This window comes from Tachypleus tridentatus, chromosome 4 (assembly GCF_004210375.1).
Source record: "Tachypleus tridentatus isolate NWPU-2018 chromosome 4, ASM421037v1, whole genome shotgun sequence".
Lineage (NCBI taxonomy): Eukaryota > Metazoa > Arthropoda > Merostomata > Xiphosura > Limulidae > Tachypleus > Tachypleus tridentatus.
Genome location: NC_134828.1, coordinates 81,576,290 through 81,680,505, shown reverse-complemented (window position 1 = coordinate 81,680,505; position 104,216 = coordinate 81,576,290). Strand labels below are relative to the sequence as shown.

The 104,216-nt window shown below is 32.3% G+C and overlaps 5 protein-coding genes across 11 annotated transcripts; 4 read left to right on the top strand and 1 right to left on the bottom strand.

Moving 5' to 3' along the window:
• Positions 1-4,877: 4,877 nt before the first annotated feature.
• On the top strand, positions 4,878-31,270 carry Nmd3 (60S ribosomal export protein NMD3). Its single transcript, XM_076499581.1, has 14 exons — positions 4,878-5,334; positions 6,764-6,898; positions 8,560-8,653; positions 13,276-13,485; positions 14,633-14,723; positions 22,527-22,605; positions 23,116-23,212; positions 24,970-25,087; positions 27,602-27,753; positions 28,385-28,500; positions 28,977-29,049; positions 29,243-29,346; positions 30,502-30,572; positions 31,051-31,270. Exons 1-14 carry the CDS (start codon positions 5,288-5,290, stop codon positions 31,185-31,187), a joined length of 1,524 nt encoding a protein of 507 aa, XP_076355696.1. The 5' UTR covers positions 4,878-5,287; the 3' UTR covers positions 31,188-31,270.
• Positions 31,271-39,207: 7,937 nt separating this feature from the next.
• On the top strand, positions 39,208-39,912 carry LOC143248154 (SCAN domain-containing protein 3-like). The gene has a single exon (XM_076496586.1). The coding sequence runs from the start codon at positions 39,208-39,210 to the stop codon at positions 39,910-39,912; it is 705 nt and encodes a 234-aa protein (XP_076352701.1).
• A 377-nt stretch (positions 39,913-40,289) lies between these two features.
• On the top strand, positions 40,290-41,120 carry LOC143248153 (general transcription factor II-I repeat domain-containing protein 2B-like). The gene has a single exon (XM_076496585.1). It carries the CDS (start codon positions 40,290-40,292, stop codon positions 41,118-41,120), a length of 831 nt encoding a protein of 276 aa, XP_076352700.1.
• Positions 41,121-42,238: 1,118 nt separating this feature from the next.
• LOC143249547 (coiled-coil domain-containing protein 43-like) lies at positions 42,239-63,132 on the top strand. The gene is made up of 5 exons (XM_076499580.1): positions 42,239-42,471; positions 45,236-45,320; positions 51,055-51,202; positions 57,982-58,061; positions 61,936-63,132. The coding sequence occupies exons 1-5, from the start codon at positions 42,292-42,294 to the stop codon at positions 62,121-62,123; spliced, it is 681 nt and encodes a 226-aa protein (XP_076355695.1). The 5' UTR covers positions 42,239-42,291; the 3' UTR covers positions 62,124-63,132.
• A 12,212-nt stretch (positions 63,133-75,344) lies between these two features.
• On the bottom strand, positions 75,345-93,357 carry LOC143249546 (uncharacterized). Of its 7 annotated transcripts, none has more exons than XM_076499576.1 (4): positions 93,045-93,357; positions 92,357-92,550; positions 86,102-86,159; positions 75,345-76,309 (listed from the first exon to the last, which is right to left on the bottom strand). In XM_076499576.1, the coding sequence occupies exon 4, from the start codon at positions 76,288-76,290 to the stop codon at positions 75,574-75,576; it is 717 nt and encodes a 238-aa protein (XP_076355691.1). In that variant the 5' UTR covers positions 76,291-76,309; positions 86,102-86,159; positions 92,357-92,550; positions 93,045-93,357; the 3' UTR covers positions 75,345-75,573. The 7 variants fall into 7 exon arrangements, with proteins under 7 accessions (XP_076355691.1, XP_076355688.1, XP_076355692.1 ...); XM_076499573.1 differs by lacking the exon at positions 86,102-86,159 and adding an exon at positions 89,966-90,215 and having other exon boundaries at positions 93,045-93,356; XM_076499577.1 differs by lacking the exon at positions 86,102-86,159 and adding an exon at positions 89,966-90,189 and having other exon boundaries at positions 93,045-93,356.
• Between the last annotated feature and the right edge of the window lie 10,859 nt (positions 93,358-104,216).

Sequence of the window (104,216 nt, the reverse complement as noted above, 5' to 3'; positions counted from 1 at the left end):
ACAAGTATAATCCTTTATCATTTAGTTCTGATATTCACCCAAACCTCCTCTGAAATGGAAACCACATTGCAGGGCTCGTAGCATAGGAGAGAAGAAGCCTTAACGTGCATTAACTTTTCAGTTTAGATTCTGTGCATCCATATGTTTATAAAAATATATGTCAAGTAAAAAAAAACAAAATATAAAGCTAAATAATATGCTTGCATATGTTTATTTTTGTCTCGAACGTTTCTCGCAAATGTCTCGATCAAATGTTACAAATTTCATATCATTAGAAAGGCCGTTGCCCGAGGAGTCTAGATTGAATATTGGCTTTTCAACTTACGATAACTTTATTTTTTTGCTTAATCAAACTTCTCAATACAATGAGTATGCCATGCAATGGAAGAATGGCATTGTTAACACATGACAACTGCTTTGATTTAACTTAGTCTTCTTATTGGCAAAGTATTTCACACAAACAACATTTAACCAGCGTTTAGAAACATTACACTAAATACAATTTATGTATGTGGGCTTCTTTAAATTATTTATATCTACATTACGCGTGCAGAGTTCGTTCAACAGCATATGCGTATCACTTTGTGAATAACGTTTCAAAAGTTTCTGCATATTCAAGTAAGATTACCTTCATTGCAACTTTACAATTACTTTACTTTAGAATAATCTATATTCGATCCGCAGACAGCTATAAACGCCTTTTAGCTACTTCCCTCTTTAATACGGAGTTCATTCTTCATTTTTATGAGTTTCTTATTCAATTCGTAAAACTTTGAACGCTCATAACTGCTTTACATTCTGTACTCTATTATAAATACCTTTATTTTATTATAAAGCACGAAAATTATCGCGAATGTTTTGCTGGTCGAGGCAAGTACTAATAATAATGAGCTCAGATGTACATATTTCTAATCCTTTGATAATAATGCCTGTAATTAAAAAAGAAAACTGAGAAAACTACAGCGTGTGAATGTTTCACAACAATATGTTATCGTATGATTTATTAATTAACGTACAGTGACGTGTAAAGTAGTGAATACAAATTAATTAATTTCGCTTACCTTTTCCAAAATCTACTCCATAGCATATATAATGCTGACAGGCCTACATATAGGTTTACAGTTATACAGTTGAAAATAACATAAGAGTATTAATTACGTATTTAGATTATTAACATATGGGTGGTCTAAGCTAAGCCTATGAAAGCCGAATTTGAGAAACAGTGATTGGCTACAAATCGATAAAACTTTACTTGGGTTCAAGTTAAAAAGGCATATTAAAGGTGTTTTATTCTAAACTATTGCGATTTATCTTCTAGGGAGCTTCAAATGATATATTAAACTCAGAAAAAATAAGAAAATTCATAAGCATAAATGATGCTGTGGATGTTGTCGAAATTAACTCAACATCAAATTATGCGAATTTTAAGTATTTCTTATGTTCAGTGTTTTATTCTGTCGCCAAGATCCTTTCAGTTATCTTGTCAATTAATTCAACTTCAAGTGATAATAATATTCCATTATTAACGTTTCTTTACAGACTTCACTGACTGTAACTTCTTCTAGGCTTAGAATTATTGTACTAACTTAAAAATCAATTTATTTGAGAAAGTAACTCAATATGATTAATAGCTGAAATTGATTCAAAAATATAAAAGCTTTGTTTATTCTGGAATTTAGCTACTCGGGGACTACCTGCGCTAGCCATCTCTAATTTAGCAGTGTAAGACTAGAAAAAAGGCAGCTAGTCATCACCATCCACCGCCAACTCTTGGACTACTTTTTACCAACGAATAGTGGGATTAATCGTCACGCTATAGCAGCCCCACGGCTGAAAGGACGAGCATGTTTGATGCAACTGGGATTCTAACCCGCGACTCTCAGATTACGAGTCGAACGTCTTAACCCACCTGGTCATGCCGGGCCTTTACATAAATGTACCATCTGATTCATTTTACCAACTAAAAAACAACTTTATATCCTCTTGATGCCTCACTTTTTTTTTCAACAAGCTTTTTGGCTAATTGATTGTACAAATATCAGCCAATATGCAGGCCCATGGGCAGCATATGTGTTGTGAAGGGGGTAAATTTTAGAAACGATAACCGAAATCAACCCACTCCTATTGACTACTTTACACGTCACTGTACGTTAATGTATTTATATTTTGTCCTAAGAGTTTCGCAAAACCTCCCATTCTGTAATCTTTCCGAATATTCTTTAACTAGCTTGACATTAATATTATCTCTAAAAATATAACTTATAAATATAAAATTAAATAATAATACTTTTTATTGAGTAAAGTTTAAGTCTGATATTACTGTTCAAGTATGCAGAACAAAGTCAAGAAGTTTATTTATTTATTCATTTTTATAATTTTAACACAATGTTACAGTTTTCTCTGAAGACGTGAAAGTTAGAAAACTCTCAAATAGTTTGTTTTGGAGAAACGCTTTTGTTATTTTGACATGAATCTAAATAAATAAAATAGTACTGCTTGTTGTATGCCCATGTAAATACTTCACAAAGTGTGAATGAAGCTTCTTTGGGCTCATGCAGAGATGCATACAAAATGTTACTTTCGCATTTTGTGGTTTTTTATGGGCGGTTTGTATTTTTACCACTACTTCTCTATCTGTAGATAGACTTCCATCAAGTTTGGTGTAGAAGTTAGCGTATTTTACATCTTGTAAGACGCTACATCGTAGAAGACGAACCCTAATTTGGGAAAGACAATTCTCAGAAAAAATATTTTGCCTCAGCAACTAACACCTTGATGCAGCTTTGACCTTTTCAATTTACTATGCTTATACATTCAAATGCATCACGTTCTTCACAGTATATCGATAATATTATTTAAATTGAATGCTATATGCTATTGAAAATACCTCTAATTTGTAAGTAATAAGATTGCGATCTGTATTATAGATCGTTTTGAGTAGACCCTAAACTGACCTCTTGCCTTAACTCATCACTTTTGTCTTGGTTGACGCACGAGAATTTTCAAGGTATCAGTTCATCCCATAAGTAATGTCTGAAAATTTAACACAGAAAGTGCATCATCATTTCTGTCTTTGCAGAAGGCTTTAATGACTAAAATATATAGTAGGACGTGTATAAAAAGGTTCAGACAAGTAAAAGAAACTAACCTAACTCCACTTTTTCAGATCATTAATTAAATAAACCCTTATAAGATGGATGTGTCTGAGGAGCACATTAGGCATATAATGCTTTATGAGTTTAAAAAAGGCAATAGTGCAAAAGAAACTACAGAAAACATTCAAGGTGTTAATGGTGCGGAGTTTCTCAAAAAAAGAAAATGTCGAAGGTGGTTTCAAAAATTCAGGTCAGGTGACTAAACCTAAAGTGATGCGCCACATTGAGGTCGTCCTGTTGAGTTTAATGATGACTCGCTGCTGGCTGCACTTGAGGAAGATTGTGCTGTAACAGTTGAAGCAAATTAACACAAACGGTTAATTCAACCATTTTCGAAAGTTCACGATCATCTGTCACAGCTTGAAAAGGTGTCAAAACTTTGAAAAATTAGTGCCCTATGATTCGATAGAAGCCAACCTCAGAGCAAGAGTGGACATTTGCATTTCTCTGCACTCTTGTGAACGTAACTCATCTTTCTTGGACAGGTTAGTAACTGGAGATGAAATATTGATATTTTATAAAAATGTTAAGCACCGCAGACAATGGCTTAGTGCAGGTAAACTGGCTAAAGCACAACCCAAAATGGACCTTCACCATAGAAAAGTCTTGTTAAGTGTTTGGTGGGATATTGTTGGTGTGAGTTGCTGCCACTCAATGTAATGAATATATCAGACTTCTTTTGTCAACAGTTAAAACGCTTGAATGTTGCACTGAAAGAAAAGAGGCCTGCTTCGATTAATCGTAAAGGTGTAATATTACACCAGGTTAATGCACGGTCCCATACAGCAAAAATCACATTTGCAAAGATTGAAGAGCTAGACTGGGAAAAGCTTCCACATCCTCCTTATTCTCCAAACCTTGCCCCATTTGATTTTCATCTGTTCCCAAGCTAGTAGAACTATCTAGATGGAAAAGAGCTTAAAACACACGAAGATGTGAAAACTACCCTCTCTACATTCTTTTCATCCAAACCCCAAGAATTTTATAAAAGTGACATTCAGAAGCTTGTGAATCGTTGGCATGAAGTAATTAATAATAATGGAACGTACATTATTGATTAAATAACATTTAAAACATTTGAAGTCTTTTTTCTCTTTTTGAACCTAAAATCGAACATTACTTAAGGCCCTGCATGGCCAAGCGTGTTAAGGCGTTCGATTCGTAATCCGAGGGTCGCGGGTTCGAATCTCGGTCGCACCAAACATGCTCGCCCTTTCAGCCGTGGGGGCGTTATAATGTTACGGTCAATCCCATTATTCGTTGGTAAAAGAGTAGCCCCAGAGTTGGCGGTTGGTGGTAATGACCAGTTGCCTTTCCTTTAGTCTTACACTGTTAAATTATGGACGGCTAGCGCAGATAGCGAGTAGCTTTGCGCGAAATTCAGAACAAACAAACAGACATTAATTAAGAGATTACCTCATATTTTTAAAGAAAAAGTACGTCTTTAAAGGTGTAAAATACGGTAACTTGTTTCATGTGGGGCTATATAAAAACCTTCCAGTTTTGCATTATATAGTTTTTGTAGGTGTTTTTGCGTTTTTTACCACTACCTCACCTACTGTGGATATATTTTCACCAAATTTGGTATGGAAGTTCATTGGATACATTAGGGAATACCTACAAATTTACAGTTTTGCTTTTGGCATTTTTTGCTATTTTAATTTCTTCATGTAACCTTTCGATAATCGCGAATTTATATAAAATTCGGACTGCAGCTAATAGTTTCACAGGTTTTAACTTCTGAAAAAATGTAACTGCTAAATATCGTCTGTAGAAGTTGAGTCTTAGTCTTTATTGAAATGCTTCAAAGACTTGGTAGATTTTTATCATTGGAAAATCAGCGGTAGGGGGAATATTAATCTGAGATCCATTCATAGAATTTGAAATTATAAAATTAAAAACTAGATTCGTAAAAAACGTGGGTGGTATGATAATTTCTATTTTTGTGTATCATACACATAGTTTTTCATATATTTTTTAGTCTTAACTGTTTATTTCGATGTTTTATTTATTTATTTGATTAATAAGCATCTTAAAGAAACAGTATACGTGTAACACTACTTTAGGCTAACCTTCGTTACACTTTACACGTGTGTGGGCAAGTAGGCCAAATTTGTGAATGCCTCGACAAGATGGAATTTCTAACTGGTGAAGTTGAACCTTCGAAAGGAAATAAAATGTAAGATTTTCTAGGAATAGTATAGTCACGACGACAAGTATGTTTGATCTTTCAAATGCAACACAGACATTTGTCAAATATGTATAATTTATTTGTTTTCAATAGGTTTCATTTATTATAATGTTTTGGTTATTATTATAAAAGTAAAGTACAATTTCGGTTTTCAAGGCTATCATAACCTACAATAAAAAAACAGTAAGAAATAATTACCTTGTACATTTTTTACCGTAGGATGCACACTGATGACTTATTCTACTCATGAATCAAATCATTGTGTGTTGGTTATAGCCCTGTTGAAAAACGAAAAGTTAGCATTTGTGTTTCCAAAGCTAAATAACAATATTTCTAATAACATCATGTCAGTACCGAGATCACCTGTAAGAAATCTATTCAAATTATTAACACTTTGATACATCTAAATTAGTTATTTAAAAAAAAAAAAAAATATCAATGATAAGGTTGTCTTTACATTCACCTGGCATGTTCACTGGCTCAGTGCATTGGACCTGGAATTATGAGTAAACAATTAGATTACATTGTATGCTTCTTACTGCTGTTCAGGGCAGTAGGTCTATTGGATTACTCCCATTTTCCCATGTTGGCCCTAGACCTTCAAACTTGGGAATGTAGGTGATTGTGGGCTTTGCAGGTACTCCAGCTCTTTTCTTTTTTTGTACTCAGCTGGGTGATGCTTGTGTATGGATGCTCTTGGAGACAGTCACCATAATTCTTTTTGTGTGATTTCTGCTGTACTTTTATTGCTTATCTTCCAACCACCACCAGTTCCAAGGATAAGGGAAGAGCTATAACCACGCATATCTTACAAGGTATTACAGACTGATATAAATCAATGAAATATCCAAAGAGAAATGACTATAATAGTGGTTCTTATAATTTTTCTTTATTAAACACCAAAACGTTTCTTTTTAAATCTGGGCAGATGAAAATTGGAGTTACAAGTTATCTGCTACTGTGCTTTTTTACAGTGATTCAACTTTCACACAGAATACTTGAAAGATGCTGCTAGTTAAACAAAGATTGAGAATTGATAATCTAGAGACAATTACAAACTTAATGATAATAGTAAGATTAAGATTTGCATTAATAGTTATATATAATATAATGAAACTAGTTTTAACTTATGAGTAAAAAAAAGTTGGAATAAAAGAAAAATGGTTATGTAGCAAATATGTGAACTACACATTCTTTTACTAATATTTCAGTCTTAGCAAATTAAAATCTTAATATTTCATAACTTGTATAAAATAACTTAATCATAAGTTAAAGATAAATAATATTTAAAAAGTTTTCTAAAATAAAGAATACATTTAAACAAAGCATAATTTTCCTGTCTATCAAAATTTATTTTATTGGTTGTCCTTTTTTGTTTTTAATTAGCTTAGGGCTAATGATTAGTTTTATTTCATAGCTTATGCTGTCAGTGTGGAACTACAATTGATCCCAATCCAGCCAACATGTGCATTGCTTGCATACGAACTCTTGTGGACATTACTGAAGGAATTCCAAAACAAGCTACACTTTACTACTGTAAAAGTTGTGAAAGGTAAGTAATATAGGTGAATAATTCTTCTTTCATACTTATTGGAAAATAAAATAATGCAAAGAGATCAATAGTAATAGTGTTGACACTCAACTGTATTATATCTTGTTAAATAATTGTTATATTTGAAATTTTAATTGTTTACAAAATAGTAATTCACACTTGTATTATTTTTAACTTTGGAAAAATTTTAACATTGTTAGTGAAAAATTCTTACCAAAACCTTTCAAAATGTGTGTTATTGAATGATATCAATCCACAGGAAAATGTATAAATACACAACTCTGTTTTGAGTGGCAATTATATATGTAAAAATCAACTTTGTGAATTTGCACTTAGGTCATTATGTATGAATATTATTTCAGAGCTATGAATATGAAAATGTGATGCTTAAATGCAATTGTTTCAGAGCTTAGCATAGGTTTGCATAATACCTGTGTTTGAATATTGGAAAATAGTGTAAATTAATGCTGCTAAAAATATGTTTGTTAGATTTAGCTTCAGTTATGAAAAATAGATTGGAATATTTCAAGTTTATTTGCACTGAAAAAAAGTAGAAGGATCACAGTAAATAATACAGATTGGATATTAGATGTTATAAATTCCATCTTTTGAGATTTATAGTTTCCACTTGGTTGACTCTCCCCACTACTTGTATACTGGTTTCTGAAATAAATCTAATACAAAGAAATGTGAAGTTGTTTAGTCCCATGAAAATCACTGTTGTGAGTGAGATAATTTTTTTCTGAAAGAAAATTATTTTCAAACATGTAATGAGAGTTACTTTTAATTTTTGGAACTTTTTAAGTATAATATATAGTTTTTATTAATATTTTTGGTCTTTTATAACTTTCCATAATCTGAAATGTTTATATCAAACTTGATCTGAAGTGAGAAAAATGTGAGCTGTCTTACCTCTCACCAAACTTCTTTCATGATTAGATCTCTGTAAAAGAAAAAAAAAAAAAGAAGCAAACTAAAATATGTTAAAATATGAAGTATGTGGCAACATTATATATCATTACAGGTCTATGTATTTGTAATATTCTTGTTACTTTTTAGTTTTCAATCATTTGTACCAGCCAGGTTGATTTGATTCTGTTACCAAATAGTTGCCTTTGTATTTTAAACATCTATTGTTAAAAACTTAACCTGAAATACAACTTACTAGATTTTAATCTGCTGTATTTTTTTAAAATGGAGAACCTTTTAACTGTGATATTTAAGCATCTGTTTATTGTATTATTTACTTTATGCATAAATAACTTGTAATAATATATAGTATATATCTAATTGTGTTGCATCTGTTAAGACACAAAATGGAAACAAATTATCATTTTGCTTGTTCGAGAAAGAATCATAAATTTACCAATACCAACCAGTTCATTTGGAAAATTTTGCAAACAACCAAAAAAAAAGGAAGTATTTCTATGAATTTAAAAGCCTTTATGTTGGTTTTTAGTGCATACCAACTTATTAATGTAGAAGCTAGCTAGGGGCATAAATTTTGCCACTATAGCAATTTGCTGGAATTGAGATTATAATTTCATGTTGTCTTTAAGTACATAAAAATGTTGACATACTTTCTTTGAAAATAATTTGTAATTAGTATATTTCATTTAGGAATAATTGTTGATATTCTACATTGATTTTCATTATAATAGATACCTCCAACCACCTGCTCAGTGGATTGTTTGTGCTCTGGAATCAAGGGAACTCCTAGCTTTGTGTCTAAAAAAACTTAAAGGGCTCAATAAGGTGAAAATAAATAATTGTATGTAAAACTGATATACATAAAAACTAAAACATTATTGAGATTCAATATAAATGTTTTCTTGTATACATATAGAAGACAGATGAAGTGCAAATGCAAATTATTCTTCTGTGATTAAAGTAACATACAAATCAATACTCATTTAATGTGTTTGACTTTATGTAGATTGTAAATGAAGTGTTTGTTGCTTAGAGTTGCATTAAGATTTCTTCATTTATATGTTAAAATGGAAATAAATAATTGTGCATTAAAATAATGTTTTATATTTTAAAACATTGATAATATATTCTTGTGTTATTGTTTGTCTAAAATAATTCACATTGTTGATACCTTGACTTTTGATATATATATCTTTTTGTTTTGTAATATTTCCTAACTTGTTTCTTTCTGGCATGGTAATCAATGTTGTAGATACTTGTATCAGTGAATTATGATATCATAAAAGAAAGCCAGCATGGATTCATCATGTATGTTATGGTGTGTGTGTGTATATGTTTATAAAAATAATTAGGTAAGCCTTACTTGGAATGCTTTTGTAGTTTTGTTTTCATTATCTAAGAAAATACATTAAGTTATTGGAAAGGGGCTCAGAGAAAGGCAATTAGGATGATTCTGGTAATGGAAGGGTTATTTAATAGAGATAGGTTAAGACATCTGTACTTTCTTTTGTGAAAAGAAGGCTAAGGTGTGATCTCATTGAAGTTTCCAAGATTACCCAGTGGCTTGGTAACATAAAGCCCTTAATTGCTGTTTTAATGTATTTTAAAGATAGCAGAAAAGATGATACAAGTTTATGAAGGACAGGATAAGTTCAGTTTTAAAGTTTTATTTTCTGACAGAGTAATTGACTTAAAGAATGAGTTGCTGTTGGTAGTAGTAGAGGCCAGAAATTTCAGGGAGTTTAAAAATGGAATTTATGATTTATTGAAAGAGTAGATTTAATTTATAATTACTTTATTTTTTGGGTGGATGGGTGTGCAAGGATGGATTCTGAAAGACCAAATGGCTCCTTGCGATTTGTGGATATCTTCTGTATACTGTACAATTCTTTTATACCTACTCTTTAAATGTGCTAAGTTGTCAAGTGAAATGGGAGGAGGGGGGAGTTCTGTGAAACATTATACCCAGTAATCAAGTAGTGTTTGTGTTATATGTGTGGGAAACATGTACTGGGTAAAATCAGAGGTTTGATTCCCCTCGATGAACTCAGCAGATAGCCAGATGTGGTTTTGCTATAAGAAAACATACACACACAACATGTACTGGGCTCCTGCTTTGGTTTATTGCTTTTATTCTGAGAATTGCAGAAATAAAACCATAAATTAAAAAGAAACCAACTTGAAAAATTATTAATGCTTATGATATTCTGGAGATTATACAAATGAAATAGGTGATTTTTCACGTTAAGAAAACACTTCATATCACTCAAGACTTACTAAGCAAAGGCTGTGGAAATGAATAGAGAATTCTCTAGTAAAATTACTTTATGAAAAGGTTGTTTTTTTTTCATGTATAATAGACTTGTAATTTTTATTAAAACTTTGTCAAAGTTTGAGAAGAAACACAGTAAATTCAGATTTATAATAAATTTGTATAGCTACATGCATAAGGAACTAGTCAATTTCATCTAGCCCTTGAATAGGATGTTGATAGAAAATAGCACTGCTATATTAAAGGATTTTATTTTTCACGTTCAGTTTTTCTTTATAAGCACATAAGTGTTTATTGGTTTATTAACAAGTCATTACTCAAAGGCCATGTCATTGCATTTATTGAATTACATTCAAAATTTTATTGAACTACTATTTCATGAACTTATGTCAGTAAGTTTGGTATCAAACTGTAGATTATAATTCAAATTTTTGTATTGTACATTAGGTAAATTTTAAAAGTAAATATTAGATGAACACAACTAAATATCGATTTATTTGAAATGTATGTTGAATGCAACACTGATTCAGATTAGATGTTTGTGGTGTCATAATTCTAAGTCTGCAGTTTTATATGAATTAAGAACTCGAGTTACCAATATTGACAGGCTAGAATATAAAATAAGAACCCAATATCTTTTTATTTTATTGAGATATGGCTTATGTAATGAATCACAGAAGCCCTGTTAAAAAATGGAAATATCATGTATTGAATAACCAAAGAACAGCTTAGAATGTTCTCCTTGTGGTTTTCTCAGCAACTTTAATCTGTTAGAGGCTTCCTCTTTCTTTCAAACCACAAATTCAAGAGGTAAGTTGTGTCTTTAGTCTGCTAGAAATTCCCATTATTTATTTATTTATTTTTTAGATCTAAATGCAGCTTAGTTACTGAGCTTGATAAAATATAGTGGAATTTTATGATATTGATATAGTAATTTGTGCCGTTTTGTTTACTCACCTATATATATATATATATGTGTGTGTGTGTGTGTGTGTATAAAACATGTAAAAAATATTGTTTGACATCATCCACATGCAAGAGGCTTTTGTAATCTGTCAAGCAGTAACTGAGTTCAAAGAAGAGATAGTTTGCTTTACTTCTTTATTTACCATTCAATATTTTAAGATAAAAGTTTAATTTATTTCTAAACAGTAATAATCTGTATACATTATGTAATGTAGAGTAATTTAAATGTAACTATATATTACAAAATACTAGTCTACTAAATAGCCAAGACATGGTCACTTTGCAAAGACTAAAAATCAGTTTTATATTACTGCATATGGTAACATGAGTGTACGTACAGTACAAGGTCCATATAATGTATAGCTATGAGATTTAGTCTATTTAAACTAAACATTTGTGTTTTTTGTGTTGTAATTTGTAGTCATTCTAAAATGAAAAATGCATAATTTATTTCCAAATTTTTTTATGGTTGTTATGAGGTCAGTTAAATTTACAGACTCCACATAGCTAGGGTTGAGAAGAAAACAGATAAAATATAAAGTTTTATTGAAAACATGTTTGAAATCCATTTGAGAGGTTTCAGAGATTATACAAATAGGTTTTGAGATACTTAGGATGAAGAATAGTTTTTAATCATAACTTAAATCATTTAGCACTCAGACTAGTAACAAAACAGACTTAATATTTTCACAAATAAATCTTTATTAAACATACTTCATTTAAAAAATTTACAATCTTTATTAAAAATCTACCAAATTTTGTGAAGATACACTGCATCAAATGTTATTTTGCAAATACTAAGTATTTGCAAATGTATACACAAACTCAGGTATATTATATCAAGCCTGTTGAAAAAGGGTTAAAGGGTTATAAAAGTGAATAGGCATTGTAGATTTGATTTTGTGTGGTGGATGGTACAACAATTAGTAATTGACTATTCTGAATAGCAGATTTTCTTAGTGGAAAAATTGACCACATCCAATGTATATGTAAATGATAATGTTCAAATGTTTGTCTGAGATTGTAATAAATTTAATAAAATATATATTAGTATTTTTAAAAATATTTTAATTGAAGGCATAGCAACAAACATTATTAGAGTGCTCTTAACTTTACTCCAACCTTACAAAATATCTTTAAGTAATTGATTCAGAATAACACATTTGTGACAATTATTACAGGAGCAAAATGGTTAGTGGCTGGTAAAAGAGAAGTTGGTCAAAATTCTATTATTGCCAATTTTAATAATAATAATAATAAAAAGATTACTAATTATGAAATAAGATTAAGTGTGTTATTGATTTGCCTAAAAATGTGTTTAGAATAAAATTGAATATAATGAATTTTGTGATTTTATTTGCAAGAAAACATTTCAAATTACAGTTAATGAAATTTCATTGGAGCCAAAAATAACAGTATGTATTATCTGTTTTCAAAAGTATTATTTAAATATTTTCATACTTATCTTTTCAAATTGTTGTGAAGAAATTTTGTGTTTGATAGTTCTGTTTTTTTTAAAGTGGCAGTTGTTTATTTGCACATTGGAATAAGTATTGCATTTTAATTCATACTTTGTTTTTTGTTCATTTCTAAAAGCCCTGTAGTTAGCATGCCAAACTATGGATATCTGTCCATCATTGGCATTCTTGTATTACAAAAAAAAATTTAAAGAAAAATCATGTTCTGCATTTTATAACCTTGAGGTATTATAAGGGTGACTGTCAGATCCTTCTTTTCAGTGAGGTAGCTGTTGTCTTCTCTCCCTAGCTAGTATAGCTGTAAGTCTACAGATTTACAACACTAAAATCAGAGGTTCAATTCCCCAAGGTGGACTAAGCAGATAGCCAGATGTGGCTTTGCTGTAAGAAAACACACTCTCTGTAGATTACCAGTTGAAAATTAGGGATGGCTGGTACATTGCTCTTGAATATAGTTTTTATTAACCTTGTAAACAATGGTGTTTGAAATTGTGTTTGTCTTGATCACTTATTTATTGGTTTTGATGTAAAATGATCTTAATACTCCTATTTTTGGATACTTTCTTTAGTCTTATTAGTTATTTTTGCAACAGTGTTGTTGAATGATTTAAATGCAAAGCTCCTAAAATCTCAAATACCATCTCTATAGTTTTCAGTCTGTGGTAAGTTTAAAATGTAATTTTTATTCTGTCATGAATTTAGCAAGAGTTGCCTTTGTTTGTCTTGTATAGATCAGATTAATTGACGCTGGATTTGTTTGGACTGAACCCCATTCACGTCGAATCAAAGTGAAACTTACTGTGCAAAAGGAGGTTCTTGGTGGTGCTGTACTGCAACAAGTCTTTGTCGTTGAATATATTGTTAACACCCAAATGTGCCCAGATTGTCATCGTAACGAAGCTAAGGATTACTGGAGAGCTGTTGTACAAGTTCGACAGAAGGTACAGTTAGACTTTTGTAGAAATGTATGTGAATATAGAACTAGGGATGGGGTATGTTGTAGTTTTGATCAGATAATGATTATTTAACTCTTGATATTTAATCAGCTGCTAGTGCTTTCAGATTAAATAGTAGATGTGCTACCACATAAAGAAAGTGTGCTACAGGCATGAGATGCCACACCAGTATAGTACAGTATTAAACTTATTATTATTTGAAAAACTGATAAATGTGTTCAACCTTTGATCCCCTACAGAGGTTGTTTGGAATGTGCTTGCCATTGTTGTTGCTACTACTACTGAGACTACCTGTGATAAAAAGTGTTGTAGGCATGACAGTTATTTAAACTACATAACACATCTGTGCTGTCATGGCTTTATCACTTTAAAACAAGGTAAAATACTACTGTGTTCAGAATCTAGTAGTTTTTACCACTGTGCTAAATGATGCAATACCTATCATTTGTGATGCATGTGCAAGTACTATCATGCCTGTGTAATAATTGAGATAATCTGTTGATGGAAATGCCCTCTGATTTATTTCAAATCTAATATTTAGCTGGATCTGATTTCTTTTCATAGTGTAATATTAGCCCATACTGACATTCGTTCCATCTCTGAGAAAAAACAATTTTGCTTGTTTGGTTTCTTAAACAATTTCCAGCTGCTCATTTAAGAAATCTAAAAGTGATATTGTATTGTTTTCTTATTTTACGAGATGTTATAGTACATTAATTTATGAAAAAATTTTTTGTTACATTTCTTGTGCCATAAATAGACTTAACGAGCTGTAAAATTAGTATAGGTGGTAAAAGTCAGTTATGAAAAAAGAAATAAAAAATTTTGGAATTTGACACATTGTTATGAGCTTAAAACACCTGTAATTATCTGTAAATGTAAATGATTCAAATGGACTCTTCTATGCAAAGTGATGCTGGAAGTTTCAATAAACTACAGAACTAAAAGTTTTAGTTAAAAGTAACTCATGACAGGATAAAAATATCATTTTAGACAAGCAGAAAGAAATTTGATAAAGTAAAGCTTTGCTAGAAAGTGGTGTTATAAAAAATACACAAGTTGACTATTTGCTAATGTTGCAATGTGACAATTCAAGAACGTTTTTGTAATGATGTTGTTTGTTTATTTCCAGACTGAACACAAGAAAACTTTTTTCTATTTGGAACAACTTATTCTCAAGCACAAAGTTCACCAGAGTTGCCTGTATCTAAAAGCTTCTCATGGTAAAACTTCTTTCTACTTTGGTGTAAGGAAATAATACTAACCAAATATTGAATATTGACAATAGTAGCAGATGTACCTGTGTGATACATGGTGAAAGATTTAATACAAGTGTGTATCTTGAAAGTATGTATAAATAACATGTTGAAATCTTTCAAATGATTAATTGGACTTGAAACCAAATTGCAATTAAAGAATTGATGTGTTACTAAGTGTGGATATAGTGTTTCTATTTATGTTTTAAGTATTCCAGTAATGGTTGAAAGTCTATACTGTATGCATACCCCATATAATAAAAGAGAAAACTGGAAGAATCCCAACAGTACATGTAGTAACCACCCCCACTGACTGATCCATATTTAGTGAGCACCAGATTTATGAATTCTTTATATATCCCAAATCATTCTTAGTTGATTAAACCATATTTGAAAGCCAAATGCAAGAGTCTAGGAAGAGGTATATAACAAGTAAAGAAAGTTCTCTAAACATATAGTATGATTCTTGATTAAATCAAGTTGTCACTAGTTTGTTAGAAATAATGGTAAATGAAATGAGGAATTTGAGTATTAACCATATCCCAACCCAGTACTTGTTTCAAGAGGCAATAGCTAGATGTTGTATGTGTTTTTTGGAGAATCAGATATTAATTACCACTTGTTATGCTGTATTTATATCCTACTGTAGGTTATTGTTCTATTAAATATTTATTGTCTTACCTCACCAGAGATTTTATTACTTTCTTTCAGTTAATACTTAATTACCTAACCAATGAAATGATTAATTTTCATTGTAAAGATTACAAGAAAAATAAAGTAGACTGAGATTGCATTTTTAAAGTAATAAATTCAGAATGTTCTTCTAAGAAGAAAACTAATGTAATTATTATTTCAAGTTAGATGTTAAAATTTTTCAGATATGAATGATGAAAAAGTATCATGACTGTATTGTATTTTTTTTCAAAATAATTTAAAATTTTTATCTATAGATTTTTTGTTCTGAATCTGGCTATTTTTCTGTATACAAAAGATTGAAAACATTATACTAAAACACTTTTGGTTCATGTAACCACATCTGGTCATGCTGTATCTATCAACCATCCTGAAAATAGTCATGAAATAGTTTTTTTGTAACAGTGAGGCTTTTGTGTCAAAATGTATACATTCCACATTTTGCTTAATGTGCCAGGAGGACAGTTTTCCAGATCCATTCCAAAGTCCAGTCATGCAGAAATCCACAGAGGTACATAGTACATTCTGTTTCATTATCTTAGTGCTTTTTTAGGTATGTACTGGTTGAAATGGAGGTATCACTAGAAGCTTTCTCTTAGTGAACTCTTCCCCTGTTTGCAGAATTTATTTCAGAATGTGATCTTAATTATGTTAAGTACTGTTGTGTGGGGTGTGTGGACAGCTTTTGCCACTGAGCTTTGTGTTTTTGGATCCTTACCTCTCAAAAGATGCCGAACTTTACTTACTTGATGCTCAACTTGGAGTGCTAGAAAGAGATCTGCAACAAGTTTTAGGTCTTTCTAGCACTCCAAGTTGATCCACACTCTTTGTTTTCCAATAATATTTGGTGCAAGGGATATCTGTCTTGAAAATGCTAAATTCTCAGTCTGAACACATCCTTGTGATCACAATGTATGAACACCTTGCATAAAAAGAGGTGTTACATATACTTCCCAAAAGTGATTAGTGTTTGGAAGCAGTACCAACAGAATGTCAGAATGTGGCTTTTTTTGTGTGTAATTTCCATCATAACTTTATTGGCTGTGGTTGTTATGTGGTTTGCTTAATTGAATTTACAAAATGGTTTTAATATAATGTTTTCAACCCTCTGTATGAGTCTTTTTTTTTTATTAAATGATTATATACAGTAGCAAGTAGTTAAAAAAAAGGGAAAATTTATAAAACACCAAAGTAAGTTATAAGTCTCAGTATAAATTTTAAGAATGGTTAGATTAAAAAAAAACTTCTCTGGGATCTAAACATCTACCCACGTGTTTGCCGTGCATGGCAACCCGTGAAGGGGAGGAGAGGATCCTGGTGGTTGAGAGGTCCAACCCTAACACACCACTTTGGCCTTGAATTCCTGTAGACGGGTGGCCTTTGGGTGGCCCCCCTTGGGTCAATCGGCTGGTCCACTTGGGCTGAAGTCAACCAAGTACCAGTGTTGGAAGTTCTCAACGGGTGTTGTGGACATTGTGTCTGATGCTGGGGTTTGGGTATAGTGCTCACGAAACCCTGGCGTTGCTGCATTGACCTTGCATGACATTGTAGTGCATCCCCTCGTAGGGCTCCATGGTGGGTGGGGTCAGTGGGTACCGAAATTTTTCTTTTTTTTCTTATGAATCCTCCTTCAAAAAATTTAAATAAAATAGTGAAAAAACAGTCAATAGGTAAACGACCATGTCTTGAAGACTTTGAGCAGCAATCTTCAACATCTGTAACACGCGTACCTTATTTTCTTATATTACATTCTCTTTCAGAAAAAACTTTAGGGCAAATGTCCCCCTTTTTAATTCAGAAGGGACTAGAGGGTCTTGCTGGCTCTCCAAAGTCAGTAAAGAAGCTTTGATCTGGAGACATATTAGTTGAAACATCCACAACCCAACACAGTGAACTCCTCTTGAATTCAACGGCAATTGGGGATATACCTATTGAGGTTACCCCTCATGCTACCTTGAAGTTATCACAAGGTGTTATTGTTGAAAGGGGTTTGAAGAATGTCCCTGAGTCAGAGATTCTGGCTGGTCTCTCCACTCCAGGAGTTTCTGCAGTGAGGCACATCTCCACTCCGCAAAGATGGAGTTACACTGCCAACAAATACCCTCGTTTTGACATTTACATCATCACGTGCACTTGCCACCATCAAGGCATTTATCTAATTTGCAGGGTACGGCCATACATTCCAAATCCTCTCCGATGTTTCCAATGTCAGAGGTTCGGCCACTCAAAGACATCATGTCGTGGTTCCCTGACACGTGCTCGTTGTGGTGGCAAGGACCACGATGCCAATGAATGTGACATGGATCCACATTGCGTCAACTGCAATGGTTCTCACCATTCCTACTTTCGTTCTTGCCCAAAATGGTTGGAGGAAAAAGAGGTGCAGCGTTTGAAAACGACTCATAACATTAGTTATCCTGAGGCTCGGAAATTGCTGCCCGCCACTCCATCTCGGACATATGCTGCTGCACTTCATTCCACAACTACAGTGGGAGTGCAGACAGATCTCTCTGTGCTTCCAAGAGAATCGTTTTCAAAACAAATGATAAGCCTTTTGACCTCCATGGTTAAAAAGGTTGATGAATCGACTTCCACACCCATCTCTGTTCCTCCCATACATTCCAACAAACCTCAAGATCCACATCTTTCAGTTTCAAATACAGGCATTTCTTCTGATACATCTTTTTCTCCCACCCCAAGAGGCAAAACAATCATTCGTTCGTGTCTTCAGTCACTGAAATCCCCTTCCAATGACAAAGACCTGCCCAATCGACCCAAGGCAGGATCCATGGGGGTTGAAGACCTCCTCCGACTAAGGACAGTAAGGAAAAAGACGTGGTTGTAAACAGAAGGGTTCTCCAGCCACTTTGCCTACCTGTCATTAAAAATGGCCACCTTGATACAATGGAACTGTTGAGGTTTATGTTCTAATCTGGATGATATCAAAACACTAATTGCTTCCTACCATCCTGTATGTCTTTCCTTGCTATTCCTCTGATTGTTTTAAACCAGATGTGGCAGGAGAATGTTTTTCCTGCTGCCTGGCACCAGGCTATTATTTTACCTTTCTCTAAGCCAGGGAAAGACCCCAAGATTCCTTCAAACTACCGTCCAATTGCTTTGATGAGCTGTCTCTGTAAGACCTTAGAAAGGATAGTTAATGCTCATCTTGTTTGGTTCCTCGAGTCAAACAACCTCCTCTCGCCCACCCAGTGTGGGTTCCGATGACAGCGCTCCACCACAGACCACCTAATTCGACTTGAAACATCAATCAGAGAAGCCTTTCTTAAATGCCAACATCTTGTATCAATATTCTTTGACATTGAGAAGGCTTATGACACAACATGGAGGTATGGCGTTTTGCGAGACCTCCATACATATGGGTTACGTGGCCATTTACCCATGTTTATTAAAAATTTTTTAATGGACAGGAGATTCCAAGTTCATGTGGGTTCGACACTTTCCCGTTCTTTTCTACAGGAACTTGGAGTCCCTCAGGGATGTGTTTTAAGTGTCACACTTTTCAGTGTAAAGATAAATGCCATCACTGAACAACTCCCTTTCACTGTTGCGAATGGGCTGTATGTTGACAACTTTCACATCTCGTGTCAGTCGTCGAACGTGAGATATATTGAGCGGCAACTACAAACTGCCCTCAATTGTGTCCTGAAGTGGACTACGGCGAACGGCTTTAATTTTTCTCTCTCTAAAACCATTTGCAAGAACTTTTGCTGCCAATGGGGTATTCACCCTGATCCTGAACTTCATATCAGTGAAGTTTTGCTGCCAGTGGTCCCCGAGACCAAGCTCTTGAGGCTTATCTTTGACTGTAAGCTGACCTTTATATCACACTTAAAGCAGTTACGGGTCAAATGCACAAGAGCACTGAACATCCTCTGTGTCCTCTCTACTGCCAGTTGGAGAGCAGGTCAATGTTCTATATTAAAGGTATATCGTGCTCTTATTCGATCAAAACTCAACTATGGATCAATGGTCTATGGCTCTGCCAGACCCTCAGCCTTAAAGATGCTGGACCCCATTCATCACCAAGGACTTCAACTCTGCACTGGGGCTTTCCGCACCTCTCCAGTTCAAAACTTATACGTTGAATCTCATGAACCTTCTCTGCACCTTCGCTGTTTGCAACTGTCTTTACTATATTCTTTGAAACTTCGTTCCTTACCAAAGCATAACACCTGGGGATGTGTTTTCCTTCCTCAGTGGGCCGTACTTTTTCAGAACAGATGATCTGCCATTGCTCCTTTTGGCCATCACATCCAGGCACAATTGGATGAATTTGGTCTGTTCTTGGATGACATTGCAGAATCCACAGGTCAGCCCATCCCACCATGGCTTATTACAGCTCCCAAATGTGACCTTTCTTTCAGTCATCTGAAAAGGCAGATACTCCAGATTGGAAGTACCGTCTTTTATTTAATGAACATCTTTCAAACCATCCTTTCATTTCTATTTATACAGATGGTTCCAAATCAGGTAATTCTGTGGGCTCTGCCATGGTTTGCTGCAGTTTGGTGGTTGCACGCAGAATATCCTCTACAGTTTCTGTGTTCACTGTTGAACTGTATGCCATATCTCTTGCCCTGGATCATATTGAAGCTGAGCAGTACTCCAACTGCACTATTTATACTGACTCGCTTAGTTCTCTACTGGCCCTGGAATCGCTACACGTAGGCTCACACCCTGTTATCACTGATATTCAAAACTGACTGGCCCATTTTTCATTAACTGCTACTTCTATCCAGTTTTTCTGGATACCAGGCTATGTTGATATTCGCAGGAACGAGCTTGCAGACACGGCAGCTAAATCTATCCGCTCAGGCACTATCACCACTTTGTCTATTTCGTACATGGACTATGGTCCTGTATACAAGGCTCGGCTCCGTGCCAGCTGGCAATCCACTTGGAGTGAGCAATGCGACAACAAGCTTTTTTCAAATAAAACCCTATATTGGGCTTTGGCCATCTAGCTTCCGTAAGGTTTTGAAGGAGGAAGTTGTTCTAACTAGACCACGCATTGGTCACAGTTTTTTAAGTCATCGTTTTCTTTTATCTCGAACGGTTGCACCAGTGTTTGTTAGTTTGTGTAACACTCAAATCACTGTAAGCCACATTTTACTTTCTTGCCATCGTTACGACTCTCAACAACGGCACTATTTTAAACATGTTTTTTCGCAGGGTTTATCTGTAACATTGGACAGTGTTATTGGTTATGGTGACTCTGTCCACCTTGATAAAGTTTTTAGTTTTTTAATGGTCATTAATCTTTTTAATCTCATTTAAGTGTTGGATATTTATTCATTAGACCTTTTTAATTGTGGTTTGCTTTTCAAAGTTTCAATCTCTCTAGTTCAATTGGAAATTGGAAAATGGCCAGAACATTAAATAACTTGACACCAGGACTGGAAAGGCCAACTTCAGGTGACTAACGCTGCTGTTTGAACTACCCGTTAGTTGTCCTGGCAAGTTGTTATTTCAATTTTGCTGCATGTCTTTTAAACTTTTATTACTTTACCCTTTGGTACTGGCCATAATGACACATAACCTGGAACCAGGACTGGAAAGACCAACTTCAGGTGACTGATGGTGGTTCTGGTACTTGCCTGTTAGTCTTCCTGGCAGGATATGATCATTACCATTCTGCTACAGGTAGTCCTTTACAACTTTGTAGACTGGATGTCAACATCGGTTTTATGCAATTTTGTGTTTTTACTCGCTGTTTTGTTTTTACCAATTTTACAACATTTACTTTACTTTTACCTTTTTACTGGACATTTGGCGATCCATTATTACGATTTTGCTATATATCCTTTAAAACTTCTATTATTTTACATTTTGATAATAGCTGCTATGATACATAACCCGGAACCAGGACTGGAAAGGCCAACTTCAGGTGACTGACAGTGGTTCTTGAACTTACCTGTTAGTCTTCCTGGTGGGTTATGATCATTACCATTTTGCTAGAGTAAGTACTTTACAACTTCTTTTACTCTGCTTTCTCTCTTAACATTGTAAACTAGGTGTCAACATTGGTTTTATGCTTTTTCTGTTTTTCAATGATGTTTTGTTTTACCTTCATTTCATTTTCTGTATTTTACTACATTTAATTTATTTTTACCTTTTTACCAGACGTTTGGCGCAGATAGCCTAGCTGCTTTGTGCCATAAATCAATCAATCAGATAAAAAAAACAAAAAACAAACTTATTAATAAAGTGATACAAAGTGTAAGATTATAATTTTTTCAGTTACTTTAAAGTTAATAGCAGAAATACGACCCAAAAAACAACTGTTTGCGATAGTTCCTGCAAAAGGCAGTACTTCAGCTCAGTTAATTTACTATGATAATCTCAATCAAGGGAATATAAGAAAACTTTTTGAATGTTTTACTAGTGACTAAAGAACTTTATACATTTCAGTTTTTATCAGCTTCTCATGAGTATGAATATGTCAGGCAATCCAGTTGTTGACAGTGTCACGAATACTGTGTTTGAGAGTCTCATCCTGATACATACGAGACTCGGTTGTAATGAAACTTTGTTAGAAACTTTTCCTTATGATGTTAAAAAAATTGTGTAAAGTTTCATTAAAATCAAATGTAAACTGTTGGAGGAGTTCAGTAGACAGATGGACATTAGCCTCATATATATAGATTTATTCTGACTTCAACTAATAGTTGTGAATGTTATCAATAAATGATGAGACAAACTATTTTATTTAAAACTGCTTGTAAAATTTGTTTGTGTTGTTGAGCTACTTTTAAAATATATAGTAATTGGTTGTTCTGAGGTATTGATTTATATTAAATTACTCTATTTGTTACTTAAATTAGGAGTAATTCATCCAAATGCCTCCCTGCTGTTTTATTTGTTGTTCTGAGGTATTGATTTATATTAAATTACTCTATTTGTTACTAAAATTAGGAGTAATTCATCCAACTGCCTCCCTGCTGTTTTAGACTTATTTATTATTTCATTCCTAGAAGTAAATAGATATGTAGATAGCCATGTTATAGCTTCATTATAGTAAATATTAGAAAATGTAAATTATTTTTTTTGTAGAGGGCTTGGACTTCTTCTTTGACAAACGAGATGATGCTCGTAAATTTATGGAATTTGTACAGGCATTGGTGCCATCTAGGTAAATTTGTTTTGCTATGAACTGTAGATTTTATGTACATCTTATTTAAGAACTTAAAATGTTTATTTTTATTCAAAGTTTCATATATAATTTTTTCTGTTAATTGAAAAGTTAAACAGTTTTAAACTTGTGACTAACTTGTGCTATTTTTGTGTAGTTTTAATGAGTTTAATCCATTGATTTTAGCTTGCTGGAAATCCCAAAATTTCTTTTGAAGTAACATTATATATTAAAACTTCTTTGAATTAGAGGTTTTGACCTTGTGAATACTTGTTGTGTATTGTAACCATGAACTACTAAAATTACAAACAATATATTTCTGATTTTTTTTAAAGTTTTTATTAACTTCTAATTTTAAGAACTTTTATCAGTCTGTATTTGGTTTACTGATGTTTATAGATCCAAATAATATAATATAAAAAGCCAAGTTAATGATTGAATGTTTACATGTGGTAAATGTAAAATTTATATGGAGTCTTAAATTCTTGCAAATTTGTGATTTCTTCTCAGGAGTATCACATCCCAACACCTGGTATCACATGATCCACAAAACAACACCTTCAATTACAAGTACACTTTTTCTGTGGAGATTGTTCCAATCTGTAAAGTATGTTTTTTACATTTTATGTGATCAAATAAGTTCTATTTCAATTTACTGACATGGAAATATAGTAGCACTACATTTATTAATTTCCAATATGTGAATCATGAAATTTATTTGTGTTGTTTATTTCTCTTTGTTTGATTATAATGTTAGAAATATAATATAAACAGATATGTAATGTAATCACATACAATTTTTTTTCTTTTCTTTTTAAAGTGGAATATGTTAATAATGGTAATGGTTTCTGTATGTAATAATAGTTTGTACATGAATATGAATATAAAGTAACAATGTTGTATGAGTTTTTTGTATAAGATAAATTAGTTTCATAATTACTGACTTGTGACTAAAATTAATTCAGTATGTATCAAATATGCAAAGTATGCAACTGCCAAAGGTGGTTGAAAAATAAAATGATTTTAATGTAAATGTGGCAAATCACCTCTTCGTATTTTTACCCTACTTGAGCATTTCTGCTGTGAGTTGCTAATTGGTGGAGTGCTCAGTTTACCTTCCTGTATAGTGGAAAATTCTCTTCATTTTTTCATTTAGTGCTCAAAATAAAAATATTCCAAAGTTATTGTTACTAGAAGGTACAAAATAAAAAAAGTTATAAAAACTGAAATTAGGCCCCATAAATATGAGCTTGACAAACTGCATCTTTTGTTTGCAAGAAATGTGCAGAAGAAAATTATTTTTAAATTTTGTAAAACTATGGGGAGAAAATCAAGATAGCTTAGAAACTGGCATTTAAAACATTAAGAACTCAAATGTGGTTGAAAAGTAAGCTTAAAAAAGACAAGATTGTACATGGCACCATCTTCTTGGTGCTCAATATTAGAAAAGCAAAACAAAAAAAGAAATTTATCTGGGAAACAACATTTTTATCAAGTTTATACAAAGCTAATTGTTGATTAAAAAAAAAAAGTAAAATACTACTAATAGCATGAGCAAGAGGCCACTACTGCTAAAACTAGGGAAACAACCAGTACTACATCCTTGTGTCATGCAGTCTTAGAAAGTGAAGAAGCCATAGTTGCTCATAACAAAGACAATTTTAAAGAGGAAAAGTAAACAGAAATTGAAAATAGATCTTTATTTAATTTTACTGATCTAGTTAAATGGCCAAAAAAGTTATAATGAACTTGTTGGCAATCCATACAAATTCTTCTTGCTGACTCATCTAAACCAAGCTCAGTGGACTTGATGAAAGACTGTTCTCCGAGTCGGCTTGTCAGATGGTGAGAGACAACTAACGTTTGTGCTGAAAAATGTATGACTGTTTTCAGATACTTTTATGGAGAGTTACTAAAATGACTATGTAAAATTTATTGGAATACATGCATTTAACATCAGTGTTTTCAAACATTTCTTTTACTCAGATTTCTACCAACTATTCACACCTGTTGCGAGAGGAATAAAACTTTTCAGAAATTCAAGTTTATTGAAACCCGAGATCAGTCATGATGCAATCAAGACTTGTTAGATTGGCTAGATTCTTCTTAGAGCATATAGTGTGGGATTTTGCTTCAGTGAAGTGAAGATGAGTGAAGTTTCCATAATTGTAAAATTTAAAACTGGTATAGTAGTAACATGTTGAACATTGTAAAACTGGGGGTATGACAGATTGAAGACTTATCTATGGTTAGCTAGCACCAGACCTGCTTACATATATTATAAAGTCATTGACATGTTTCAATAAAATCAGTTTCTAATATGACTCATTCATTTGAGAATATTGAAGTTTTTTTTATTTTTAGGATGATGTGGTCTGTCTCCCTCTTTCTCTCGCTCGTTCACTTGGTAATATTGGGCAAATCTGTGTTTGTGTTCAAATAACAAGCACAGTGCACCTTGTGGATCCAAATACTTTACAAGGTAAGTTTATTTTGGTTGTTTCAAAGTATTTGTTGCACTTCATATTGGAGGATGTTTTGAGAAACACTGGATTAAATAATTTTACTTTTTTCTTTTTTCACCAGTGTTTTCTTAGATTTTATGAGAGATGACTTTAAATCATAATAAAGATAAAATATTATACAATTTTTTTCTTTTTTACAGCTGAGAAAACATAATTGAAATGAGGTTTTACAAATAACAATTTATAATGTTTGGCATAATTATGTTCATAACAGATTATTATACAATTCATTTCTGATAAGTTTTTCTATTTTGCAGTTACCTACAAGAAAAGTTTTGTACCAGTTAAGTTCTTGAATGAAAAGTTAAATTGATAATAACCATATATCCTTTTATACAGTACTGTGCAAAATGTAAAGACAAGAGAATATTTTGTCATTCTTTCCATTTTATGGGGCTAATTCTTTTATGCCATTATAGAATGTAACTTCCAACACTATAGTAATGCTGCACTAATCTGTATTGACAACTGAATGAGCCAGGGTAAGAATACTTACTGTTTAGAATTCTTATATACTTGTACCAAGGACATGTCATAAGAGTTCTACTTGAATAAATATACTGATCAAATTTATGGCCTGAAAAAACTGTTATGGTGCACTATGTATTGTTGTAACTATATAGAAAGAGGTTAGCATATGATACTGTTATATGCTTAAAGAAAATCAGTTTAATAACACTCCACAAAGCACCTTGATAAAAAGTGTGTTTAGTGCAAAATGTTAAGTGTTTTATTTTTTTTATCATGCCACGGCCCACAAAGCATAGAGAACTGTCAGGAGAGCAGAGAGTTTGAATAAAATCGTTACGTAATGCTGGTTGTATTTTATAACAAACTGCTGCATACTTGAAACACTTCCCAAACACTGTCAAGTACACTGTGAGACCGAGACAGATGAGTTTGGAAATAGGAAAGGAAGAGGCAGAACATCTAAACTTAATGATATTGACATTAAGCATTTTTGTTTATGCACTTTCAGGACAGAAGGAAGACTGACACTGATCTCAAGCATGAGATAAACGACCATGTAACAAATGACAGGAAAGTGTCCAGATTTACAGCATCAAAAAGAATCAACTGAAATGAAATATTTGGTCAAGTAGCAGTTAAAAAAACCTTTACTTCAAATATTGTCAAGGAATTGAAATTTGGTAAAAGTTCAGAAACTGAACTGTTAATGATTTGAAGAGGGTGTTATGGACAAATGTGTCCAAGTTTGAAATATTTGGTTCAAAGCTTACATTGTACATTTGATGGAAGAATGTTGAAAGATACCTCAATGCATAGAACCTACTATAAAGCATGAGGGAGGCAGTGTGATGGTTTGGGGATGTTTTTCTGTTGAGGCATGAGGCAACAGGAAATATTTGCAAAATAGATGGAATAATGGACAGTGCAAGTGCCATTGCATACTGAAACATCATGGTATACCAAGTGGTTTGTGAAATACTGGCAAAGGATTCTACTACCCTGAAAATAATGACCTCAAACACGTATCCATCATATGTAGAAATTACTTAACTAAGAAAACAGTTGTCAAAGTCATTCAAATTATTAAATGACCACCACAGAGATCTGATTTCAATCCAGTTGAGCTGGTCTGGGATTTGAAAGATCAAAACTTGGCAGAAGTTATTTCCAAAGAAAGATTTTGGGAATGTACTTGAGACATTTGGAGTAAAATCCCAAAGGATTTTGATTAATTATGTTTCTACAATATCTGAAAGACTGTATGTAGTTATTAAATAAAAAAAGGGAGATGCACAAAATGTTAACTGTTTGCTGAACTCAAGCACTTCCAATTAATTTCTGTTGTACTAAGTATGAAGGTTAATAAAATTATAATGTTCCATCTGTGATTTACCTTTCATTGCTATTTGAAAGTAGGATGAAATCTGCTTTTTGACCTTGTCCTAACTCTTTTGTATGGTACTGTATATTATAAAACATGTGCAAATTATTTTGGTAAATTTACTTTTTTGTTTATTTAGAAAGGTTTATCAAGATTTAAAAAATAATAATTGACCATGGAACATAACTGTAGGAGTCTTTTTAAATGTACAATAAATCAGAAATTTTATAAGAGTTCAACAATTGGAGTATCATATCTTATTAAAAGATACCAACAATTTTAAATTGATAAATATAATTTATTGAGAACTTTTCTAATGTTATGAAGTTACTCGGGTAAATAGAATGTCATAAAAATATGATATTTTTGTATTGGAAATTCTGTAGATTGACATTGTTTACATATGCATTTTAGCATCATGTAACTGGAATGGTCACAGTTTAGCTGCTTCATGAAGTAGTACAGTTAAACATTTGTCTCGTGCTGTAGCTTTGATTACAAGTAAATTAATTAATGTTTGGCAATATTTAGTGTAGAAATTATGTTTTGTATGTTTTAACTGTATAATAAGCATTATGTTTGGTGTCTGTGTTGTGTCTTTTTTTTTTTTTTTTTGTAGTGGCAGAGATCAATGGCCAAACTTACTGGAGGACCCCTTTCTCTAGCTTATCTTCATCAAAGCAACTCATAGAATACACAGTCATGGATATAGAAATGGTAATGGATGCAGATAGAAAAACTTTTGCTGGTCAGGGACCTCTTTCAACAAAGGTAAGGTGCAGTCTCTTCAAATTTGTTATTCTGTAAACTTTAAGTTTCCTCCTTATTTAGCAGTAAACACTATAATTATTAAAGATCTTGTCAAATTAAGGATTCGGGAAAGTTTTTTATGTTCTGCACTTAAATGGACAAAACAGCTTATTATTATCTTGTATCCTAAACCTTGCAAATTATAAGTTAATGAGCATACTACATCAGTAGAATATTCAGAAACCATAGTAACAGTTAAGAAAGAAATTGAGTATTTTTGTTAGATTTATTTATTGGTAGAATTTTGATATTAACATGTTTAATACTAATTAAGTTGTATCAAGGTAGCTTAGAAAATAAGCAACCATTAAGTTCAATTTGCATCTTTACAAATCAGGTTGGTTTTTAGCTGTAATCTTATTTCTTTGATGTTTTGAATCCTGTATTATTTTGTACTTTAGTATTGAAAGTTGTTGGGTCAATTTTCAAACTTGAGATTTTTTTTATCTGGATAATACAGTTGTTGCAAAACACTCAGATGCTACTGGTAAGAAATTTATTTTAAAACAAAGCTTTTAAAATGTTAAGTATTTATTAATGTGCAATAAGGTAAAAGTTGTTAAAATACGATATAAAGCTTTGACTCTTGCAGCATGTCCTGGCAGATGTGTGGTTGGTTCGCTCGAGTGAATTGGGGACAGCTAACGATCACATCCATTGTCGGACACATCTTGGTCATATATTAAAGCCTGGAGATGCTGTGCTTGGGCAAGTAATGTTTCTTATCATTTATGTGTTATGAATATATTAATTTTTTATTTTGTAGTAGCAAAGAAATTAGGTCTGTAAATTTCTTTGAGATGATGAAATGTCATTAATTAACCCTAGAATTTTAAATCATTAACACTAGGTAATATGGTGCCATAGTAACCCCACACTGGCATTCTAAAATTAAGCATTAATCTCCAGTAAGGTAGGATGTCACGTTTATGGAGAATTAGCTCCAGAATATTAAACTTTAGGTAAGAAAGAATAGACCTTGATAAGGTAAAATATTATATTGAGTTATACTTGTACTATATATAAGCTTTTTATCATGCATTTTTTAAATATGCAAATTTAATATTACAGTTTGTGTATCATCTGTAGTATATGTATTTATAAAATTATTAGGAGTTTTTAATCTGTAAAAGTTGATAGCTCTTTTCACTGAGTTTGATTGTATCGGTACTTTCAATTTCCAGGTTTGATTTGGCAAATGCCAACATCAACAACCCCCACTTTGAAAAATTAAAAAATGATAGAATTCCAGATGTGGTAAGTTTTTCAGTCAAATGTTAATTTAACATACTTATGAATGATAGAAAGAAAGATGTTTAAAGTGAAACAATTTCTGTTTATGTAAGTATATATTCATGATAAGTATCTATAAAAAATGACTCATTAAATATAATGAAAACTTCTTGCATATTTCTCTAGTAATTTTAGCTAAATGTCCTATTTGTTTTAGGTATTAGTAAAAAAGATATATGGAGATAAAGCTCGTCGTACTCGTAAACGAAAGTGGAAACTTCAACGAATGAATATGGACATGGACACTAGTAGTATAAATAGGTAGGTCATTTTGTCACCTTCAATTTGTTGTTTTAATTATGTTAAGTGTTGCAACTCAACATGCATTATCTTTTATAACCTGTGACTGTAACTGTCCAAGTTAACTAGTTATAAATTGTGTATTTATTCTTCAGAATTTTTAAGTGTAAAATAAAAATAATTTTCTTCTATGTATGCATGCTAGTGCACCACAAAGGCTACCCATGATCTATAACATTACAGAGATGAGTGCCTGGGCCTTTCATACACCCCTTTCTATCTCTACTAATGGTGTTCTTAGTGATGGCCTTGGTTATGAACTGTTGCTTTGCAGGAGGTGATTGGACAATAGACTGAAATAAGTGTCTTTTTCATCTTCATTACATTCTTTCCAAAGGTCATCAAACCTATATAAACAACTTCCAAAGGCCTGTTCAACAACAGAAATGAATTGTGCATGACGTAACCATTTATTTTTGTATCTTGTGACTGGACAATATGCAACTTCCCTTACTATCTGATGGCAAGTGCTGGAGTAGCCTATTTACAAGAAACACACTTTTCTTTACTGATGCAATTAAGTATGAAAAATATCCCTTTCTTCAAAATAACATTTTGGGTTTTACATGCTCTTATAAGGAAAGTGGAGAACTTCATATCTCTAAGTTCTGTAATAATCTTTCCAGTGGTGATACAATTGTAAACCACAACACTTCAGCTCTAAGGACATTTAATCTGAGTAGTCCCAAACCATGGACTTGCTAGAGAAAGGTTAATCAATATGCTTATTGATCATGAACGATTCTTCGTATTTTTTATGTTTAAATGTAATTTGTTTTAACAATTAACCTTTGTCTCTTTCTGTTTTCTCACAAAGATTCATATTGTAAGTTTTCTCATTTGATGATGTTATTGCTGGAATTTATATATTAATATAGTTATTACATATTATAATATTTTTGTAACTGAATATTTGACTCAGTATTATAATTTTATTTTTAGATTGTATTTTCCAGTAAATATTTGTTGGATCTTATGATTCAACAATTGTTGGTTCATTTTGTTTATTACTTTTTTTATTAATATGCTTGGTATTATAATTATTTTTTTTAAACTTACAAAACATTGAAAAGCCAGTACTGATGTTTTTGTCTTGACAATTTCTAATTGTGTCAGGGACTTCACTGACTTCTTAGAAGATTTGGAGGAAGATCCAGAATATCGCAAAAATGTCAACATTTACATTGGTACGTTTATACAAATAGAATTATTAAAATAAGTAAATGCTTAAAGATGTGAAGAGCCTTCAAAATAACTTAGAGTTTTATATACGTATATGTATTGTCCAAAATTAAAACAAAAATATTAATGAATCAAATCATTTTCATGGAGAGACTATGTTTCTTAACCTTTGACCTTTATTTTTTTTCCTGATAAAATTTGCAATTTTTGGTAGTGAATTGTAATTTTCTTTAGTAGAATTATTCCTTGATAATTCTTGTTATATATGTTTCAGTTTGAAAGCTCAGTTTTCCTTTTAAAAATATTATATTTTGTCATGACATTTGCATACCAATTTTCTTTTCTCGGATGTTGATAAGAACAAGAAAAACAATTTTTTTAGAAAACAAAGTCCCTATATGCTGTCTTGTAAAGAAGCTTTTAGCTTTGGGATCTCAGAGTTTATGAAATTTTATTCTCAAAAGTATCTTTGTTTATATATAGACCGAGATAAAATGGCTGTAGATAGTGATGACATGGATGATGAAGGTACGCCTCAGATTACCTTGCAGGAAATGTTGGATGATCTTAGTCTAAGAATGGATGGTGCAGGAAATGATGGAGATGAAATGATTGGATAAGTTTTGGAAAAAGAAAAATATTTTCGTTGTAAACACGTTAAGGAAAACTTGACTTGTTGGAGAAATAAAAAATATATTAAACATTTTGTATGTTAACAGAAATTTTTTTAGTGAAACACTACAGTGGTATGAAGTTTCTCTTTACATCAAAAACCAGTAATTTACTAATACGACTAAGTATTCAGCATGTATCCACTTGCACTTTAACTTGGACTAAGTTGAGTTATGCATTGATAACACTAGCATAAGTAAACATTTATCATGTAACTCAGTTAACTTGTATATCCTTAGATGACTGTTTATTCATCTCATTCACAGTTTATCCAAATCTGGTATTTGGTTGTCCAAATACAATGAGATAATATATTTATAAATTGAAAAATTGTAACTTAAACATTCTCACAGCCTGACAGGTCTGATACAGTATTTACCTAAAATATAAATAAATATTGATTGAAAAACTACAAAATCCTTAAACTGTAAATGACAAAAATATCTGAATTGTGAAGCCTTTGTAAGTAAGTCAGAATTCCAACTTGTCATTTCATATACAGTACATTAGTATCACAGCAAACTTCCATTGGTATGAAAGTATTAATTTTTAATGCCTCTCAAATTAAAAAATATAGAAACATCATCGCTTAGTATGCTAGCAAACTAAATGCAAAATTTTTTAATGTTTTCATTTAAAAAAAAGAAAAGTGAAATGAAAGCTTCACTTCAATTTATGGTGAATGTGACATAACAGTCAGTTGTTTGATTAAATAGCGTATCAGTCAATATAATGTTTTATAAATTCTCTCTGGGAAAAAGATGTATATGAATTATTTGTGTACAGTGTCATAAATGCCTTTACTTTCCAACAGTGCAGATGCCATGAGAATAGGCAGTGAATTTCTACACTTTCTTTACAGATCATTGTTATCTTGAAAGGCCAATGTTTTATGTGGTTTGTGGCAATGAAGAAAATGCACTAAATTTTTTTGCTTCAATGAAATGGCTAATACAGAAACCACCGCTTTTATATCTTCTTTAACTGTTTAAGCACTTGTATATAGTTGATGATAGATATCTTATAAACAATCGGTAATTTCACACCCAAATATTGTGTACTAGCAAAATTACCTGGCTTAGCTTGGGTTATTTGATATATTCAAGATGACTATGTCAGTTTGTGTATTATGAACCTACATTGGTGTAGAAAAACAGTAAAAAGTATTTTAAACATTGTTATTTCACAGAAACAACTTTTTTATTTTTTTCTAGCTTATCTCGTTTAAAACTCGGGCTGGCAAGGCCAAGTGGATTAAGGCGTTTGACTCGTAATATGAGGGTCGCTGGTTCGAATCCCAGTCACACTAAACATGCTCGCCCTTTCAGCCTTGGGGGCGTTATAATGTGATGGTCAATCCCACTATTCATTAGTATAAGAGTAGCCCAAGAGTTTGCAGTGGGTGGTGATGACTAGCTGCCTTCCTTCTATTCTTACACTACTAAATTAGGGACAGCTAGCGCAGATAGCCCTCGAGTAGCTTTGTGAGAAATTAAAATACAAACAAACATTCGTTTAAAATATACACGTGAATAAAATAAGTAATAATATACACTGGTATACACTCTCAGGGCCCACTTAGTATTTTGTAAAGTAAGAAACCACTTATTTGCTATGTGGTTTTTCACTAACTTGCTTCATTAAAAATATGCGTGCACATACATAGATAAGTAATAATGCCCAGGTACACACCATCAGGGCCCATATAATATTTTTTTTAATCTAAGCAATCACTATTTTTTGTCGTTTTATACTAGCTTGCCTCATTAGAAAAGAATGCGTACGCACGTGCTTAAGTATAATGCTCAGGTGCATACCCTCAGGGTTCACTTAGTATGGGTGCAAAATTTCACGTTTCTAGGTTCTTTCCTCTTGGAACTATGGCAGTCGCACACATTATTTTATGATTATTGTAAATAAATTAATAGAAATATTAGGATACACATTTTAAAACACAGTTCAAACTTGTAATCACAAGGATTAATTTTACAATTAAAACTGGAAAACTGAATACGAGTTAGTCTATGGATTTACAACAGTAAAATCAGGGGTTCGATTTCTCTCGGTGGGTTCAGCAGATAGCAAGATATGGTTTTGTTATCAGAAAAACATTTCTACATGTGATAGAATAGAGAACTGTTATGAAAGGTTTTCACAGCTGTTATTCTTTGGCAACCATCTAACTTTTCTACAGCTTCCGGAAGGAGTTTCAAACAACACTACAAAGTAGCGGTAGGTTATATGCATCGAGCTATATCATCTTGTCTGAAGAGCCATTAAGAAAACAGGCAATATACATACCAAGGTATAGATGGCAAAACTGTATATAATTAGGTACTTTAGCAAAATACGTTATTTTTGCATCATGACTACTTTACATGGAGAGTGGAGGCAAAAAAAAAATTAAGTCATTCTATCATAATTATTAATAATAGTGTAAGTATACTTGTTGTAAAAAAAAAAGTGGTGTCGGGATTTGTGCTACTTTTGTCCCATAAGTTAGCACTTACGGACTGTGTATAATTAATGCCTTTATCACAGATCCGTAGCTTTAGTATTTTACATACCTATATATTAGTTCTGTTCTGTATTGCTCACAAGTTAATAGTAGTACCGAAGTATATTTACTTTTTATGAATTTCGGTTTTAAGGGCCTCAATAAAATTTGTCCTGTGTTCCTCAATCCAGCCCTGATTGCTAGGATGAAATTTGAACACATTGTTCGAGTTAAAACTTCAAATTAAAATAGAATCGTATGAGTTCCAGTTGCCTTTTCAGTTATAATACTTTTACATTGATCTTGGTTTGTGTCAAAATTACATTTCAAAGGACCAAACTATTAAATCGAAAACAAAATTATACGTGGAATCTTTTAGGAGGATTAATGTGTTACTTTAGGGGCTTTGAATCGCAAGGGGCGAATTATGGAGGCCGATTGGGATCAGAATTAAGGTTAGAGATAAACACATCAAAGGGTAGTTAATACTAATTATAGTATGTATAACAACTGTAAAGTATGACAAACGTCTTTCTTAAGTGGTTGAGAAAATGGTCAATCCCACTATTCATTAGTAAAAGAGTAGCCCAAGAGTTTGCAGTGGGTGGTGATGACTAGCTGCCTTCCTTCTATTCTTACACTACTAAATTAAGGACGGCTACCGCAGATAGCTCTCGAGTAGCTTTGTTATTGTAGCTCTTAAAGGCTGCAATAACTTCTTGAAAAATTATAAAATAATAGATTCAAATGAAACGACTAAAACCGCTGTTGTCATAGTGATGCAGTTGCAAACAACATGTTTTTCAAAGAAACATCCAGGTTTTATTTTACTTTTTTATGGTTATGGGATGATCACACGTTTGTCTTTTTTTTCCCAATTTGGTCTCTTCTAGTCCCTCAAGACCTATTGACAAACTGATCAAATTATACAGAATAATGATCCAGATTGTTTATGGCTCATGTTACATAGTTGAATTAATGACCTCAGATTTACCGAGAGCATTTAGCATTATACCCATGGCTTGTCTTTCATATTCAAACGTAGGGAAATGCCGTACCACAATATATTACGGAACTATAGACAGGTAGTCAGGGCACTTGACTCGTGATCTAAGAGTTGCGGGTTCATATTCCTGTTACACTAAGCATGCTGGCCCTTTAAGCCGTGAGGGTGTTACAAACATACGTTCAAGCCCATTATTTGATGGTAAAAGAGTAGCCCAAGAGTTGGTGGTAATGATTAACTGCCTTCCCTCTAGTCTTACACTACTAAATTAGGAACGGCTATCGCAGATAGCCCACTTGTAGCTTTGCGCGAAATTCAAGAAACAAACACCACCTAACCCATCATTGAAAGGCACTTGCATTTACATTCTTGCAATGAACGAAACAGATGTGATTTGAATAGAGTGGCAAAAGTATGGAGACAACTTTGACCACGTGTTATGCAAAAGCTACATAAACCTCGAATAAAGGAAAAATTTTCGGAAATTTTTAGATTAAAATAAGAAGGTAATAAACGCATGGTATGCTTGCATTCCATAAATTCTTAGATCGTAGTAGGGAATTACGAAATTATGAATTAGGGAATACAACCTAGTTTTGTAAAGGTTAAGAGAAATTAATTTCCTTCACAAAACGTAAACGAATTTACTCGATTAGAAATAATCTGCCTTCCAGTGGCGCAGTGGAATGTGCCCAGACTTCCAACACTACACATCGAGTGTAGCTACCTCTGATGGGTAGGGTATAAGTAGCCATTGTGCAGTTACGTGCTTAACTACAAACAAGAGGGAATCCTCAATAGCCGTGGCTTTTGTTTGTTTGTTTTGAATTTCGCACAAAGCTACTCAAGGGCTATCTGTGCTAGCCGTCCCTAATTTAGCAGTGTAAGACTGGAGGGAAGGCAGCTAGTCATCACCACCCACCGCCAACTCTTGGTGGCCAACTTTTACCAACGAATAGTGGGATTGACCGTCTCATTATACTGCCCTCACGGCTGAAAGGGCGAGCATGTTTGGCGCGACGGGGATGCGAACCCGCGACCCTCAGATTACGAGTCGCACGCCTTAACACGCTTGGCCATACCGGGTCCGTATAGCCGTGGCACCTGAACTTTTATTTTTAGAATTAGAGTAAATTAATTTAAGAAACCTTTTTTCTTTTTTAGTAATTATATTTTTATGCATCAGTAATACCACATATGGGTCGCGCGAATATCTAATTCGATTTTATTACCCATCACTACCTCTATCAGCCTACCCTAAAGTTGAAATTATTTTGGGCAGGATTAGTGTAAATTAACCTACGAGACCTTAGACACGGTCAAATATATAAATCAAAAGGGTTTGACCCCACGATTTCAAAACCGTAATTAGATTTTAAAACCATCAACAGACGACGGAGCTTTTAACTAAACGCTTGTACTTGAAAAATTCAGAGCCATTCTCTGAGCCGCTATGCCACTGTTAAAAAAGTAGCTGCTTATCTAAGATAATATATAGACAGAAAGGAACCTAAATATTAAACATATAAATAACCAGCTTAACAGAAAATTTTACCATGAAATAAATCTACTGATACATTTTCAATACAAAGATGTCATTGTTTTAAGAAAGGATTGAACCACATGCAAACAAGCGAAAAGCTTATCAGTAGACAAGTTATTTAATGCACAAAATATTTAAAAAACGTTATGGTGTCTATGGTCCACATCAATACAGTATAATGATTTATTGTATAAATGACATAAGATCTAAGATAAACAAAATATATCGAAGCTATTTTCTTTCTCTTTTAATCTTCTAATGTTGAGTTCGTTTTCATTATATTTCCTGTAAAGTTTTATTTCAATTATGATTATCACTGTTCATTAAAACTTTTAAACTCCAAAGACGTGCTGGACTATACACACGTTAGGAACATTTATTGCCACAGTTTAAACACTGTTTAACGTGTTTTTCTTGAATTGATGTTAACGATACTTTTATTAGAACTGTCGTAAACAGTATTTTCAATATTTTAATTTGAATGTTTGCTAGAGACTATGTTAAAATCAAGCCAGGCCTCTATAGGGCTGTGATCGAGCCCGGGAATATAGAAACAGAGCCGTCAGTTATAAAAACAATGGGAAAATACAGCATATATTTTATGTATAAATTTACGTTTCTCTCATTTTAACTATTTTTCATAGACACACTTTCTTAGTGATCTCTACCCAAATTCATATACCTATTAGGGTGGCTTATAGTGATCCCAGATGAATTTTTCCGGACGGGCCTGGATAGGACAAGTTTATAAAAGTGGTTCTAGATTATTCGGATCACGTTTTCAACAGATTAGACTGTGCTATATGGTGCGAAGGTTTCATAATTTGCATTAGATCTGTTTGGATTGTGGAAGTGTTTGATAGTTCGGTTTTCGTGAATTATAATGATCAAAGACATAATGAAATATCTAGAAACAAGGCTACATCATAATATGAAAAGTAATTCTTGATGACAAGAAACCCACTTGCGAACTTTCTCTTTCTTAACCTGAAGATGACATAGGAAGGTCGAAACGTCGCTTTTTCCTTATTATTAAAAATGTTAATACTCATACCAGCCGTTCTGAGATACACAATATGAGAAGCAGTAAAGCACTGAGTTGGTTTTTACGTAGTATAGTGCATTTAGTTAGTTTAGTGATTGAAAAGTTTATAAATATTCAGATCAATATTCGATCAATTAGCTATGAAACTGATAAAGTAAGTTTATTTATACATATGTAATGGTACCATTAACAAGTAAATTTCTGATAAAATTTAATAAATTATTTGTGAACTACGGCCTAAAACTGTGTTCAAGGTATAGTAGGCTGTGAAAAACGTTAAAGAATATATAAAGTAATTTGTTGTCGTTAAGTGAATTGGTCTTGGCATTATTTTAATAAAATAATTTAAAGAACTCACTCAACAAAAAAAAACAAACGAGTTACAACAGAATCAATATGGCGTTATCACCTTTTAAAAAATTGCATACTTTCACATTAAGCCTTATAAAATATTACAAGAGTATGTTAAGTTTTTACTAATTTTATCCAAATTTTAAGATTGTATAATAAATGCTCAAACTTAATATCAATAATGATCCTAATATAAAATAAGTATTGCAGGATATAAATATATGTTATTGCAAAAAACAAAAATCTATTATTAATTTGTTTAAGAAGAGTTTTGGGATAGCGCTGTATCAATAGGAATTGAAAACAGTGCACTTTTGTTTCATAATAGTTATTATAAATTATAATGATCTTGTAACCCTCTTTCAAATTTTAGCGACCTATAAATATATATTAGGATTGTCTTTAATAATTGCACAGAGCTGACATATATATTGTAAAAATAACAGATTAAAAATTACACAAACGTACTGCTTTTGTTTGTAGTTAAGCACATAGCTGCACAACGGTCTATCTCTGCTCTACTCACCACGAGTATGGAGTATCGAAATCCGGGTTTTAGCAGTGTGAGTCCACAGATATACCTCTGTGCCACTGTAGAGCAATAAATGTACTATTAAAAAAAAAGTAATTCTTAAATTAAGAATTGTTATAAAACATTAAAAGAATCTTACAAACATGCCAGGATAATTCAGTAGATAGATTTAACAGTGATGGCGAACCTATGGCACGCGTGCCAGAGGTGGCACGCAAGGCCACGATTGCTGGCACGTGATAGGATTCCCGCATCTTTGCTAAAAGTATGTAGCGAGCTAGGTAATTATGAGAGGTGGCATGACCTAAGAGCACTAGGGTTCAAGTACTTCGATTTTCAGGGCCTCCTCGTGGTGTAGAGGAGGCAATGCGCGTAAGTGTAGCTAACACTAGAACTAGGGATATTCCCGGTAGGATCGATGAGAAGGATTGGATATCGGTAAAGCCTGGGAAATCGTTGTTCCCAGTTTAATGCGCCTTAACGTCAGCCCTTGTCTCTACTTCGGTTAGATTAATACTATAATATATCCCAGGGATATATTAGGGATATTATCCCTACAGGTTGCATGTCGAACCTTTTGAACGACGGGGGTGGCATCGTAAGTCATTACATCTATTCGTATTGGTCTTCAACCAATATGAATGAATAATTATATCGGTTACTTATTATTCTGCAGTCATGAAGAATTATACAAAAAACAGAAAACTTGTCATAAATCATTCTTTGTAATCTTATTGAAAATTTGAATATAATACAAGCTAAATGCAGCTAAAAATGCAAAACATTATAAACTATTGATTAACTTGAGAATATTTTTCAACCAATCGTGTTTAGTTTTAAATTTTGCACTCCACATTCTCATGACATTAAAAAAGCTACATTAACGAAACGGGCCAATTTAATTTGTTTAAATATTTAACTGTTCTTTGTTTAAGTAAATTTTTAAAAGTTTGTTTCATTAAACTTTACTTTTGTGTGTTTAAGTTATACCAAAATGAATGCAAAGAAGGCAAAGCTAATGGATAGTGGACGATTATTTCAAGAAAATTGGACAAAATTATTTGGAACCATTGAACGCAACGGAAAAGCGTTATGTATTTTATGTGGTGAAAGTGTTGTGTGTCGTACTTCAAGTGTCAAACGGCATTTTGAAACCAACCACAAAAATGTTGCTGAACTTGATGAAACAGAAAAGGAGGAATTTCTTGCAAACGAACTGAGGAAATATCATTCTCAATGTCTTAATCTTGGAAACTTTCTTTCTAAACCTAATCATTTGACGAAGGCCAGTTTTCAAATTTCATTATGTATCGCTAAACATGGTAAGTCTCTATCTGATGGAGATTTCATAAAAACGACTATGTTAGCTGGAAGTGATTCCCTTTTTAGTGATTTTTCAAATAAACGTGAAATTTTACAACGAGTCTGTGAGGTACCACTTAGCAGAAATACCGTAAAAGATCGTATCTTACGTATGGCAAATGATGTCAATCAACAACTCAGTACTGATTTACAAAAGGCTTCTTGTTACTCCATGTGTTTGGATGAGAGTACGGATATAAATAATCATGCAAGGTTAGCAGTAATTTTGTGTTATGCTGTTGGTGACTCCATGAGGGAAGAATTGGTGAAACTGATTTCTTTACCCGGAAGAACACAAGGAGTAGATATTTACAATGCTGTGATGGAATGTTTTTGACACAAAGTATTAAGCCCGAAAAGACAGTTTCGATCACTAGTGATGGAGCACCATGTATGGTTGGGTCAACATCTGGTTTCATAAAGTTGTTTGAGAACAAAATAAAACATGAAATCATCCAGTTTCATTGTATTATACATCAAGAAGCTCTTTGTGCAAAAGAAAGTAGCAAAAAATTAGATGATATACTCAAAGATGTTACAAAAATGGTGAATTACATTATGACTCGTGCGCTTCAATTTCGTCAGTTTCAAACACTTCTTGATGAGGTTCAAGCACAATATAGTACTTTAATTATGTATAACAATGTCTGATGGTTGAGCAGAGGACGTTTTCTGGAAAGATTTATTGCTTGCTTGAACGAAATTAGAATTTTTATGCATGAAAAAGGACAAGACTTTCCACAGCTCACTGATGTGGCTTGGCTTAATAACCTCATGTTCTTTACAGACTTTATATCACACTTCAATGCACTGAACACAAAACTACAAGGAGTAGGAAAAACAGCAGAAAGAATGTTCTGTGATATAAAGGCATTTGAGAGAAAATTGCAAGTTTTTGAAAAAGACATCGAAGGTGGGGAACTCAAATATTTTCCAAATCTGAAAATGCATTTAGAAAACTCGACAACATTTGCGGACTGTTCCTTAAGCAAACAGGAAATCTCCAAAGAATTTTCAAGCATTATCGCGGTAGCGAAGGAGAATTTTAGTAACAGATTTATGCAGTTTCGAAAGATAGAAAAAACTTTGTATTTTCTTACCTTTCCCGATAAAACTGAATTTGAAGATCTCGATCTTTCCTGTTTACACTGGTTGGGTTTGAAAACTCTAGAAATGGAGCTGGTAGAATTTCAGGAAAACTATACTTGGACTAATAAATTCTGTGCCCTGCGTAAAACATTTGAGAAAATAGAGTGTGGAGGGATCTTGGAAGAAAACGTTGCAAAGAGTTGTGAAAATGAAATTCTTAAAGTGTGGAATTCTTTGCCAATTAATTTTAAGTCAATGAAATTACTTGGAATAGCTCTTCTTACTTTGTTTGGATCATCTTACGCTTGTGAGCAGCTGTTTTCAACTTTGAATTTCATCAAATCAGACAGAAGAAACAAGCTTACAGATGAACTGAGTGTTGCTCTCAAATCAACAAAATATGAACCATCAATTAACAAGTTATCCGAGTGTTCACAACAGCAGAGGTCGCATTGATTTAATAAAATTCAAGACAAAATATACAAATTTTAAGTCAAGGCTATTTATTAGTTTCATTGAAACTTTTGTAATTCGACTTTTTTTAAAATAAAGATACTCATCAAAAAGTCGGTTTTTTTATTGGAAAGTAACTGTCATTTTTATGAAAATCCTTGCACGTTCGGATAGACAAAATAATTTTGGGTCACAATTGAGGCACACAATCTCTAAAAGGTTCGCCATCACTGAGATAGAATGTAGGGCTTTTAATTTAATAATCCACAGTTCGAATTTCTTTTCGGCCGATGTAAAAAGTTACTTACTAATATGCTCTAAATGTTTATATATTATCAGGTTATTATAATTTTACTGTATTTTAAACGATTTTTTAAAACACTAAGATTTAATTATTATGAACTAAACATCATTAAATCCACAACAGATAGCTCGATGTGGCTTTGTTATAAAAACACCCACACACAAAAAACACTTAGGTATGAAAATGGCACTTTTTTTTTGCAAATAGACGCTTTTGTTTTTCTTGTCAACAGTAATTACATCATATAGTGAAGGCTGAGAAGAAGCAGACTTGTATAATTTGACAATATCATTTGTCATAAAAATACTTTATTTGAACTTATAATATTCGGATATCAGTGTAGTAGGTCAAAAATGATATTGTTTCCAAGGTTTGGTTTGGTTTTTGGAATTTCGCACAAAGCTACTCGAGGGCTATCTGTGCTAGCCGTCCCTAATTTTGCAGTGTAAGACTAGAGGGAAGGCAGCTAGTCATCACCACCCACCGCCAACTCTTGGGCTACTCTTTTACCAACGAATAGTGGGATTAACCGTCACATTATAACGCCCCACGGCTGGGGCGAGGGCGAGCATATTTGGCGAACACGCGGATTACGAGTCGAACCCGCGACCCTCAGGTCTAAGTCATTACGAGTCGCACGCCTTACGCGCTAGGCCATGCCAGGCTTGTTTCCAAGACAATAAGTTTATTTATTTCAAAGGTTCAATTTGCTTAACGTATTGTTTTATCAAGTTGATTTTAGACTAAAAGATATGGTAACTTCGTGAAGAATGAATTATGTTGATACACATTCCGAAAAGAAAAGTGAAAAAAAGCAGAGGACGCCACCAATTATCAGTCGGGGAATGAGCAACACGAGGATGAAGAGAAATGGCTTCAGCTAAAGAAGATACAGTTAGAGATTCCTTTGAACAGTGGTTGAATCTGCAACTAAGTAAGTTGAACACAGATCAGGAAGTGTTTGGAACGTATATTAAAGGTATCCTCGAAGGTGAAGAAACTGAAGATGAAAAACGTGACGCGTTGGAAGGCATTTTAACGGAAGTAACTGTAAGTTATTGTTAATGTTATTTTTTAAATCTACTCTTATGAGTATCATTTATTTTCATTAAAAAATATTACTACTACCAAAACTACTACTACAAATTGCATGTACAATTTTTTTTCATTGTATGAATATATATATATATATATACTATTAGGATCTTGTTTAATTTTAAGTTCAATATTGCAGGTGACTAGAACAAACAACACAAATGAAATCTAACCAGCATCTTTATAAATTATTCAGTGATCCAGCAATCTCCTTATCCTTTAAGTTAGTTGAAGTAGACTCAGTTAGCTAGTACAAATGAGCGATAGAGGATTACTACATGACACAATTTTGATTTTTACTATATGTTGCAATTAAACAGTTTATAATACAAGGTTCTTTACAAGGTTTATTATAAACTATTATATTAAAAATTAGAATAATTTTAGTGTTATGTTTGTATGCCTGTGTATAATTGGACTTCAGTATTTTTTATTTTTGTTAACTAATGCTTATCATAATAATTAATATTGATTTATCAGTATACCAGAAATTGAAGTTTATATTTAATCATCAGTTGCTATGTATCTGTTGAGCAATGTCTATTGTTAGCTGAAATAACTGGAAGAAATTAAGTAAAAGCTGTGTATCTTAACCACACATTTTTAAAACTGAATTTTTCTGCTAAATTAAAAATTTTAACAACAAAGTTAAAAAGTAAAAGACAGTTATAGACTTTACTAAATTGATATGCCTATATTTTCAAAATGTTTTAGGTTTAAAAAGGTTTGGTAAAATCAGAGGTTTTTTCTTTTGTGTATGTGTGTGTGAGCTATTTGGGCAACTCGTGGCAATGAGGATTGAAGTGCTAATGGCAAAGTATGTTTCTAATGTATAAAGATGATCTCTTTGTATTTCCCTGAGATATGTTTACAAAGCAATCTTTAAAAGGGGCACAGTTTTGTACAGAATTGTGCAGTTTGTGGAATTTGCTAATCAGTTAATTGTTCAGTCATTAATTGATTCGACTAATGTATTTTTCTTACATAATACTAATCTTTATATTTTTAGCTTGCTTTGATGGCATTGAAAGTATTATAAGATAACTCTTTAATTACATACAATTTATCATTTTTCTAATTCCATCATGAGTATTCACAATTTAAAAGACAATTAAATTTGGTAAAAAAAACATCATAAGCTTTTAAGCAAGATGTTGTTGAAACAGGACAGAAATTTAGAAATAACACATTTAAATGACTAATGTTTACATTTTAGAGTACAGGATAGAAGAAACTGTAGAAACACATGTGCATGCTGATTAATAAATCAATTAATATTAAACTCACCATACTATATGGTGAGTGTTTAAAAGGAGCATGATGACAGACTTGTTTTCACCTTTACAGTGCTTTCTATCTTACTAGAACTAATTGTAGTTAAATAGGTGCCCTGTTCGTGATGTTCATGTAAGTAGGCTAATAATTTAATGGTGTTGCATGTTATTGGTTTGTTATTAGTCAATGTCTGGTAGTTTCTAATAAATGCAGTTAAATTTGCAGTTGATTCAGCAATTAACATTTCTTTTAGCAAGTAAAGAATAGTGAATATTAATTTGTTGTGACTTTTGTTATGAAAATAATTTTACCCTAAGTAATGGTTTTCTGTAGTGTCTGAATAATTAGTCCATGTCTAGTAATTTATAATAAGCATAGTTAAATGAACAAGTTTTAGCAATCAACATTTTTTTTGTCCAAATAAAAATAAATATATACTAATTTACCCTAGCTAACACTGGTTATTTTGCAGCAATATATTATCTTAATCTGTCGTACTATTTAAACAACCTGAGTAAACATGAACATCGGGTATCTCTTTGGCTAGCTGTGTAACCAGCTACATTTGACCATACTTTTACATTGTGATCTGTGTATAAACAGAATGCATGTATAACATCACTCCAATGGAAATAGCAATACTAGTATTTTTTTTATTATAATGAGTAGGTGGAATAATAAAAAGTAGTAATAATTAGAAACTACTAATTTTTTGTATCATGACACTATTCAGTTAATCTGAACAGTTTTGAATTAATCAAAAATGGACATATTATAATGTTAGTATTTTAAGTATTGGGATAGTTGAAAGAACCAGAAAATCTATTTTTGATAATTTGATTCAATTGTAATTTCTTTTAATTGGTTATTTTGGAACACTAAAAAGTGTAATTGATGTTCCTAGGGTAAGCAGTAATGTCAAGGTGGCTGCTTCATGCAATTTTTAAGAGTAGCTTGTTGTTTTTTTCATACAAGAAAATTATAATTTACAAAATAAAAACCTTCAAGTTTGCAAAAAGGTTAAGATTGGAAGCTTTCTCCCTGTCCTATGAAAACCCCTGGTTAATTCACATTATAAAAAAATAATGAAACTAACTCTTGGGAGTTGGAACAGATTTCTTTAAAAGTAAGGGAAATGCAAAGGTTTCATCATTTTATGTAGATATATTTAAAGTTAAAAGTATTGCTAACAAGAAGTATGTTTTTTAAGCATGAAACTATATTTTATTTTCTTTATCAAAAACTATTATTATTCCCTATAAGTCCTGCCCAGTATGTTTGGTGCCTACAGACTTAATGTTGTCATGTCAATATAGCATTTCACATTGAGAAAACAGTACAGAAATAAATTTGCAAACTACAACCTGTATAGCAGTATTAAAATATATGTGGTAGAGACTATAGTGAATAGGAGACTAATCTTTTAGTTTATTTGTGTTTTTAGGAAAATAAAATTTCAGAGCTTTGCACAGAAATAATGAATAAATGGACTTGTATGCATCAAGTTAGTGGAAATAATGCAAAGCAAGGTAAGACTTGAATAAAAAGAGTGAAACTACAAACACAGTTCTGTATCTTTCAGTTAAGTAATATATTTTGTGAAACTGGTAAAAATATATTTTATTCTATTCTATTCACCCTGGCTTGTTGACCTGTTTACAGTAATATTTGAGCACATTTTTTTGTTGTTGCTTGAATTATAGCTTACTTAATTAGTAAAATCATCATTAGTTTATAACATGAATTTTGTGTACTGCATTTTCTTCAAACCTGTGTTTCTGATAATTGTTTGTTTAGGCAAGAAAGGTTATTGTTAATTTTATTATTTCTAATGTTAGTCTACTAAAAATAAATTTTATGTACTGCTTTAAGAAAGCCGGAAGTCCACATCAAACTTGAACTGATCGCATAAGAAGTATCAGCTGGATGGTTACATTTGGAAACAGTTGTTTTAAATCAAATTTTCATGTGAAATCAGCACAATGTTCAAAGACAAATCAAAATAACATTATTGTATTTGCTTTTTATGCCATGATAAGCTTGCAAACTTTATGTGTGATTCATAATAATGAAAAACCCACTTGAAATAAAAATGTATTCTCAAGATGGCTGGTATGGGTATTAAAACTTTAATTAAAATAAAATACAGAACAATGTTAACCTGCAGATGACGTAAGGAGGCTAAAATGTTGTTTTGTTCTTTATTTTAATTAAAGTTTTAATATCCATACCAGCCATCTGGAGGATATATTCTTACAAAATTTAAAATTTTGTGGCAACTTCTACATAATTTATTTTTGTGTCAGTTAGATTATCAGGATTTACTCTCTTGTTTATGACTATTGTTGTACCAAGATGGCTTGAAATGTATCTATCTTTGTTTATTCTCTCATGAAATGATAACTCATACTTGTATATCTAGGAATTTTAATATTATTTTCATGTCATATGGTGAGACCATTTTGTACTATTTTGAAGTTGTAAAATATGGATTTTTTATGTGACTTGCATGTTTGTAAATTATAATATTAGTTAGCTGAGTTGGATAGAGTAATGGTTTTGTTAATCAAAGATCCTGAGTTTGCGTCCAAGTTTGGGGTTTCTTTTCATTTATGAACTCTTTTGCTTACAGTAATGTTTCTTAGACAGTTTATTTTCATTGCTTTGTAATATGAACCTCATAGGTGGATATATATGTAATTACACTGCCATTTGGTTGGATGATGGTAAATCAAACCACTGATTTCTTGACCTCCCCCGTCAAAAAAAAAGTACAATGTTTCATACTTATAATTAAAAAGCATTTTGATTGAGGAAAGACGGGGGATGGCTTATGCTCTTGGATAGCTTAGTTTGATAGATCATTGGCCCTGTTAAAAAAAAACCTGGGTTGAAGCTCCAGTCCTAGAATTGCTTTTCACTTACAGTAATATTTCTTAAAGTGGACTTTTGTTGATTCTTAATGTGAACTTCATATATTTCATTTATCAGTCAGAAAGAAAATTTAATATTTTAAGAGTACTCGTTTATCTGTTGGGTAGCAAGTGGCAAGAAATTACTACATTCTGGTATCAGAATATCATCTACATTGACATAGAGAGCACCAAGAAGGCTATTTTATTTGCTATTCAGTTTAGAGTTACTTTATGGTTTTCTAGCCAAAAGTAATTAAAATACATGTTTATAATAATTTAGAAACTTAGTGTACAGTAATGGAGATGTTGAATATAACATTTTCTTAAACTAAAAATATGTTTTTAATAGATACTTACATCTATTGGTGCAAATCATTGCTCTTTACTAGCTTTGATACTTCCACATATCTCTGCATATTAACATGCAAATGAATATACAACAACTCTCCACCAATAGAAATATGACACTACCCCTGTTGTAACTAGCTCCCTTTCTAGTCTTGTAGCTGTTAACCACTTTGAGATTGGTCAGGTACCATCAAACCACACAAGAAGTGGAGAAGACAGTATCTTACCTTTTGTCACAAGAAGCTAAAATCCCACGTTTAACAGGTGGAGGACTGAAGAGAAGATTTTCCTTGAAGAAATGTCTAAAGGAAAACCATTGGGTGTGAGAAGGAACTAAAAAAATACATCTATGAAAGATTGCACTACTTCTAAGCTGGGTATACTCTTCAGCCATTAGTAATATGTTGCTAGAAGGATGGAAACAAAGGAGGGATGCTAATAAAAAAAAATTACAGAACCAATTAGACCCCTCACTGTAGAGTGGCTAGGGTGCAACAGACCATAAAGGGGAGTTTGACCTCAACCTACATCTGGCAGCATCAGGAAATTGTACATCAGTTCTGTGGTTGGAGGAGGGTCCAATACCTTTTACCTCAAGAAAGGATATTTGCAGGAAACATGAACTTCCACACCAAGAACTTGCCTCCTTGGGCATGCACTTCTAACATAACCAACACCAGGTACTTACATTCAGCAGATGGTAGAAAGCTGGAGGGCCCAGGGGTGTATGTCCAAAGTCCAAAATCTGACATCATTGGAAATGTTTTACCCTATCTGGGGTAGAAGGGTAGCCAACCTTGCAGTTATGGGAATTCATGTGTCTTTTCCAGCTATAATTAACACCAGATTTACTGGGAAGCATCTTCTAGTGCATGGAAGAAAGAGGGTTAGCTATATTGAGTCAAAAAACCTGGTGGCATTGAGAATTTATTGTCCAGTCCATGGTAGGAGGAGGGTAACCATTGTGACAGATTTACTATTATATACTTATATTAATTTTTGTTTCAGTTAAATATACATATTTAGAAATGTAAATAACTTGTACTGTTAAATGTCTTTTGCAAAATTCCTGCCTTTTCACTAATGTTGTAGAAGATTCTCAAGTGTAAGAACCAACAATATACTGTGTGTGTGTGTGTGTGTGTAAATACTAGTGATTATCAGTATGTTGTGTAAATTGAAATTTCTCGAAACCTGTTTCATCCTTATAAAATTAACCAACACAACGTGCTGAGAGACAGTATGTATTATTGGTTTCCTATACTATATTACTGGCATACTGTAAACCTTGGAAGCTATAACTTTAATTAATGCTTGTTAATCAGGAACTTTGATATTGACCAGGAACATTTATGGATTTAGAACATTGCAAATGTTTTAACTTCAGTGGATTCACATCCAGCATTACCATTTTTACAGAAACATTATATAACTTAATTTGTGGAAAAACTCTGTGTGACCAGTGGGAAAAAGAACAACACAGAGCTAACTCTCCATTAAGTGAATTGTACCTATATTAAATCAGAATTAATGTATTTGTCATAAACTCTCAACAACATATCAAGGAAATTCCAGATGAGATTGAAGAGTCAATATTCTTTATAAGTTTGTGAAACTTTTGTATATTAAAATATATTTGTATTAAGAAAGAAAACTTTGTAGCAGTCATGTTGGCAAGCATCTTAAATTTTATACATCCCTAAATTTAGTTAACTTTTAAATTTAAAACAATTTAGTTGAGTTTCAGGCTATTTGAAATTATAATATGTAACATAATAAATTGGAGGGCCATATAAGATAAATCATAATGTAACACCATTTAAACCCATGTGAGGATGTATATAGCTGGTGTGACCCCAGCCAACACTCGATCCTTAGAGACTGACATCTGGCAGTTGACAGAAAGGAGTTTTGAGAAGAGTGGCAAAAGCATCTAAGTCTGGGACCCTCCACAGAGCACACAGAACCCAAAAATTGTGAGGATCTGAAGACCACTCCACAGGGAGAACTTTGTTGAGGAGAATATCAATCTGTGACCAGATTCAGGGGACCCAAATTATGACATGCCAACAAAGTGATGTGATGGTAGTGGGTACAACACAGAAGATCCAATATTTGAAACCAGAGGTCTCTAGACCAAGTGACCCTTTCCTGATGATATATAAGACTAACATAGAAACCTTGAAGTGGATCATCACAAAAGAACCTGCAGGAAGTGAAGGAAAACCCAATGAACAGGAAGAAGTTCCAAGAGGTTAACAAAGAGAGAAAACTTTAAAAAAGACCATTGTCCTGAAACCTTGAGTGTCAAGATACACCCCCAACTGGAAAGAAAAGCATCTGTGAAAGGGGATATTCTAGATGAGGAGAAAGAATAGGAACACCCATGGTAATATTGTTGTGATTCAATCTCCAGTCAAAGTCTATTTGTAATGGAGGGGAAGTGTAAAATGGGCATGTAAGACTCCATTGTACTATCAAAACTTGTTGACAATGATGCATTAGAACATGAGCAAGAGGAATGAAGGTTTCAAGAAAAGATCACATTTCCAAACATTAGAGAACCTCTTACTCAGTAGGAGGATGAGATGCTGAAGATGAGACATTCTATAGTTCACAAGTGAAGTGGAGCATATTGGGCCTAATGGAGGAGAGAGTTGAAAGATGCCAGAAATAAACAAAAAAAAATGTGTGGGTGTGAAGAAAGACTTCTCCATTTAAACAAGCCAGCCTCCCATGACAGCATTCTGGAGAAACAACTGAGGAAGTAGGACTGAGTCATCTTGTGAGGAGGTAATCTGCAGCCAGTTGTCCATCCGAATGAGTCAGGCAGGCAAAAAATGGGATTCTGAGGAGAAGGTAAGAAAACAGGATTGTGAGATAATGGGGAAGAATAATGGAAGTTTAGGACTAGACTCACTGATAACAACTTTCAGAACCCATGGATTATTTACCAAGAATCTCCAAACATGGGCAAATTGAAAGACTCTGGTCCCCACCAGACTTGACCTGGGAAAGGTAGTCAGAGTAAGATGAATATGGAAAAAGGTAATTGAATTATCAGGATCTGATCCTTGTTAATGGAGAAATGCTATGAATCCAAATAAGGGAAAGTGGGATGATAATAATCAAAAGCATGATTGCCCACAGTATGTCTTTGTTGAGATATGCCTACTTCCAAATGCAAATGCTCTCCAAAGTGACTGGTACGAACCCCAATATTTGGGGAAGGAGGAAACATAAAATAATGATCTAAAGGTTTGTGCAAGTTTCTCAAAATGCCATGCAACTGAGTGGCACATTCTGAAGGAGAAATGAAGCTATCCAAGCCCAATGCATAACTCACAAAATTAAAAAAATAAATCGTAACATTCCACAAAATATAATGAAAGATGGTAGAGAACAATGCAACTGAAGTAGAAAAATGAAGAAAGTAAACACTAGTGAATAAATGAATCAAACTGAGTGAAATGCATCTATTCAATAAGACTGTCAATTGATAAGAGGTTAATAGCTGCAAGATTAGAGATGGTGCTAGTTATGATAGGGGTAGTATCACAATCCTATTGGTGGAGGGTTGTTCTGTATAATTATTTTCATATTAGTATGCAGGTAAGTGGGAGTATCAAGGCTAATGACATGTGAATTTTTGTGCTGATTGAGAGGAGTATAATTTGAGAAAGCTAGTGAACAGTATAATGTATTTTGTACTTTATACTTAGCTACCTGCTTGAGGATAATTTTGATTTCTTGTATTCAGTCATGGAGTTCATTATTAGGCTATAAAGCTAACAATACTATTTTGGATTATTATTTTGTTAATACTGCAGTGTTGGGTGAATTAAATTATCAAAGGAAAGTTTTTACCTTTCTTTTTTTTATAATTAGAAGCATCATTTTAATTAGACATTAATCCAGCAATTACTATTTCACATTTTGTATCAGAAATTTAATGTTTGTATAACAAATGTTTCATTATTTATCTCTCTGTTTTAAACAGAAAAAAAAGAAGATGTTGACACAAGATTGGCCAAAATTATGGAAAAGCAAGCACAATCTGTGTCATCAGGAAGAAACCTCAGTGTTGATGATAAAAAAGTACGGGAGGCCATCTTAGCTCATTACTCTCAAGTATCAGATGGAGAAGAGTATCCTTTTAACACAAGAACAACATGTTAGTGTTAAGTAGTTTTTAGTAATGATAACATTATTCTGTTAACAGTAGCATACTTATATTTGAATAAAAAATGTATATCTAATATTATTTTTTGGGGTTTAGGGATGACTTGAAACTATGGAAACTAGGCTATCTATCCATATTTTAACAATGTTCTAAGTTTTTACAGTAAAATTAAATCAAGCTGAATCAGACAGTTTACAACAATATTTTTAATATCAAATTTTAAACAATGTATTGAAGTACACAAAACTTAAAACTAAACTTTACCTATAACCTATTACACTTCTTCATTTATGTAAATGCTCTTATTATATTGTAATTAGGTATTTTTCTAGTGTCATGAAGGATATTTACTTGTTCCTTCAGTTAAAGGCACTGTATATTAGAATGGAATTCAGTTAAAGACATTGCCAGGTAGATATGTTACTTAGATAAAGATATTGTGACATATATATGGCATTGAATTAAGAACAGTACCGTGTCAGATAGCGATTAATTTGAAGTTTAACGATTGGGACTTAAGTACACTGATACAGTAATTTGTTTGCCACAACAATACAATATTCAGTGACTGATGGACTTAATTTGTTCATTACGTTGTGTATTTATAAATTGTTTATTTCAGTTAGGCCATTTTAGAACAATCTCCCATTTTTCCAGTGGCTCATCAGTAAGCTTGAGCATTTGTAATTCTAACATTTGAGGTTTGATTCTTTTGGAAGACATAGTGCAGATAGCTCCTTTGAGTAGCTTTGAATTAAAGCAGACAAAATAAATTAATGAAAAGTTTGTTAACTTTAAAATACTGCCATCTCTGATTTATACCAGACAAAGCATACAGCATTGTTCCAGGCAAAAATGAAATAAAAACAAATATATTAACAATAAATTTTTAAGTCTGGTTAGGATGAAGGGGGTCCTTGAGTTGCAAAAAGGTTATCATTTTGTCAGGAAGTGATCCCTGGCTTTAAAACAATCTTATGTTACAGACTTGTTTTAGGTATTGAAAATTATATTATTGTTTCAAAAACTGTACATATGACACATTTGAAAAAACACAGCTCATCTCTTATAATTTGAAGTAGTAAGGATCAAGTGAGGCATAGGTGTTTGCTTGATCTTTAACTCTGGAGTAAATTGCTCAAAATTGAAATATTTCCATGGAAATGTCATTTTATTTGCTTCCCAACTAGAAAGTTACAGCCAATTAATATTGTTTGCTTACATTTTTTAAAATACAGAATAAAAGCCAATGAACTTCAATTCCAAAGAAATTTGAACAACTTTAATGTAATTCTTTAAGTGCTTTACAAAATCAAAGCTAATGAACTTCAGCTCTGAAGAAACTTGGATAACAGTGTATTATTCATCATTTGCTGTACAGAATCAAAGCTAGTGCATTTTAGTTTCAAAGAAATCTGAACAACAATAATGTAAAGTTTTTCATTTGCTTTACAAAATCAAGTCTAATGAATTTCAATTCTAAAGAACTCGAAACAACAACAGCATTTTTTTTTTTTTTTTTACATAAAATCAGAGCTAATGAGCTTCCATTCCAAAGAAATAATTTAATAAATAATTAACACAATTTGTAAATAACTGGAACTAATATTTTGTGTATTGGATGGCAACAGTAGTTTAACTCATATTCATCCATGTTGAAAATAACTTTAAAGTGATACATAGGGGGAACTGAGGTCTTAAGTTTGATTAATACAGAGCATCCATGAATTGTTGAACAACTTTATTATTTGAATGGAATGAGAACTGCATACAATAAACAATTGTGGTTTGCAGTATAATGGAGGCTGATGTGTCAGGTTTAGCCATGCCCAGTGATGCTGTTAGGATATTTTCATTTGTGACTTGAAGGATGTCCAAGTGATAATTGATCTTCCCTCACCTACATGGCAGAGATTCTCTAGAGTAATAGTTGCAGTTGTATTGGCTATTCTGGCCAGCAACATTGTCATCATGTCTGAAGTAATCATAACTATTGTATTAGCTGTTTGAACATGTAATTCTATCTAGTACCTTCATTGTGTAGACAATGCCTTTCATACCTAGTCTAAACTACTGGGGAAAAACACTTCAAACATCAGTGTTCCTCTATGTCATAATTCACAATTGTTTATCTAGTGTGGTTCCTATGCTATTTAGTTAGTAGTGGTTAGGTAATTTATGGACACCCTGTATTATTAGCATAACCACAACATGGGTGATGTCTTGAGTTTTCTAACTGCCCCTTGCTTGAAAACGTTTGTGTAAATGTTCCATGAATTTTAGAAATCAAGTCTTTAATGAATATACTTTGAGCTAGCTGCATAAACTGTTGCTTCCCTACAGCTATCTCAGTTGATAGCTTACAGACTTAGATAAGACTTACTACTGCTTTATTACAATATAGTAGTTAAGCAGGGCTGCTGATAATTTCTAACTTTGTTAACACATCTTTTAAATTGGCAATCAGATTATCAGAGATATGGTAATCTACCTATTGAGAAGCTGTTTTTGTCTTGAGTACATATAACTGCTAGATTAAGTGCACAAATCCTGTTTACGTATATTGTCATTTAATTAAGATTTCCATAAAGAAAATCTGTACTTATATAGTGTTTAGTAACTTGTGTCTACAGCAGACATTTGCCATATGTTTTGGCTAAAAGTTTCAATTCGTAAGAACAAGAACTTTCTGTTGTGGGAACAAGTATTTGGTAAGGTATTACTTTAGCAGTTTTTAGTCTGCACAAAAAAATAATGTAATACTTTTAGTAAACATCAGAACTTCCAATGCATTCAGCAAAGATGTTATTTTCAGTTCTGTCTCAAGGGAAAAACTATTTGTATAATATAACATAGAAGCTCATCTGGACTGGATGCTTCTTCTGAATTGGGGCCAGTCATGATGGACAACATGCCATTAGACTTGATTTCTAAAATTCATGGAACATTTAAATAAACATTTTTAAACAAGTAATTGATTTCAATTTTTACTACAAGATCAAAGATGTTTTTAGTTCTGTCTCAAGGGAAAAGCTGTTTGTATAATAGAACAAAAGGCTCATTTGGACTGGATGCTTCTTCTGAATTGGGGCAAGTCATGATGGACAGCATGCCAGACTGTGAATTTGAGGTTCATGATTTGCATCATATTGCTTCAAGAATCTGCTTACACTTTGGGACCATGGGCACATCATAAGATTGATGCTCAAGTTTCTATTTGATGAGAATAGCTCAAGATTTGACAATGTGTGCTGCTGTGTAGCTGACTAGCTGCCTTTCTGCTAGTCTGTCAATTGAAAATTAGGAATCATCTAGTGTAAATAGCCCTTATTTAGTTTAGCTTGGACATCTGAAACAAATCAAACCCTCTTAGTTGTGAACAAGTACATTTATGACAGTCATTGTTATTTGACACTTCATAGTGGTGTTTTATAAAACCTGGACTTTCTGTCATTTATGTATATATATATATAATAGCATTACTGGAGAAGTTTTTGTGACAAAAGGAAATGAAGAAATACAAAAACAGTTCAAAATTCTTCATATACTGTTCATATTCTTGACTTTGAGTAGTAGCAGTAATTATTCACTTTTAAAAGGATTGAACAAACTGAAAAAAAAGGTTTTAAAGGCACAAGTAATGGCCAATACAGCAGTGAGAAATCTGAAAACTGGAGACAGTTCTGCTATGAACTGAGGTTTCTGTTAAAACTGATGTTGTTGAGCAGATTTAAAGAATAAATGATTAAAAAGTGGCAAATTGAATTATTTTTCCATACCTGTTCCTCTGTGGAGAAGTTGGAGATTCTAATTCTTTTTTCCTGTGGAATTCAAAGAACCATGATGGCATTTTGTGTCTCAGAGTAACTTATGAAGAAAGTAAGAAACTTCATCAGAAAAAAACATCTAATGGATAAAAAGAGATGAGTGTAGAAGTAACAGAGGCTGTTCTACAGTTTTATAAAGTGATAAATGCAGTTGGAAAACACCCAGGTAAAAATAATTCAGTAGTGTTAAGAATGCCAAAAGAAAGGGAGAAAGATAATAAGCAGAAGAGATTAATGCTTCTCAATTTGAAGGAATGACATGAAATACAAGAAATAATAAAACCATCTCTCTTTCTGTGTTTTCAACTTGAAGGAATGGCATGCTAAATACAAGAAGGAATGAAACCAACCCCTTCTGTGTGTAAGACTTTCTGCATTGTGTGATTGAGGTTTCTCTGGTACATTCTTGCAGGCCTTAATAGTATGAATTTCTAAATAGCACCAAAACCTACATATATTGTGGAACTAACAAAATATAATTTTGAAATTTTAATCCATTTACCTGAAATCTCCAAAAGGAAATTTGACTGCATGCAAATCCATCATCATAAGTGCCTTTTCTGAGACCTATTATTTTCAAGTTAGGGTCCAAGATCTTTATTTTGCAAGTTCTTGAGCCACACTGTATTTACTTATTATTTATAATTATTTAAAAAATATAAGTCTTAAGCTTTAATATTTCCAAATCATTTGTGACCTCCTCAAACATTTAAAAGCAGCTGTGTATTTCTTTTGATCCAAATATTTCTTCAGTGGAAGGAAAATGTTTCACCTGTAACAAATAGCAGCAGAATTTAACTAAACTCTGGCATCATAAATTGGTCTCTAATTTGGATTGTACAGCTAATGAAATTATTTATATAATTTAATGTAACAAAGGCCTGTTATTCTTACTTCGAGAAGAGTCAAGTTAAAGACTGAAAGAAACAAACCTGTATTATCTCATTGATGACCAGATTTTAAACCAAACTATATAAGGTTTTGTTTGCAAAACTGTCTTTCCAAGCTTAACCATCATCTTTGTTGCAGACGAGCTATATCACAGCTTCTGTAGACAAGAGTAAAGATTAAATTAAACATTTATTATTATATGTACATGACAACTACATTGGTTCATCTCAATTTTCAAGACCCAGCTTCAAGTATCTTTTTTCTCCACTAGTACATTGAACACTGTGACAATTCCCTTGGATTGCTAAGATAAATTCAAAGTGATGACCTTTCAGTGTGGAATCCTGTACATGGTGAGGGATCCTCCCAGAGAAGGTTTTGTCATTTCATTTTACCTCCTCTGGAATCTGAATGTCCACCCATGTGTTTGCAATGACTGGGAACATGTAAAGGGGAGGAGAGGATCCTGGTGGATGAAGGGTCCAATCCCAATACACTACTCTGACTGTAGATGTGTGGCTTTGGGGTGCCCCCCCATCTGGAGCATTTGGCTGCTTCTCTTAGACTAGGTCAACTGAGTACCAGTGTTGGACATCATCATTGAGTGTTATGGACATTGTGTCTGATGCTGGTGTTTGGGTACAGTGCTAATGAAACCTGGTGTTGCTGCAGTGTTCTTGTTTGGCATTGTAGTATGTCCCCTTGTAGAACTCCATGGTGGGGTGAGATCAATGGGCACTAAATTTTTCTTCTTTCATTATGGATCCTCTAAAAAATAAAATAAAAAATACAGATAATAGGTAACTGACCACATCTTGAAGACTCTGAACAGAAGTCTCTACCCCATTCTGTACCTTTACCACATCTTCTCATCCTTTATTCTTTGTCAGACAAAACTTTAGGGGAAATATCCCCCATTTTTATTCAGAATGGATTAGATGGGCTTACTGGGTCTCCAAAGTCAGTCAGGAAGCTACATTCTGGGGGATATCTTAGTGGAAACATCTACCCCAAAACACAGTGAACTTCTTTTGAATTAAAATATCATTGGAGATATACCTATTGAGGTTACTCCCCATGCTACTTTGATTTCCTCATGAGGAGTGATTGTTGAGATGGGTTTGAAGAATGTCCCCAAGTCTGATTCTGTATCTACTCCTGGCTCTACTATTCTTTCCAGTGTCTGCCAGGGTCTACTTCCTTCGGTCCTGATTTTTGGTGTCTGCTCAGGCCCATCTTCTTTTGCCCTGAGATTTAGAACAATTATTTGTTTGTGCCTTGAGTTGCTGAAACCTATGTCTAGTGACAGACCTACTCACTTGAAAACAAATGTGAAATTATCTGTATTGGACAAACAAAACGTAATTTATAATATCATACTACCAAACATAAGAGTTATATAAAAAAATGAAGAAACAGAAAATCATGCTACAGCAGAACATGCAAAAAAAATTGTATTAGCTCAGCCTAAAGGTTGCAATGTCACTCCTGAAGATGACGTGTGACACATCAAAACATCTAGTCAATATTTTAAAATGAGTTCAATTGTACATTGATTTTAACATGTGCATAATGTTAAAAGAATAAATAAGCAAAGTGCTATTTATATATTTATATTACAATATTTATGTTTGAATTGAATGTGACAATTCATATATTAAATATTACCAAAAGTTTCATACATATACATTGTAAGGATTAGGAGTTCATGTATGTCTAAAGCTTTTTATCGAAAGAAGTCATTTTTTGTAATAGGAATTACCTTTGCTAATGATACTTTCAACACATTTTATGGACTTAAAAAACCTCTTTGTTTTTAATGACTAATGTCCAATAACATCTTTAAAAAACTTTGTATGACCCCTAACATGTATTAAAAAGAGCACTTACTTTATGATACATCTGTGTTACAGCATGATTCTTTCTTAGTTAACTTAGCTCATTATTGGAGACTCATGTTGTATATTCTGGCAGAAAATTATGCTAGAAATTCATCCTCTAGTCTTTTTCTTATGTGAAAAAACAGAAGTGATACAGAAGATCCTGGAGGATGTGAAGGAGGGGCTTCTGCTGTTGGAACCATTTCTGCAAATGTTTGTGATCCATGTATCCTTTTGGTTCAGATTTTATCTGTTATCTTACATTTATGTAACTTTTTATATCAATTTCATCTGGTCTAGCTTTTTGTCTTAATATTATTCTGTGTATTGTTTATTACCATATATATATATATTTGTATGTAAAAAGATGCATATTTTGTGTTATCTGTTCATTACAGCTCCTGGAAAACTTTCTGACCATATTTTCATTTCCTGCATTATTTTATGTATTATATGAAAAAAAAATGTTAATCTTATTTTCTTTCTCAGTGTTATTTTTCATGATTTTGTCTTCATGCCTAGAATTTTGAAAAATATAATAAACATCACATTTAGCCACAATGCATTTCTTAAACAGTTTATTGGTATCAATATATTACAATTCTTTCAGGTAAACAATGGAATGTGTTTTTGGATTATGTTGTACTATGTGTACATCAAGTTACCATAGTGTATGTGAGTGCAGTACCTTGCTTTATGGTGAGATATGTTGGATTTTTGTATTAGCAGAATATTGATAATGCAAATGCCATAAGCTTGTGTAATTAATATAAGTTATTCATCCTAGTACTTTATAGGATGAGACTAGTTGTAAGTTTAAATATTATGTTTGTTATTGTTACAAAAGTAATGTTAAAATGGGTTAACAGCATATTGAAATAATAACATGAACCACACTAAAGCTATTTTGCTTATAACCAGTTAAGGAAATTTCTGAATTACTAAATGGGTAAAGTGGACATTGTTAGACAATCAGAACAAATTGTATTACTTATAACATTATTGCACTTTAATAAAGCTATTGATATGAAGGACATCAAGATTAAATAAAAAAAAAAAAAAATAAACATGTAAAAGACATCACACTAACTGCTATATATGTATACATGTGTGTATTTGAATGTATAATATGTGTGTATGGATATTAAGGAAACTTTAGTGTCACTGTCTGAAAATTATAAAACTACATTACTGAAATTACTTTTGTAGAACTATGTCAGCACATTTATTGTTAGAATTAACAACCTCATAAAATAACAGAACTTCACAAAAGATTTTAGTAATGTCAATAATAATATTGAAGTTAAACATTTTTGAAAATGTTTTAAGAAAACCAAAATTTTATATTAGATTTTAAAGATCCTAGAAACCAGTGACAAAAAGAAAAAAATTACATAAAATTAGATAAAATCCTTATGGTATAAAGTGAATAGTCAGCTGTTTAACAAAATCAAACAATCATATTACATTTATGAATGTTTTGGAATAAAATATTTCAGATGAAAGTATCTGGTTGTGGAAAAATAAAACTGGCTATATTTAGTATCAAACATTACTTTAAAGGTTCAGCATTGACTACTTTTAAAATGCTTTGAAGTTTTGGACATAAATATATAGAATATTTTAATTTTTTTTAATTACTTGTATACAAGGGTATGATTAATTCATTTCTTACTAAAATCTCCTAGTTTTTTTTACAAATATCAATATACCATTTATTCAGTGTTGTTTAATTGTTGCCAACTTGAGTTCATTGGCAGTATTGATACTATTTCATGATGTGTTGACAACAGTGTTTTCAAAATTTGAACATATGGAGACAAATACTGATAATTAAGGTATTTTGGAAGATTAAGAAAAAAAATTCAATTATAAGTTGTCCCTTCAGTTGACACAACAAATATCCTGATTTGATTTTGCTGTAAGAAAACACCCTTACAAGTTTACTCTAGATTTAGTTTGATTCCATGATTGAATAATGCATCTGGAAAGCCCCTCAGTTGCTCCATGTTAATTCTGAAGGCTTATAATGCTAAAAACTGAGTTTTAATACTCATGGTAGGCAAAGCAATGATACCTTAATGAGTAGCTTTGTGGTTAATAAAAAGAAAATAAGCATTTGAAAACATCAACTGCTAAAGTTTCACCTTAGTTCATTTTTAAAAGCTGAGTTTATGTGTAGTCTTTCAATGAATGGAAGTGCAGAATAATTGTTTACCATATAATTAACACAGCTAAAAATAAATAAATATAAACAAGTAAGTTAAGTAACAGAAAGTATAAAGTTTATAAAGTCACCAACAGTTTCATATTTATTATACAGAAATATGATTCTATGAAGCATTGTTGAGTAAAACCTCAAACCTCTCCCTGTTGAACATTTGATATGACCATCTGATTTAGTGGATAATAGATTTTCAAGCGTGGATGATGAATGAGTAATGGATTATAGGTTTGCAGTACTTGAAATAAAATCTATCAAATTAATTTGGGTAAAATGTGAATAATTTATAGTTTTATGGCCTTGTCAGTTTGCAAAGATAATAATTTAAAATTAAGTACATATAATTATATAACAAATTAATATAGTGTATTCAACAAACAATTTTTAACTGATATATTTCCTGTGAAAAAAATGAAAATATTCTTTTTTACATATGGATTAAATAAAATTATTACCAGTTGATCTAATTATTTTATTGTGTGACAGTTACATATTTCAGCTACAAATTTTATCTCTTAGAGTAGTTAGATTTAAATTGTTCATTGTTGTTTAAAGTAAATAATGCTGATAGTTGACACAAATCTTAAAACATATTTTTTCCTATTTCTATAAATTGTTTATCTCTACTTTTATCCTCATCTTTTTGAGGTTAATTGTTTCTATTCTTGAATGGAGGTGTTTACTTTTTAAGCCTCAATGGGTACATTTTATTTCTAATTCTAATATCTTCATGTTTTATCCAGTTTAATATGCCTATAAAGTGATTTTTAATGTGTTTTGTACATATTGTCATGTCTGTAAAGATAGGTAGTAGAACCAATTCTGATTGCTGGATTAAATTCTGGTTATCTTATCAAGCTCTCTAATACTGTATTTCGCCTTGCAATTTTAAGTATAATTGTTACTTTTATTTTGTGAAATATTAATGCTCAGTTGTAAACTTTGATATATGTAGTGAGAAGATAACAAAGGAAAGTTCACAGAGGTATCACCCATTCAGAATTCTATGGTTAATTTCATTCCTATCCATATTTAGATATTTCAGTTGTTAACAAATATATATGAGAAAAAAAAAGCAGCATTTTAAACATTAAAACTTGTGATTGAAACTGTAACAAATTAGCAGTTTAACATACATAAATGAATTGAAAAATGGTTGGAAAATTTGAGTTTGGTTTAAGTAGTGTGAAATAAAAATTTCATAAATAAAATTTAGCTTTTCTCACAGTTTTAATTATACTGCTGCAGGAAATGGTCAATGTTAACTTTAGTGTTATATTTTGAGATTTTGTTTGTAGGCATTGAAAGTTTGGATAAAAAAAGTAGTTGGAGAAAATTGAATTTATTAAACACCCATGCCCATAATCTTAATTTCTAACAGAAAAGAACCATAATACGCAGCTTAGTGACTGTGTTTTATAAAACTTCTCACTCATCATTTTTCATTATTTGCAAACCATAGACCTTTGTTTTGTTTCACTGTTTTTTTGTTATGATCAATCTCTATATGTATGCTTACTTCTCATAAAAGATTGAGTTACAAATTTTTAGAAAGGAAGAAGAATATAAAACCTGCACATCTGAGTATTTTATGAAAATATTTTCAACTACTTTTAAGTTAAAATATTTCAAAATCTTTTATCAAAAGATGTATAGTTTCTAGAAGTTATATAAACTTGAGTATATTTTTATTTTAACAGTTTTAACATTTATTATTATTTTTTGGCATGATAAACTTTATTGATCTTGTGGTTTGATTGCCATTAAAACACATTCATTATTTATGAGACTTTCAAGAACTCTGAAGAAATATATCATTAATCTGGTGACATTTGAAAAAAAATTCTTTTGTTGTTTTTCCTTGACAAAATCCAAGTTCTGGTTAAAAATGTTAACGTTGAAACAGTGCTGCAAAGTGAGCTCGAAAAACGCGAGAAAAACAAAGCAGAAGTTGAAAAGAAAAAAGCACAAGACAAACAAAACAGAGAGAAACAAAAACAGCAGCAGCAGGAACGGAAAGATAAAGAGAAGAAAAGAACTCAGAAAGGTGAACGCAGGCGGTAGCATCTTGTTTCAAAGTAATTAGGTTTTGAATAATTTCAGATATGATAAATTTCTTGTAGATGTAGTAATTTTATTAGTTATGTCTATAGTGGAAATTGTTTGTATGGTTTATTTAGTGATTGATAATTTCATGCTTAGAAGTTGCTCTTGCTTTATGTTTCTCAGTTAACATGCAGTGCTGTTTACTGACATCTTATGCCCACATTCTTTTTGAACACTCAGTGGTATTATATGGCAACATTTTTTTTTCTCAAATAAATACCATGTTGTACCTAATAGCAGTACTATCCTTTTTATAAAAACAGTCAGTTAGTAGTAGTATCTGCAAACATGGTCAGTCAGTTTAAATACTAGGTTAATTTGTCATTTTTTTTAATATGCAATGGTACTTACAAAAAGCACATTTTTTGTCTTCAGACAAATGCCTAGTGCTTGAAACAAACATCTACCAGTATTTCTAACCTTTTTAAAATATTATTTAACAAATAACTTGAGATCTTTGTGCCAGAGCTTCCAACTGGAACATTAGTGCAAAAGGTAAATAATAACACCCAAGTTTTTTTTAAAGTTTTTTTAAGACTTGTATATTAAAAGTATGAACATTTTTCTGTCATTGTTTTTATGATAAACTAAGAGTACAATCATGTTTGAACTTCTGAATTTGATTGGCAGGTACTAACTAGTAGCAACAATGTTTAGCTTGAGTTTTGTTATTGAAATTTGACCTTGCATTGCTTCTTGGGCACACATTTATATAATTAATGAGATCAAAACTTCTCTCAGAAAAAGTCTGATATATAAAGTTGGTAAAAAGTGAAAAACACCTTCAACTCCAAATGTTCATGAAACAAATGTTTCTTTACACCTTTCTTCTCAATGTACAACTATTATTGTTGCAGAGAGTAACACAAAGTTTTGGGTTAGTAAAATGACTGAAGTAAAATGTATTAACAACAAAACTTTTGTTTGCTCTGCAAGCCCAGTGTTAATAAAAAATATTTAAGGAGTTGTGACTGGGTATCTTTGTTATTTTGTACAGCATATATAAACCTATATGCATACTCATTTTCATTTTAGGTTATTGATAAAATATTACTGTTATAATAAAATATGAAAAGTCAAAATACCTTAGAAAAATAAAGAAGGTATAACATATTTAACAAATAATTACACATAAGTCTTCAATGTAAAGCTAGATCCTATGGATCAGTCTGGTACTTTATTTTTTAAATAAAATACAATATATATATATATTACTAAAAATGGACTTGTGATTGTTTTAATTTCCTAAGTACATTTTCTGTATTTTGAACAAAATGTTTATTAATTTTCTCAGCTAACCATACACTATTTTGTTTTTAATCAGATCTTAGGTAACAGTTGTATGATGCTGAATTTTCATATTATTGGAAAATAATGCAATTTATGGTACAAAATTAACCATTAACCATGTAATGTTTTAAATTTTAGTTTTATAAAGTCAACACAAGTGATTCTAATTTTTAGTGTTAATGATAGTAAACCAACAGTTTTTATGTTTTTGTAACTGTTCTATGTTTTCATGTAATGAAGCAAAGAGCTTTGCAGATGTGCAGTTTTATATAATGTGTACATCCTGGCATATCTTAGTCACATCTGAGTTAATTTTAAAACATTTTATGTACCTAAACATATTATCCTGAAACTTGAAGATGCTTATCATGGTACAGCATAATAGTGGAAACATTTAGAGTAAATTACAGGTGTTCTTATTTCCTGGAGTAAAAAACTGGAAAAAATACTGACTTTTTTTTTTTAACCCTCTCACTTTTAATCAACAAAACTCTTAGATTAGACAGCCCTCATCTTTACTTAACAAATGCATTATTACAGATATTATTGTGTAAGATAGGCATTTTATCCACTTTCTTTATTTGTATGTATTGTTTTCACCTTATCCAACAAATGTTTATAGCTGCAAAAATATCAGAGAATAAATTTAATCTTTTTCGACCCCCACCCCACATGTCTCATTTCACATACCAGTGTTTGCATTGTACTTTGAATTATTGCCTGATTCATTACACATTTATGAGGATTAATACTGTATTACAGATGTTTTAACATAAACTCAACTGAGTGAAATTTCAGAAATAAGCCTATGTAATATTTGATACACATGCAAAGACAAGCAATAGAAAACTTAATTTCTGTAAATATACCCTATGGTAGTTCTTTGTCAGATGAAACAATTTTTGTATCAAATAACCACCTTAAAAATCCTTGTTCTTTGCTTTATTACAGTGAAGTAAAGATATTTAAATTTGTTACAAAATTGATTTTAAAATGCTATTGGAATTAAAAACTAAACACCTTTTGGTAAATTATTGGTATTCATAAAAAGATCTGTATTTGCAAGGGTGTGCATAATGAAGTACAGAGGTTGAGTACACCATAAAATAATTTCAAATATGCAACTTGTGTGATAACCACAGTCAATATAGAACTATGTTTTGACATTGTTTGGCATGTTGTAGATAGTGTGATGCTACTAAAAATTAATTGCTTTTAGAAAGAGTAGTAGTAGCCCTTTCAAAAGCAAAATATTTTTATATTCAGGTCATAAAGGTGTGTGTTCATATTGTGGATTAAGAATTTCCAGAACTGGTATAACACCAAAGCTACTGCTCCATTTTTGTTAACCTCTTCTCTGTTTCCTGTTTCACCACTTTTGAGGTATGGGTGTCTTTTTCCTTTTTGTCATGTGTTGTGAGGACATTGCTTTCCTCTATATGGAGGCCACTTGGTCTCTTGAGGCTTCAGTGTGAGCTTGACAATAGCTCTGATGTTGGATATGTCTCTCAGTTACTTTTCCATACCTTGCCAGGCGAAAAATCAGAACACTCCCTGCTGTATGTGGGTATACTGAGAAGTCCAGTTTCTGGCTGAACAAGAAATCTCCATAGTTCACTTCCATTATGCTGGATTAGATTAGCCTACTAATTATAAAATGTTTCTGGTTAATTTTGAAGAATGAAGATGATAGCCAGGTTGGTCCAGAATTTCATCTTAAATACTAAAGGTCTAGGTTGAAAATGTCAGATCAGTGAAATTTAATCGGTCAAAAGGCCATAAAAATGTTTAGGGGGAAGGAACTTTGTAAACTTGCAGTCACAGTAATTACTGGCCCCAAAAACTATCTTTTGAAGGACAACTAATCTTTGAGACACACTTTGGTGAAGCAACAGTGTTCACATGAGTATCAAGCAAAATTTATGTATAGAATGTTATACCCTGGTTCCCATGAATGCTTGGCCAATAGGTTAACAATGGCTAAACCCCCTACCCTTATTTTTGTGATGTAAAAAAAATTATGCTTATTTTTTATAGCACAGCTGCTTATGGTATTCTACATGGTATACCTTTCGCTGATGAAGCATGTTTTGCACAACATGTGTTGGCCTTTGGTCTGCATATTAAAATCCCTTTTCAAACATTATAGATACGAGCCTGATTTAGTCCCTGCTTGACCAGTTCTAAAATTTTTGTGCTGCTACTATTGCTATTCATATAGCAAAGTGCAGCATGCTCTCAGGAAACTGGATCCTACACACGTACACTGACCCAGATTAGGTAAAAGCTGTTCTTATTTTAACCATTAGAAACAATGACTTTTTTATTGTCTTTTCTTTGGAGACCTCTCAGTTACAAATTTAGTATGAGCCATGGTGCAGTTTTAAAAGTTTCACTCAAGAATTGCTACTTTTTGCATTCACTTCGGTACTCTTAATGCACGCATCATGGTTGTCTCTTGTCCTGAAACAACATTAAGGAAATATTCAGAAAACTGTATTTATTAAAATATTTCAACTTGTATGATAAAAAAATATTCTGAGACAACCCAATAAAATAATGAGTACACATCATTCTGGTAGCTTCACCCACTCAAATATTACAGTTCTAAACTTAAATAACCCAAATTTTTCTCACCAGAGAACCTCAAATACAGTTTTACACTACAAGAAAAGTCACAAGTGAAACTGTTTTTTTCTCAAAAGTAGCTTTTATCTTTCTGTTAACATTCATTTCTTGGTGAATATTTCAGTGTTAAAATTGAAACATCTGTTCTCACGTATTAATGAAAACAACATATTGTTGAATAACCTGTGAATATATGTAATCACTGGTAGAGTCACATTACAAAGTCTTAGCACTGGGATCAATTCTTTATTTCAATTTCCAGGTATTTTGATAATTGTATAGTCATGTAATTGGTGTATTCCTGTTATTTATCTCTATCACACATTGCTATGTACAGTAATAGCAATTAAAAGAGATACCTCCAGCTTCCCACTTAACTCACAATATATCAATCTCAGGTTACTTATTGAAGCTACTGTTGATAATTTGGTTTGGTTAGATGTTTCTATGTGTAAGCTGTCAAAGTCAAGTGTTTCTCTTAAAGGCAAAGCTCAGATGAACTACAATTTTCAGTTGATTATTAATTAATTATGCATGCTATGAATTAATTATTCATGCTATTACTATAATATATGTCAATATATATTTGAGTAAAAATATAATGTCATAGGGAGAAGAATGACAAATAAAACTTAAGAAAATTAGTGAGAAACCTATGGGTGATGTTGGTAAATTGAGTGATTGATGCTTGCAAACAAAGTTGGCATCTTTGTAGAGTGTCAGAGCTCAATATTGCCTCTAAATGTAGAATTTCTTGTCTTGTGAATAACTACACAAGTGTCCTTAGTTCTCACCTTGTCCTAATGGGAGGTGACATCTCCTCATTATCATCCTTAAAGAACTCTTTATTTTACTTATTATGATCAAGCCAGTTGACAAGAGGTTCATTGATGATGTACAGATGTAGCTAACTGACATGTGCAACATACTTTTGCACACCCTTCAACTGCTATATCTCATGTTAAAGGACTAAAATCATTACACAATATTTGGTGCAAGTGGAGCCAAGAGCCTTCTATGCTGCTGGTACATAATATAGTCTCACCCAATCTCAACTTTTATACACATGTTCCTCCACTTTTATTTTCTGATCTATGGTAGGCATTAGGCTATTATATTATTTATCGAAGTCAAAGTAGAAATATGCCTATTTTCAAATTACACTGGATGCATGTACTTCGTAGTATCGATAATGCGCTTGACGTGAAAACCTAACGAGTCTAAGCTGTGCATGTCCGTTAAATTCAACACACGTGCAACACCTTACTAATAGTGTAGATAGCAAATTGTATTCGTTTGTTTACAGAACATTAGTTCTAGAACAACAAAACAATCCAACACTTCTTCACCACAATGTGCTTCTACTTTGGTATAACGACATTTTAACGTTGTTTAAATGATTGACAGTATTTTTCCACCGGCAAATAGTTATATTCTCGAAACAAAATGTTTCATTGCACACTGAACGACTTTATTCCCAAAAATTACTGTGAATTTATAAACTATTGTACTAAACTTGATTTAAAATAAGATGATCGAAGAAGTTGCAGGAAGATCGTAATAATAAAGTAACTGGATAATTTGCCGGAGAAAAAAACCGCTATCTATATATCTAATTCTTACCCTATTATTTGTTTGAAAGGGTTCACATTTTACGACGCAATTTTCGTGTTAAAGATTTTTGGCATAATAATAATTGCTTTCATAGTCTTCCGATAATATAATTTCTATATACGCAGAAAATCTTAACGTTAAATATTTGTTTTACCTTCGTCAGCAGTAAAATGTCGTAGAACCTTTTACTTTATAGCTAACTTGTGAACCAATCAAAGTTAAGATCCATTCATTAAATAAATTCGTGATGTATTTATAGAATACTTATTGGTACAAATCAGTTAGATTAACAACTTATAATATCGTTTATAGTTTCTAAGAATTGTCCTGGAGTACCTTGTTTTAGACAGGTTTTGGTTAGCATGGTTAAATTCAAACTACTTTCAACCTTTACCGAGTAGATTAGATGTTCTAATATATATAAAAGCCAGTGCGTTTTGGTAACACTACGTTCCAGCAGTGGCTTATTGTCGTATCTCTTAGCAACAAAAGTATAATCTAATATTGCTGTTAGTATACGTCCTAAGAGTATAAAAAGAAATGTAGAGACAAAAAAACTAAAACCATATTTGTTATAAAAAGAAACTTTGGAGAGATAACAGGATATAATTTAATTCAGAAACGATCCAAGTGAATAGACATATTTACCTTCACGATAAATTTTATGCACCTAGCTCTAGCTAGGTGATCCAACAATGTGTCTTAATTTTAGGCTTATTACACCAACACTCACTATACTTATGTTTCATGGCACCTCCCTATCTGTTGCAACAGACAGTCCGATGTAGCTTTGCTATAATAAAAACCCATAAACTCAAACACCTTCCTTGCATCCCTGTCTTTAAAATCGTAATGGGCAGAGAGAGAGAGTAATCGAACTATTCGTTTTGGATAAATGCATTTTGGCTTTTATGTCTTCTATTTCGAGAAATCAAGCGTGACGTGACGAGACATACACTAGTTTTTATAAAGATTAGATGTCGATACTTAGCTTGAGTAGACACCACTCTGTTTAATCAAAAGACTACTTTGTTCAACAGTTGATGGTGTAATAAGTAGTGGGTCGTTTTTAAAGTAATATTCAGTGTATTGTTAATCCTAACTACGGTTAAACTAGCTTTTTACAGTAAGCTAGGAATTGTGTATTTCGTTGCGTTTATTTAGGAATACGACCTCCTGCTAAAAGTTAACATGACAAATGTAGACTGTGCATATAAGAATTATGCAGTATAATGAAATTAGTTTAAGCCTTTTTATGCTAAACGGTTTTGAATTCTTCTAAATAAATTAACAAATTTGATGTTAATCATAAGTTAGATAGGTTTGTTTGTGTTTTTTTTTAAAGGCTTAATGTGTTGATTTGAGTAAGATCATTCTAGGAAGTATGAATTAATTTGTACAAAATTTTTATTTGCTTGTTTTGGGAGTTCCGCGAAAAGCTACTGGAGGTTTTTTATATTTTTTTTGCACTAGCCATTCCTAGTTTAGAAGTGTTAAACTAGAGGGAAACAACTAATGAATGTCATCCACCACTTTTTGCCCACCCTTTCAACTATTATCGGTGCGTATAATCAAACTCGTTGCGCCTAAATTGCGAGTCCAGTACCCTAACCATTAGGCCATGCAAAAAAAACAAAAAAAACTTTTAGAGCAGAGCAACAATGGGCTAGCTGTTGTCTTTATTGCGGGAATCGAACCTTGGTTTTTAGCGTTGTAAGGCCGTAGACTTACCGTTGGCCCACCAAAGAGTTGCAAGGACTGTAAAAGGCCAATAGAAACTATTTACATTTATCACATCAGAAGAAATGCTTACGAAAAAGTACCTTCATTCATGATTTACAGAAACAAAATATTGCAGTCTTTGTTTACTTCCCACAATTAACAGGTTAGAATCTTTTCTTTTCCTTTGTATTTTGAGATCACGGAAATATTCAAATAGTTAATTACTGCAACTTTAACATATGTATCTCGTTATAGTACAGTCTATCTCTCTCTCTTTCTACATATATAAAGCACAAAAATCTAAAAACTTATAAAACTTTGTGGGATGATAGTTTGGAATAAGGGACATTTCACAATCCTTCCGCCTCCATTATCACTGTTATTGAGAATTTATCTTTGACTTTTACGCTTCTTCTTTGTGGCTATTTGGGTATGTTGAATTTTAGATACTCAGGAGGGTCAGGTGCAGAAGACCTCTTCCTCCATCCCATTATCTTTGACGTAAATTAACATTAACTACATTCATAGATGGCGCCACGTCTTAACGTTTAAAAACAAAACTTTATTATCTATAACTCAACATATAAAGTGGGGGAAGAGCACATAAACGTATTATATATCGCAGAGGGTACGCTATCACTCTCTATGGAGCAATACAATAGTACATACTCTCGCCTGAAGTTCTAGTCCAACAGCCACTATAAGGTTAATATGAAGATCCATTTCTTAGTTCTTTTGACCCGTGAGACACTTCTGGGGCTAATGACCGAAACATCGTGCAAGGAAATTAACAGATGGGAGTTGAAAACAGGTAACCGTAAGCACCCCATACCTCCATTATTTTTCCACTACTTTTTCCTACAAAGCCACAATGACAATCACACAACGTTTATCATGTTTTAAGTATATACTACAGACGGAGTTCTTAAAGCTTATACAAAACAACGATGCAATAATGAATATTGTAATAACATGTTATAAACAAGTGTGAGATTATGGATTTATGTTATCACACCATTCACCCCCTTTGTCCGGGTATTTGAGCTTATAACATAGTACAAGATCAAACGCTAGGTAAAATGTAGTAGGCGACATTTTTTAAAACGCGATTCGGGTTCTTAAGTGGTTAAACGACTATTCTATTTAAGAGTAACTATACAGAGTGATATGCAAAATGAGATTAACTTCTGTTCATAACGTCATCAAAACAAATTTGGAAATTTAAATTTGTTTCTAAATTTATAACACAAGAATATCAGCATATTAAGAATTACATAACGATAAAGAAATGTCGTTCAACGGATTAGTCCATCAGTTGAAGTTTTCTGGTAGAGTAACATGGCAACAATTGACTTTATTAGTTTTTGTTTTACTACTAAAACTTGGTCTTTCTTCGTAAGGAGTATATAAACGATTATTATTTTTCAATTTTATATTAGAAGTATTTCATATAGTCGTGATTGTGTTCCTTGCGATCCTTGATATAGTTTATAATAAAACTAAGATGAACTGTGATCCACAAAAAAAAAGTCAAACTACATACAAAATTATAAATAACTAATGAATATTCATACTGTAAAAGTGTGAAATATAATTTAAAAAATTATCAGAACAAATTATATGAAATGTCTCTTCATAACTAATTCTCCCTGGAAAATTTGGCTCTTTGGACAAATCTCAATTTTTATATTTTATCAGATCTAGTAGTGGTAGCCCCTCTTCCTGATCCAAGAGGAACAGATAAAATAACCTTTTGCAATAAATACCTATTATTATGAGCTGCCATGAATCTTGCCTACATTTTATCATCATCCAGTCGCTAAAGTGTCAAAAATGTGGATATGCCACAGATCTTAGATACATTTCCTCATTAGAATGATTTTTTTTTTCATTTTCATACAGGTATTTTTTTATTTTCTTGGACTGTGTTGGAAATCATAATTTCATTTTTTTACATTCCTGTTTGAAGGAATAATAGTTGGTTTATTCACTTTCATAGATAGACAGTAGGATCTTATCATAGCATTTCCAAAGTGAACTATGTTGAATAACTTATAGTTTGTAACATGAATAACAGTGCTGATCCTCCATACATTAAGGACTTTTTCCAGCATAACATCAACTTTTGGAATTTAATCACTACATAACTTTGGAATCTTAGCTATCACAAGCAAACTCATTGAGAAAGTAATTTGGTATCTTTTACAGGATTAATGTAATTTTTTCATAATTTAATTGCACTAACTATCACAGTTTACACAACATAAAGAAACCCCCCAGTTTACACCTAAACACAATAAATGCTAAGATACAGCTCATAATTTTGTGAGTTCATATTCTATAGTTAATCAGTTAGAGCAGATGTTCATCTCCCTTTTGGGAGAAAGAAATATTTGTGATGCACTACTACCCATGTGGATGGGTTCCACTGTCTCCAGTACAGAAATAAGATATAGTAATGATGATGAAAGAGTTAAAAATAATAATCAACTCACCTCACTAGAAGCCTTAGGAAAACTGAAGAATGGCAACTGGAGAGATTAAAACAGATGCAGATGAGAATCACAATGAAATAAAAACAATGAGGCACAAAAGTGTTATGGGTGATCTAAATCCTCACCTGCAAGATGTCATCCTAGGGATATTGAAGATGAGTCAAGAGAAGTCATTAGGAGACAAACTTAGTGGGAGGTAATATGAAAAAGGCATATGGAGTCCTTTCTCATGGAAGAATAAACAAGTCAGATAAGTTTAATCCAATTGGTTAAAGTGGAAAGGAGTCACAAGGACAAAAGAAACACCAAGTCAATAAAAGACAATGTCAACTGACTCATACTGGAGCAGTATGGGTGAAACAACACTATTAACAGGACAAGGAATCTGAGTATAACAATAATACAGAGAAGAAATGGAAAAATAGTCATTGGAAGCAACATCTGATCAACCTTCTAAACAGCTCAAGTTCTGGGAATAAAGTTAACATATCTCTGTGATAAATGAGAGATATCCAGAGTAAAAATGTCAGCAAAGTCTCCAACAATCAAGAACAAGAAAATGTGTCTAAAGAAGGATGACTGAGTGAACGGTTGGCTTACAATTTGAATGTGGAACATGTGAGAGCCCAGAGACCCAAAGAGAGATTCCACTCCAGAAGACAGATTTGGAAGAAGAGTGCTGATGAGAAAGGCTTGGGAAAAGATGTATAAGAACTGTAAGAAGTAATAATTAAAGAAAGATGAGCAGATTGAGGGATTAGTGATACAAAATAAGAGAAAGGGACCCTAGCTGGAGTTCAAGGAAAACAGAAGAAACTTGACCACATGTCACAGGATAAGGCTCTTGAAGTTGAGACATTTGGTAGTCAGTGCAAAAATGAGACAATAATTACTGGTATGAACATGAATATGAGGGATGAGGAAAGGAACTGGCAGATAGGAGGTGGTGCATGCAACAAGGTAGTCCAAGACTCAACTGGTGAAAGAGAAAGAATGTTATATACACGAGTAACTAGGGCAATAAAGGATGAAAGGGAGATTACCTGTTTTACATTAGAAATAGAAGAACTGGAAGCAACACACACATGGTGGGAAGAATAAGTAATATTCATTGTCAGATGAGGCAGGATCAGTCAAATCAACAGAAGCAGGTGGTCAAGAGTTCTGTATTTGAGATGAAGATAGAATAGAACCAAATGTCTGGTGTACAAGGATAGTCCACTATTAGTCAAGAGTGCCTCCAGTCACTATTGAAACAATAAAATATCACTCTTGTGTTGAAGTAGCTAAACCTCTGAAGTATCAGATTAGTGGATATGAGAACTCATTTTTAAAATGTTCCATAGAACAATTTATGTTTTAGTTAATTGAAGTTTTAGATGAAAATAAAAGTACTCAAGCATACAATAAGAAGAATTAAACAATAAATTTAACTCAAAGCAACAAATGTAGTGAAAAAAATCTTGTAATCCTGAACATAAAGAAATGAAATCAGCATGTCAAAAGACAAGCAGTGCTACGGAAAGAATGAGCCTTCGCTCTGTTGCTAGTGGTCACGAGGGTTACTGCACATAAGTCTAATGATGATGATTATGTCGTAGGCTAGTGGATTACATATTAATACATGTATGGGTGGGAGTCTCATTTAAAGGTTATGGTGTGCATAGAAATCTCCAGAACTCTACTGTGATAATTATTTCATACTGTTATTTTTTAGCTAGATATAAAAAGTGAAAATACTCCATCTTATACCAGGTGTTAAAATGTTGTTCTTAGTGAAACAAAAGCCATTAAAACCTTTTTATAACTTACAATTTAAATACCTCACTCATTACAAATTATATATAAAAATACACACAAGTGTGATTGCTCATGAACACAACAAAAATAAAAGGATAAATAACTAATCACTCACAAGACAACACTATGTACCTTGCATGAGTAGTATCTAGAATATCTGGGGGAAAAATGATTCATTCAATCCCACAAAGTCTGATTTGATTCTGAGAAGAACATTGCACTCTCCAATTAAAAAAATTGCTTTAGCTTAAACAATTGGTAATATCTCTTAAATACAATAAAATAAAGCAATATGACACATTGCATTACTTTGTTCAGATGATACAAAGTTGAATTTAAATTTTCATTTTGTTTCTTATTTACTACATAACATTTTGTTCAGTGCAAGTCAGTAACAGTAAATCAAGTGCCATACTTTCAATAATAATTACTTATAACTAAAATAAAATAGATAACTGTCTCAGATGTGAGGATAAATTAAATTCATTGCTTCAGGCCACTAACACTAGGTTCTTGTACTACCAATGCAAGCAGTCAGTACAGTACTGCTACTGCATTTAGTCATCATTTTCTGAAGTTCTTTTTTATTAGTGGTAAATAATGGCTAAATACTGGTTATTATGAAGACCATTTTAAAGTAAATTTTACATTTCTGACACTCAAACTTGTAAAAGTGCACAGACTGAACTTTCCTCTCCACATTCATACACCACTAAGACAAAGAATACTTGCACCAAATATTTCTACTGTTGAACAAATATTGAAGATACTGAAAATTTTTACTCTAGAAAAATTCATGTGGCTCTAGAGACAAAATTAGGCAAAGCTATTGAATGAAAATTTACAGACTTGTTATAGGAGTTTGTAATGTTCAAGATATAGGCAAAATATATTATGATAGAATTCCAAAGAAAATAAATAATATTTCTCTTTCAAACTATCTAAGTGCATGTTTGCACATGATGTAACAACCACAACAAACAAATGTATTTTAGTATCTTTCTGTTAACTGGATTCCAGAAAATTTATTATTGGAGGTTTGAATATACTGTCTTGAATATCTTTTCATATGTTGTAAAAAGTTAAGAGAATGTTGATTTGAAAATTAAAGGTAATTGATGTATTTGTATCCTTGGAAATCTTGTCCCCTTTATTATAACTGTTACTACACTATAACTCTACTATTGACATTTAGCTAAAAAAATTAAATATACAATATACAACAACAAAAATGCCAAAAACAAATTATGCCTTAAATAGAGAAGAGGTTTTCATGTATTACTTTCACATTATGCAGTGTTAGTGTAAAACAAAATGGAAGAAAAAAAGTTCACACAACTGTAAAGTTACTGAAACAGTTGACTGCATAAATTGTTTCATTATTGTGAACATCACCAATAAATGTTGAATACTTAGACATATTTGAAAAAAAACGTTTAAGTATAAAAAATGTATATTCTGACCACTATTATAGAGTATCTTTCTGTTAATTCATAATGCTTAAACTTGGATAAAAACAAAAAACACTAAAACATTAATACAGTTAACTAAAGAATATATTTCTTTTTGTTTGATAAGCCTCTTAACAACATCATGTATTATGAGGCTGTTTTTAAAAACTTACAAAAAATTTAAGAGATGATGGAAGAGTATTTTTATTGGGGTGTCAAATCAGAATGGTAATGACATACTCAGATAAGCATACAAAATGTCATACAAACATATTGTAAATCACATAATGTATATAGGCCAATATAACACCAGTAAAAATAAATTAGAATGTTCTTTTTGTTTTGAAAAGTATCATAAAGAAGAAAAATATAAAATGTTTACCATTTCTAATCTTTTTTTTTTTTAGTTTAACAGACATGTAGTTTACTAATCTGATGAGACACAGAATCAATTTCTGTCTTCCTTGTCAAACTATTACAGTTTTTAGAAGTCTCATCTTTCTGTAAATCATCTAAAGATCGAGAGCGAGGGATTGTGGCACCATCACTGGAATTACTTTTCATAGGACTTCCAGGATTTGACTTGTTGGCACTCTCTTGTCTGGGATCTAAGGTTGTGTTTGTAGATACTGAGGTATCTTCTGTCCAGCACCGTCTAAGTGAAGCCTCCAGAGCTGGTCGCCAAGGGAAGTCATAAGGCCTATAAAAACGATGATGTCGTAGCCTCATCATTTTCATCTTAAGTGGCCCACGGAAAGCACCTGCAGAGGTAGTTGAACGTACAATATTGTGCTTATTGTTGTGAAGGTTAACATGAAATGTTATTCCATTATCATCTTGAGCAGAAAATACATTGGCTGGGTCATCTAGAGATCCATGGTGAAGAGATGAAGGCTGTTTGCAGAACGAGAAATTGGTCACGTATTTGGAATTCACACGAAGTATACACAGTTCTGGTTGATAGGAACAAGAGTTTTTTGCCTTAACTTGTTTTTCTTGGAGGTATTCCTTCCGGCTCTCAGTAACACTACTTAACATCCCAAGCTCATGAAGAGCAGAGTCAATATTCAGGTCTGGTAAATTTTCTCTTGATGTGGACTGAGAGCAATAACAGGAGACAGCCATGAGGGAAACTCTCTAGATACTTAAAAGTACAGAGAAGCAGTTAACTTCTACAAAATAGGGTATTAAAATGACCTAAGAGAAAAACATTTATTTTAACATTTGTACTAAAATATTTGTTACACTTCATCACTAACTCTGCATAACAAATACAAATAGGATTTTGAATGCATAAGATAACCATCATTGGAAAGAAGATTAATTTAAAAATACCTCTTGAGTGGGACTCATTCTTACAAGAAAGGGCCAGTTGCTATATTTTGTTACTAACTGAAATTTTGGTATTTGTTTCATATATATTAATAGTAATGTGCTTTAAAAAGATTAGCATATCAAGATAATAGTGAATAGTTTAGAATTTTATTGGATAGTGACCATGGTTTCACTAAAAGGGCATAAACAACAATCTGGATCCAAATGTTCATATATATGAGAAATGAAAGGAAGATAAATAGGAGAGTAAAGTCTTATTTCCTTCCCTAGCTGCTAAAGTTTTAGGAAGAAAGGACCTGTCTGGACACAACAGAACATAGTTGGAACAGCATAGTGTCCTGTGAACATGAAGCAAACACATTGAATGTCGATGCCCATTAGCTAACAACAGAATAAAACATTTTATGTGAAAGATGACAGAGTAAACATGATCCCAAAGGTTCAAAAGGTGGACATGATAATGCATGAAGAACCATTGTGATATTCTAATTACAGACCTGGAAAGGGCAATGAGGACAGATAACAAGAAATGATTTCAAAAGTAATGACAAAACCAGGGACTTTCATTCTCCTAGAAAAAGCAAAAGTAGCTGATAAGGCAGCCTTATATAACCATGTCAAATATCGAGATATGTGGCACAGTGGGATGTAAAGGGTTAAACCTATGTCTGAGAAACCAGTGATAAGTAAACCATTTCCTTTGATAAACTTCCAAAGAAAAATGTCGAACGGAATGTGTTAATAAGGACAATACTCAAGATGTTAATTCCTGATGTGATGCAATGGACCACATAAAAGCCAGGTATGAAGTAGAAGAACACCAACTGCTGGATGAAAAATGTCTGACTGAAGCTGGTGGAGAAGAGGTGACCAAGAAAGAAAGGGAAGAAGTTGACATTCCTGAAGATACTGGAAAAATGTAACTCAGAGATAACCTGACCAATATGGTGTCTCCAGAACTTGACAGTTTGTGAAGCAAATCAGTGCCAGAATCTTGGAGAGCAGATAAAATGGAAAGAACAAATAAAGATGGAGATGTATCCAATCCTGGCTAAGAGCATTTACTCCCAAGGCTAAATGATGAGATGCTGGAAACCAGAAAACTGAGAGCTGAGCATTCCAGTGTGGATGGTGTAAGCATCAATATGTGGTGCCCTTCGATAAGAATAGATCCAATGTAAAACATAAGGATGAAGCATCCATTTCACAGGAACAGCTCTGTTGGGAAAACTGGTCAGCAACTAGATTCATTACCCACTGAAGCATGACCAGTAAGAAGTATAATCTGTTATTTATATGTCCAAAGGAGAAGATCTACTGTTCAAATGCAGAGAGATATGGAGTGAGTGCCCCCTTGCTTTGAAATGTATGAGACTACTGTAGAACTATCTGAATGAGGCATTACCATTACCATCTTCCCTTTCAACAAATTGAAACCCCAAGTCATAACTCATTGAACTGCTAAAAGTTCTAAGAGACTGGTATGGAGAGAAGCTTCTTCTACTGTCCAAAGTCTCTTGAATTCATATTGTCTATACAAGCACCCCAGTCTTAAAAAGAAGTATCTGTGAGCAGATGTATCTTTGGTTATGGAGGTGGAAGAGGAACATTACTGTTGTTTTGTGTGTACTAAACCACCAGAGTAAGTGCAGCATGCTGGTATATGACGGTCTCATTACAAAATCCAGTACATCTGTGATATGTTCTACTAGTCCTGTAATGACCACTGAATGGCTTTCAGGTAGGACCAACCTAAATAAATGAGTGATTCTAAGGATACTCACAACATCCCCAAAAGACACAGAACCATGTGTGCTGGTAGAAGAGACAACTGTATTTGAAAAAAAAACACCTGTGCCATGGCCTGAAAGTACAAAGCAGAAGATTGGGCCTGGCTTAACCTGAAATTGTAAAACACCTCTAAATATACGAAATAATGAGGTACTATGTGGGAGTAAGAACAGACTTTTCCCTTTTTGATAAGAAATCCAGCTCTCATAGCTTCTGATAAGAGAGTTGGAGTGTACAGTTCTGCCAAATGGCAGAAAGGGGGCAAGAAAAGGCTGACCATTCATGTAATGGTGAATGTGAATGCTGAGAGCAAGGATGATGTGGAAAAGCTCTATCTGCAACTTAAGTCAACTGGCATAAGAGAGAGAAGATATGTGAACTGAATGACCAATCTGCTCCTGAGAACTTGAATCCACTGATTTATAATGAATGTCTCCCATACTGAGATGAGATCTCACAAGATGTGACCACATACAGTAATCACCTAACCACAATCTGTACTCCATCCTAGAGTAAGGTCAAAATTGCTCTTGCATTTCAATGGATTAAAGCAGATTTGGAAACTTGAACAGATGTAATAAACCATTCAGTGCAAGAACTGTGGTACAGTTGGTAGCCAGTGTAGAATGTAAACAATGTAGACAGGTCACATTTATTCAAGATTCAACAGTTTGGAATTCCTGGAAAAACAGACTGTATGGAAAAACAAAACAAAACAAAACTGCTTCTCTGAGATCTCTAAGGGTCAATATAGAAAGAAAAACTCTGTACCATAAGGTATCTCTCTTCAAAAGATTTCAACAACAAACCAACCAAAATATCAATGAGAGAGCATAACCTGACCACTGTGGAAGTCAATAAATGACTAAGATCCTTTGAAATTTGAGCAGGAGATTTATGGTAGAACTCAGAATACAGTTACAAAGATGATAAAATACAAAACCATTGTAAGTGATAGAAGAATTCTGGAAACTGATATTATGATGAATAGTGGCATCTTGTCTAGAGCTACAAATAGGAAGTCAAAAGGTTTAATCTTTGAGAGTCCAAATAATGGTTCTCCAAACAATGGAGAGCTAAGGTATTTTGATCCAATAAACAAGAAGGACAAGGAATGGCAGCATCCTCCCTCAACTGATCTACATATCTCTGCATGTACAGCAATGTCTGGCAAAGATGAAAGAACTAGTTTTTCCTAATAACAAAGGTAAAGATTCATAAACCACCAAATATTACAACATTGGCATAGTAGTTGCAAAAATCATGCAGGAGACAAAATGAGTGTTTAAAGTTCATGAGTAGTTGGAAAAATAATCTAAATTCTCACTAGCCCATCCTTGATCTCCCACAAAATTAGCCTCAGAACCAACATGTAAGACCACCTTTTTGCATACAAGGGACTGCATGTCCTTTTCAACATCCAGGTAACATTAGACTTGTAAGGTGGTAGAGGAAGGGTATCAGGTTTAAGACATGAACATGAGTACTCATATCTGAAAAATCTCTTCAAACACTTTATCCTATAATATAGAAAATAAACAATAAACTCAAGCTCACAAAATACAAATAGTTTAAAAAAACATGAAACAAGTTTTTTGTTTTTTTTTCACAAAGCTACCTGCACTCTATCCACCATAAGAAACTGAACCTCAGATAGTATTAGTTGTACACTCAAAAATTCACCAATGGCATGCTAAAGGGAGAAGAGATGCAATAGGAACAAAATTTATGTTAAACACTCAGGTATCAAAGAGAAAAACATTTATAAACCAATGTGACCTATTAATATTTCAAAATCTCTCATACTTAAACTTCTACAAAATAAATCTTATGGAGTACTGAAAGAGATCAACCAGTTTTTTTAACATTGTGGAAACTTTTTATTATTAGTTGTTCTTCCTAAATAATTATTAGTTAAGTAAATTAGTGATACATGCTTTTAACACAACCAGTGCTTACTGAAAATTACATTTATGATATTATTAACCTCTTAAATACTCATGCTGTGCTATACTTCATAGTATATTCATGACAGATCCACATCAGCTGCTATTTCGATAAACTCTCACATCCTAGCATGAAAAGTTTTTGGGCTGCATACACAACTACAAAGTTGTAAAATGTTCCAGATATAATACTGTTTGGATGTGTTAGTGGCCGTAAGTTATAAACACAGTCAAAAATCATGTGTAAAAAATGGGGTAATCTTTTTTGCATGCTCTCTTATACTCCCAGAAAAAACAAGACTAAAATTCTAAGCCTCTCCTTGTAGTTTAAATTAAGCATCTTTCTAGTATCTAGTCTTTGAAATCTTTTCAACATTGACCAAAACTGCATACATCAGAAAGAGGACTAACCACAGTATTATACAAGGTTACAATAATGATTTTGCTCTCAAAATCATTTATGTAAACAAAACCCAGAACTCTATTTGCTATTTTAGAAAAACTGTACATAAATGATATCTTGAAGCTTTCATTCACAATCACAGCTAAACATTTTACTGTCTTTATAAGACCAATGCTCCTCTTACACAGAGAAATTTTTTTCTTCTTCAAATAACCACAAGTATGCAATTTTTGTACTTCTCAAAAGTTAACTACAGTTTTATGATATGGCTCAGTTATTCAGGCTGTTAAAATCTTTATGCACAATAGAAATACACTATATTACCAATATTATTTGAACAGTAAATAAACGTCCAAGATAATTAATTTATAACTGTTTATTTCACTTTTGGCAACAATGATGCCCAGACCTCTTCACTAACACTTCATACCATATTGTAGTAGATATCAAATGTAATAGTGCATCATCATTCTTTCAGAACAAGCCATGTTGAGCAGTAGATCGTGGTCTGCTGACCCTGGCCCTCAGGTGGCATTCAAAGTCATTCCAGAGTAGTCTCATTGAAAGGGTTTATTTAAACATTCAGGACTGGCCACTGCAGATTTTTTACATTATGACCTTTGAAACAATGTCTAACAGACATAGCAGTATGGCAAAGTGTGTTGTCATGTTGGCAGGCTTAAGGGTCCTCAGTATAGTACTCCAATGTAAGTAGTGTAGTATTGTCCAAAATGTTAACTTAAGATGAGGCATTTATTCTTCTCTTCACTATATCTAAAAGACTCAGTTTGTGGTTATATTTTGAGAAGGCTTTCAGTTTGATATAACTTGTACTAGAAACCATCAGTACTTGGTGGAAATCCATAATTACAGAATCAAGAAAAAACAGACAACTGTGCATTTCACAAATATTTCATTTATTAACAACCATGGTTTCTGCATTAAAGGCATTACCATGGTCATTAATAAATGAAGTATTTGTGAATGTATAATTGTCTTTGTTTTTCCCCACTTATTTTAGTTTAAATTTGTTACAGACCACTAATGAAAAATGATGAAATTATTGAAACTCCAGAATGAGATGAAGAATTTGGCTATTAATGAGGTTATAATTATGGTATATTTTAATTTCAGGCATATATTGTAAGACAGGTTTTTAGAAGCTAAGTTTTTTTATTTACCAATTGATTAGGGAACTTACTGGAAACAATGATAGTTATTTTAGATTTATTCTAAATTTCTAATATCAAAATTGTTGATATGGTTGACATGGGGGGGGAACATCTGGATGCAAGTTTTCACAGTTCAATTAGATTTGATGTTTTGCTGTATATGGAGATAAGAAATAAGATTTTTGTACCATATTTCAAAAACGAAAAATTTGAAGTAATTGGAAAAGAATTATCTGCTGTAACTCTAACAACTGAGCCAACTGAAGAGGTTAATCAAAAGTTGGAAAAGATAAGCACATTCCATACAGAGAAATACAGGGTGGCTACCAGTAGAAAACCAAGTTGGTTGCTTATAGAAGATACAAGTAAAAAGAAAACTTTTTAAAAAAGGAAGTGAATATAGGAATGGCTAATATCAATCCTTAAAAACAATACAAATAAAACAGTAGGAATGGTAGTTGCATTATCTATACATACTAGCAGTGTAGTAGAATATTAACAAACAAAAACAGAGTTTAATGCAACTGTGATTTAATAGTTATATATTTTGATACATGTTAATTCTTGCATATATCATTATGTAACAATAATACACAAGCTACAATTACTATCTTGTTTGCATTGTTTTTGAAGGATTTATATTATCCATTTTTACATTTATTTCCTGTTTTGAAAAAGTTTTTCTTTACATTCTTGTAATGCAGTGTTTCAATAAACATAAGAAGGTTGTATTTATAACCAGGTTCTAAATACAGTGAGGTTTCAACTGTAATATTTATTGTTAATTTATCATTGGCTAATAATTCCTGTTCCACCCTGTACTTACACTTTTTAAAGGAACACTAGGTTTGAGTTAGAAAGCTGATATCAAGGGGTAATGATAATGGCATTTACACGAGAATTACAATTTTGTTTTATAATTACTACTAGTTAATAATACTTGTAAAAGTGGACATTTCATTTAAAAGTATGTCATGTCGGTGAATTTGGTTGACACCATTATTCTGGTTATAATGTAATAAAAAAGAAAGAATAAGAAATATAAACTTTTTGTAGGATATTTACAGACATTCTCACAACTTGTGACTCAATCATTACATAGATATTATAATAAAATGAAATGATGTATAACATTGCATAGTTCTGATGACATATTGGGGAGGTATTTAAAATACCACTTTGATGAACAGTTTAAACCATCCCTACATAGGCAGTGCAACCATCTGCCTGATAAAGGATAAAACTGAAGAAAAGTACAGGGTGTTCGGAAAGTCACTGTGCAGTTTTGAAAACACCGATAACAGCATTCTTTCAGTCTATTTCAAGCCAGCAACTGATAGCGATGCTTAGAAACAAAATAAAAAGGATCCAAGCCTGTACTGATGCCAATGGGGGTCACTTTCAACATTGTTTATAACTGTCATGCATATTTACCTCCTGTATTCTATATTGAAACATGTCTGTTAATAAATATACAAGTGCATAGTGACTTTCCGAACACCCTGTATTATAAATCTAAGATGTTTTAAACTGACTACAATGATGGGAGACTTGGAGAATTACAGAAGGTCAAGGAGTTGGTAAAGCAGAAACCAGAAACTGAAATACTATTTGAGAAAATGTTGTCTGAAAACAAGAATTATTAGTAAGTATTTTTGCAAATAAATTAATGGTAAACAAAATATTAGGATGGGAGTAGGGCCTTTGAAGAATGATACAGAAAGGCTAATATCTGATGATTATGGCATGGTAGGATTATTAAAGTCCTCTTTTTTTTTTTTTTTAATACATGAAAATTTAAGCTACATTCATCCTGTAAAGTTGCTACATGAAAACAATAACAAAATGATAACACTAATCCTGAATATGTTAAGGAAAAATTGGGAAGTTTAAAAAACTATAAATCTCCTAGATCAGATACATAATTAAGAGTTTTGAAGAATGTTAAAGATTGGATACATAAGCCACTTACTACTATTTTTTCTAAGTCCCAGGTGTCAAAAGATTAGAAGTTGGCTAATGTTACTCCTCTCTTTAATGAAAATTGTTCCAGTAAATATAGGCCTATTAGTCTTGTATTAGTGATGGGAAACACTTTAGAAAGTCTGATAAAAGATGTCTTGCAAAGCCACTTGATAAAGATTGATTTTTTTAGTCAGCATGATTTTACTAGGGAGAAAAATTGTTCCTTACTAAAATTTTGACATTCTTTAAAGAGGTTACTGCTCATGCAGATGAGTGTTATGGGTTTGTATTTGGTTTACCTGGATTTCTAGAAAGCATTTGACAAGTTGACATATAAAAGGCTTCTTAAAGTTATCTCTATAGGTATGGATGACAGATTGGCTCATTGGATAGAAAACTAGCTAGATGGAATAAAGCAGATAATTGTTGTAAATGCAGTTCAGTTAAACTGGATCAATCTCATAAGTGGGATACTTGAGGATTCAGTATCAGGATCTTTTCTCTTTTGAGTTTATATTTATAATATAGATGAAGGAATGGTCAATAAATTATCAGTTTTCTCTTTATATTAAAGTTTTGGGTGTTGCTGACTGTGAAGATGTTGCTGCTGCTTTACAAAATAATTTGGATTATTTGTTAAGTTGGGTGAATAAATGACAGATGACTTATAGTAAATACAAGTTAACAGATGTAGAATATCACAGTTTGAATTGAGTATACTTTTGATGGGAAAAACCTAAACAGTATTATAAAAGAAAAATATATTTAAGTGTTCTGGTTGATCAGCCCCTTAAACCATCCAAGCAGTGTGCTATTACTAGTGGCAGGGAAAATAGGATTTTAGGTTGTATTTAAAGAAGAATTTAAAAGTGGTTGTAATGTTACAGTATCGGTCACTGATTACACCACATTTGGAGTACTGTGTTCAATCTTGGGCTCCTTACCCTGGAAAGGCAATTGAATATAGATAAGATCCTGTAATTGTCTTCTCTTACAAAAATAAAACTTGGAGAGGATCTTATTGAGATTCCTAAGATTAAATTAATTGATCATGTTAATATATTTAATTATAAGAATATTAAGACTAGGGAATACAAATATACATTTTGGTAGGGTAGAAACCATCTTCATCTAAGACAGCTTTATTTAGATACAGTTAATTTAGGGGTGTTTAAAGGAAAGTTCGTTGCTATCTAAATGATAAGAAATGACTGAGCGTTTTATTGTAAAATTTAGCATAATGGACAAGATAGCCTAGATGGATCAACATGTCTATTCTTGTCCTTAAATTATATGTATATTTATAAACTAACAGAAAAAAGGAGAGCCTGTTTAATCCATTAAAAGTTGTACATGCACATCCACTCAAAAACAAACAAACAACCCACCATTTTTTTTCTTTCAGTGAAAACCTATTCTTCTTATAAACTCTTGTAAAGGATGCCCTCCATTTTTTCAATTTAAAAAACTTAAGTTAATGATAATGTTAAAAAAATAACTATTTTAAGTGGAGATTGGCCTTTTTTTCCAAATCTTAAACTTATAACTACTAATCTGGTTATTTTTAATACACAGCAGAAAATAAATCAACAGGATATCAAGTATATTATCATCATCCAAGAATGTGAAAGCCCCATTAAAATACTTGAACATGATAATAAGGTAAAAAAAATAATCTAGTCATGTCTACAAAATTGTTAGTTGTCAAATTTCCCAGTGTCTTTCTTCTTAAGAGATTTCAACACCTTACTAATAATAGAAGTTACACTAACAGCTCTAACATTCCTCCACAAGAAGATATTCAATTTGCTATGTAAAGAAGATAGTATGAGCTCAGAAAAATTGGACAAACAGGTTTGCTTTTAAAAACAAATGACACTGATGATAACTTTTCATGAAAGACCACAACAGGTTTTTACCATCACAATTAAACTGGTATAAAATAAGACACAAACTTACAGAATTCTTATTAAATTAGTTACATGTAACTTACCTTTGCAAATACTTGTTCCTTTCCCCCTTTGAAACTACTCCAGGAATGTTGATTGTAAAACAGAGATTCTTTTATAAACACTCATTTTACTTGTGTAGTATGTAATAAGCTAGTGTGATATATAATATGTTGGGCCAAACTTTACTTTTCTTTAACATGATACATTACAATTTGCAAGTTTTTGAGGAATACTGTCCATTTGTTTTCATTCTACCAATTCATTACAACCAACCAACAATGCACAATTTATTAGACCTCATTCAACTGATACTGGTTCTACTACATTGTAACATAACTTCCAAAATGAATGGAACAAGTAAAAATGGTATACCTCCTATGGGGCCTAACTCCACTGCTCTGTACTGATAGTTTCATATCAATTTCCTTTCCTTTTAAAAACAGGAAGAAAGATAAAAAAAATTGAGTTCAAAGATATTTGTGATCCTGAACAACAACATGTATATATTTTGATTTAATTTTTCTATTTAAGAACCAAACAGTGTAATTCTTATGCTCAACAACTATAAATACAAGTACAAATACTCAGAGGTTGAGGAACAGTGAAATAATGTGTCAGTAAATTGTGGATATGGTAATGTGTATCAGTATGAAGGAAAATATTTTATAAAACTTCCACACAGATAATGGTGTTCATGTACTTTCAATTTTTTTCAAAATAAAACCTACTATACTTCATCAAATGTTTTGTGAATGGTACTAATATTATATAGTCATTTTTCATGCAGAAAAATTGAGAGCTTTCAGGTTCATCATTTGCTATTAGTAATGAAAATACATTCTGTAAAATTAATTGTCTGTGGTACCCAGCTTAAACTTACCAGGTATAATTAGTTAAGTACATATAAAAATTAAAGAACTGGAAAAACAAACTTCATACTCTCCATTTTTTTTTTCACAAACACAGAAAATAACCAACAACTATGGACAAAAAATGAAGTTTCATATCTGTGCAACATCTCAATGTGACTTTCAAATAGTGTTAAAGATATATTGCAATGCTGTTCAATGAATATTTGTAGATAACGTGGTTCCACTTTTCTCAGTAAATTATATTTCTGCAACTGAATACACATAGCATGCAACTACATATGACTTCAAGAATAACATACTCCTATAAAATCCAAGGGTGATGAACATTCTGGAATTATTCACCAGAGCACAATAATGGAGTGTCATTGAGTATCAATAAAGATTAACAATTATTTTATTAAACAAATGAACAATTAGTATTTTCCAATGCAAAGTCTTGGTCATTAATGAAAAGAATCAAGCTTTGAGCATCTATCTCACATGCAAGTATGAACTTTAATGTGATTAAATGGATGTGTTCTAGATATCACTAGATAAATTTTTTTAGAAGGAAAATTTCATTTCAATGTTTAAGTTGAATATTCTATGGGATTCATTTGTGTTTATGACTATACTTGACTAAAAAATATAAAGGATATGTGGATGTGTTTTTGTACATCTCCATTATTTCTTTAATTTGAATAAGACTCAGTATTCATGATGTGGTAACACTTCAACATCAAACCAGGTCAATAAATTTATACAATTTATAAATGAAAAATTATAGCCTTGGAGTATATAATATAATAGCACTATTTTCACTTATGTAAAAAAACAGGTTGTGAAAGAACCTAGCCATAATAAACAACTTAGTAAGCCTTAATGGATGTACCATATGAAATCAAAAAGACAACCGAGTTCAAACTTTTGGGTGAAAAGGGTGTGTTAGAAAATTGGATAGTTTAAAAGACAGAATGGATTTGATGCTTTAGAAGTTCATTTCTTGTAGTAATAAAAAAATCACTCAAACCTACAGGGACATGAGCAATAATACAATTTTATATGGAGGAAAACAAAAACACCCAACCTCAGGCATCCAGCACCATCATATTCAGTCTACAATGTAAGACTAACTAGCCAAACATTTCTATTCAATACTTTACCACCTATATATAAATATGGTAGAAACTGAGAAATTCTCATTAAATAAAAGGATGACAGTAAAAGTGGTTTTGAAAATTCTCTTGTAATCTTGAATTTAATGAAACAACACATTGCATTATACTATTGGGAGTTTGTCTCACCAACTTGCTTATTTTTTAAAGGAAATCCTTTACTTTCTTTATGGATGAAAATACATCAGTAAATATCTATATTTATTCTGATTTTTAAGACATTTTTGAGAGAATCTTTTGAATTTGATTTAACAGTATATTTGAAAAGATTTAAAAATATAACAACTCCTGAGTGTAAAGAGCAGATCTTTAACTACAAAAACTGTCAACAAATTTCTACATGTCACAAAAAAACATAATAGATACTTTATTGGCAAAATCAAAGGAGGATTCTCTGTTTGCAGTGTATAATGAAAGTAATGCTGTTAGTAGTGGAAGTTGAGAAGTTATTAATATCACAATATATCAAAAGACTAGTAAGGTCATGATTTCCCCTGAATAAAATCATGTTGACTATCCAATAAAATTTAACTTAGTTAAATGACTAAAAAGCTTAACTTTCCAGTTTATTTGCAGTCAAACTTTTTAAATTTTAATGTTTTTATTTAATTTTTTCTGTTAAACTTTTAGTAAGTTAATCCAGTATCTTATTGCAGCCACCCAGAAATCTAAAACTTTATAATTGTATTTTTTTCAGATCTTAACATCTCAATTCAATAGTACAATTTGCAATAGACAAATTTGGTCACATACTTTCAAAATTGTATTTTTTGAAATTTGTCGCCCAAACTCTCATTATGGATCTCCACATGCAGTAAAACATCTAACCTACTTGCACCTGATATTCTCTAGTTTCAATTCTCTCAATACTTTCTGTATTAGAAGTGAACAGTGCATCTAAAACAGCATAATTCTTAGTGGGCTAACTAATTTGTGAATACAATCCTTCTGAAAGATTTCTAAAATTTTATCCACCTCATAGTTCAACTCTAAAAATCAATTTACATGCCTGAAATGAAAATACCACATAATTATAACCACATTAAAAGCTGTAATCTTAATCTCACTGTAGTCTATTAGTTTCATCAGTCTCATCTGATGGTCTAAGATATTCCATTTACATCTTTTCCCCTTATAAACCATTAAAATAAAGCCAAACATATTCAATCTTCTTGATGTTAAATTTTACATCAACTTTAATGAGATGTAACATTTTACATATAAAATCACCCCTCCTTTTCTTTTTGGTGATTTTAATCCTTATTGAACACCCAATAACTCTGCATTGGGAAACATTTCTGTCATCAAAACTGTTTACATTTAACCAACATCAAAGTCCTACATTATTACAACAGTAACAACTTAACCTATCCTTTATTATTTCCACAGTTTGGTCCTACACTATGTTTTTCAATAATTAATATTTTCCAGAGTTGTATTTGTTTCGACCATCCCGCTGTCTATTACTAGTTTAGTTTTCTTTATAGCTAAATTAATAGCTCTTGTAAATGAGCTAGCCCTCACCCTATAATAAATCCATTAAAAAAGCTTCCTTTTCCCATCACTTGATCCAACAAGCTCAACCAGCAAAACCTGCTCATCTTTAATATTAGCCTAAGCCTAGTATTTAATGCCAGTGACCTACATTGAATCTCTTCAGAGTTATGTTATTCCTGACAGAATTAAGTTGTCTCTTTTCTTTCAGTGACCTTACTGACCTTTCAAAATTATCAATTACCTTTTTAAACTTAACCTTCCCTATATTGTTAGCTCATAGTTACTCAACAAAAGTCACACCATAGCTAATTAGAGCAAGGTGAGTAACTCTCACAGATGATATAAACAATTATTCACGAGTGCCTGTTATATCAATTAGTGTAACATGAAATAACTGACTAATCAAAATTAGAATTACATTTATTAATGTCACAAAAACAATCAGTTGATCAAAAATAGTTTTTAGATTATTAAAACTTTTCAAATAATCAAAATATCACAATTTTTCATTATTTTCAATGAATTCATGGTTGTTCATCCTAGTAAACTAGTGTCAACTCACAAAATAATTAACTAATCAAAAACACCATTTCCATATATTACCGTTTTTAATTATTCCAATTACCAGACTATTCAGTGACAATAAGTTATTAACAGAATGTAACTGATTACTTATCTTGACAATTAATTAATAAACAAGTTCTATTTGTCACCTAATTCTACTGTTTTTTGCACACTTGCCCTATCAAGTATTCCCCTCACTCCTACTCCTGGATAGCATAATTTCATTATTTTCTTCAGATTTATTCCACAACGCCTTATGAAAGGATCACGTACAACTGTGGTCTCCATAAACTTGGGGCTATCATTCCTTTCTTTCTCAACTGTTTCTCTTTTATGATCTAGCTCACCTTCCTTAGTAGCTAATGGCTGATACCTGGTTACTCAACAAAATGGAACATGCTATAAATATGACAGTAGAAGTGTTAAGCAGAGACCACCATACTGCAGCTTTTTTATGTATTGGATGAAAATAAAAAATAAATAAAAATAATGACAGAGGTATAGTGATAAAATGAGAGCTTATCAAAGACACTTCTGGAAAAAAAAAGCTGGCAAGATACTTTGAGACAAGTTTAATGGCAGTGGAGAGATGTTTGCATGAGATGGGTTTCATTTAAACACATTTGGAGCAACCTGAGGAAGCCAAATAGGTGAAGAGAATTCTCTCAACTTTGAAAACAATGTTTTAATTTGCCTAGTTTATTTTATACTGATACTTATAATAATTTTAAAAGTGAAACTTGTTTAAAATTGGCTGTGGTTAGCATGATAGGTATCAACTGTACTGGGTGAAGATTATAAAGATGACATTCTACAAATGTTTAATTTCTTTTATCAGAATGATTCTAAAAAATAAGGGAGACATTTTATTTGTAAGTAGTGATCAGTAAGTGATGAGAGAAATAATGTTGAAATAAAAATAAATATAGTACATATGTTTAAGTTCTGGTTTCTTAAAAAAAAAAGCTGTGCATTTTCTGTAAGTTTAATGATCAAATTATTTAAAGTAATGGGAATGCATATTATAGTCAGGCTAGTTATACTGTCAATAGAACTAGGCTTTTTTAATGTGAGAAACAGTCAAGGATAATGCACATTCTTATCCATCTTCATAGGAAAATAAAGGTGCTGTTTTACATGTACTTCCTGAGAAGGAAAGAGTTGAAAATAGTTTTGCAAAAGCAATTTTATCATATCGATCATGATATCCTTGATATTTTTACTGAAAAACTGATCAAGATATTTATTTACAGTTATGTCTCTAATTTTAGGAAAGCTGACTTTCTGAAACTGCAAAATATTCTCATGGCTAATATAAATACAGATAATTATAATGAAACTTGGTTTGTTAGAGAATGGGGTCTCATAGGGATTTGTTCTGGGGCATTTGTTTATAATTTATGTCAGTGATCCAGACAACTTCTTAGATAGTAACATTTTCAAATTTCTTGATATTTTTATGTTGGAAGAAGCTGATTATATTGAAAATATTCTTAATTAGAAGGGCTTTGACTAGTACAGTACATAGGAAATGAATGGTGATAAAAGTTTTCATTATTCAAGGTACTGAAATGCTTGGTTCTTGAGTGAGAGGTGCATTGCAATGATGTTATGAAAAAACAAAATTCAGCTGTAATTACTTATAAAATCTTAGTCTTGTTTGGTTGTGGTAAAAGGAACTTGTCATTTTTCATTTATAATAACTTTGAACAAGAAATTTGTGCTGCTGTTTTACTGTGAAACTAGTGAGGCCTCATTTTATGTTGGAAGGATGTAGAAAAAAATGCAAAAATAAGACACTAGAATGGTTACTAGTTTAAGTGAGTTTTAAGCTAAAACAAGAGGCTGTAATCAGTCTTAATTCAGATGTTTACTATTGTTCTGCTTTTATTTAGTCTCATTATTACTATTTGTTGTATGAATGGTGAAATAACACATTGGGGTGTAGAATTAAACATTAAGGTCTTACTAAGACTTCTATTTGAAAGGTTTCTCCAATTAAGACATATTATTTCACAAAATTTTAGTTTTAATTATTTTTGGATACTGTTGAATTTGTATATAGTTGTGAAAAGTTATATACAACTGTGAAACTATAACAAATTTTGGCTATAAGACAATACTGCTGTACTAACTGTTTTGTGCAAATACCTCTAATAGTGATAGCAGACCTAAAATTAAATCGTAAGCTTAAGATGTAACACTGTACTTCCATTTTCACTAAATATCATTCAATCGACTTATTCTGCATAATTCAGTATCTTGATCAACAACTAATTTAGTCTTTTCACTCAGTTCTACTTAATTTTTCAGGCTATGCAAGTTTCTCTGCTGTAGCCTAGTAACAAAGTAAACTTACGATCTGTATAAGTTAGTTATACTCTTATTATATTTTAGTTTTACAAATACAACTGAATTTAGACTTTTGAGAATCAGTCCTAACTCCACATTTTTTAGTTATTACTTAAGTCATACACATTATAATAATGGAATTATTATTAGGAAATAAATAAATAAGAAACAGAAAAAAAAATACTTACCGAAATATTGAGCTAACAGTATTGGTAGAACAGATGATTAACTAAACCTTCATCTTGTAACCTACCGAAAATCTATGGTACCAGCACTATCAGTAAAACTCCAGGTACAAGACCAAATTTCTACTTTCAGTGAGATTTCGTTTCTAGCTTAATTTGTGACGAAAAACAACACAACAAATCCAGCCTTGCGCCCTCTAAAATAAGTACAACTATTACATGTGAGATGCTTTTTCATAAATAAATTCAATATAACAAAATAAATACAATATTAACATAAGTCTTTTTATGTTATGCAGTTAACAGTTCCATTAAATACCGCACAAAAAGCATTAATTAATGTTTCTAACGTAGTAGATAAGTGCTTTTTAAAGTTAGTCGACTACTCTCTCAGTTTCATCTGATTTTACGGTAAATACATAAATATACAATAAGCATTATTATGTAAAATATTGTTATTCAATATTTAAAACGTTAAAATAATTCTATAAATCTATTTCGAACTATTTTATGCATTTTGATGCACGTATCTCATCGTTAGATAAATTCATGAACAAAAAATATTTATTCTAAATATTTTAAAATTCTTAATCTTAATTCCAGTACATTTAAAGGATGGATTTTTCTTATTTGTAGCTAGTAGTGAAAAAAAAAGAAGCCATAGACAGTTGTGTGATCTATGGGCACTTACTTATTTTGGCTTTGGATGATTAATCATCTCTTTCTTCAATCTCCCTGTATGCCAGATGGTTAGGGCGCTTGACTGGTACTCTTAGGGTCACGGGTTCGATTCCCCGTTTCACCAACTATGCTCGCCATTTCAGCTGTGGCTGCATTATAATATAACGATCAATCCCACTATTCGTTGGTAAAAATGTATTCCCAGACCTGATGGTAGGTGGTGATGACTAATTGCTTACTTTATATTCCATCACTCCTACATTAGTTTTGTTCATAATTACTGCTGTGGACAAATAATTACACAGTACGATGCTATTATGACCAATCTTTTGCGAATCACACATGCCGAGATATAATGGTATGATTGCAACAGTTTGTTTCGAAATAAATTTTTGTTCCTATTGATAAGTGTCTATGTTGAATATGATTAGATGTAAATTCTCAGAATTTGATTAATTTCGTTGAAATCTAATACGTTTTGTAATATAATGACACATTCTCTAAATGGGATTGGTTATTAGAGGTGATGGTTTTAATATAGGAAGTGGACGTTAACTGATTACGTATACTACTTTGTACTGATCAAGTGGTCGCATCCTCCAGTGTGTGTAAGTGTTCTAGGCGAACGATTTAAAACAACAAACAATGTTTTAAGAATATAAATAATGTCATAATTTATATTTTTAATGTTGAAACTTAGATGTAGCTAGAGAGCGCATTATGTTAAGGTAGAGCAGAGTCATAAAAAATAAAATTTGGGCAACTAAATAGTTGATGCCATCTTATAACACATTGTGAGCGGGATTTCAAGGGTAATTCGTTTTAATTAATAAACGATTGATTTAATTAGTTGAATTTACTTGATTTAATTAAACTGATTGAAGTTTCACGCCAAAGGTAATGTAACTGTAAAAATAAAATTGTTGATCAACTATCAGTTTACTAATATTTGTTTTGTGATTGATAAACCAGTAAACAACAATTAATTTATACTGACATTCCGGTTACGGCTTCCAATTATTAGAAAATAAGTCGCTGGTCTCATAATTTCAACTGAACAAACAGTACATAATACAGAAATAAGTCATTTTCTCATACATCAAAATGTATCGATTTTTTTTTCAGCTCAAATTTACCTTCATTATGAATAATATAATAATATCAATAATATAATTAACCAACTTGATGGAAATGAGCCTATTTAATTCATTTCAAATCTGTAATTAGTGTGACAAATAAGTTGACCCATATTTGATCTTCTTCTACAATAGAAACTTCTAAATGTGAAGAACAACGAAAATCGAAGAATTAAGAAAGTGCAGCACCTTTAAAGAATTCTAGTTCCCACAGTACAGAAACAAAACTTACAAATGTAATGATAAATATATCATTCTTTTTTAATTGGTTCACATGTTTTTACATAAAAATCGAGAATTTTCTTTCTTCTAATAGTTCCCCGTCACACTAAACATGCTCGCCCTTTCAGCCGTGGGGGCGTCATAATTTGACGGTAAATACCAATATTCGTTGGTAAAAGAGTAGCCCAAGAGATAACGGTGAGTGATGATGACTAGCTGCCTTCACTCTTGTCTTACACTGCTAAATTAGGGACGGTTAGCGCAGGTAGCCCTCGTGCAGCTTTGCGCGAAATTCAAACGACAAACAAATCTTCCAATAGTAATTAATTAAAATGGTATAAATAAAAACGGTTGCATAAAACATAATTAATATTCTAGCAAAGTTTTAAACATAAGACAGAAACAGACTATTAGGTGATTATAGTATTGCTTAAATGAACAGCTAATCACTGATGTACAAACTATAATTATTTTATATTTCAGCCATGAAAAAGATATTTTAAATATGAAAGTAGCTAAAAAATTAATAAAAATAAGATATGAGGTACTCATGTAGATAAAGAATTGACTCGATGGCTGAATTGACTGGATCATCGTGGGTAGTTCGTCTTGGAAAGCCACTGTTGGCTGATCAAGATCTCATGTTAAGGAACTCTGGTCCCCTTCCCAAATAATTACCTTTTGATGAACACTTGAGAAACTGAGCAGAGGTAATGATCGTCAAAACCTGGCAAAATTATGAAGCTGGATTTTTCATTCAAAAAGAAAAATTATTTAAAAAATATTGTTTGAATCTTGTAGTCAAGATGTACATATCATTCCCTGCCTAAAGCTCAGCTTGTATGTCTACAACTGAAGATGTGGATAGAATAACATCTGTCTGGACAGGCTTCCAGTATCCTTTATTTTCGATTGATATGTTTGAATATGCACGAATAACTGATTCGAGATGTGAAATAACATTATTTCTCATACGCTTCTTCATTAAATTTGCTCAGAACCCTGATAGGATGTCTGCTTGACATTAAATCAAAGCACATGTTCACAAATTCGATGAACTATGCAGTCATGAGATGTGCTGGTTGTATCCTTTACAGTCCAACAGAAAGTGCAGTCCAAAACTTACAAATTGCCGAAAGAATTTCAGCCCACTCAACACTCTCATTTTGTTAACATTTCAAGGATTGATAACAGTCTTGATGAGCTTGGGATCAAGATTCAATTTTATGGCTTCTTGAAAATCTATTCAAGCCTTAAAATGATCGAGGGTTAATCTAACGGATGGAAATATAAACTTCTTAATAACTTGATTGCTTAAAGTAATCGCGTTTCTATTCACAAGGACTGTTTTAAGTTTTCCGTAGTATGAAGCACATCAACAATGCAGTGTAGATGTTTCCCATTTACGAAGGGATGTGGTATCTCATTAACAATCCTACTGTAATTTGAATAAGTCATCTCGAAGCTTTGCCAAAGAGCATGATTTGCACTCTCCATGTCAGATGTGATAGAGTTGACACAGAGCCCAGTCCTCTGCTCTCACTTTATGATTTTAAGGATAGATGACTTGAGAGATGTTCTATCAACAGAGTTTACAGTAAAGTGGTATACCACTGTCTGTTTCCACAGTGTTGTCCCCTCTCATAGCATAACCATAAAGGTGTGCGTTATTTAACCTTTAAATCTGACAAGGTGACATCTGCTCGTGGAAAGCTAAAGTTTTTCACATATTGTAGAACTGCTCAATTTTATCTATTCAAGAGTTAAACAACATTTATTTATCAGCGTTGATCTTTCTTTCAACTGTAAAAAAGTTGAATATATCTTTAATAATAACTGTTTTCATGGAAATGACATCAAGCTTCCTTTTCAGTGATCTCGTTGATAGCAGTGGTTTATTCTAAAAGAGGAGCAACTTATAACCTGCTGCCACATAAATAAAACGTTGCTGAAGGCTCACTTTAGTTCTTTCTGTCTAAAAGGTTTCTTTTCTGTCGTCTCTCCTTGGCCAGTGTTTTATGCAGTTATTTTACGCTGTTTTGCAATGAAGTAATTTCATTTTTTCTTGTACAAGTTCTCTAAACAGCACTTGTTGAATCATATAATAGAGAGATAGCATCAAGGAACTCAGAATGTCTGGTTTGGTCTTTAACATCAGAAATATACTCATCTACACCCTGACCTTTTTGCCTAATATGAAATGTAAATGTAAAGAAAAAACGTTATAAACACACATAGTAATGGATTGATAAAATTCATCTATTTCTCAAATTACTTTCTTAACTTACATTGCTATCCTTTTATTATTTCTCATATTTTGATACGGTGGTTAAATGTGCTCCAAATTTCTCTCCATTGAAAAATGTTTTAACTAGAGGAAGCAACAGAATCAGAAGAAATCAGAAGTTATTTTCTCTCATGTATTAGGTATTACTTCTAACAGTCACAGATATACATATTAGCATCTCAGAATCTTGTACTTTAATTACCACATCAGTCATGTCTAAAAAGCAGTGCAAATTCTTCGTTTGGAAAGAGGAAGGGGTTGATACTTCACAACCTTACTGCTAACATAGTGACATTTTTAATTGTGAGAAATTTTCAGATGACCTATGATAGCAGAAAGTGTAAAGCAAAGCACTATTGCTTGAATTGTTTGGTTCCTCATTAACATCTGTTCGCCATCTTTTACCAGAAGGCTTACCACGTTTTGCTATCTGAGTAGAAATGAAAGAAAACCATGTTCACAATGCATTTGGTCTGATCTTCTTGAGATTGCCAGCTCTTCCAGTTTCTTACTTAGTCTCATAAAAATGGTCCTGCAGTAAAAAAGAAAAATATTTATATAAACTTGAACTGAATATTTAAAATAAATAAAAAGTAGAATGTCTAATTTAGTATAAAACATATAAACCAGAATAGAAATGAAGAAGAAGCTGGATCTACTAACCAAACACACATACACACACGAGAACTATTGTTTGCTTTCCAGTTTTTACTATGAACTTTTATGGGTCTCGAGAGAACCTATGCATCACCCAAATGGGTTTGAACGGCTTTAAGTTGAACTTGTCCATTAACTAAGAGGAGTTCTGTGAACATTTTTATGGTTGGGGAGTTACTCTTTATACTTCATAAAGGTACCATGAGAGGTTCTTAAACATTCAGTTTAGATATTTTTTGGAAACCCAAAATAAGGGAGAAATTCAAGATGACTTCTGTGAGGAGTAAATAACTATAACTCGTGTTTTAGAGGACGTAACACACTGTTTTTAGTGTCTACGTAAATACTTTATTGCATGTGATGGTGACCATCTTGAATTTTTCAGAAAGCTAAGGATTAATTTAATTTTTTGCATCATAACTTTGTTTATGTATATTTGAAATCAAGCACGAAGCTATCCAATGGGCTATCTGAATTCTGCCCACCACGGATATTAAAATACCGTTTTTAGCATTGTAATAACGCAGAACACAGCTATGCTAGTGGGAGGTTTTATAAGATAAGTGCATTCCTTGACCCCCAAAACCTATATTTAAACATCTTAAAACACTGCACTATATGCTCTAGAGAAAGGTTTTTGTATAGTTACCCTTCCAAGCGATCATCTTGAAACTCTCCCTTATTACCGGGTCCTGCCATTGTCTGCCATTGAGTTTTATGAACTTCATGTGATGCCCTTATGCCTAGTTTTATGATAAATACTAAAAGTAGCATGTTTGAAAATGCTATGGATTGTTAAATAAATCCGGGTATAAAGTAGCCTATTTTAAGATGACTTGGATGAAGTGAATATTTAAAGATTTCTTGAATGTAAAATTTAACTATTTTTGCCACTTGTTTTGTGTCTATTACCAAAGAACAGTGGTTGAATATATTTCAAAAAATGCTAGTGTTAATATATTTGGACATATTGTGGAACAGTTCAATAAATTTAGAGTACGTTAAACAAACGGTAAGTTATTCTAAACTTGTAATAATCATTTTGAAAGTAGAAGCAAGGAGTTTGCTGTCGTGGTTTCTGGGTTTAGAAATCTGGTTACCTCATGTTAAGAATGAGATGGTATTTGGAACAGTTAGAGCAAGAATTAAATTATTAGTACGTGTGAGTCAGTCAGTTGGTAAAGTAAACCTGCAGTGAAAGAGAGAAACATCAAGAGTTGATAACAGTTGAATCAATCAGTGTGTTTTCATCAAGTACTTGGATCTGTGTTTACTATCACGGTTATTCAGTTACGTTATACAAGTAAGTTGATCTTACTTTAGTCCCAGTATTATTAGAGAGATTTGAACATTGCTTTGATCGTAGATCTCAAGTTATTTTATAACAATGCACAAGTGTTCAAGCTTGTAGAAACGTTAAACGAGAATTGTTTCATGGACTGAACGTTCAGCATGTAACATGAGAGGGAGTTGCAACAAAAAATAGTTTGACTTAGACCTGACATGACCAGGTGGGTTAAGGCGTTCGATTCGTCATCTGAGGATCGCGTGTTCGCATCCCCGTCGCACCAAACATGCTCGCCCTTTCAGCCGTGGGGGGCGTTATAAGTGACGGTCAATCCAACTATTCGTTGGTAAAAGAGTAGCCCAAGAGTTGGCGGTTGGTGGTGATGACTAGCTGCCTTCCCTCTAGTCTTACACTGCAAAATTAGGGACGGCTAGCACAGATAGCCCTCGAGTAGCCTTGCGCGAAATTAAATAATAAACAAAACAATAGTTTGACTTAATTATTGTGAACATTGTGTGTATACTATATCCTACAGAGAAAAGTAGGGACAACTCTTCTTTTTACCCATATCTATAGTCCTGCCTTACCAGATAATTTGAACGAATTCGCCAACAAATAATAACGTTACAACAATATGCATCTATTTAAAAGTCACTAAAAATTACGTCACTTTATGCGTCATAAGGCTAAAAAGTGGGATGAGAGACATACTTCGAACAGTAAAGTTAGTTACTAAGATTAAGAACAATATTATATTTGTTGATAACGGGTGGTTCTGGGTGAGTGGATTGGTGGGTTTGGCCTTTTATGGCGCAAGTGGTTCTAGGTGAGCGTCATTTAGCATAGTTCCATTCCATATAGTTTCTTCGAAATTAATGTTCTAAGTTTTGAGCTCATGTTCAGAATTGGTTTTGCAACAGTACAACAACTAGAAAAATACCATGAATAGGCCCATTGAAGCTTAAAGCAAGATAAAACACTTTTGTCATAATATTAGTGAAGTATGTTTATTAATTTCTATTGAAAAAGTAAAACTTTATAATTTATTTACAAAACTAAAAAAAATATTAACATAAATATTTGTTAAACCTTTGACAAAGTTGTTGTTGAATTAAGCGCAAAGCTACACAATAGGCTATTTGTGCACTGCCCACCACGCGTAGCGAAACCCGATTTTTAGCATTGTAAGTGCGTAGACATATCGCTGAGCCACCGGGGGATCTTTCATAAAGAACGGACTACTTGAATTACATCTTCTTTGCGGCACATGCGTATGTAAAATTTCGAAAATAACGCTGACAACTTGGTCTATCTAAATGCATTAACTTCAATTTTAAAGTTTAAATGCGCAGAGCTGAGATTGTCATGATTTAGTAAAGTTTCAGTCAAAAAAGCGACATTTAATGTTGTGAAGATAAAAAATGATTAACAACACTATAAAACGTTAATTAAAAGACAGAAGTAATTATTTAAATTCTAAACAACAAGGCCGTTTTCAGGTCCCTTATATATCCGTGGCTGCAAGATCCAGCAGATCGAGAAAACCCTAAACTGCAGGACCTAATAATTCAGAACGCAATAAGGACAAATAATTCCAAAAGATGACTAACTCAGAGAAGAAACCAAACCAAGAAATAACTTAGAAAAGAGGAATGAAATAATTATTTGTTTGTTCAAAGTTAAGCAGAAATCTAAAGACTGGGCTATCTGTGTTCTTCTCTGGGGAGGGGAATGTTTGTTTGTTTAGAATTAAGCACAAAGCTACGCAATGGGCTATCTGTGCTTTGCCCACCACGGGTATTGAAATCCGGTTTTTAGTGTATAAGTCCGCAAACATATCTCTGTGTCACTGAGGGGAGGGGATAAAATAAATATAAAATTAATTAATAACTGTTTGTTTGTTTCTGTTCAGCGTAGAATTATACCATTCTCTGCTCACTGCGGGCAAAGAAAACTGATTTTCAGTGTTATAAGTCTGGGGGTTAATAAGTAAGTTAAGGAATTATTATGAAATTAATAGGTATTTAAAAAGTAACTGAAGAACTGGAAAAGACGAATCTGGTGCTGCGAAAATCAGAGTGAAAACAATCAGTGGATGCCCAAAATCAGTATCATTTTTTATTCTAAATACATCAGTAGAATCCACATCTTACAATGAGTTGAAATTGTGGTACCTCAAGTACCACATTTCCTCATATTCATTTATTTTTGAAGATTTTCGAGGGCTTTAGACTTCTACATCTAGGAAATATGCCGTGTGTAATGCTGACCTGGTTTCATGTGCTAGTGTCGAGATGACTCTCCCACTTACAATGTTAGTGGGGGCTTAGTTTTGACTCTTGCACCTGCCTTCTCATGTAATATTACCGCGTTTAAGTTAAAAAATTAATGCATGTTAAATTCTCCCTATAGTCACTTGGGAAAACCAATGATATAGGTAGCTCTTCCACTTGTGAATGGATGATATTTTGTTCTTGCATATGTAATATCATACTTTGCAATATAGAACTAAATATCTTCGGAATGTCTTCAAAATTTATAGACTGTACACTGGTATGTTTGGGCTTATTGTTGTAAATGAAGATTAATTTTTTTTAAATACTAAATTATGGAAGATTTATTTCAGGCGATGTCAGTGCCCAAACCTCACCCCTCCTCCAGTTTTCTTTTTTTTTTTTGGGGGGGGGGGTTGAAATACCCGAAAGAAAGTAAAGATCAGCACAGAGTAAAATAAATCTAAGTAATTGGAAACGATTTTTCTACATTTTGAAGAAATAATTAATGAAGACGTTATAAAAGATATTGAAACTTGATGTTTTGGTCATACAATATATGTAACCAAACATGTGGCTGTGGAAATTTAATTGGATTTACCAATTTGACTGATCTTGTAACTTTGTAAATTTACTTGATCTTGTAAATTATCAATACTGTATCTCTAAATGTATTAAGTGTATCATCTAAATTTAGTAAGATTTTAGAAAACATTATAAGTACATTGTACACAAAAATTACAAGATTTAATAAAGTACTGTTATTAAAGATTTATCTTTTCATTTACGAAGTATTTGCGGAGTTAGTCTGTGTGAGAGGTAATTTTATCCTATGAATAAGATGCGTTTTTTATTCTACAGTTTTCACATTTCATTTACATAACTTCCATAACATTTGAAATAAATAACAAATCTTTTTCCGTAAAGGTTTATATTTTATCTCTTATTTTTATCACCATAACACTAACCGTAGCGAAATCGTCTGCAGAAGAGATTAAAAATATGAAATAAAAAATACTGTTTTCTACAATAACTGTTGACTGTAAAAAACAGTTACAACTGTTTACCCTAACAGATTGCAGGCTTCTCATAGCTTCACTTTCAGTTAGTTTTATTGCTGTTTGAACAGTCTCCATCTGGTGTAACAAAGAAATAAATTCTTTTTGGAAATATTAAGAAGAAAACATTGGAAAAAGTGACATCTTTATGGCTGGTGCATTATTTAAAATATTCTGTTTTTTTTTTATTGTAAACCATTTGGTGGCAAGAAAACAAAACTGATTACCAATATATTCAAATATATACCAAAACTAAAATTCCGGTGAAACGCATTTTATATATGGAATGTCCTGTAAAATGAAAACAATTAGAATCCCAGTTTAAAAGAAACTTTATAGCAGATTATCAGTTTTAACCTCAAGTAATATTTAGCTACAGCACCAACAGTCGTATCTAATAGGATAACTAAATTAGTTATGCATTTGGTAAAAGAAATCGAGCTTTAATGGAGCTGTTGGTAAGTTAAATTATTCAGAAATGGACATATTTTTAAACTGAAGTGAAATTAACAGCAGAGACGGACAATGTAATAAATCGTTCCAATTTAACGTCCATAAACGAAGAAATAATTTGTCTTTACTGAGCCCTGAAGTTCAGAGTGAAATAATACATATGCTTCTAAAGAAGCATCTACATGTATCAGTCCCAGTGTTAAATGTATTAACTTTTGTTTGTTTTTGAACTTCGCGCAAAGCTACATGAGGGCTATTTGTGCTAACCGTTCCTAGTTTAACAGTGTAAGACTAGGGGGAACTCTTGGGCTATTCTGTTACCAACGAATAATGGGATTGACCATCAAATTGTAATACCCCATGTTTGAAAGAGCGGGCGTGTTTGGTGTGAAGGGGATTCGAACCCGAAACCTTCAGATTACGAGTCAAGCTTCCTAGACATCTGGTCATGCTTGGCCAGGTATGGAGCACTATTGTACAATATTAGACTGTACATTGGAAGTTAGTCATTAAGCTGATAGTTTTGAAAACTGTGAATAAATTGGAATAAATATTGAAGAATATTTTTCTCTTCATTAATGTTGAAATGATCACAGATTATGCTCTATCCTTATTGAACAGCTTGCGAAACAGAATACTGTTAGAAGACTGTTAGAGCCAGGGGCATGATAATGATCTAAATATGAGAAGCCAAAAGAAAGAAAAATGATGTGAAATATAAGTTTTTGCTGTTAAACAAAGTATGTTTTTCGTTCTTTGCTGCTGTCGGTCTATAAATTTTCTCTTATGTGATACTGCAAATTCTCACAACTGATTAAAACTTTTTTTTTCAGTTTATTAAAATAATATGTGATGCTTTTGCAGTATGAACTAACACCTAAATGATGTTTTCAATCCTTTGTGAATATCACTTTCAAAACTCTTTGAGGTTCTTTCTGACACTAAATGGTTGAGTAAAATTGAAATTATGAAAAGTGGTGTAACACTAAATAAAATAAAATGAATTTCGCGCAAAGGTACACGAGGACTATCTGCGCTATACGTCCCTAATTTAGCAGTATAAGACTAGAGGAAAGGCAGCTAGTAATCACCACCCACCGCCAACTCTTGGGTTACTGTTTCATCAACGAATAGTTAGATTAACCGTCACATTATAACGCCACCACGGCTGAAAGAACGAGCATTTTTGTTGCGACGGGGATTCGAACCCGAGACCCTCGGATTACGAGTCGAACGCCTAAACCCACTTGCCCTAAATAAAATGTGTATTGGCAGCATCACTGTTGTAATAGGAAATTTCAATCATATTCTGAAGCTTGAGCTAAACCTATATAGATTTTTTAATATTTTTTTACTAGTTTGTTATGATGTGCTTGTACACGTACGTTTTCTTAGCCACCAAATGCAGAACTCAACTAAGAGAACTAATATTGTTAGTATCAGCGTTAATGGCATATGGCAACTTTTTTTTTTGCAAGTGAGGAAAAATTACTTCAGAAGTGTCGCAAAAAAAATTCGCCCAAAAGATCTTCCTAGAACTATTAGAGTATCTTTACAGACGAATGAAGTGCATTGCTAGTTCGGTATTCTCAGGAAATTAATTTCTGACAAGTATTAAATCGGCCCGCTTTATATCAGCAGGATCAAACAGGAAATGTTATAAAACTTGAGTTTCAAAGTAATGAGAAATAAACAGACTTGCGGTGTTGGGTGTAAAACAATCTTTATTATAACATAAACCGAAACAAAAACAGTCTGTATACTTACATAAAGATGGACAATTACCACTACTAGATCGTTATTTGAAT

Excerpts from the sequence above, each read along its gene's own strand:
- LOC143248153 (XM_076496585.1), top strand. The coding sequence starts at position 40,290 with ATGCATGAAAAAGGACAAGACTTTCCACAGCTCACTGATGTGGCTTGG.
- LOC143248154 (XM_076496586.1), top strand. The coding sequence starts at position 39,208 with ATGAATGCAAAGAAGGCAAAGCTAATGGATAGTGGACGATTATTTCAA.
- Nmd3 (XM_076499581.1), top strand. The coding sequence starts at position 5,288 with ATGGAATTTCTAACTGGTGAAGTTGAACCTTCGAAAGGAAATAAAAT. Across the intron at positions 23,213-24,969 it reads AGATTGTTCCAATCTGTAAA|GATGATGTGGTCTGTCTCCC; the intron begins GTATGTTTTTTA and ends TTTTATTTTTAG. Across the intron at positions 29,050-29,242 it reads ATGATAGAATTCCAGATGTG|GTATTAGTAAAAAAGATATA; the intron begins GTAAGTTTTTCA and ends TATTTGTTTTAG.
- LOC143249546 (XM_076499576.1), bottom strand. The coding sequence starts at position 76,290 with ATGGCTGTCTCCTGTTATTGCTCTCAGTCCACATCAAGAGAAAATTTA.
- LOC143249547 (XM_076499580.1), top strand. The coding sequence starts at position 42,292 with ATGGCTTCAGCTAAAGAAGATACAGTTAGAGATTCCTTTGAACAGTGG. Across the intron at positions 45,321-51,054 it reads TGGAAATAATGCAAAGCAAG|AAAAAAAAGAAGATGTTGAC; the intron begins GTAAGACTTGAA and ends TGTTTTAAACAG. Across the intron at positions 58,062-61,935 it reads TGCAAATGTTTGTGATCCAT|TTCTGGTTAAAAATGTTAAC; the intron begins GTATCCTTTTGG and ends ACAAAATCCAAG.